Source organism: Brachypodium distachyon, chromosome 1 (assembly GCF_000005505.3).
Source record: "Brachypodium distachyon strain Bd21 chromosome 1, Brachypodium_distachyon_v3.0, whole genome shotgun sequence".
Taxonomy (NCBI): domain Eukaryota; kingdom Viridiplantae; phylum Streptophyta; class Magnoliopsida; order Poales; family Poaceae; genus Brachypodium; species Brachypodium distachyon.
In genome coordinates, this window is record NC_016131.3 from 50,413,679 (window position 1) to 50,524,353 (window position 110,675).

The following is a 110,675-nucleotide window of genomic DNA, read 5'->3' on the forward strand; positions in this document are numbered from 1 at the left end:
TGGCCAATTTTGACCAAAATAATGAATTAAAATTGGCAGTGAAGTTTTGACTTGTCAAATAATTGGCTCTCATCTAAACAAGAACCAACTAGTGAAGTGTCCGTGCGTTATACTGACAAACTCATTTTCTTGACAGCATATCTCGCCACAATCAAATATAATAATAAACATAAAAAAATTAATATGTAAGGCATGCATGGCTGCTAACACGTGGCAAACATTGACATCTTTCTCTTGCTACACCAGTGTTGACCATCCCGGACAATTCCGGTATCTTTGCATCTCCTTTCGCTCTAGCATTGCACTTCCGGTGCCGTCTCTAACACCATCATCTACAATAGTAGCCTAAGAGGATTCTCTTCTCGAGTACACAGAACAAAGACTTTTCTAAGTGAACTAAATCTTCAGAATAGATCGGTATTCATTTCCCTAGGCTTAAGGATTCTCTTAGACTTGCTATGCTATCTAAGTCTTACTGATAATGTAACTTAACTCATCCGTGTGTTTTGTGTCCTGTGGGCTCCCCCTCTACTTGTACCTGTACATTTTATTTTATTGTAGATATCTGTACATTTCTTTTTCCTGTAGTACATTTGCTGTCTGAGTCTCCTACAGTTTCTTCTCAAAAAATCCTCTCAGTGTCCACATAAAGTAAGCACAAGGAAAACCGGCTAAGATCGAAACCCCGGCTGTTAGGGATTTTTTGTGTCGTGAAACTATTCTAGAAGATGGAACTATTATAGTATGCTGACCGTTGACGACGGTTTAATGGGGACAGGAGTGCCTGCATCTCTGTCCCCATTAAACCAACCTCGGATTTGTCCTAGTTTGCCACAACATCTTTGTTCGTACGTTCGAGAGTATTAGAAGAGCATCTAGCAGCTGCTGGTACATAAGTTGATGCCATCGTCTAATCAGTTAACATGCCGATGAACACACAAGATGATGTTTTAGATTAATTTGTCCCTGTGATAGGTAGTAGGAAATATATTGTGTCATGCGTGCGTCGATTATCCTGCGGGAATCAAATCAGTGCTACGTACTCCCTCGTACTGAAATAAGTGTCGCGGATTTGTGGAAGAAGTTATGTAAAGACGGAGGCGGTACTATATTGTATTGGTCTGAGAAAAAGCAGTTAAAACTTACAAGCGTGTTTTCAATTGAAACATATAGTACGTGCATATACTGAAAGACAGGTGCATGTACGTGTTCGTGTGGGTGGTGTGCATCCTTGTAATCTAAAAATATATGTCCGAAAAGAAAGGCAAATTATATTATGGGGTCGGCATCGATCCATGTATTATCAAACTTGGCTGGAGATTTTGCTGTTTGATCGTGTCTCGCGTTGATCACGACTACTCGCCCATGATCCATCCTATCAATTAACGCATGCATGGACCCTGAGCTAGCTATAGCTTCTACCCCTTTCTTAGTCAGGGCCCATGTCTAGCTATCTCTTTTTTTTCGGGTGACCTAGCTATCTATAGCTAGCTACATCTTTCTTCTTTCTTTGCTTGACAAGGACAGTAGATCATGCATGCCCAATCGATCTATATGGCGATTTAAGTGCTTAATTAAGGCCTCAAAACAGCAATACTACAATGGTATTAACTATCAGGCGCCCTAGCAGCATGCATGCAGGTGTGTATATAGTGAAATTTCTGGCTATATAAGTTTCACTACTACAAAACAGGACATCAGCAACGGGCTTAAAACGCTATCAGTAACGGGCAGGACGACCGTCACTAATTAGATGTCATCAGTGAGGGGCTCAACGCCCGTTAGTGATGTTGGTACTCATCAGTGGCGGGCCTACCTCCTGGACCGACACTAATGTGTATTTCGTGATTTAAAAAAAAAAGGCAGGCCCCAGGCCAGCATGTTCATCAATTCACCGAATCACAAATAAAAAAAAGCAATTAATCACAACAAATCTGTATATAGCTACAAGCAGTATTTTCGACACCACAAGAAATTTGCATATGCGTACAGATCGAATATACAAGTTTGTATACAAAAACAAAACACTAGCTCGCCAAATCAATTTACTTCCAAACATGCTCGCCGGGCCAGCCACGATGAGATATCTGTGTGTGTGAGAGAGTGAACTTTAGAAAGAACCGAGAGAGGAAGAGAGGGAGAGAAGCAAGAAGGTGAAAGAATACCGATGGAGGCAGATCCGGCGGTAGGCGGGCTCGGGGGCGGCGGATCCAACGGCGCGCCGGGTCTTGGACGGCGGATCCGGCGGCCGGCGGCCCGTTGGAGGCCAGATCCGAGCGAGTCTGCAAGAGAGAGAGAGAGAGAGAAAGAGAGAGGGGTGAGATTGAGAGAGGGAGATAGGTTGAGATGCATTGAGAGAGGCTGGATCCACCGTACCTGTAGCGTGGTCGGTGGCGGGGACGAGCATGGCCGGGGGGGGCGTGGCGGGGAGCGGGGCCAGCGGCAAGGGGGTGCGGGGCCGGGAGCGTGGCCGGCGGCGGGGGGGGGGGGTGCGCGACCGGGGGCAGGAGTCTGACGGGAGAGCGTGGCCGGGTGCGGGGCCGGCGACGAGGGGGGGGGGGGTGCGCGGCTGCCGCTGCCGTTGCTGGAGGAAGGGAGAAGGGGCGGGGCAGAAGAGAGGAGAGAGCAAGGTCACCCGTGTGTGGACTGTGGAGAGAAGAGAGCAGAGGAAGAGTTCGGGGCTACGGGCCAGGGAGAGAAGAGGCAGATCGATGGATGGGGGCGGGGATGAGGGAGAGAAAAGGGGTGGGGTTTGGGAAGGGGTTATTTATACATCCTCTCAAACCCTAACAAATAATGGGCCGGCCCAATTAAAGAGCGGGGCACAAAGAAACATCAGTGGCGGGCATAGATGAAAGAACCGCCACTCATATGTGTCTCTCTGCATTTTGCTATTTTCCACATTAGACCATCAGTGACGGGCCTCCCGCGCCCTTTACTGATGAGTGGTCATCAGTGACGGGCCCCGCACGCCCGTCACTGTTGAGGGTCATCAGTGACGGACGAGCACGTGACCGTCCCTGATGATGCTCATCAGTGACGGATGAGCACGTGACCGTCCCTGATGATGCTCATCAGTGACGGGCGTGGTAGACCCGTGACTGATGATGGTCATCAGTGACAGGCTTTTCACGTCACTGATGACTCGTCACATATGCACTGTTTTGTAGTAGTGTTTAACTTCTGGCCCAAAGTGATCCACCCATGCATGTATATAAGGGGCGGAGGCAGAAAAAAACATAGTGAGGACCAGAATAGAAGAGATGGTTTATTGGAGGCGGGGGCCGGGACGAAGCATAAAAACTGAAACTTATAAGATAAAATTGGAAAGGTTGTGAACGGCTTAAATAAAAATTTCAAATCTTCCGGGGGTGGGGGTGGGGGGGGCTAAGCCTCGTGCTGGCCTGGGTTCTGCCTCCGTCCCTGTGTACATAGTTGCCGAGCTTTTCTTTTAGGGAATGGCTGTCAAGCTTTCGACCGATATAACGTATATATGCATGGACCTTTTCGTTATGCCAAATTTTCATTTGCCAATGTGCATCGCTCCAATGTTTGTACACCACACATATATACTTGAGCTGCTGCAAAGGTTGGCACCACACATGGTAAATGTGCTACATGCATATATATGCACATGAATGATGGATATACACACACATCGATGGTGCAACGTCGAGATCACAAGGCTAAGAAATGATCACGTCGCCTAGCGCGCTAGCTAGTCATGATTATAAATTCTTGACTTAAATTTATCCAAATATAGATGTATCTATTCTTAAAAAGTGTGTAGATACATGTAATATTTCGACAACAATTTAGGATCGGAGGAAGTAATTGCCTGTCCGCAGGCCTATATATAGACGCTTGTGTGTGTGTATATATATAATAAACTAGATGGCTAGGTGCAATATATTTGTTTGCTTTATTGTTATGATCACATCTCATACCTTTTGTTGCTAGCTAGCTAAGGCATGCATGCAGGTCGATCGGTGTATAACTTAGCTTCATTAGCTCAGCCACATACACATGCACATGAGATGCATACATATGCATGAACACCTGCCTAGCTAGCTGCTTGCCTGCCACATGCATGTGACAAAATGTTACATGCGCATGTGCATGTTTCTAGCAACAAGCCGGCCTGCCGGCCGGCCAACTACAAATTAAAACCTAATTGACGGTCGATCAAGTCATCAAAGCGCACGTGTGTACCACAACCAGTGCAATGCATGTATGATTAGTGTTGATTGAGAGAGAAATCATGCATCTAGAACCGGTGCTAGTTAATTATAGCAAGTTTCAGGAGTTGTTGTTGCTCCCCGATCGAGTCGATCGAGCGGCTCTTTTTTTCTTTCTTCAATAAAGAGCGCCTCTTGTTACCTGGCCCTGCGGAATTAATTGATGGCAAAGATGTCATCAATCTGGCGGTCAGGACGTGGAGAACCTATTATTCGGGGTAGTGCAACCCTGAGCATGATTTTGTGAAATTAACTACTCATTCTGTTCAGAAATAAGTCACCTACATTTGTAGTCACTTATTTTGGGATCGAGAAAAAAATATTAACGCCTTTTGTAAATATAGTGATGAGACTGAAGCGCACGATCATCAACGACAGCCGTACATACGTACGCTTCCGACACTGGCCTGATCGATATCTTTCCAGCCTTCCAGGCATCGTAATCCAAGTCAAAAACAAGCCTCGATCTTTTCGTGGGCTGCAAATTTCTTTTTCTCTGCTCCACATACCACATACATATAGGGAAGGCAAAGTGACACCTGACAGTGACAATGAAAAAGGAGAACAGATTCCATGCATATGCAGGCGATTTTCCCTTTGACAGTTACTCAAAGCATGCATAGGGGCCGGCATTTGCTGACCTTTGGCTTTGAAAAAGGCTAATTCATATTAGTCGTCGAAATATTATATTTATACGTTTTTTATATAAATACATATATATTTAACAATTAATATAAATTAATATATATAGAAATCAGCAGCAGCAGAGAGCCCAGCATCACAGCATAATCTTTTTCCATCATCTCCTGTTGGCTCATCAGTGCAGAGAGGGCAGGCACTGCTTCTAGCTTGAGCCTTTTCACGACGCATGCCTTTTCAGTTATGCACTCTGACTCATTGACTGACTGACTGACTGGACTGATTGATTCGATGTGTCAGAGTGAGAGTGAGTGGTGGTGTTCAATCTCTGTCACTCACTCGCTGCCACTGCCACTGGCGGTACTCCGCCCCATGCCGCAGCTAAGAATCGTTGACTGCTCTCCAGAACACGACACCCAGGCCAGTTTCAGCAAAACAACAAAAAAGGATGAAAGCAGCAACGGACGTTTCCTTGCTTTGCTTTGCTTGAGAGATCAAAAAAAGATCACGACGACGACGACGACGATAACACTGGCAGTAAGTAAGAAGAGAACTTAATTAGTGTCAATGGATCCTTGAAGGAACTGTAAAACAAGCCGGCAAGAAACTAAACGGCACTATTTCTGTGCGTCAATTGGATTAGATTGCATACCTCAACACGGTTAGTCAGTGGTATAAGCTTGGGAGTTAGGAGTAAGTTATCTGGAGTAGGACAGTCGTCCAAGGAATATTAATGCACCCAAACAAACAAACAAACAAACAAACAAACAAACAAACCATCAGGCCGTGCGTTGGTTCTAGTAGCATATACGCATCCAAGCTGCAGGCTCCAAAGAACAGAACAGAACAGAGATAGCAGAGCAATTCCAACTGAATTTTTTTTTTCTTGTTTGTGTGCTATATTGATTTTATTTTATTGTAATTGGGGATGATTTCTCAGGAAGCGTCCAGAATAATGTATGGAATCAATTTCAGGCAAGTAATTACTCCTCGCGGATAAGCATGGATTAATTAGCAAGCGAGCGTATACGGCACGTGCTGCTGCTGCAAGAGTTACTACAAAGATGGACAGTAATTACACATAGCCAAGGATAGATAAAGAGGATATGGATCATGCAAAAAAAACACGTGTGTGCCGTGCGTGGGCAGATATATACGTGAGATCAGCAGAGCAAAACGAGGAAAGTATTTGATGTGGTGAATTAATAGTGAAAAATCAAAAAAGGAACCAACAGGGCCAAGAATATACGGTATTCGGTAGATTCAGATAACCTGTAGCATAAGCAAAGAAAAGCTACAGGATACGACATACTCTGGCTGCTGTGTTGTGCTGTGCTCTGCTGCCGCTATAAATATGCGCCTTTGTCTTGCAGCTCCAGCCGCCCCACACTCACAAACAAACACAAACACCTCCAGCAGAATTCAGAAGCAGAATTCAGAAGCAGTAGCTATATACTGAATTCTTCCTCATCGATAGCTGCTAGCTTCTCTTGTTCTTGTTGTTCTTGGAGGAGGAAGAAGGGGAGGATGGGGGAACTGCGGGAGGGGGTTTGGGTGTGGTTCTGGTGGGCGGCGGCGGCCATGGCGGGGTTGGCGGCGGTGGATTGGGCGGTGAGGAGGGGGCACGGGTGGTGGTGGACCAAGGGGATGGACGCAGGGAGGAAGGGGCGGCTGCCGGCGGGGGACATGGGGTGGCCGCTCGTCGGCGGCATGTGGGCCTTCCTCCGCGCCTTCAAGTCCGGCGACCCCGACGCCTTCATCAACTCCTTCCACCACAGGTATCTTCTTCCTTTGCTTTTCGCATCCTGCGGGCACGAATCTCGAGGCGGCCGTTTCTTGTCTTCTTCCGCACACGTGTTTCGTCCCGCGTGCGCCTCGCCGTCGGGCCCCGCGTGGCAGCGACTCATAACGCTGCCATGCTTCCTGGCTCTACAGGTAACACGTGTGTTGGCACAAAAAAAAAGTGAAAGGGAAAAAATAAATAAATCTGGGTTTTGGTTTCTTTTTTTCCATGTTAAGAAAAAAAGGTTTTCTTCTTTTTCGGGGCTAGTAAACAAATGGCATCCCTTCTTGGGAAAAAAAGTTGGTTTTTTTTTAATGTGTTTGGTGTTTGAATTGATGGATCAAAATCAAAGGGGGGATTCTTCTGCCTTTAGACTGGATACGACGCACACATCAAATTAAAAGATGGATAGATCCGTCGTCGTCGTCCTTTATGGATCATGGATTGGATGATTGCTCCTTTCTGCCCATAACACACTTGCTGGCTACTGAATGCTGAACCCCATCTAATTCTTCTTCCCTTTTGGAAATGTATTTATAATATTTTGTTAGTGTCCTGTTCTGGATATTTTTTTTATGCTTCCATGTGTTTTTTCTCTGTATTTATCCATCTGCTGGTTCTCCTGTGTCTGTCTGTGGGTCACCACCATCCAGATTTGATTACCCTGACTCATCTACCAGGATGTCTTCAGTTCAGACATAACATGCATGGCCACCTTGACACTGACAACAAAACTTGACTAGCCTGGCATGCATCCAAAATCCCCTCTTAATCTGCTTATTGTGTTGTCTTGGAACGATCTCTTGTGCCAATGTTCAGAACTTGAGACAGAGATTTTTGTCTCTACTTTTGTCTTTTGATAGATTGTTCATTGGTTGATACAGAAGATGGATGCAAAGTTTGCAATTAAGCTTTGTTTTTGGCGCCCAGTGTCTAGAGAATATCAACTCTTTTGCCAGCAGCAGATTCCATGTCTTTTTTGGCAGAACAAAAGAGTCAGTCTCTCTGCACGAATCAAATTTCTGTTCATGATGATGTAGACACACACAGACACACACATGTCCTGCTGCCGGTTGTTTCTCATCTTTTTCTTGCAGGCTTAATTATTTCCTTAATCCGGCCTAACCCCAAAAAAGCATATGTTCTGCTACAAGCATTAGCCCAATTCAATTCAATTCGATTCTTGGGTGCATTGCAGGCAGGCCATGGAAAAGAAAAGGTGCACTCTAGGGGTTTTAGTTTTGCAGCATCTAGGGTCTAGTGCTGTTATTTTTAAAAAAACTGTCATATTCTTCAGAGACTGACTGATTGCTCCTTGCTTTTACTATTCATTCTCATTGTAACAATGCTAAAAATATGATGATTTTTCTTTTCTCGAACCATGATGAAAATAAGATGATTAACTTTATTTTTGTTCGAATCATGATCAAAAGAAGAAGATGAATTTGATCTGGCGATAACAAGTTAACAACAAACAATGGCTGCTGCAGGTTTGGGAGGGCGGGGCTGTACAGAGCCTTCATGTTCAGCAGCCCGACGATCCTGGTGACCTCGCCGGACGCCTGCAAGCAGGTGCTCATGGACGATGCCACCTTCTGCACCGGCTGGCCGAAAGCCACGGTGACGCTGATCGGCGCCAGGTCCTTCATCAGCATGCCGGAGGAGGAGCACCGGCGGCTGCGCAAGCTGACGGCGGCGCCCATCAACGGCTTCGATGCGCTCTCCGCCTACCTCGCCTTCATCGACGCCACCGTCGTCTCCACCCTCCGCCGCTGGTCATCGGAGACGAAGACGAAGCCGATCGAGTTCCTGACGGAGCTGCGGCGGATGACGTTCCGGATCATCGTGCAGATCTTCATGAGCGGCGCCGGGGAGGCGACCATGGAGGAGCTCGAGCGGAGCTACACGGATCTCAACTACGGGATGCGCGCCATGGCGATCGACCTCCCCGGGTTCGCGTACCACCGGGCGCTCAGGGCCAGGGGGCGGCTCGTGGCGGCGCTGCAGGGGGTGCTCGACGAGCGGCGGGCGGCGGCGGGGAAGAAGATGAACAGGGGAGTGGACATGATGGACAGGCTGATCGAGGTTGAAGACGAACAGGGGAGGCGGCTGGAGGATGAGGAGATCATCGACGTGCTCGTCATGTACCTCAACGCCGGCCATGAGTCCTCCGCTCACATCACCATGTGGGCCACCGTGTTCCTCCAGGAGAACCCCGACATCCTCGCCAAGGCCAAGGTCCGCCATTGATCGCCATGGATCAAAGCTTCAGAAGTGAATTTGTCTCTCTGTTGATCAATTAATTGATTGTTTTTTTGGTTTGTTGTTGTTCAGGCGGAGCAGGAGGAGATCATGAGGAGCATACCGCCGACGCAGAAGGGGCTCACGCTCAGGGATTTCAGGAAGATGGAATACCTCTCACAGGTAACAATAACAGCAATGATATCATTGAACGAGATGAGCTAGTCTTCCTCAAACTCAATTCATGCCTGAGATCTGAGGACAGAGGAATTGCTTGATTTGAGAGATGCCTGAATGAAGCAAGCAAACATGTTTCTGTACTACTGACTGAACTAGCATGTCCTCATTCATGTCATTCTCACTCTCTGTTTTTTTTTATAATGATGATGCTTGACTGAATGAATTGTATCTGAAACAAATTAAAAACAGGTGGTTGACGAGACGCTGCGGTTTGTCAACATCTCCTTCGTGTCGTTCCGTCAGGCAACTCGGGACGTCTTCGTCAACGGTGCGGCCCGTTTCTTTCTCTTTGCAACAAAATCATCATCATCACATCCTGTTCCCAGTTAGCCGTAGGTTATGCATTGGGTGACTGAATCTTAAGAATTTTCTAAACTATGACAGGTTATCTGGTGCCCAAGGGCTGGAAGGTTCAGCTGTGGTACAGGAGTGTGCACATGGACCCTCAGGTGTACCCTGACCCCAAGAAGTTCAACCCTTCAAGATGGGAGGTTAGAAGAATGGGACTCTTCTTCATAAAATGGATTTTCATTTCTGTATTTATGTGACTTGGGATCTCTGAATTCAAACCAAGAATATATGACCTGCATTGTCGATCAGGGCCCGCCGCCGAGAGCAGGGACATTCCTTCCATTCGGGCTCGGCTCCAGGCTCTGCCCCGGGAACGATCTCGCCAAGCTGGAGATCTCTGTCTTCCTCCACCATTTCCTCGTTGGCTACAGGTAAGCAGCAGCTTTCCACCATTGTTGCTTGCTTGCTCCATGCAACTGCAAGCCAACTGTGTTACCTGCTTTTTCATCTGTTTATGGTTTTCTTTTTCTAAAATTTGTGTGTCAACAATGCAGGCTGGAAAGGGAAAACCCAAACTGCCGGGTGCGGTACCTGCCTCACCCTCGGCCGGTGGACAACTGCTTGGCCAAGATCATCAGAGTCTCCTCCGATGATGGATACTGAAGTTCAGAAACCCTAGATGGTGGCGGCGGCGGTGCCTGGAAGCACCGATTTTCATGCATTTTCAGAATTTATTGTGTGCACAGCACAGCAAATGGAGAAATAAAAATAAATAAAAAGGCGTCGCCGATGTTGAGATGTTCAAGCTGTCTTCATTCTTTTTCTTGTTTTTTGTTCTGTCTGTCGTAGCTAGGACCCAAAATCTGGCTGGTTTTACAGTGTGATGAAAATGATGGTTTAGCCAGAAAGACAAGAAACAAGCTTGTCAGAACAGCTTTGTCGATGAGGGAGGTTAATTTTAAAACAAAACTTTTGTTGATTCGCCTCATAGATTTAAATTTCTAAAACGAAGAGTGCAGTTATTATTCAATTGAAACATATATTTTACCAGAGAAAGTTAGAAACAAATCCCTGTTAGCAATACTGGCGCAGCTCCTTGTTATGATGATAATTATTCAACTACAAAATGTAACAAAAGAAGAAGATAAAAGCAAAAATTGCAAAAGAAAAAATATCTAACAAAACATAACGGCAAGAGAAGAGAAAAAAGTTTTAAAAATGTGTCTGTGATAAGCATTGATGCCTCGCTATCCTCTCTGCACTGCAACATCATTAAGAAGGCAAAGTGATGAGTATTTTTAGGCACTAAAAAAAGAAGCAAAATCGTCTATGTACGGACAAAATTGCAATGACACGAGACTACAATTATCATATACGCATAAAAGTGACTGAGAGTGAGATCAGCACTGCCACGTGTCCTCTCGTCTGATGCTATCTTCTTTTTGAGCAAACCATTTTTGTCCAATACTGTTTTCTGTGTGCATAAAAGCTTACTAAAACAATTGGCGACAAAACCGTCTATTTTTCTGTATCCTCGGTTTTGCAGGAGTAGAACACTGATTTGGGCTGCCGTGTGCCCTTCTTGTTCTGATACGTTATTTGTATTGCCGTGTATAAATGCTTGCTTGAAACGGTTGAAGATAAAGAGTGCCTTTCTTTTCTCCCTTTTTTTGGGTATCCTGCCTCACTCAACTGGCTCCGTTTTATTTGAAAAGGATACACATCAAACTTTTTGATAGCGTGGTACAAGCTTTGGTGAACCAAAAGTATGTAACGCTTGGGATTTGAATCCAACTACTACATGAAGACGGATCTTCTCACTTACGTTAGGTGACGTGGGGTCGTTGGCACATGGGTCCCATAGATAAGAGAGCCGCATGTCAGCGACCCAATGCCACCTAGCGTACGTAAAATGTCCTCTCTGTACCGTATGACCTAGGATGAGAAGTCACCTAGCATACGTCAAATTACTCCTCTCCCCATCCTATGACCTAGGGTGAGATCATTCTTTCAGTGATGTTCAACCTTTCGCCGCTTCGCCCCCCGATCTCTTCTTTTCTTTCGCATCCCGCATACTGCCGAATCGCCTTTGCTTCTCCTCATTCTCTACCTATACACAAGTCATCCACTCCTCACACCAGACCTTTCGTTGTGCCAGACAGGAGCTAATAATTAACTATCTAGCCTTAGCCTATGGACTTACATGATGGTAGTCGTCATCCTCTCGCTGGTCGCCAACATCGAGGTTATCTTCCTTGCCTTCCCTTTCTTCTATTCTCCTCCTCCTGTTTCCCTGCTTTCTCATCCATCGCTCGTCTTCTCATAGCTCATCTCTCGAACACGAATGGCAGTCAATGATTTTATCACTAAGATTAGGGACTTGCATCTCCCAACATCCTACAAGATCTCTACTTGACCCCTCCAACCCACAAGACACTGCTCAAAGAAAATCATTTTTGTCGCCGTAGCTACTTGCATCTCCCAACATCCTTTCAAACTTTTACCAATTTCATAGCCGAAGCCCTCCATTCTCCCCTTTGGTTATATGTCTTGCACTCCTTCCTCCCCGGATGGCGCACCCCTCCACTCAGTTGTCCTGATCACATGTTCACATTCATTACCGAATACCTTTTTTTTAAGACACACATTGATTCTTTGACGAACACCCTCGACGAAACCCTAAACTCTAACCACTTCGGCGAGCTCTCCTTCCTACATCTCTTGTCGCCTCGCACCTTAACCATTTCCGACCAGCTTTCGCTACATTCTCCGGACCACATAACCGCTCTCACTCCTTGCACCCGACGTTGACTCCGGCGACCCGACCCAACACGAGCGATCGAGCTCGTGCGCCGCCACAGGAAAGTGGCGGGGGCGGGGCCGGGGGCGAGAAGAGAAGAGAATAACGGGCTCGGATCTCGAGGATCTCGTGGTGATGAATGAATCGGTGGCTAACCACCCTGGGTTGGAAGGTTGCCGTGGCGGGCTGGATGGAGCCACGTCGCTCCTCTTTCTGTTGAGCAATTTTGTCTCCTAGGACCAGCGCCTCACAACATAAGCACACAGAAGAGCCCTCCTCCATTTCCAGCCCCAGCTCCGGCAGCCGCCGCCGGCTTCAGCATCTCCTCCTCCGTCCCTCCCTCTCAGCGTCGGCAGAGGACCTCCCTCCTTCTCGCTGCCGAGTGCCCCAGTCGTCTTCCTCCTCGCGCGACCGCCGCCACCGCTGGTTGATTCTCTCCCCTTCGATTCTCTCGCTCCCGACCGTTCCTCCTACCATCACCCCACCAACGGATTCCGCCCTCCTTTAGCTCTCCGTCCCCTCTCCCCCAATTCGTAACTGAGGCAAAAAAACAAGGTACGGCCTACTGGGTCCTCCGCCCGTGGTACTTGTACTGAATCCCCTCCCCATGTTATCTCGTTCACCATGAGGAGTAGAGTAGTGTTTGCTCTGTCTTAGATGTATGGTAAATTCGACCCCTTTTGGTCTAATGAATGCAGCAAAGTGAGGCAAGGGGGACAGGGGTTCTAGCTATGTGTTGAGGCATATGTGGTAATATGCAGTTATGTTGTATTGGTCCTTGCTGATCTACAGGATTGGACGTCGCCTTCCCAATTTGTGTTATAACGATAGCGTGTTCTGGTAACATGAAAATTGGGATCTTGTAACCGTTGGCGCCTTGCGGTAGCCGCTCCGAGTTGTCGTTACTTGATTTTAGCTCATCTATGCAATTGTGGTTCAAGCGTGACGTGATCCTGCGTTTCGACATGAGTTGGAATGTACTTGGGTAGCATGGCGACTTGACATTACTTGATTTTTTGGCCCTCCATGCAACTGTGGATTCTAGCGTGACATGATCATGTATTCCGACAGGTTTGGGATGGACGAGGTTGTTTCCGCTTTGGCTGATAGCCAAACTTTGACCAAGGATGCCGCGACAGATCAGCCTGTGATCGTGTACGTATGGGACATGGATGAAACGCTGATTCTGCTCAAGTCACTGCTGGATAGGTCGTTTGCTGGGCATTTCGAAGGCCTCAAGGACCTTGATAAAGGTGTTGAAATAGGGAAGCGGTGGGAGAACATCATACTTGAAGTCTGCGACGGGCACTTCTTCTATGAGGAGGTCAGTCAGCACCTCAAGTATTGCCCACTAGCAGCTTATTATTATATCACTAGATTTGTAAACAATTTTTTATGTGCATGTCATCGTGCCTTTTATCTTTTTAGGAATGCTACTGCTGCTATAATGCGAAAAATGCACTACAGATTTCTCTTGATATTATGGTTGAACCATTTAGCTGCACATCTGTACAATGTGGGGTCATATGTCGTTTCTATCAACTGATTGCCTTGTTCTCTGTCCTGTACAGATTGAGAACTACAATGAACCCTGTCTCAATTCTTTACTTCAGTATGATGACGGGAAAGACCTGACAAAATATGATTTCGAGGCCGACTGCTTTAGTTCTCCTTATGATGATGCTAATAAAAGGAAGCTTGCCTATAGGCATCGTGCTATTGCAGACAAGTATGCAAAGGTATCTCATGATTACTTCATCTCACAGTATTTCCTTAAATTTTTGCTACGTAAGATGAAACAGCTGTTTTGCAGTTAGAGTGAATCTTCTAAATAAGTAATATGGTAACATGCAGTGCCCAGATTACTCTTGTAGAAGCTGATACTTCATTCTGCAAGAATGAGTTGACTGCATATGTAACTAGATGAGAATTACTAGTGTAGTAGCAGTATCTGTTTGCGGAAACAATCTCTCTTTTCGTGGTGTTTGGTCAATTATACCAGTCTTTATGATGTTTGTGGCTTTCATGCTCTGGTCTCGTGAATATACTAAAAAAATAAAAAATAAGTTTCTATCACTTTATATTTTGAAGATCTGGGAAGCAACTTTAGTCTGTAGAACTTCTTCAACAAGTACTTATTGATCTTGGAACTCATGAAAGACAGTTTTGGTTAGAATATGGAGATCATTTTCGTATGGGCATTTTGACATGCATGCACTTAACTCAGCAAAGTGGGCTTCTAAGTTCTAACATCACTTATCACCAGCATTGGTCAGGGCAATCCAAACTGTGGTAATTTATGCATGGACAATTTTCGCTACTTTCATTGCAAGCTTTACATACTATCAAGGTGATGGGGGCAGAAATGTACAAAAAGTATGTCCATTTGAGGATTATTTACAATTACTACCAATACAATGGGCAATTGACAATCCTTCCCCAGTGATTCACAGGCAGTTGTTTTCATTTTAGCAAAAACTTGGTTTAGAAATGGTAAGTAATAATTGGGTCTGTAAAGTTCTGTACTGTTTCTCAGAGCATAAACAAATCCGAACTTAGAAGGGCACCTTTTAGCCATCATTCTTGTATACCCAGCTTTGGTTGTTTTGATATTATCTGACCTATTATTTCTACCACATTAATCTCTATATTCTAATATTTCCGTTAGTGTTATCTGTTATGTTTGGGTCATTAACCTGAGCTACTTTGGTGTTTTTCAGGGTTTGGAGAAAATTCTGGACAACCGCACGGTCAAAGTCTGGAGTGATTTGTATAGTTTGACAGACAAATATACTGATGGTTGGCTTTCTTCAGGTATGATGATCCATAGTTCCATACTAGTTTTCCCATCTACATTTAGGGAAAAACTCTTTATTGTCATTTGGACTTATGGGACAATACCAATATTGAAACAAGATGGTTCTAAGATGGACTTAGTTTTTTTTTGTTGCTCCACTGATCAAATTGGTGGTCTTTCCTAAATATTGAACTTTAGTATTGATATGGTTTCAGAAGCTTGCTGAAATCTGTTGACTAGTATGTGCACATCAAGCTATGTGGAAAACCAAATAGAAGGATAGGAAGTATTAAGTTTACTGTCTAACTTAGTCTGCTTCTGCCAATGGTATTGTTTGCTTGAATACTCAATACTGTTCCCATGTTATGCAGCTCATAAGTTGCTAGAAGAAGCACTGGGTAAATCGACAGCTGAGCCTGCTGCGAAACCTTCAAACATCAATTGCATTGTTACTTCAGGGTCCCTGGTTCCAAGTGTTGGCAAATGTTTGCTGTATCGCCTGGACGACGTGGTTTCAGCTGACAACAGTAAGCCTCGAATGTTTCAGTGATCTGGACATTCATTTCTATTGCATTTCGCAAGCACTGAAGCTGTTATAGAAATTTAAAAACGAGACAGTTGCTGTGTAGTACGCCTTACTCTCTAACTATTATTGGTCTATAAAATGGTGTACGTGACAACTATTGCCGCAGCTAATCTGCTATTGGAAGTATTTACGTGTCAATGTCAGGTGTAGACAGCAACGGATCATGTGGTTACTGACCGATTGCTGTCCATTGTGCAGTTTACAGTTCATGGGAAAAGGGGAAGCTGCAGTGCTTCAAATGGATCAAGGAGCTCTATGACGGCCCGAATGTGCGCTTCTGCGCGATTGGAGACGGGCACGAGGAGCGCAGCGCAGCTGCCATCATGAAATGGCCGTTTGTCAAGATGGAGATCAACCCTGAGGCCCCTCACAGGTTCCCCGGGCTGAACCTGTCGATGATCCATGCCATCATGGACGCCGCGGACAAGTCATCAAGCAAAGATGGCTGACCACCAGTACCGCCTTGGTCCGACAACCAGCCTCCGGTCCCTGCTCGCGGCGAGGTCATGAGGCGTAGATCGCCATGGGGTGATCAGTCAGGTCATATAGTAAAAAGAAACTGTAGAGTGGGAGATACCATATACCCTCTCCCTGCCTAGAGATCCGGGACGCCGCATGTGCGATAAATAAGAGCGCGCCCTGTCCTGCCGTCCGATCAGTCCGATTCGAATTCCGTCGTGTTTGAACCAAATCATAAATTATGTCTTTGTTTGTTGCCCCCATTGTACTGTCAACAATCACCTTTGTGTGATCTGGAGGAATCGACCATCTGTTGTTGTAAGTTGTGTGGTGACCGTTTGGTTGTCGTGGTGCATTGGCATTCAGATTTGTTATCTGTGCATATTTTGTATGGTTGGATATTCTAGGAAGGTCCATTCATTTTACTCTGGTAGCGTAGCGTAACCATGACTGCTACGAAGAAACCGAACCAGCATGAATGCTTTCTTTTTTAGCTCTAATTTTTTTAAAATAATCATTATTGAAAATAATACCTCGCCCAGGCTTGACTGGAGGCTGGTCGGCCTGTGGGAGGTCCCAGTCGGCTTTGGCCAAGCCGACTGGCTGCTCGTCTTTCTCGTATGTATTGCTCGCCGGTTGATCTTCCTTCGATTCCTCGGGTCTCCACTCATTCTCATTGATTAACAAATGAGAATTAATCTCCACTATTTTACGAACCAGTTCAGGTGCTAGGTCTCCCGTTTTCCTTCTTTAATGGCCACTTTCATTGACAAGCACCGAATGCCGCCCGTCGGCATCCGTCTCCCGATCTCCCTCCTCTGCCTATAAAAGGCAATTCCTAGCGCGTCACCGTGTGCCTGTGTCCTTCCTCTCTCATTATCCTATTGAGAGGTTGTCCCCTCAAGCTCTCTACATCTCGTGCCACGACCACTGTCCTCCGTCGTGCGTCACCTCCATTGTTGAAGGGGAGCTCGCTCCGAAGCTCTGTTCCTCGATTTCTTTCACCGGGAGACTCGTCTGACCCCCTTCACCTTTTTTGACAAGGTTTTGCAAACAACCGTCGCTGTTGGCCGTGCCGTCCCCGACGTCATGTCGAAGCCATGTCCGGAGCCCCGGCCGCGACGAGAGACCTGTTGCGGCTGAACCGGTTCGTGGAATAGTGGGGATTAATTCGTATGTGTTAATACGAAGAGAATGAGTGAAGACCAGGGGAATCGAAGGGAGATCAACGGCAGGAGTGGAGTTCGAGCTTCTGTTCCCTGTACGTGCGAGGAAGACGAACACCCAGTCGGCCGGGCCGAAGCCGACTGGGGCCTAATCGATCTGGGCAATGCTGACAAGGGCCAGTCGGCTCTGGGCTGCCAGGCCGGCCTCCAGTCGGCCTGGGCGAGGCCGAGTGGGCCTAATCGTCTTGGGCCAAGCCGATTAGCTCCAGTCAGTCTGAGCCAGGGCGAGGGTGTATTATTTTTGATATTTTTCTAAAACATGTATTATTTTCAATAATGATTAAATAATTCGTATTATTTAAAACATTAGCTTTTTTTAGAACCCAGGCCGGATGAGGGTATTTACCGATCTCCTTCCACATCTCTACAATTAGCAGTAGCTCACCTAGCAGCATCTGTATATATACTGTTTACTACTCCATCCGTTCCGATGCATAAAAAGTGTTGTCGTTCACTTAGTACAAAATTTGCACTTAGTACAAGACGGAAGACGACTACTTTTTATATTTTCTGCGTTTCAAATTAAGTAATTTGTATAAAAAATCTGCATCATTTATTTTGAGACTTTGGACGGGGCACTCCATGTTCAGACGTAGTGGCATGGCACCGACCGATTCTCTTTCCACGTGGGTGCCTCCGTGTACCAAAATTCGTCCTCTCGAAGCATCCATCGAATCTCCACCGGCTGCCACGTGGCCTTCACGGATGCAAGCTCCGCCCCCACGTGTCACCCCGTAACTCGCTTCTCCGCCATTATAAGAAGCTCAATCCTGTACCAAGAAACAAACAAACCATCCATCCAGAACCAGAACCAGCGAAGAAGAAGAAGAAGAAGGAGGAGGATTATACTAGAGAGCCATCGAGGAAATGCAGGCTGCGAAGGAGAAGGTGAAGGACGGCGTGAGCGCGGCGAAAGCGAAAACCAAAGTGGCGCAGGCGAAAGCGGAGGAGAAGGCGGAGGCGGCGACGGCGAGGTCCAAGGCGGAGAAGGAGCTGGCGCACGAGAGGGGGAAAGCCAAGGTCGCCGCCGCCAAGATGGAGCTCCATCAGGACAAGGCCGTCCACAGGGAAGAAGCCATCGAACACCGCCTCCACAAGCACGGCGCTGGACTAGGCCATCATAAGAACAAGCATGGCGTTGCGGCGGCGCCGGCGGGGTACTACCCTCCGGCCGGTGGCGCTGGACACCACTACTAGCTAGGCAGCGTAGCCTCTGTACTAGTAGTTACTATCATCATGTATGTGGAGTAATCGAGAATTCGAGATGTATCTTGCTTAATTGTCTTGTGAGTTAATTTCTGTGTTTGGACTTGGATTTAGTCTCGCTCAGGAGACGATCGAGAGCTCGGCTAGCTCGATCACACGTACTACGGAAGCAGTGATTTTTTTTTTTGAGAATATCCCAGCTGGGTCCTCTCGAATTGGGCCGAGGCCCACTTCATCCGTTCTCGCTATTGGGCTTATGAAAGCCCAATAGAACTGTATATTAAGTTAAAATTTCCGCGTGGAATTTTGTCGAATTTCTCCAATTTCAACTCTCTGACCGTTAGCTCCTCCTCCGCCCTCCCTCCTCGCCGCCCGCCGGCGACCGCTTTCGTTCGTCTCCCCCCCACCGAGCAAACCACCACCGCTCCTCCTTGCTAGTAGTAGCAAAAAGCATCCATTGACCACGCCCCGGCCCCCGCGCGGCATCGACGACCAGGCCTGCTCCCCGCACTCGGCCTCGGATCCAGATCCACGCCCCCTGCCGCTGGTTTGGTTGGGGAGTTGCTTCAGCATATACGGCTCCAAATCCTGCACCCAACGGCGCTGACCTTACGACGTGGTGCTGCAGGTTCTCCCGGGATGGAGAATGGGGAGATCACCGAGGGGCTGCCGGTGCCGGCGCCGCCCAACGGGCGGCGTTACAGGCCGGTCGGTCTCGACGACCGTGCCGTGATCCAGATGGCTTCTATGGATACCGGGCCTTCCTCCGACGACGGCGGCACAGCAACACCTCAGCCGCCGAGGTGATGGATGTGCTGCACTTGACTTCATCTCATTTGTTTTCCTTCCCTATTGCTTTTGCTTGCTTGATACACACAACAACCAGTAGTAATAAGTGCTTCGGATTTAGCGGAGATTGCAGTTGAACGTGACGAAATGTTAGCATAGTTGCCCTGAATTTGTATGTACATTGCGACGACAGCGCGCCAAACGCGAGTGTTTAGCTGACCGATCGGATTTGGAGGGTTGTCTTGCTGTTAGGAGCTAATGAGAAAGCAGTATGAACTAATGGGGGGTTAATTTGATCTTTTTTAACCGATACTATTGGTTGTGGACTGTTTGAGAGCTAGCACTACTATTTTAGGCTTATACATTTTTGGAATGGGTTGTTTTTATTTTTACTCTTATAAAGAGCAGTCTGTTCATTCCACTGAGGCTACTCCCTACATTTCTAGGGAATCACCTGATCGCCAACCTGATCGCCATTCATTCTGAGCTCACATTTTCTTTTATGTATATATTCTAGGACCCTTAAGCCTGGTGCTAATCTGAACATTGACCCAAGCACGCAAGAAGGTTCTAGTGATCATGCTACATCCAGTGGATCTCAAGGGGATTCGAAGCTGGAGCTTTTTGGTTTTGACTCACTTGTAAATATTTTGGGCCTCAAGAGGTAATAATTTATGTAGGTCAATTAAGAACTCAAGATCTGTCTCCTTCTGTTAATCACACATAGTTTTTGACTAGTATTCAGCATTTGCTCTCTAAAGAAATAGTTTGAACTATTGATTTTACTTTATGACATCAGTGTCTGATGAATCAGAACAGCATGACAGGAGAACAGGTTCAGGCTCCTTCGAGTCCTAGGGATGGAGAGGATGTTGCAATTACCATTGGACGTCCGAAGGTTGTCTCCAGTTCTAACAATTAGGATGGGTGTCATCTGTTTTGTACTTCATCACCCTTTTCCTTGTTAACGGTGAATAATTAGGAATTAATATATTTGGACTTGATGTAGTAGTACTGCAGTGTACATTTTACATCTATTCGACATTTAGAACTTGAACTAGATGTATTTGCTGATGCTTTCACCTATCGTATTTGACGATTTGTTACATCTCTAGCTATATTCACTCAAGTACTCAACTATAGTTCAGTTGCTGATTCTAATTGTGTATTTGAGTTTCCTTGGAATATCAACAGGTTCACGCCTGGTCTCCAAAGTTTGCCCATTGTTTCACTGAAAATCATTGACAAATTATTTTTCTGTTTATTTGGTAAAAACTATGTTATTAATCCCATTACTTTTATTTGGTTCGCAGGAAACTGGACCTAAGTTTGGTACCATGATGGGTGTCTTTGTGCCATGCTTGCAGAATATCTTGGGAATCATTTATTATATCCGGTTTACCTGGTAAGTATTTGGTATTATGTGCACTTGTTTTTGCTACTGCAGATCAAAGTTTCATGGTATTTGGCAGAGGGCCACCTGTAATATTTTGAACCCATGGTAGAACCAAGTAAAAGTTGCTGTAGAGACTGTAAAGGATATTGTTATCCAAGTGTTTACATATTTGACTACTATCGCAGCATTAATCCCATTGGCACGTTGAATGCTTTTGTACCCTTGACAGAAGTGGTATTTCAGAAATTGTGACGCACGTCCCTCTTCGAGGTCTTAATTCGTTTGGGTTATTCAACACAGACTAATATATTTTTCCCTTCCTGCAGGATTGTTGGTATGGCAGGCATATGGCAGTCACTTGTTTTAGTCTCATTCTGTGGTGCTTGCACATTTTTAACCGGATTATCATTAAGTGCCATTGCAACGAATGGAGCAATGAAGGTATGCTGAACACTTGAACTACTGGTGATGAATTTGGGTTGATACCTGATATACCTTATTTTTACTGGTTGATTGTCTTCATTGAATTTGTGAAACCTGGTGCAGATATGGACAAATTTCATTTGTATAGTCAAATTATATGTAGATCCATTGCTAGAAATACTTTTAGAGCTTGTTTGATGTTTGGTGCTGCTACCAGAATAAACATAAATACCGATGAGCTGACATACATACCTATGGTGCATAGGGTGGTGGGCCATATTATCTCATTGGTCGTGCGCTTGGCCCTGAAGTTGGAATCAGTATTGGATTGTGTTTCTTCCTGGGAAATGCAGTTGCTGGATCCATGTGAGTATACACTGTGATAGCCAAGTACTTGAAGGTCTCCTTTCAAATTTCGTCCATCTTTTGTTTGCTTGTGGACAAAGTTTGATATTAATCTTTCTACACTGCTGCTTGGAAGCTGACATCACATGAGTTCTTTAAGTTTGTACGAGATGAGCGGAATGGTTTATAGAAAATATAAAAGTGGTAAAATTGAAGGTTTTTCTGCTATAGTTGGAATAGCTGAATATTTATGAAATCTCCATATAAAAGTACAATTAAATGATTATTTCAGAAAGAAAAATGTCTTGATTGGAAACAATGGTACGGAGTAGAACATTATTGGATTGGTAGTATAAACTCTTGCCTCTTCTGCCCACTGGAGTTTCAAATGATTCATTTTTTCTTTAGTTGTCACTTGTTACTTGTTAGTTTGGCATGCATGGTGTTGCTCTCCTTCACTCCCTTCTCAACTTACCTTTCATTTCAGGTATGTGCTGGGTGCTGTAGAAACCTTTTTGGACGCTGTTCCTTCTGCCGGATTGTTTCAAGGTAACATACAAGTGATACTAGTGGATAAGTTTAGTTTATAATTTGCGAGTGCCGAGTAGAAATTCTTAGTTATTTCCAAATTGTTGACCCTTGTAATTCAAACTTTTTGTTAGTGCATAGAAAATGCCTATCTTTACCTAGCTTGGGTGCATGTTATGTGAGAAATTGAGAAAATCAAGCAGAAGGACAATGCTTAATATTTTTGTTAAGTTGTAATGCTAGTTTTTTTATTTTGTTTTGACTAACTAGCTTTTGAAAACGCAGAGAGTGTAACAGTGGTCAACAATACATTGTTAAACGGCACAGCAACAGCTGGCACTGCAACTATAGCAACACCAAGCTTGCATGACCTTCAAGTATACGGTGTTATTGTGACCATACTGCTCTGTTTTATTGTGTTTGGTGGTGTCAAAATCATCAACAAGGTTGCACCTGCCTTCTTAATACCCGTACTCTTTTCACTGTTGTGCATTTATCTTGGTGTCTTCATTGCACCAAGACACAATGCTCCAAGTAAGTACCACATAGCTTATGTGTTCGGTAATCATAATTATGCATTTGTGGGCTCAATTATGATGTTGGTTTTCCTTCCTAAGAGGGAATCACCGGGTTGAGTATAGCCTCACTCAGAGACAACTGGGGTTCAGAATACCAACGTACAAACAATGCTGGAGTCCCTGATCCAAATGGTTCTATATATTGGGATTTCAAGTAAGCTTATTATTATCTTCATTATCATTCCATGTAAGTTTATGATGAATCTCAAGCATACTCTGGAAATTTAGGCATCCCTATAAACTTTGATCAATCATGATAATGACCCTTCTTTCCTGTTAATAGGATGAAGGCTATGGGGTGGGAGTTTCCTCAGAAACATGTTGAGTTTTAGAGAAATTATAATGTGTCCCTGAATTTTATCAATGTTTCAGTCAAATTATCAAACTTCTAGGATAACTTGATAGGTGTCAAGTAGGTCGCTTATATAATAAGTTAACATGGACAGCAGATTCTGTTAAGGGGTGTGACATGGTAAACACTTTCTGACATTGTTTGTCCTGCCTCCTGGTAAACAAACCTGGTGGGTGCATTCTGCATTCCATTCATAGGGACCGTAATACCAACATTAACCCTATTTGTTAAGGCCCAAGCAGTAAAAGCTCACCACGACTCCCATTCTCCATTATTGAAAAAAATAAGTTTAGGACCTGCAGGATAATTTATTCAATTCTTTATGTGTGCAGATGCAACATGCTAATAGATTCTTATATACTTTTCAGTGCTTTGGTAGGTCTCTTTTTTCCGGCAGTCACTGGAATTATGGCTGGCTCAAACCGATCTGCTTCACTGAAAGATACACAACGTTCAATACCAATTGGAACATTATCTGCAACTCTTACAACAACTGCTATGTACTTGTTTTCTGTGCTTCTGTTTGGAGCCTTGTCCACAAGAGAAGAGCTTCTAACTGATAGGTTTGTGTTTTTTAATGCTGCAACAAGTTGTCCGTACTCCCAATTGCAATTGTAGATAATGTGCTCTGTAGAGTTTTGAATATTATGTACTCCCTCCGTTCCTAAATTCTTGTCGTTGTTTTAGTTCAAATTTGTACTAAAACAGCTACAAGAATTTAGGAACGGAGGAAGTATATTTGAGTTTTGCGTTTATGATGTTGTCAGGGCACAATTACATGTCCTGGTGGTTTTATCCATGTGTTCCACCCTGCTGAATTCATCCACAATGAAAAATGTTGGCTTTATCGTCCAATTTCTCTACCAGTAAAGAAATATTCGTTGAGCCTACTTTTCTCTATATTCTGTTTTTGTACAACTACGTTCTGACAGCATAACTGTAGAGTACTGTTTAATTCTTTCTTAGTCCCATAATCTGCTAATGCTAAGCTTACTGATTTACTGTAGGGTAAGCTTATAAATATCCTCAATATATTGCAGGCTGCTTACTGCTACAGTGGCATGGCCTTCTCCAGCAGTGATCTATATTGGTATTATCCTGTCCACTTTAGGTGCAGCGCTGCAGAGTTTGACAGGAGCTCCAAGGTTACTTGCAGCAATAGCAAATGATGACATCCTTCCAGTTCTTAATTACTTTAAGGTTTCTGAAGGAGCCGAGCCTCATGCAGCCACTTTATTCACAGCATTAATATGTATTGGATGTGTGATTATTGGGAACTTAGATTTAATTACACCCACTATCACTATGTTCTTTCTTCTGTGCTATGCTGGTGTGAACCTGTCTTGCTTTCTGCTTGACCTACTTGATGCTCCTAGTTGGCGCCCTCGATGGAAATTTCACCACTGGAGCCTTTCACTTGTTGGTGCATTGCTTTGCGTTGGTATGCCTCTTGACTTGTACCATTTTATTTTGTTATGGGGTGCCTGTAGTACTTCTACTGAATATTGATTTATGTACATGTATGATTTTTAATCCAACCAGCTTCTCCTGGCATCATTGAAATGTATCCTCACATTGTGTTTATAATAGGGCTTTCCACTTACATGGTTTTTTTTCTCAAATTTCAGTTATCATGTTTTTGATCTCTTGGTCTTTCACTGTTATCTCCCTTGCTCTTGCAAGCCTCATTTATTACTATGTGAGTCTAAAAGGGAAGGCTGGAGACTGGGGAGATGGGTTCAAGAGTGCATATTTTCAGTTGGCATTGAGAAGTCTCAGATCGCTAGGAGGTATGACTTTCTGCATGGCAAATAAACACTCATAAATAAACTTTAGAAACTCCCATTATACTAACACAGTAACACTTACTATTCTTCTCACAGCAAATCAAGTTCATCCTAAGAATTGGTACCCCATTCCTCTGATATTATGCCGCCCTTGGGGTAAACTTCCAGAAAATGTCCCTTGCCATCCAAAACTTGCAGATTTTGCCAATTGTATGAAGAAGAAGGGCCGTGGTATGTCAATATTTGTCTCAACCATTGACGGTGATTATCATGAACTGGCTGAGGACGCGAAGACTGCCTGTCATCAGCTGGAAGCTTACATTGAATACAAACGCTGTGAGGGTGTTGCGGAGATCATTGTAGCACCTTCAATGTCCGAGGGCTTTCGCAGTATTGTTCAAACAATGGGCCTGGGTAACTTGAAGCCAAATATTGTTGTGGTGCGATACCCTGAGATCTGGCGTCGTGAGAATCTGACAGAGATACCATCAACATTTGTGAGTATAATAAATGATTGCATTATTGCCAACAAGGCGGTTGTTATTGTGAAGGGCCTTGACGAGTGGCCTAATGAGTTCCAGAGACAGTATGGGACTATTGACCTCTACTGGATCGTGAGAGACGGAGGGTTGATGCTTCTTCTGTCTCAGCTCCTTCTCACGAAAGAGACCTTTGAAAGCTGCAAGATCCAAGTCTTCTGCATAGCTGAAGAAGACACTGATGCTGAGGAGCTAAAGACCGATGTCAAGAAGTTCCTCTATGATCTTAGAATGCATGCTGAGGTCATCGTTGTGACTATGAAGTCATGGGAATCTCATGTGGAGAGCAGTAGCAGTGGTGCTCAGCCAGACGACTCCCAAGAGGCTTACACAAGTGCACAGCGAAGGATCAGCTCATACCTTTCTGAGATGAAGGAAACCACACAAAGAGAAGGACGGCCGCAAATGGAGGACGGGAAGCAAGTTGTTGTGAACGAACAAAAGGTTGATAAATTCCTCTATACAATGTTGAAGTTAAACTCCACGATACTCAGGTACTCCAGAATGGCAGCTGTGGTGCTAGTGAGCCTCCCTCCGCCACCGCTGAATCACCCTGCATATTTCTACATGGAGTACATGGATCTGCTTGTGGAGAATGTCCCACGCATGTTGATAGTTAGGGGATACAGACGAGACGTTGTCACATTTTTCACATGACTGGATATACTATACCTTTGGGTGCGTGGTTCGTTGTTGTACTACCATCATAGCAGAATGGATACACAGATTGGTATACCCTGTGAGGCTGTGACGTGATATATACCACAAGCCATCATATACCTGAGACGCGATGCTGCTGGGCTGTTACTGCCACATTAATTAGGTACGCGAACTAAAGTATCTTGATTCTTTTTTCTGGACACAACAGATGTATACTTGGTCATTACAAATTTTGTAGCCATTTTCTCTGTGCTTAACTGTTATGCTTACCTGTTCACCAAAACAGTAGCATTAGTATTCCTCTTTTGTGTTGTTTTCCATTGTTTGTGTACATTCTGAGAAACTGCACCCAGAACCCAGCTGATGAAATGAGAAAAAAAAATAGTACATAATCATGGGATATAATTAAAGAATATTTGCTGCTCTGCTGTTGTTGATGCCTGAGGCTGATGTTAGTGTCTGTCACATTTCTGTACATGATAGTATGGTTGGTGATGCTTACATGGCTTGGCATGGCTTTTATTTTGGTACTGTCACATGGGCTGAAGTTGTCCTTTGCACAAGTGCCTGCCCCCAAGTCCTGTTGAATGTGGAGTTTTCATAATTTTCACCAGCATGAATTTTCGGTGGGGTACCTGGGATTTTCTCTCTTGTTATTACATGTACTTTTTTTTTGATAGCATGCTGTTACAAGTACTTATTGTAGTAGGGTGCCATATTGTGTATATATACGTTTGTACAGTTGTACTGGTCAGAGTTTTATATAGATTGTAAACATCCAGTCAGTAATTGTGATGACTCATTGCACGATGTGATGGCCAAGGGGAAACAAGATGGATTCCTACGTAATTAGCATGTGCTAATTATAATTCTGACACTTTGCTGAAGAGAAATTGCTGCACACAGCTGATCCTATCCCATGTTGGCATGATTAGCAACCATGACATAAATTTGCATGTTCCGCAAAACATAAATTTGCCACCTTCTGTTAAAACAATCTGCGAAAAATAATATTGTATAGAGAAAGCAAAGAGTAAATTAAGCAAGCAACGTCTTGGCTCCGCGGAATATGTTTTCGCCTTTTGGGGCACGAAACCAGGGTAAAATCCGGAGTCCAAAATGGTGATTGGTTCATCGTTTTCGTTTTCTTTTTCCCCCGGTTTCGACCCAACACGACGAGATTACTTCCGGAAAAAATTTCTTCAATAGTTTGGGATGAGAAAAAAAGGAGGGTGAGAGGGGAGACCACTAGTGGGAATAACCCTAGAAACCCACCGCCGGCATGAGGCGAGGCGGGATTTGTCGACTGGAGCAAATACCACGAGGAGGCGGCGGCGAGGCCGCACTATTGTGAGTTGTGACCTTATTGTATGTGGTTTAATGATCCAATTATATGATGCATACAATTTCCAGGTTTAAAGATAATTTGTAGGTCCGTACTTTACCATCGACAACCAGTGTTTTGAACTGTACTAGCAGAAATGTCCGTGCGTTGCAATGGAGCAACAAAATAAAATGATAATACATTCGAAGACATGCATCAAAGCTTCTTCTTTTTGGTCTTTTTTGATGAGCACGGGACATCTTTTTAAGAAAGGTTTCTTTCAAATATTTTCTCTCCATATTCTACTCTCTCAAACGACAACAATGTATTCCTTCTAAAAATTATATAGCATCACGCGGTCAAAAGAATATTGAGACTGAAATTCCGGTACATAGGACTGCCACACTTGTTAAACTTTAACCACAAATTTCTTACTCTTTTAAAATTTGTTATATCTTCTTTGTTTTTTATTCATGTAGGTAAAATTACAATATATAACATCTTAAAAGATTTAAATATTTTTTAACTTACGATATCATATTTTTTAATCACACAATTCACATTTTTTGCATCAATCTTGTCGACAATCATGTCTACTTTCTAATGAACTAATTAAAAATATAATCTTTTCCACAAAGAAATAACCCTATTTAGAATTTTGACTTCATTTTATTGAGAGTAAATTTCACAAAACCACATTTTTTGTGGCAGTTGTCTCACAAAACCACATTTGTTTGTAATAGTCTCACAAAATCACAACTTTTGGGGCAGCTGGTCTCAGAAAACCCTAATCTACCCTAATCTTGATAATTAAGCTGGTTGATGGTGTTTCCGACAACCCGAGGCCACCAGTCAGATGCCACATCATCTTCCCCGGCCTGTTTTTGATGCATGTTTTCAATGCGAAAGCAGCTACCTTTGCTCGAGTGACAGCTGGTAATGTCTTGGGTCGGGTAGAAACTGACGTGGTGTCCAAAACGAGTCGGGAAGATGACGTGGCATCTTACTGGTGGCCCCGGGTTGTCGAAAACGCCATCAACTAACTTAATTATCGAGATTATGATTTTTTGAGACCAGTTGCCCCAAAAGTTGTAGTTTTGTTAGACTATTGCAAACAACCGTGGTTTTGTAAAACAGATGGCACAAAAGGTGTGGTTCCGTGAAATTTACTACTCTTTTATCTATTACTATCTATAGTACAGTGCTCGTGCGTTGCCACGGCCTCTTAAACATATGCACACAAAAATTCATGTTTATTGAAATGACAATAAGATAATTTGACATTCAATCGAATTTAACGGAACAATTGCTTTTGTCATGGAATCCATAATTTTCATATTCCTGAACGTGAGAATTCTGAGTCACTGAGTGTATTACCGACTTATCGTTGATTTCTTCAAAGGATGCAAAGGCCGGTCCTTGCCCCCCCCCACCGGAGCTAGGCACGGGCGCTGCAGGATGGCCACCTTGTCCAAAGGGTGTAGAGGCCGGTCCTTGCCCCCACCGGAGCTAGGCATTGGGCGCTCCAGGATGGCCCCCTTGCCCAGCGGCAGCCCGTGCATGAGCAACCATACAGAGAACCCGCTAGCGGAGGAGGTGGACGAGCACGCCGCGGCAGCGGACGGCACCTGGCCCCGGGTGATGAGAGGAGGGTATTGGCGTGGCAGGCGGCGAAGTGGATGCGGGAGCTTGAGCGCGGGCACGAGCGGCTGCGAGGGAGGCGACGCAGGGAACAGGGAAGGAGGAGGCAGCGGCAGGTGAGACGGGGGTTGAGGAGGCCACGGGTGGCGCTCTAGATTCGGGTGGCCGGTGGGTGAATGGCGGCGGTGAAGCGCAGGAGGTCGGTGTGGATGAGGGGATGGGTGGCTCGCAGCGTCGGGGCGGAGGCGAGCGCCCGGCCGTAGAAGGTGGAGTAGCATCGTGGCAACCAGAGCGCCGCCGCAGCTATTGGGCCGGCAGATGGAGAGAGAGCGCGAGGAGGGCGGCAAACTTGCAGAAAAACCCAGATCCGTGGCACGGCGGGACAGCACCTTGGGTCCCAACCCAATAGGAGGCAGGGTGAGATGCGGGTCGGGGACTCGGGGATGAGTCGGGGAGAGATCCGTGGAAGGAGACGCAAAATTGCAGTTTAGCCGAAACCTTGAAAAACAAACCTAGGTCCGTCCTTTATTTGGACGGCGGGTTAAATTAACAAAAACTTGAAAGGGCAAATTGCAAAATTCACGGACGGACGACGACGAAGGAAGCGTTCCTTCCTTTATTATTTGGGTAGATTCCCGCTGAGATGAATATTGAGCGAATATTTTCAACAACATGAGCATGATCAAAACAATTTTGTGTGCAACAAGTTATCCGATGGGTGGCCCAATGACTCAATGGGCCTACCATCCGTTGCCGTCGTATTAAGAAAAAAAAATACATTTCATCTTCTGTCAAATCCGTACTTTTGTACTCCGGCGTGCTAGGCGTTGGCCGTCTGATCCGCGCCGGCCGGCTCGACAGCCGTGCGTTTCCTGCTGACGGACGGATGCGATTAGAGATTGGTTAGTTTAGTTTACTTAACTTCCGCACAGCTGCGTACGGACGCGAGTGCAGCCACCGAGTCTCCGCAGCATCCTGCGTGCGCGTATATGCGGCCTCGCCGTTGCCTCGAACACCGCCGAGCGACACATCCCCCGCTCATCTTCTCGATGCGGTGCACCGCCGCAACCCAACCATTCGTCCTTCCTCATTTGGAGCCGCCATCCGGTCTCGTCACTGTCGCGGGAGCCGCCGGCGCAAGCGGGTGCCCACGGTGCTACGAACCGGAGCCGGCGGTGCTGCGAGGGAGGACCAACAGTTTTGCAAGCGGGTGGCCATGGTTCTGCGAACCGAAGTCGGCGGTGCAACAATTGAAGGCCATCGGTGGTGCGAGCGGGTGGCGGGAGGGCTACGAGGGAAGGCCGTCGGTGCTGCGACCGAGTGATGGCGGTGCGACATGGTTTAACTTGTAGAAACACCGTTTGCCAGGTAAAATAATACTCCCTCCGTCACATATTAAGTGCCGAAAATATTACATGTATCTAGATGATTTTTAGGTATAGTTATATTCATATTTGGGCAAAGAGGGTGCGAGCGTGTGCTTCAAGGGAACCGATGGACGCGTTGGTCATGGGAACACATGGGGAACGAGGGAGACGGACGACGTTGGCTCCGGATGAGGCGGTCTAACAAGATCATTTTCCATTTTAATTTCTAGATACTACGTTCAGGTTAGAGAAACTTGAGTCACTTAGTTTGGGACGGAGAGAGTAATCTATACCAATATATTAAATTGGAGTTGGTGGTGATGGTACGGTCGTTGCCGTAGGTCACTTCATCCAAATTACCAGCGTGCCACTGCCTAGGTCCTGTTTCTCTCGTCGAAACGTTTTCTTTCCGGTTCTGTCCGCGAGAAAAAAATGCTGCCTGCGCCCGGACGCCAAAGACCTCGCCTACTCCCTAGCCCAACGCTTTCTCTTTCCCTCTTCCGTTCTCTCCTCAGGCGGCGTCTGCCCGTCATGACTCTTTCTCCCCTTGCCCACGCCAAGGCATCACTATTGTGCTTCGGCGCCCTCCGTTCCTTGTCACCCTACGCGCCACCGCCCAGGCCCGTTGGCTGCGCGCCCACGCAATCGCCAGCCCCCCCCCCCCCGTCAGACATCATCGATCGCCAGCCCTGCTGACCTACTCCACCATTGATCATCCTCGTGATCCCGATCTACCTCTGTCCCATCGGGATCGAGCCGCGCCCATCTGCATCTCATTTTCTTCCCGAGCATTAAAGCCATGAGCTGCCTGTTTTTCTCCCACACCCTGAACTACCTTCGCCGCCGGCGAACAGAAACGTTACTCCGCCGTCGGCCAGTTTCTTTCTGCCCGAGCCAAACCGTCCATGTCAGGCCATCTCTCGTCCTAGCTCAGTATCCCCTCATAGCCAAGCCCAACACCCCACCGGCCCAGCTCTCCCTCCCTTTTTCTTTTTCCTCGGTCACTAAAAAAAACTGCAGATACGTTTTTATCTTTTTCCTTTTCCCATATTTTGAACAGTGGGACCCACCTGTCAGTGAAATAAAATCCACAAAAAAAAACATATTCTGTCCAGAGCTTGTAAAATCCATATCAAATCACAGAAAAAAATTCATAAAACTACCAAACCATTTGCATTCAATCAAATGTTTAGATATCGTTGAAAATCACTAACTGCATATACAACGGCTAACACGGTACTGCAAAATCTACTATGAGAACCACTTTGATGATGGGCATGGAGGAGAGATGTGGCGAGGGAATAGAAATCAATCATGTGTGTGTGTGGTAGTTTTTCGAACTAGAAAGGGATCGTCCGGAGTGAGAAAAAAACCCGTTATTGTTTGTTCCGAAGTGGAACAAAAGAGAATGTTTTTGTAATGTTATTGTTTGTTCCTAAGTGGAGCAAAAAAAATATTGTTATTCACATTTTAGTTTGGCATTTTTAGTGTTAATGTCGGTTTGTTTGTTTATCCGTTGCAACGCACGGATATTTGATTAGTATATATATATTTTTGAGTTGTTTGTACAACCTCTGAAATTTGAATCTAGTTTTACTGATGGTTCTTGTTGCCACGTAGGCGCTGCCACGTGGGTCCCTAGTCTTCTTCTCCGTCTACGGCCCAAATAGATCTCGGGTTTACGGCACCGCAGCACAGCCTCTCTACACACACTGCCGCCGTCGCCGCCGTCGCCCTCAAAATCGGCGATCCCTCCGCTCCTCCACCCTGCGCCGCGCCTCGTCCTCGAGCGAGCGCCGCCACCGCCTCGCTCCCCATCCCGCTGCCGAGCGCCCCAGCCCCCTCGCGCGAGCGCCTCCACCGCACCGCAGGTATCTATCTCCCCTTCGATTCTCTCGCTCCCGACCGTTTCTCCTCCCATCACCCCACCAACAGGTCCCGCCCTTTAGCTCCCCGTTTCATCTTCCCCAATTCGTAACTGAGGCAAAAATCGAGCTAGGGCGGCCGCCCTACCTTGCCCTACCGGATCTTCCGCCCTTGGTTCTTGGCGGATTGAGGAGCGGCGAGCGCTCGCGAGGGTATACAAGTGTATACTTGCCAAAACTAGTGGCTGCAGCTCTCTGCCCCTGATGTCTGGTAAACTATGCCCTATTTAAGTGGAAATCCCAAGCTAACCTCCAGTAAATATGGGTTTGCACTAAAATCTCACTAAAATCTCACTAAATATGGGTTTACACAAGCCTATAAATGGAAATCTTACTAAAATCTTGCTTCATTCGTCTATGGGAGGGAGAAAAAATAACTTGCTAAGGTGCCAGAGCTAGAATTGTCGACACATGAAAACTCGGGATCTTTTACCTTGTCGTTGCTTTGTTGCTGCGCTGTGCATTCTGGAACAACGATTCTCAACCACTTCTGTTGTTGTATTATTCAGCCAAGAACATTCGATTCTCAACCACTTCTGTTGTTGTATTATTCAGCGAAGAGCATTTTACTGTGTGATAAATAATGTTGTCTATCTGATGCCATGCTTCCCAGTGTAACTTGTTCCAGTTAGTCTGATCTGGAGTTGACAGTTAGAATGATAGGTTCCCACTAACATGACCCCATCTTTCTTGCCAGTGTAACTACTCGCATGACCCCATCTTTCTTGCACTTCATTTGTTCTACATATAGACTTACTTCGGTATTTTCTTGTATTACAGGCAGCAGGCCATGTTGCAGGTTTCATCTTATACTTTACAGGCAGGAACACTGGTGATTTTATAAAGCAGCATCCTTCTCTTCTGCATTGAATATGTGGACTAACATTTTCAAAATTGTAAGTCAGACCTATCCCCCATTTTGTTCTGTTCAATTCCTGTTGTTGCTTCTATGTGTGACCAAAGCACTTACTATCTACTTTCGTTGTATTTCATTGTATCGAGGAATGCAAACTTGCTATTGTTTCTGTTATTGCAAGTAGTTGATGTGTTATATCATTATTGCACTGGCAAATGAGTTTTGTTCTACACCAGCCATGGCGAGTTGCTAACTAGAAACCTGCAACACTGAAGTTTAATCCTGCATATGGTGTCTGAGGGTCTTCCCATGTTCTGTAGATGCCGTTACCAACGTCCAACTGACAAGCATAGTTGTTCATGGACTGTCTATCTTGGATCTTTCACAGATCGTTTCTTCCATGACTTTCAGTTGTCTTGTTTTTCGCTGCTATGTTCGTGATGTACAAACCTCTCTCCTGTTCTGTTGCTCTATAATTCCTGCAATGGATTGTTAAAATTGCTGTGAATAGAAATAAAACGTAAAATTGATTGCCTAGGTCATATATTTTTTAAACTAGTGAACTACCTCGCCACACATCACAAACTACAACAAGGGAGGCATTACCTGCCACACTTCCAAGCTGTGAAAGGATGTTGTCATTTCATTTCTCTAGGTTCTTGCTACGGTTTTAGGGTGGGGACAGGTGATAAACATGTTTTACATGCCTAGTCTGATGCCTGCTAGGGGCTTATTTTACTACCCATACTTTTATCATGACTGGTATAAAGATTTGGTTTAATCCTATTTTTATGTTTTTCCCATACAGGGGGAGCTTCAGACTGTATCATGGTTTCAGTTTCTTCCTGTTGAACAAGATTCAAGTGCTATTTCTGAGAGAAGGTATTATTTATACCCTCCGTATGCCTTTTTATGATGTCTTTTAGTTGCCTTTTGTCACTCATTATTTTTCTTCTGATGCATTTGTTCCTTTTCTGATCACTGTACCTCTTTCAGTTCAAAAGCCGAGCAGAAAGATGCTCTAAATCGCGTTGTGCTGTCAGCATATCTTCACTTACAGAGTGAAGGTTTCCTAAGTACTTGGACGAATTCCTTTGTTGGTCCGTGGGATCCATCTCAAGGAGAACATAACCCTGGTAATAATTATGTGCACTAACTGCATCCATCTTTCTTTCAACTAAGTCTAGCCTATGCTTACATCACAAAATACTTTAATGATGACAGATGAGAAGATCAAGCTCTGGTTGTTTCTTCCTGGCCGTCAGTTGTCAGCACCTGAAATGAGCCACCCTGCTGTAGTCAAATTAAGAGGTTGATTCTTGTTGATTTTTGTATTGCATGGAGAAACTGTCCAGTGCTCATTTACTTGCTTGTTTCTACGTCTTATTCTGTTTTGCAGTTGTTTCAAATGGTTTATGGGTGGCCCCAGGTAACTCAGAAGAGGTTGCATCCGCACTATGTCAGGCCTTAAGAAATTCTTTGGAGAGGTATAGTTGTTTTTCCTGTTGTAGTATGGATCTGCAGTTTCTATTTTGCTAGTCGTGTTGAAGTATGAATTTCCATTTTGATCCTTTCTCCAGAGCACTAAGGGGGCTTTCCTATGCAAGATTTGGTGATGTATTTACAAAATACAACCCCCCTACGAGAAATCAAAACAGCTTTAGGTTTGTCAATTTGGTTGCAGTGCATGTATTTTGTTTATGCATTTTTTATTCCTTCCGATTTGTTTTGTAGATGTTTGCTCATCAACTGGTGAATGGTACTCCCTCTGTTTCGAAATGTCTGTACATTTAGGTTTGTCGGTTTGTCTCAAGTCAAACTTTGACCGAGCTTGTAGTAAAAATCACAAAGTTTGACTTTGGACAATCCGAAATGTATAGACATTAAAAAACGTAGGGAGTATCTATGTAAGTTTCATTATAGCTTGTTGAGATATGCTGGTTGTTGCCAAAGCTGTTCACTGCAATAGATATATGCTGTCATTGTTTCTGTGCTTGAAGAGGCTCCTGCTTACCATGTGATAAAAGCTAATGTAAACCCTACTTTAGGATCTTGGCTCTTCCTTTTCAGGAAGGATCTCCATCTTCTTTCTTTTAGAATGAAGGAGGAGTTTGCTGCTTCTCTCAAGCTTTGGCTTCTCCACCTTACTTAGCTCCTGCCTCCTGTGTACAATCTTCCCCCCTCCTAACTTGCGTATATTCCCCCACCTTGTAAATATCTCAAAAAACCTAGTGATACAAACCTCTGTTTAAACAATTATAATAAATTCATCAGATGGGGTTTCAACTTAACTTTTTCCTTTCGCTAGCTATTGTGACTTCTACAATAATTGTATGCCTTTTTGCTAACCTTTATATAGTGAAGAGAATGTAATGGTAAAATTAGGACAATTGTTGGCTGTTTATCGTGTATATGAGCATTGAAATGCGGTCTACAGGATTCGTATCCTCTGACTTGGCAAGGATAATTATCGTGATGAATTCGTAGGCTGATATTGCTTCACTTCTAGACATTGGATAATGAATCAAAAGTCACGATCAAGTTCCTATAATGCCTCAATCAATCAGAAGCTCACAAACTATTCCTCTTTGATCTGATTGTTGAAATAGGTAATGTCATGTGTGGCATCTAGGATACAGATCTGGTTGACAATGTAGTTTCATATGTCCCTTTTTTTTTTCCCAAGGATAACTTTGCTATGTAGTTTTCTTGGTTTCCATTTATTCTTGTTATTATTATGTTATAGGCGAGCACGACCTACAGTAGAATTTGTCTTTGCTGCCACCGAGGAAGCAATCTTTGTGCATGTTATAATATCTGCAAGGTCAGTGGTTATTATGTTCCATCAATTTTATGGCCTACTTCAGTATATTCATTTATCACTCTTACTTGAAATGAACTATTCTATAGATATATGCGGAACCTTTGTAGTGATGATATAGAGAAAGTTCTCACGCATTCCCCCCGTTCTGTCGGTGAAGGTCTTCCAGGTACCATTTCATTCCTTAATTCGTTTTTTCCCCATGTCTTACTGTATTGGCAGCCTTATAGTGCTTACAGAAAATCTACTGTCCTTTTCTTTTGGTAAGGAGAATAAAAAATTAGTGACATTCACCACTCAGATTCTACATGGTTCTCTTGTGATATGTAAACTTGAAATTTTTCTTAGGGTTTCTGATTTACAAAATAGAGCTGCCCATTTGTTAACTTGGTCTTCATCGTTAACAAGGTGGACAGAGGATAGCAAGCGAGTATCATTTACATTAGGGGACAATCTGAAAATACCACCAAGCAAATTTATGATGGTAAATGCGCCATTCACTAATATGACATTTTTGGGATTTCACCTTTACGAATAAAAGTTCACTAGAGGCATAAAGTCTAAGTTTGCATCGGACATCCTGATTTAATTTTCTATTGTTCAACTTTTATCAATGCTCCTTCTGTGCTGATGTATAACTTTGCTTTTGTCAGTTTGTTTCACTATTTTTATAAATTATGCTATTAAGCTTATTTTTGGAAAGAAGTTATACTTCTCATGTCATGACTTGTTCAATTGAATATTGCATGCAGTTATTGTTGCTCCTAGCGGGATGCTGGGTAGGCTTGTTGGCTGTTGCCCAAGTGATCTTGCGAGACAAGTATATTCAAGGTATTTCAAACTCAAAACTCGAATGAAGTTGCATGCTAGGTTTTTTCGTTAGCATTCTACACCTGTGAATATTCCTGAGAAAAATTCTATTTGAACTCCCACTGATGAGTTAGACTTGCCTGCACCTCTTGGATGCAAGTTTACCTGTCAACAGGGACTGCCTGTCAGTGAGCACCTGTGTGTTCTTATAAAGATATTCATACACAGACCAGTTCATTTTGGTACCCAGTTCTCATGTTAACCTTCTCTCAAAATTTCAGCAAATTGTCAGCACCTAATTTACCAGGTTTTACTCAGCCCACCATTTGCCAGCTGAGAGGTCAAAGTTACTATGTTGAAGTTGCCCTTGGGGTTCCAGCTGCCTCAACTGCCAAACTATCTGAACGAGAAAACAATCAGGTAAAAAAAGAGTTAGGTTCAGTGGAAGAACCTCATCTGGGTGCTGATGGACAGCAAAAGATAGAATCTGCTGATAGCCTTCCTGTTATTGAAAGGACATTTATTTACCCACCCGAGGCTATTATGGTACCTATGGTCCATCAGGCATTCGTTCGCTCTTCTAGTAAAAGGTAATTGTCTTGCTCTAATGATCTTGTTATATTTGGAAAACACACGGTTTAAATTATGTTATCCGCAGAATGTGGTCTCAGGGCTGGATGGGAAGTTCATCATGGGAGGCATGGCCATTTTGGAACTTTTCTCCATCTTCTTACTTTCGGAACAGGTAAGTATTACGTACATTGTTTTGTCTATCAGTGCTGATGCCGATACTGCTGAGTTATGAACTTATAGTAAGTCAAGGAGCTATATGGAAAATGAGACAATCAGAGTGAAACTTGATTTGGGGTTGATAGATCTTGATCCTGATAATTGGTTGTACACATTTCAGTTTGAACTTTGTGTTTGGCTGGCGTAAATCAAAACAACCTTCTATCTGCCAATCACAACTTGTTTAGGAGGGTAAATATAAAATGTGTTAGAATTTATTTCACAATGTAATAGGACACTAAAATACAATCTATTCCTCCAGAGAAGTACAATCATAGATTTATCAAACATGAAAGTTGTGAAATCATGTATTTGGAAAAATGGCTTGAAAAAAGGGTGTGTGCAAATACGGATTAGCATGTAATCGATTGGACCAGAGCATATCAACCAAGGGTATTTACGCCACTCAGTTGTGACATGGTAACTAGTTGTCTTGTGAGAAATAATGAAATTATCATTGTCTTTTTACAAGGTTAGACATGGAAAATCCGTCCCAATCTCTCGGCTAAGTGTGAAATAGAATTAATTAGCTCTTAGTCCTTGGCTAGTTCAAAAAATGGCCAACTCAGTGATTGACTGGCCGATTAATGCTACTCGGGAGGGTACCGCTTGGATTAACGCTGTCGCTGAGCCCGATTATTCGGTCTGACAGCTGATAAACGATTAATAGGAAAGAATCACGATTAAATTCGCGTGTCCCGCCCAGCCCAAGACGTCAAATAGGCCACGCTTTCTCCCTGCCTCCTGCACTTTCTCCCTGCGTACCCCACCTCGGTTAGGTCTGCCTTGATTAGGTCTGCGCTGCGCCGCCTCCCCGATTCACCCCGCCGCTGCCCCAGACGCTCACCTCCAGCGGCTGGATCTAGCCTGACGGAGCGCTGCCTATCCCTGGAGACCGGAGCTCCTCCTCCTCTGCCACTGCCTACTAGGTTCTCCTCTCCTCCCCAGCTCTGCTCTGCGCCTCTGCCATTGGCCTTCTCCTCCTCCCCCGCGGCTTCGCCTCTGGTTTTCCTCCTCTGGCTCTCCGCCGACCGCCGCCTCTGGTTCTCCTCCTCTGGCTCTCCGCTGACCGCTGCCTCTGGCTCTCTCCCTGCTCGTCTGCTCCAGGGATCTCCTCTCTTGCATGTTTATTTGTTGAATTATTCAATACTCTGTATATCAGATTTTAGTGCTGTGAAACCTGGATTTTTTTTTTAAAAACTGGCCGATTAATGATCGACTGATTAAATCAGTTAATCGGCTGAAATCCTGATTAATCCCTAATCATAAGCCGACTGAGCTGTTACCAATTAGTGATATCCCAACCATTTGAGCATTTGGATTAAACTTAGTGAACATCACGTTTACTAAGATGGAAATATGCAATGGATTATTTTGAGTTCAATCTTTAAAGGGACCTTGCAATCAGTAATCACTCCCGTTTGCACAGAGTGTGAATTTAAGTATCTGTACTAGTCTTCGGTGCAAGGATCATCATCCATCAAGCACATATGGATTCTCTGTACATCAGAGCATATATTTGGTTCCCATGGTTCATTATACCCAAGAAATACTAACAATAAGTAACATACATTTAATCATGCTCATGGATCATAAACTCTGGGTGCAGCTAAAGGGTTAACCTGTATTATATGATGTTTTCCCTGTACTTCTAATATACCATGATTGCATACTGTGTTTCATCCATGACTTTGTTGTGATCTGCAGCTCTTACCTTGGATCTTCACGTGGACTTGGTGTGAACTCTAATTTTCTAAGACTAAGAAGACAAAAGAATAGCAACTGCAACGGAATGGCTAATAGTATCAGTAGTGTCAGTAGCACTTCCAATGGAAGTATGCATGCAGTTGCCGCTAAAGGCGGTGATCTTTTAGCTGATGCTGACTCTACAGCATGCCATCAGTCTGATATGCCAAACGATGTGTCTGGTAGCAAGATGGTATGCAGTTTAAATTCCTTCTTAATTTACATACTTGTGCCATAATGAATTATTATTTTTACCCTAAAAATGCTGTTAAATTCCTTCTTAATTTGCATAATTGTGCCATAACAAATTATTATTTTTACCCTAAAACGAATTACCTTTTTTTGTTCTAGATTTTGCTACTAAAGCGCTGTTTTTCTCTTCTCACTAGCGAACGTATAGTAGCAGTACTATAGCATGCCTAGCCATGTGAAATTATGTCATTATTGTGAAGCAAAAATATTTATTGACTCATTTCTAACTACATTTACACGTGAAATATGGGATATGACCTAAGTTTGTAGATGCATTTTGCTGTAAGTAAAAAATGGCCAACTACAAGCAGCTACATCCATTTTTTCTACAGGAAACTATTTAGTGTATTACTGCTGCACAAAAACATTTTGCCATCTTCAATGAGTCTCAAATGGGTAATAGAGGAATATGGAATATTTCATAATATCTGCACAGTTTCTTTACAAACTGTTAACGCTTTATGTAGCAAATAACCTAAATATTGATGTGGATATAGTGGAACCTAAATCTGGATAAGATAAAATTGAATGGTTGCAGAAATTTCAGTACATGTCAGAACACATGATATGCAGTTCATACTTCTCCTTCTCGTGCATAGAAGTACTTCTTATGTTTGATTTCTGAGCAAATATAACAATTCATTGATGCTAAAATCATCACAGCACTAAAAATTTCTGGCCACATGTGTTTGTGCATGAACTTCTGTTCTAGTGAATAAATTTCCATTATATATGTTACATGTTTGTGTTCTTTATTTTCTTTCTGCAATATTAATTCTTGAAAGTGATGCTGTGCGACCATACTATTATTATGCCATGCTACATGACCATCCTGGTGCAGAAATCTTGATGCTTTGTGTTCGTTCAATCAGGTATCCAAGCGGTCTCATTCTGAAATCACAGAAGTTTCTTCTCATGCCGGCAAAGAAGTCAGGGAAAACATGCAAGGCACAAACGGTCAGGGTGGATGTTCTTGGGGCTGGGGTGAAAAGGGGGTTGTGATGGACATCAATTTACTTCTCTCGGAGTTTGGAGATTTTAGCGACTTTTTTCAAGAGGATGAGTTAGATTTTGGTGAGGTAGGCACCTTATTGTCCTCTTGTAGTAGCCATTTACAGAACAAACAAGGATTACAATGTTTAGATAGTGACTATGCTTGGTCTTGACTAATAAGTAATGTGTGAGAATCTTCGATATACTGATGAGCTCATTATGCAGAGGACAAGGTTATCAAGTATTTAATCCCATTAAATATATCATTAGTTGCATTCTATCACTCTACTCTATTTTATTGGTTCCTTCAGTGCATTTCGACCTGCCACCATGCCTGTTTAAGATTCTAGATTGTAACCAATGACTTCACTGCTCCTTTCTCTGATTGTCTAGATTGTAACGAAGGGCGATCCATCGAATTCTTCACATGTTACATCCCTTGAAACATCCCTTGAAACATGTCGCTTATGATATCACCAAAAGTTTGTGATAGATTTTATTCTACCGTCTAATCTTGTCCTGTTTGCCTTCTAGTCTGTCTAGTAGTCATGAAATGACTCTTGGAATTCTTTGGTTGTTGGGTCTAAACAATGAGCATAGTATAGGGTCCTTCTTTAGAGGGAAATAACATGTTACCTTCCTGACAGGCAGATAGAAAAATGTATGACAATATTATTGTGTTGTTATTTTGACTTACCTGCAATGTAATTCATAATCATAATGTTCCGTTTCATACAGCCTCCAGGTACCGCTGAATCACATACTTTAGTACCGTCTGCTTCGGACTATGGAGATGTGACATTCATAGATAGTCCATCCACAGCTATGGATATACCTGAACAAAGACTGTCTCCAGTTGGTTTCACATCTTTGGAGGCATTCAACCACCAAACAATGTCACCTATTCAGGATGTTGCTTCAAAAGTTCAGGAGCCTCAGAAAGATATTGCATCACCTGCAGGGTCCCAAGCCCTAGTGTTATCATCTGGTAGATTTGATTATCTCACCAGAGCTGAAGCTACACTCACTTTTGCACCAGAGTATGCAGCTGTTGAAATTCCTGTTGGTGATATGCCAGCAACACTGTTTACAAATCCCTACTTGCCTGGATCCAAAAAACGAGGGAGTTGTGGTTTTAGCTCAAGAGTTTATTCATATGATGGTACGCAAAGTTCTCAAACTGAGCTTGCAGGAGACAAACTTGAGAAGCCTGTTAAACTATCGCCAGCTAATCTTTCTCGTGATGTTGGTCTATCAAACTTATATACACTTGTCCAAGGCGGGAAGAAAGAGAGTGATAACAGATTAAACAATACAGACGAACAGTCATGCAAGGGACAAACATCAAGACCTGTTTCTGGTGAGACTTCATTTAGTTCTTCTCTGCCTTTGCAAAAGAAGAGTGACAGCATGCTTAATGTTGGCCATTTCCTGCTGTCTATGAAGACGGCCCTTGCAACTGAAATTGAATGCATCACCTTTCAGTCTGCCATGTGCAGAATAAGGCATACGCTACTGTCTTTGAGAACCAAAGCATCTGCTGAGTTCAAAAGTTCCTCATCCAGTTTTTTGCAGACAGACGTCAGCGGCAAGTTAGATCTCGTTCCAAAATATGACGTGAAAAGGAAAGAAAATATACCAGCTAGGCTATCTAGTGATGTTGACCATGAAATGTATGATAGATCCACGCTAGAAAATGTGGGAGTTTGGAGGCCTGTTGGGGCACCTAAAGGGGCAAAACCCCTTGAGTCTCTGCCTGCTAAAACGTTTACTGGCGCAAATTCAAGTCTGTCTGTACAAAGACAGCCCATTGTGGATCTTCTCAGTGCCATGGCTCTGCTAGTACAACAATCCACTTCATTTGTTGATATTGCACTTGATATGGATGATGGAGATGGTTCTTTTTTCTTGCTTTCCTTGGATGAGCAGAAGAGACGCGGATTCTCTTGTGATCCTTCTATGGTTCATGCTGGCTGTGGTGGACTTCTCGGAACATGTCATTCGAAGGATTGTGCTGGTGTTGATTTACTTGATCCGCTGTCTGCAGAGGTAAAATCTGGCACCCTGTTTTTCTTATGCTTCTATCTATCCATCGGCCCATTTCTTCTTATTCGAATGTTCCTGCTCAACATCTTCTATTGGATACAGGTTTCAGAGTCATCCATGATTGGCCTGTTGCAGTCGGATATAAAAACAGCTCTTAAAGCTGCCTTTGCAAACATGGATGGCCCGTTATCAGTGATTGATTGGTGCAGGGGTCGAAGTAATGCAGCTGATTCTGCTGCTATGGGAGATGCATACTCTTTCCAGTACTCCACTGGTGATATTCGAGAGACTTCAAGTTCTATACCCATTGGTGGAGATGCAATGAGCCCACCCAGTGACCGAGGTATTCCTGCTGCCATATATCATGACTTGTTCCCAACTTCTTTATTCTGTTACAAAGAAATATTGCCAGGAGGCACAATATATGATGATTCATGTTAAGAGGGGATTGGATGACAATGCAGGCACTTCAGAGCTGGAGCATCATAAGGGGTATCACCGAGTTAGACCAACCATCGCTGTCCTCCCTTCACCATCTCTTCTTGTTGGGTAGCATACTTGTTTTCCATGAAATATAGACATCATGAACTACCATATTATTGTTTGCTCAAGTTACTGATATAAGTATTTTGGTATTGCAGTTACCAGGATGATTGGTTAAAGACCTCTGCTAATTGCCTTAAATTGTGGGAGAAGGCTCCATTGGAACCTTTCGCTTCACCCAAGCCTGTAAGACAGTTTGGCAGTGTGGTAGCTTATAGCCTACAATTTATTATTTATTTTACTGTTTTTAGGGAAGGTGGTGCTTTATTAATTTAAACTGTAAGAGTCATTATAATCAGTCGACACTAAGGGAGTCAGGAGCAATACTTGGAGGCACATTAAACAGCCATGTACCACATAGATCCCAAAGTTCAAGCTTTGCCCAATCAGTAGCCATGATGAGAAGAGCCTTTGCTCCTTGGATCGTGGAACTCCATCTCTATCTTTCTGCTGATATATCAACTACCTTGAAAGTATCTTTTTAGCATAATTTTGGAGCAATAACAGTGACATATTAACTAGAACGAGTGAGTATTTTAGTAATGCGAAGATTCCACATAACAGCATAATATCGCAACCGCAAAAAGCCACTCTAGAATCTAGATTAGTATACATTTCTTTCTTTTAGTTGCTTTGGAAATGGTTCTGTAGCACGGGGACTCATAATTTCTCATTTGTTTGCTCTTTCAGGTTACTTACTATGCACTGTGCCCTGATATTGATATGCTTACTTCTGCTGCCACTGATTTTTTCCAGCAGCTTGGAACAAGTACACATCTCTAATGCTGCTTCTTTCTACAGACTTTCATTGCGCTATAAGTGGCTTACCTTTTCTAATTTTTATTCTTATAGTTTATGAAGTTTGCAAACTGGGTACTCATTCACCACAACACGGTGGAGGACAAATGGAACATTCCCCTGGAAAATATCTTCCTTCAGGACTTGTTCTCGTTGAATGTCCTGATCAAGTGAAGACTCGTAGCAGCCACTCAATTTCTGTCAGTTCAGTAGCTGAATATTTTCAGGCTCTATCAAAAAATTGGAGTGTGAACAGCTTTGTAACATCTCTGGCAAGAATAATTAAGGATATAAAGCTTACTTCAAGCATCTCAACAAATCAGAAAGAGAGCAGTAACATACCTTGCACTGTAAGGCATTTTCTTTTTCTTCCTTTTCCATTGGTTTGATCCAAGGAACTCGGCAGAACAATAGTTGCATGTCTCTTGCATGGTTTGTAGGGAAAGTCTAATACTCCCTCCATCCAACAAAGGATGTCTCAAATTTGACCAAATTTGAATGCATCTATACACTAAGTCATGTCTAGATACATCCAAATTTTGACAAACTTGAGACATCTTTTGTTGGACGGAGGAAGTAGGAACCTAGGTCCATGTGCACCTCTTGAAAAAATTCTGAAAAAAATATGCTACATCTAAGTTTTAATTTAGGTTCATGTACAAAAAAATCATGAAAAAAATATAATCATGTGTCCTGTACAAAAAAAGAAGACACAGATTATGTTAGTAGGATACCATCATTACAGTACATTTAACATACATAGTCTCCAATATTTTTAGATATTCCCTAAAATTCTTCTCTGCATGTATATTCAATTCTATCATTAAGGTTTTTGGATACAGAAATGACTCAACTATTTATTTCAATAGTACTTCTAGTTACATATCTTTTTCCATGCTCGGGAGTTCTAAGCATCCATTTATATGTTTGTGGCCTTTGAATCCTGCCCTTGGGATATTCCTTACATGTTTTGCTGGAAAAGTCCTTTGCGGTAAAAAGACGCTATAAAGTGGCATTTTGTTAATTATGGCAATGCACTAATCTATTTTAACACCCATGGTCTGTTATGTTTGCAGGTAGTTTATGTGGTCTGCCCATTTCCTGAACCATCTGCAGTCCTACATACACTGGTAGAAAGTTCTGTTGCTCTTGGATCTGTTGTCTTATTGCCAGAGAGAGAGAGAAAATCATTCCTATATGCCCAGGTTGCCAAAGCCCTAAACTGCAGTGCTTCTGTTGATGAAGCATCAGCTTCCAATGTTGTAATGCTCTCTGGGTTCAGTATACCGAAGCTTGTATTGCAGATTGTTACTGTTGAAACTTTACTGAGACTCCATAAACCAAATGAGCTTGCTATTTTCAAGGACATCGCGTTTACTGTGTATAATAAGGCCCGACGAATTCCACGGGTTGTTTCCACAAGTGACATGTTTCAGTCACCTACGTATATGAGTAGGCCTCAGTCCACAATTATGCACACTGCATCTCCCGGTCCTACCCTTTGGAAAGAATGTTTAGTTCCTCGGATGTCTGGACAATCTCTCTCTAGAGAAACGGAGTTTGATGCTTCTATGAGGTCAGTTTCATGGGATAATTCATGGCAACCCGGTCGTGCTGTATTGCCGGACCCAAGCAAAATCCCAGATTTATGTGCTCAGGATGACAGGAAGTATGCCTTTGAGCCACTTTTCATTCTAGCAGAACCTGGGTCTGTTGATTATAATGATATGACGGAATCTTCAAGACCTGGAGTTGATGCAAGTAGCAGCAGGGTTTACAGCTCAATTTCAGGTGGTACTGATAGTGGAGCAAGCCCTCTACTTGAAGGGTCTGAGAATGACAGTGCTATAAGTCTTCATTGCTGTTATGGTTGGACCGAGGACTGGCGATGGTTAGTATGCATCTGGACAGATTCTAGAGGAGAGTTATTAGACAGCTTAATATTTCCTTTTGGTGGGATCAGTAGTCGCCAAGACACGAAAGTTCTCCAAAGTCTTTTCATTCAAATTCTGCAGCAGGGTTGTCAAATAATGTCATCTTCACCTGAGGCTAGCAATACAAGATCAAGAGATGTAATAATAACCCGTATTGGAGGTTTTCTTGAACTTGAAATTCAGGGTACTAATAACTTTTGTTGCTAACCCTGTACTCTTTATTTGGTTAACCGTAATGTTTTAATGTATCTTACATTATTGGAACTTATATATTGTGTGTGCAGAATGGCAGAAGGCAATATATGCTTTCGGTGGTAATGAAGTCAAGAAGTGGCCTGTGCAGCTACGGCGATCTATACCTGATGGCATTCCATCAAATTCTAATGGTCCTACAATCCAGCAACAAGATATGGGCTTAATCCAGGACAGAAACATGCCTTCCTCACCGAGTCCTTTGTACAGCCCTCATTCAAAATCTAGCTTCACAAAAGGGCAGTCCGGCAACAAAAAGCAGATCCTGGTGGAACAAACTGGAATGGACAGTTCAAGAGGTTCATTGCACTTGGTTCGTAGCATCAGTTTAGTTGCAGTTTCTCAAGATCATTCATTGCATCTTGCATGCCAAGCGGATATATTAGCCAGACCTACTCCCGGTAAGTATACTGTGTATATGTTGCTCTATGTTTACGTAAAACTTATTTAATGTGTCATGTTTCAGAAAGTAAATGGTCACTTCATGACTTAAGCATAAGCGAATACACATATGATTATTTGCTAAAAATGTAGATTGTGCCAAGTGTGCCAATCAAGAAAATGATCTTGCTTGCATAGAGATCAATAGTCATCGACAGAACCACATTTATTTATGTCCTTGTCCCCCATCTCTGTTGCAGGTGAAGGGAATCAAAGCAGCAGTGGGGTTTCTAGTTACTTGGAAGGATTCGCTCCAGTCAAGTCCATCGGGTCAATGTCTGCATCGTATCTCCTGGTTCCTTCACCAAGCATGCGATACCTTTCTCCTGCGACATTACAGCTTCCAACATGTCTTACATCAGAATCCCCGCCACTTGCCCACCTATTGCACAGCAAAGGGACAGCAACTCCCTTGGCAATGGGCTACGTCGTCTCCAAAGCTGTCCCACCGGTAAGAAAGAATTCTGCACAGCTTGCGAAGGAGGACCGGCATTCTGTTCTCTCTGTTAGCATCGTTGATTACTACGGTGGCAGCACCAGCACCGCTATTCAAGAGAAGATGAACAGAGGCGGTGGTGGTGGTAACACAAGCAAACAGGCGAGGAACATAACTCATGAAACATCAGCGCGCGATTACGAGGTGGACATGCATAACGTGCTGGAAGCCGTGGCCGCTGAGCTCCACTCCCTTTCATGGATGACAGCAAGCCCGGTCTACGCGGAAAGGCGCAGTGCCCTGCCCTTCCACTGTGACATGGTCCTGAGGCTGAGGAGACTTCTCCACTATGCCGACCGACATCTCTCTCAACCAGCAGAGAAGGGAGAGGTAGCTTAGATAGAGATGAGAGGCAAGAACTAACTCAACTTGGATCATATGTATGCTGCTCAACCCACCGTTCTTCATCGAACGTGTGTATGTATCTAGGCAGGTAGATAGGTAGGTGATGAGCAACGTTGATGAAGAGCTCTCTAGCCCTTTTTTCCCTTGATAAGCAAGGTTGCTAATTTCTTGGGTTGAGGATGTAATTAAGCGCGAACAGCGATACCTCTCCCTTGAATAGTTGTATCATTGTAGAAACAGTGATACCTCTCCCTCGAATAGTTGTATCATTTTAGAAACTGATTAGCAACACAATTGTATACCCCATTTTGGTTAGATCGGCTGGTATTTGGTCCTTTGTTCTGTTTAGATTGGTTCGCACAGCACAACATTGAAATCCTTTGGTTCACAGCTGGGGTTTCTCTTTATCATGTCCAAATACTGCTGTGTCTACCTAGATAAAGATTTGAATTTCACGCAAAAATTGTTTTCGTGGAAAACAGTAGTCTTCAGAATTATAAACAACTTGCATTGAGTTTTGGTTTTTACAGGAATTAGTTCAAGCAATTTGTGTGATGATTTGTTTACAAGGGATAGAGTTGTGATGGAAGAACAAATCAAAACATGAAGTTCTTTTGGCTAATGATTTAACTGTTTTCTCAGAGTAAAAATGTCTCTTGCTGTAAAAGAACAATCAAATGTTCGATGCTTCCATGGCTCAAGGTTTCATCTAAAAAAAAAGTCAAGGTTTACCTGCAGCTGGGCAGGACTAACTGAAAACCCAAATTAACCTGAAACCTTTAGTACAAACTGAAGCTGGGCAGGACTAGTAAACATATCAGCATAAACTCACACAGCTTAACCGAGCTCACAGCAAACTGAACCAGCACAACACACACAAAATCACACACCAGGTAAAACATATCAGTATATCAGAACACCAGTTAAGCGTCTCCTTTTTCTCCACTGTTCTTCTGTCCCCGGACTGAAGGGTTCCACATTCAACATTTCTCAGTTCCTTCTCTCTTGCGCGTCGAAGCAACCTGACGATCACAACCGTGCAGTCATTTGAATCAAAAGATAAACACTGGTTGAAAGCGTTTATCGGATCTAGAGTACAAATTTCAAATAATTGGATTGGAAGTGTTAAGTAATAGAGTGCTGGCCGATCAACAGACTGAACTGAATGATAAAAAGCCGTGATCGGGCGGTTGCTTACCGCAACACAGATCAAGGAACCAACGCTTGAATGGATTAGTCTGTGCCCTGCTTACATGGCTAGCTTGGTTTGTCTATCGAAAAAGGCAGAGTAAAACACGAATAAACGCCACTTGTAATGTAGTAACTAATTAAGCAACCAAAATATGAACAATGGATACCACCTGAATGTTTAGTTGCGCGAAAACAGCCTTCACGTCTTCAAAGACTATATCTGGCTGCCTGTCACCATCAACCTGAGAGGACCAGGGCATAACAAACAACTCTTTCATTAAAGAAACATATTATTTCACCAAAGATGAGCATTTCTCACTATTACACCATCTCGACGTTTTCTTCTAATACAAAATGACACACACTGAGGTGTGTGTTCAAGGAAAAAAAATCATTTCTCACTATTATATCTATATATACTATCATATTGTCAACAGTATAGGAGCTATGCATAATGACTACACTACTGAAAAAGCTCAAATGTATCCAGGGTGATCAAATAAAGTACATAATCTTGATTAACAGTCAACTAATAATTCATTCTCTGAAAAATAAATGGGGAGGACAACTCATGTGCAGACACCATCAACTCCTGATGCTATCAAATAAAATTAGGAAATTTTTCTATAGACAATTTTTGGTCCCCAAGTAGAAGGCGAAGTGGATATATACATTGACTCGGAAATTAAGAAGCCAACATATATTATTGTTTTTCAGATTCTTATGAGATTTTGTTAGCTATAGTTTATTGATTATGTTTCATGGAATTATAATTTCGGCATATTGAATATTGTACATCAGATTCCATATTACCCTTCGAAGCTTCCCCAATTTTTCATAGTGCTGAATAACAGGCAGAGTTGATTCCTGAAAAACTCCAAACCGCCTCCTAACAGTGGTGACGTTGTCATCGTCTCTTCCCTTCAGACAACCAATTATTGAGTGACACTTTAGTGAACTGCGAAAGGCTGGGCCAAAGGAATCACAAGCAGAAAAAGAAAACCTGATTTCGATTTAGAATGCGCCTCTCCATCTCTTCCAGCGAGCAGTCAATGAACAGTACGAACTCAGGCTCAATGTTAACCTGACACACGAATGTTTAACATGTGAAGCACGCACATAGGAAAAGACTACTCTTTCTAGCACTACTCATACGTACAAAGAAGCAGGCCGGCTTACGATATTCTCATACGCTTGACGGTTCTCTTCATTTCGCGGGAATCCATCAATAAGAAACTTATCGTTTCCACTTTCAAGCATGGCCTTCAGCAGTAGCCTAACGATTATGTCGGACGGCACAAGTTTTCCTTCTTGCATAAGATTCTTGATCATTGTACTGGTCAAAATGGGCAGCCGTTAATTAGGAAGAAACAGAGACGATGCCTATAACATAGGATATTTTTTTTTATCGGACCTAGTATAACATAGGAGTTTGTTTTATCAGGAACCAGGAGTAGGTTGTTGTTACCCTTGTTCGGTATCAGATTTAACTTCTTCGCGAAGAAGTTCTCCAGCACTCAGATGGGTAAACCCAAACTGGTTCACAATCTTAGCACACTGAGTCCCTTTGCCACTGCCAGGTCCTCCTGCACCAGCAGTTAATGGACTGATCAGCTCAAAGAGTTAAGCTGGGAAGAAGCAAACTAATATTGCGAAAAGAAGTAGTGTGCTCACTTAGTTCATTGTTATTACTACTATAGTTCAGAAGAAGTGATACCTATGACAAACACAACTGTTATCTTTTTCCCCGGAGGAAAAGACCCGACGTAATCCTGCTTCAAACCAAACCAGCAAACAGTCAGGCACGGTAAATATACAGTATAAAAAGAGGAAGGTTGGCAAGTTACAGAAACTGGAAAAGAAAGGAAAACTGGCCATAAATTTGCTATGATACAAAGACATTTTCTTCTTGAGACAAATTAGCTATAGTTACCTTGCTTGCATCTGCCATGTGGTCAGCAGCAGCTAAGCTAGCAGCACCTCTGAACTCTGAATGCAGTAGAGGCAGGCAGTTCAGTTCACGGGGTCGAGAGACAAATTAAGAACACAGATGAGCCCAAAAGAAAAAAGAACAACTGAACAGGGTTCTGATTTTGTTTTGAAGGGAACAGGGAACAGGGATCCGATTCACTTCACATATCACTGCCTGCCGAAGCTACTTGCACGCAAAGCGAAAGATGCACATTCTTCTTTCTAGTACAACACCAACGAGCCTAGCTAGCTAGCTTTGCTCTGTTCGCCGCCACTATGTGAGTGAGAGTGACAGGCCAAGCAATTGTATTCCTACAAGAAAAAAATTTGGCGCTTTCTTCTCAGAGCTAGCTCTAGAGACTTCAGGAAAGAGACGCCTGGAAATTTCGTGGCAAACACCACAAGGAGGTACGGCTGCCGGAAAAATCTTGATGATGAACTTGCCAGAATTAGAACTGCTAAATGCTAATGTGGGACTAAGAATTAGAACTGCTAATGGAAAATAAACACAGGCGTTTCTAGCTAAGTGATCAAGTGAGTGAGCGCTTGCATTTTGCTGTCTATGGTTGGTTTCAGGTAGCTAGGAAATTAATGAGGAATTCAGAAGTAGTAGAACCGAGAGATTTTAGAGATTCAGAAGGCGGCCGGAAAATCGGTAGGTAGGAGATGAGATGCAATGAATATGGTATGGGAGCGTACCGGACTGGAGATCTTGACGGAGATCTATGGATGGACGGTGGCCGCCGGCCGGCGCGATCGACGGCGAGGAGAGCAGGAACTGGATTCTGCTGCTGGTGGATGAGAGCAGGCAGTTTATATACGGAGAGGACAAGGAGAAGAGATCAAGCGGAGGCGGTTGGGTTGAGTGAGTGACACGTACTCGTAATATTCCTTCTTCTTGTTTATTTTTTCTGGAAACAATCGGTACGGACTACGGAGTAGTATCTCGAGTTCTCGACGTACGGAGTATATCTTTTTTTTTCTCAAAAACATTATTGATTTAAACTTCATTTCAAACTACACAAACATCGAGTATCAATCTTATGCTGTCAAAAAAAAAACATCGAGCATCAGACATCCTGCCTCTGTTTTATGAAAAGGTGTAGAGTGATTACATAAAGAACGATATGAATATCTCTACACCATTTCAAATTTTCAATCCACCGACTAAATCGCCATCCATGGCATATAAAAAAGTCTATGACCACTCGCTCTAACTTGTTTTATGATATCATCAAATTCATCTCTAAAGCCCTAAAGTTGGTAAGTGTAGACAAGTATAGAGCCAAAGTGTACAAGAATTTATAACCAAATGTAGTAAAATAAAACTCTTATGTGGGTCGGGCCGTAAATGTTACGTGGCAACGATTACGTTAACATTTCTCAGCACAAGTCAAGGCGCCAACGTGGCATGGTCAATCTTACATGGCAAGGAAAGACAAGTCAATAAGTCAAATCTTTCGTGCCATAATCAAAAGAAAAAATTGAGATTGAGTAGGGGCAAGAAAGGTGTGAGGAAAGGGTCCTTAGTCCATGGTGGACTATGGACCAAGCCCCACTTTTCCCACTTGGTGCACACAAAGTTATGGACCAAGAATCTACTTTTACCATTTTGCCCACACTTTTCTCTCTTCCCTAAGGATAGCCATGGTCTTTTGTCATGAACCCTATGCTATAAATACCCCCCCCCCCCTGGGCAGCATGTATCATTCACTCTCTCACTTGAATAAACTCAAGGGGAGAGGGCTAGAGAGCCTCTTTGAAAGGAGTCCTAGTTTCGGGATCTCGGGAAGCCTCGTTTGGCCCGAGCCCGAAGGAGAGAGAATCGGGTTAGAGTCCTAAGGGTATCTCGACCTCGCTACTTGGGAAGTCTCGCTCGGCCTAAGTACGAGGCGGCCCCTTTCGACCTCTCGCTAAGTGATTCTGGGAGCCTCGATCGACTCGAAACACTTTGGCTAACGATTTCCTCAAAGCCTCTCCTAACATAGGACTAGGTCGCACCCGCAGGGTCGACCGAACCTATTAAAAAAATATCGACATGTCAACTTGTCCAAGTGTACGGCGACCTTTACTATAAGGCCGGCGTACACGCCCTACTTTTAAGCACTCATGCCATCGAGCTTTGACATCCCTTACTATAATTGTTGTCGAGAACAACAACAGTGGCGCCGACCGTGGGGAATCCTCGATGCAATTGAAGATTTAATGGCCCTGACGAAGCCTACTTCATCGGGTGTCCAACTTGCCACGAAGTCTACACGGTTGCAAACAAAAAAAGCAAGTGCTTCGGAGGCTCCCGAGGAAGAAGGAATTCTCACCAATCCGGACGTCGCCGCCAGCATGGCCGCTACGACGGAAGTCGTGGTCGCCTCTTCGCTCCCGGCCGTCCCAAAAGGAACCGCGGTGCTTGAAACCGTCGTAGGCGGTCCCTCGACACTCACCGACGTAGTGGCAAGGATCGGCGAGCTACCTACGATTGCCGCCCCCGCAGGGGATACGGAACTCGGCATGCCTCGCTCGTTGGGCTTCGTGCCACCTTCCCTACAACCAGTAGTGACCTTGCCCTCGAAACCTACAAGAGGAAACAATGTGGCGTCAGGAGGATCCGCGCCAGAAAACCAAGGAGTCCCAGCCTACGACCCCTCCAACCCGGGACTGCCTCCGCTGGCGCTCGCCGCGATCGCCCATGGAGCTCCTTCGTATCATCCTTATTGGGGGTTTCCGCCGCAAGGCGCTCTCCAAGTCGCGCACACTCAGCACCAACCTCGCTTTGTGAGCGCCCCTTGCTCCCCTTGTCGGGGTCGAACAAGGTGGCAACCAGGTACCGCCTCAAGCTGCGCCTCGCGGGGAACGAGACCCCAGGGTGCATGGGAACGAGCAAGTGGCGGAGCCCGGAGCTCATGCCGACGGCGAAAGGAATTCCCGTCGACGCATTGACCCCCCAAGGAAATGCCGAGATCATTCTCCCAGCGACCCTTCTAGCGGCGAAAGCGACTTTGACGAAGGAGGACCTCGCCGCCGAAGGAACCGGAAAGACCGGCCGACTTGTAACCCGCTCACGCGGGAAATCCAAGACGCGCCTTTTCTGCCAAGGTTCAAGCTGCCTACAATACGGCCGTATGACGAGGAGTCAAATCCCCTTCAATTTATAACCTGCGGAAGAACTCCGTGCACTCGTGGGAGCGCCTCCAAGAGGTGTTCATCGCCAACTTTCAAGGAAACTTCAAAGAATCCGTGCAGGCTCACGAGCTATACGCCGTGAAACAAAAGCCGGGGGAATCTCTCCGAAGCTTCTTCCATCGCTTTGCGAAGGTACGAAGACAAATCGTCAACCCACCATGATCGACGCAAGCATGCAAGGCCTTCTCCAAGGAGAATTGAACCGGGCCCTGAGTCGCAATCCTCCAAGGACGACCGAGGAGCTCTATCGAATCTTGCAAGAATACGCCCGGAGCGAAGACGGGGACATTGTCAAAATGGACGCGCCGCGCACCGCTCCCGAAGGAACTCCCTCGTCCGACAAACCCCCTGCGCCTGCTTCATCTTCCAAGAAGAAGAGGAGGTGGGGAAAAAGGCCCCCGGCGACCAAGCCCGGAAAATTTTCACCATCGAAGGACAAGCATCGTCCCAAAAGACTTGGCCAGCCAGGAAGCCACCTCGTCACACCGAGGGAGAAACTGGAAGATGCCTCATCCACAACTCGACAAGCCACAGCACCGAAGAGTGCAATACTCTCATCGCGGCTCGCGAAGAGTTCTAGGCACGAATGCAAGCCCGACGCAAGGATGAGAAACCAGCCGAGGCTCCACGCCCCGCCAACGTCCTTGTTGCTGACCTGACACCTAAGGAGGATAATCTCCCGTTTCAGGAACCCGCGCATCACGTCGGAGTGATCCTCAGGGGCTACGCCACAGGCCGGGGATCGAAGCGGCAACGTAAGGAGTATGCTCGCGAAGTCAATGTCATAGGAACCTTCACTCCGACACCGCCACCAAAGTGGCCAAGCGTGCCAATTGCCTTCACTGAGGAAGACGCCAAGGGGATACGCTTCTCACACGACGACGCCCTCTTTGTGACGGCGATCGTCGCCAATTGTGAGCTCAAAAAAATTCTTGTGGATGGTGGTAGCGCTACATCCCTAAGCCCCTACCCGAAGGAGAACTCAAGGAGGTACGCGTCTTCCAAGAAGACGCCACGCGCACGGTAAAGATTGGAGCCGACCTCCCGAGTAAACTCGAGAAAGAACTCGTCGACCTACTTCGAAAGAATTCCAATCTCTTCGCTTGGTCACCTTCCGACATGGGAGGAGTCCCGCGCGACGTCATGGAGCATCGCCTAGCCATGAGGCCCGACAAAGCTCCCGTAAAGCAAAAGCTTTGGAAACTCTCCATCGAGCGAAGCGAGGTCATCAAGCAAGAAATCGCCAAACTCACTGACGCCGGGCTAATCCGAGAGGTTTGGCACCCCATATGGTTAGCCAATCCAGTTTTGGTGAAGAAAGCCAACGGCAAGTGGCGAATGTGTGTCGACTTTACCAACCTAAACAAGGCGTGCCCCAAGGACGACTACTCGCTCCCTCGGATCGACCAACTAGTCAACTCCACGGCGGGATGCGAAAGGTTGAGTTTCTTAGACGCCTATTTAGGATATCACCAAGTCCACATGGCCAAGGAAGACGAAGAAAAAACCAGCTTCATCACTCCCATCGGCACCTTCTGCTATCGCAGAATACCCTTTGGTTTGAGGAACGCCGGCGCGACTTTCCAACGCCTCGTCAGCCTCATCCTCAAGGTACAATGTAACATCCCCGGTTTAGATACTAGTTAATAGGAGTTGTAGTGTGCACCATGAGCATTTCATCGCATCATGTTGAAACCTGAAAATGAGGGGAATTTAAAACCTCACAGAGACTACTTAAAAAGCTCCAGAAAATCAAGGCACAAGCAAATGTTCTCCATTGTTCGTGAAACTTTTACCAAACATTATCATAGGTGAGATAAGGGTCCCTGTAAAGTTTCATCCAATTTTGGTGGACATAACTCAAACCGGAATCCCTTTAACCCTTCAACGGGATTAATCGATAGATCAAAGATCTGTTAACTTGAGGGCCTTAACCTTGGTTAAATCTCTTGAAAACTTTTTTATATCCTTCAAATAGTATAAGGAATCTACATAAATATTCCCATGCTTTTGGGGATTGGAAATCAACTACTTGTAGTTCAAACCTCAATTTAAATGGGATTGAGTTTGTATTTTTCAGAGGGGAAAATATAAACTAAATACTTTGTGAAAATATTTTATTTGGACCTGGAATAATTCAGTGAAGCCATATAAAAATTTACATAAATTTTGGACTAAGGTTGAGCTTCAAACATTTCCAAAAGTGTTTGAACTCAGATTAAAACAAAAAGGAAAAGATAAAAGGAAAGAACCTTACCTTGTTGGGCCGACCCAGCCAGCCCAGGCCCAGCTCGGCCAGCAGGAGCCACAGCCTTCTCTTCTCCTCTCCCACTGACGAGCAGACCCCACTCGTTAGGTTCTTCTTCAACCCAAAGCAGCTGCGTGTCGAGCACCTTGTGTGCGTCTGCCACGTCGCGCGCCACGTCCTCTAGGCCGACCGCTTCGCCCGATCTCTTGCTGAGGAAACCGCCTCGCCTCTGCGTTCCTATCCGAGCCAGCTGCACGGCAATTCGAGCTTTGCTCGCGTCACGCACAGCCCCGAAGTCTTCCTAGCCGTTCCTTCCCTTGTTGTTGGCGACGCCGTCGAGCTCATAATCGGCCAGTGAACCTCGCCATCGTAACCACCTAGTCGTGCCAAACCTAGAGACGCAATCCACACGTCCTAGCGTGCCCTATTCACCTCGGAACGCGAGCGGCGTTCGCGCTGTCCAGTGCGCGTCCGCGCGCCGCCACCTCGCGCCACCGTGGTCGTAGACCTCCCCAGGCCGCGCAACCTTGCCCTAAAGCTCCGCTTCGTCGCAGTAATCCTCCCTTCCGAAGGAATCGTCCCCAAGCATCGTGAATCGCCGCCATCGTCGTCGTCTTCTTCGACTCCGGCTGTGAGCCGCTGCCGCGTCGATCTCCTCCGCTGGTGATCCCCGGACTTCACTGAGACCCTCCCTAGATCCGCGCATACGTGTAGAACCTGTTGGTTCTCTTCATCGAGCCCCGGTCGCCCCGAGCCGTCCCCGCGCCGTCCCTCTGCATCGGCCGCCGCCTGCCGCCGCCGAGCTCGACCGTGCGGTGCTCCTCCAGTCCGTCCAACCCCTGCAGAAGCTTCGTGGTGAGCTCCTCTTTCTTTGCCCCTAGTCCCAGCCCTTCTCGTCCCCCGTAGCTCCCTGCCCGTGCATCGCCTGTGCCTGCCGCCGGCGCGCCGACATGCAGCACCCCGCGCCGCTCCCTTTGGTAGCAGCAGCAGCCCGCTCGACTCTACGTAGTCCCAGCCGCACTGCAATGCCTCTCCGCCGACTCGCCGGCGAAGTTCCGGCGAGACCAGTGGCCAGAGCCGCCGGAGCTGTCCACTGTATAGTGGACCCCTCCGTAAGTCTTAGCCCCACCAGTCAGCAACCCTGTGACTTCTGGAAAATAAGAAAACCCTGACATGCGGGTCCCACTTAAGTTAAAAGAGAACTAAGTTAAATAATAACCTGCTTTGGGTCCCATTAGTCAGTGGAACAAGTCTAACTTTCCCTGGACCCCACCCGTCATAGACCGAAACAAGTTAAAGGGAAGTTTAACTTAGACAATTCACAAGAAATTCATCCGAACTCAGAAAAAATATGAGCTCGCTATAGAAATGCTCACAAGAAACATTTAAACCATAGGTTTAAATACAAGTGCGATTTCCTTTTTAATATCAAACGAAGTTTAGTAGAAATGCTCTATATCGGGCATTCGGACTCCGATTAACCTGAAACCAATTGCATTAGTCTTCATTTTGAATGTATAATGCCATGTCATGCATTTCATGTCATGAACATGCTGGAGTTTCTGCAGTAGTAGTAATTGCATGTCTTTGCTTCTTTTCCGATGTTTTCGCTTCTTCGCGATAGGCTCCGGAGATGATGTGAGTGTCGAGCAAGAGCTGAACAGTGCCAAGGCCGTGCCGAAGCACTGGACATCAGGCAAGCAGCCCCTCCTTTGACCATGTTGAATCCCATTACTTTCAAATTGCATTTATTTTTAACTGTTATAGATGCATCCGATTCAACTGTTATTTTCCGTCAGATAGAGAGTTAAGCCTATCCTTTGCATAAGCTTGTTATCTGTAACCTAATACCATGTTACCTTCCACATCCCAGCATGACTAGAATTGCTTGTTGTAGTTTAGCAAGCCTTTATTTTATGTGCTATACATGCTTAGCCATGCTTAGACTTGTCTGAGTCTGATACATCAATTGGATTGATGAATCTAGTTATGTGGTGGATAACCTTTACTAGGATGGGTAACAGGGCAGTGAGAAGGCAGAGGCCCTTAAAACATGATCAGTTAAAGGCTTAGATGAGGGACCACGTTGGAGAGCGTGGTGGGTTGTCTCATCTTTGCCGTATAAGGACCGGTTTCTGGTTACACTGATCCAAGACGAGCGTACTACCACACATTGGGTTTTGGGGCCCGCATCGACCTAGCGTGACTAGACTTTTGGTCCATGAGCTGCATTTAGTTCGAGCTTTCTTGATGAGAATAAAAGAGAAAGGGAGTGAGTAAGGGTGGCCGTGCAAGGCTTCTCCGAGAGAATGGTTTCTTGCCCCGCACACAACTTTTGGGACCATGTCTGAGGGACTGTCAGACTCGTGATCATGGATCGACCCATTAGGGTGGCTCATGGATTAGGTCGAAGCATTGCAACAGTCGTGGAAAACCTCCTTCTGCCGGCACACCCTTTCCGTGTGCTGCACTCGAGAGCATTTGGCAGACGGTTGGCGTGTGTGGGTAAAGTTGTACACCCCTGCAGGGTTCAATCTATTCGAATAGCCGCGTCCTCGGTTATGGATGACTTGGAGATCTATACTTGAATTAGATAACTTGAACAAAGTCTAAAGCTGGATAACAACATGGTGTCGCTACGAATGGCTTCCTCGGGGTTGGAACGAGGGGGTGTTCGTGGCATTGTTTGGGTGGTGTCAGTTAAGATAGAGAATACTCAAAGTTCGCTCTCTTGTCCTCTTTCAAAACTACTCAGTAGTCGCTTTCAACTTAGTAGTCCATTGAAAGGGTCAAAACTAGCTTTGTGCTTCAAATAGTCCTCATAAAGCCCTTGTTGATACCTGCTTCATCTATTACTATGTTGATGTAAGTCTTGCGGAGTACTTTTGTACTCATCTTGCTTTATTATATTGATCTGGGTTCAGCGAAGAGCATCCTACGACGCCTATAGCTTGGAAGTCCCAGCAGTGGTCTGGGAAAGGGTGTGGTCGCCATCCGCTTAACCTCAAGCCTTCTTAAGGCCTTTGTTAAGTTTGTACTTGTCAAAGGTACCTATATCGTTTCCGCTGTGTGAGTTGCAACTTGGTCGTAAGACCCTCGATGTAATAAGTTGTTAACTTTGCTCTATTAAGAGTTGTTTGGTATATTACAGTTTCTGTCGTAGAGTTACTGTTGTGATACCTGTTGTTTGCGACATACGTCGTGCATGATGCGTGTATGATTATAACGCATGCGGTGTATGTAGGGTTCGGAGTCTGGTTCATGCTTACTTAAATTGTGACATGATGATGTGCAAGCGAGTCCACCTGTCAAGGGGTTGGGAGCTATATCACTCCGCACGGTCGTCCTTCGACTGTGATCGCTATGAGTTGATGCTCTGCTTGACTTGTGGAAGAGGGAGCTATATCACCCCGCACAGTTCACAACTGTGATAGCTTTGGGTTGACGCTCCAGGCTCTTCAGGACCATTATCACCCCGCACAGTTTTCGCACTGTGATCGCTTTGGGTTGAAGTCCTGGCTAGTCATCAATCACTTCTTAATCTTTGTATGTGTCAAATTCCGGGTCCGACAAACAATTGGGGAGGAACGCATAAGTATACGTTGATGAAACCGTCATCAAAAGTCAAATTGCAAAAACCCATCGCAAGGATCTGCAAGAAACCTTCGACAATCTCCGCAAGTACGGCGTGAAGCTCAATCCGGAGAAGTGCGCATTTGGAGTTCGAGGAGGCAAATTCTTAGGCTTCCTTGTCTCCCAACGAGGAATCGAGGCGAACCCGGAAAAAATCCGGGCCATCCTAGAGATGGAACCTCCTCGCCCCGTCAAAGATGTGCAACGCCTAGCGGGAAGAATTGCTGCCCTAGGACGATTCTTCGCCCGGTCAGCCGAAAAAGGTCTTCCTTTCTGCAAAGCCTTGAGGAGCCTCGACAAATTTGAGTGGACCGATGAAGCTCAAAGGGCCTTCGAAGAGCTCAAGACCTATTTGTCATCCCCTCCACTTCTCACGAGCCCAAAATAGGGGGAGCCTTTGCTCCTGTACCTCGCCGCGACCCCGGTCGCCGTAAGTGCGGCACTCGTGAAGGAAGAAGATGGGTCACAACGCCCGGTATACTACGTGAGCAAAGCTTTGGGAGGAGCAAAGGGTCGATACACCCAGATCGAGAAATTCGCATACGCCCTCCTCATGGCCTCTCGAAAGCTCCGTCATTACTTCATGGGCCACACCATCATGGTGCCAACTACCTTTCCACTCAAGGAGGTCTTCGGCAACAAGGAGGCCACCGGAAGAATCGCCAAATGGGCAGCGGAATTGGCTCCTTTCTCATTGGAACTCACGGCGAGAACGGCCATAAAATCCCAAGTCCTGGCTAACTTCGTGGCTGAGTGGCACGCTCTACTAGCCCCGCTCGAAGAAATCATATCCAAGACCGAGCCCCCGAACCACATTGGATAATGAGTTTCGATGGCTCTAAGCACCTCGACGGTGCGGGGGGTTTTGATAAACCAAATGGACAAGTCGTATCAATGCCTTGATGAAAGGATGAAGAAATACATCGAAGAAGTTCGCAAGATGGAACGGTATTTCCTGAGCATGTAGGCGCGACGCATTCCACGAGGAGAAAATCACCTGGCCGACAGGTTAGCCCGAACAGCCGGTTCTAAAGAACCGCTTCCACCCGGTGCATTCTTCGAAGTAATTCACGCCCCATCCATAAAGGAAGAAGCCGACGCCCTTGACGAGGCTCAAAGACCAGCATGGTCATCGACACTCCACCCTCTTGGATGACACCGATTATCCGGGCCTTGGAAGGCGAGGTAGACGAAGAAGCGGAAGGCCCAAGCACCAAAATTCTGCTAGCAAAAGCCAAGATGTACATTCTCCTCGAAAGCATCCTATACAAGAAAGGAGCGGCCGCATTGCTTAAGTGCATAAATCCTAACCAAGGAGCCGAGCTCCTCCTGGAAATCCATTCAGGAATATGCGGCCACCATCTTGCGCTAAGAGCTACCGCGGCAAAAGCCTTACGCCAGGGATTCTATTGGCCCACCATGGTGCAAGACGCAATCACCATATTGTGGATATGCGAAGCTTGCTAGAAAATGCCTAAGTCAATCCATGCGCCCGTGACTTCCCTGAAGAATATCCCGATAACATGCCCATTTGCACGCTGGGGAATGGACCTTCTCGGGCCTTTCCCCGCATGCAATGGGGCTGCAAGTACCTCGTGGTGACGATTGATTACTTCTCCAAATGGATAGAAGCAGCGCCGCTTGGCAAGATCACGTCACATGCCGTCCAGAATTTTTTCTGGGAAAACATCATATGCCGATACGGCTTCGCACGAGAGCTAACCGTGGACAACGGCAAACAGTTCGACTGTGCGGAATTCATCAAATTCTGTGAATGCCTTGAGATCAAGCTGCACTTCGCATCCATAGCTCCCAAGAGCAATGGCGCATGCAAAAGGGCAAATGGACTAATCCTCCAAGGACTCCGCCGAAGGATAGAGCACATGGTTAGCAAAGGAAGAGGAGCATGGGGAGATGAACTCGCTAGCGTGGTTTGGGGCATATGCACCTGCGTAAGCCGTTCCACGGGCCGAACACCATTCTCTTTGGTGTATGGCGCCGAAGCAGTTCTTCCCGCCAAGGTCGAGTTCCGCTCACCTCAGGTCAAAAGGCTCCAGGAAGCCACTCCACTTGCCTTCATAAAAAATGAAGAGCATCACAAGACGGCCATCGATCTTGTGGAAAAAGCTCGTGACAAAGCCTTCATGAGGCACGCCGTGTAAGAGCAAAGTGCCGCACGCTTCTACAACATAAGGGTGCGGGAACGAGCCTTCTCCCAAGGAGATCTCGTGCTGAAAAAGAACGTCGACCCAAAATTCCAGCGCAAACTCGACCTTAAATGGGAATGACCATACCGCATCGCCGCGGTATTGGGAAATGGTGCATACCACCTCGAGAATATGAAGGGGCAAAACCTTGTCCATGCCTTGAACGGCGACAAACTCCGGCGCTTCTACGCCTAAGGAGGAACTTCAAGAGCGATCCTTGCCGCTCCCAAAAAAGAGACTATCAGGGCCAGAAGCTCCTTAAAACGCATTTAAGGGGAACCACAAATAAGCAAGTTATGCATGAGCTTACTTACCTCGGAGAACCATGCTACTCGTATGCGAGACGTCGCGCACGGGCCTGCCTCAAAATTCTGCATGAAATTTCCCGAACGGCAGGTCAAAATGGCCGGATCACTACCGGCGTATCGATAGCGACCCTCACAAGGGTATTAGGTTCCATGGCTCGTAACCATGACCTAAGGCACCGAAGCCAAGTCGTATCCCAACGGCGACAGCAATTGATGACACAAAAGTATAATCATAGCGAACGATCGCGAGCTGTATAAACTGAGAAAAAATATAGTACTTCATAAGAAGGAAATATAGTACTCTGAGAAACACATGTTGAGCCAAGTTAACATTTCCGATAATGTCGACTACATGGTGAAACATGAGAAATACATGCTGAGCTAAGTTAACATTTTTGATAATGTTGACTACAAAGTAAAGCATGAAACATAACAAAAAAGCTGCCTTACAACCTCTACGACCAAAAGCCTAAACATGCTAGCCATGAGGGTAAGTCAAGGGGAGATATGCAACATCACATAACTAAGCAGCTGAGGTACATCACCACCTCCGAGGGTGACGAGGCTCACGTCTCACCGTCACCCTCCTGAAGAGCGGGCTCAAGGCAACGCACGAAGCGTCGAGCCCGAGCGCGAAGAGGAGCACCCTGGTCAGCCAGAAACTTCTTCGCCCCGTGAGACATCTCACCCTCAAGCCCGCTCATCCCGGGACCGCCGTCCAGGACTGCCGCACCCGCCAACGAAACAAGTCGAGCACCCGTACTCAGGAGGCACTTCTTCACGATAGGCTGGATGAGCTCCACCTGGAAAGTAAGCACACTGCTCGCCTCATCCACCGTGCGACGCGGAGGAAGGTCCGGCTGGGAAATGCTCCTCAAGCAAATCATCGTCTCCTGAATCTCGGTGGCCTGCGCAAGTAAAAGCGAAACCCACCTAGGGACGACGATCCGGAGGAGGGCGAGCACGAGGAGCGAGCATCGAACCGTCACTTGCTGCAGCTAAATCCACCTTGAGGGAAGCATCCTCCGCTCGAGCGTGCTCCCTATCAAGGTTGGCCACCACCAAGTCCTCCTCAACTCGACGAGTCTTCGCGACCTCGTCCGCCTGACGCTCCTCAGCGAGCCGAGCCTTGGTCTCCATGGCCGCGAGCTCCGCCGAAACGCGGGAAAGCTTAGCCTCCACGGCCTCGCGCTGCACCCTCTCCGAAGCCAACTCGCTCAAGGCAAGGGTAGACTTGGACATCTACACGTCCAAAGCGGCAGAAAGCGCCCCCACCTGAGTCTTGAGGGCAGGAAGGGCACCCACGGCCTCGACCAAACCCCTCACCTGCAAAGAAGACGGAGTTAGCTCAAAAGGAAAACCGAAGGACCAAGGGAGACATGTCGCGGATGCTCACCAGCTCCAGTGTCACGAGAGGATCTCTCACACCACCCTCAGTCGTCGGAAGCTCTCTGTCCCTCGTCTGAGTCGGGGGTTCGCCCTCGGGAACCTCGGGAGCCGCGGCCCTCGCACCTGAAAACAAACCACAAAAACCATGTCAGAATCTTCAAAGAAGAACGACACAGCCAAAGAGAAAAGAACTCACCCGAGGTAGGAGCATCCTCCTCGAGACGCTCGCGACAGATGGAGAACACCGGGACGCCCGCACCGCTGGCTCCGGTCGACAACTCCACCACCGAGTCGCTCCGCAGCCGAAGCCTCGTCTCGCGAGTGAAAGCCTCAACCTCATGGGTCGAAGGAGGAAGCACGTGCTCAAGTCCAATCTTCCCCTTCATGTGCACGTCCAAGGTCACCCTCAGAAGGGACCTCGACTCACCCACGACGGGGTCCGCCGAATCAGCCGGGGCGTAGTCGTAAGAAGGAGAAGGAGTCGGGGGAGCCTTCCTCTTGCATCCACTCGACGGACGAGGTATCTTAGGGACCGGCGCAACAGGCACCGCCAGGCCCAACACCGTCGTTCCCATCTTCACCTTCCCGCAAGTGTCCCGCGACTTGGACCCTACCACCAGCATCGACGGTGTCGCCAAGCGGGAGTAGCGATCACTCACTCGAAGAAGGTGCCCAAACTTTGGATCCTGTCGCATTGGCACCATCTTCCCGAAGCACTTCGCGATGATGTTGTGACATCCCCCGCCACTGATCTTGGTCTCGTAGCCACGGTGCTCCGGCCCGCCGTACGGACCTATCAACTGCGCGGCCCACAACACCGCCCTCTCCTCGGAAAACGTAGCTAAAAAGAGACAAGCCGAAGTTGTTAAGTACCATCGCAAGGGAAAAACAATCAAAGCCCGAAGGGAAAAAGGAAGCGGTACTCACGTGTGGTGACGGTCTGCGAAGGACGGAAAGCCCGAGGAATCCCAAGCTCGGACCTCGGGCTCCTCATCATGAAGCGCCCCGCCGTCACCATCTCCTCCATGAGGTCGTGAAAGCTCCTCTCGGCGGACACCTCCTTGATCTTGGTCACCTTCCAAAGGTCGGTCAATCAAGGCTCGCTAGGGTGAGGCACCTCCTTGAGGCCTCCAGCCCCCGAGTGTCGAGGAAGATCGCCCGTGTGTCGAAGACGTGTCTTTGAAGCCCGAAGAAGAAACCACTGGGACTCCCACTTGTCAAACAGTTTCACCGTGCTCCTCCCCGGCATGAGCAGGAAGTCATCTCCAAAGCCGGAACGAAGCCTCAAGTTCACCGAACCAAAGGCGCTCAGAGTAGAGCCGTCAAGAGTGAGCGACTCCCTCACCTCCACAGTGAAGTAGAACAGCAGCAACCTCATCGAAGGCTCCTCGTGAAGCGCCGTCTCGCACAACCAACGAAACACGTTCAACTTCACGATCGCCGAAGGGTGAAGCTGAGCCAACTCGATGCCGTACGTCTCCAAGAACTCCAGAAGGAAGGGGTGAACGGGCACACACAAGCCGGCGTGGAACCAAGCCGAAAACACCACAATGCACCCTGTGCGCCTCTTGTGGTCGAGCCTGAGCTCCTCGCTGCCGGGCAAGATACCAGTCCCCTTGGGGAAGTATCCTGCTTCCTCGAGCTGAACCAGGTCCTCGGGACTCGTCGAAGACGGGAGAAGGTAGTCGTGAGCCCAACCACCCTCCATCGGAGCCAGCGGGACCACAGGAGGATCTCCACGCGGACGAAAGGCGACCTTCTTCTTCCTCGACTGTCGGTTCGCCGTGCGCTCCGCCGCGGACCCCTTGGAAGGCCCCCTCTCGGTTGTGTGCTCGGCATCGGGTCCCGCCATCTCACCTGCACGCACAAAGATTCGACAATGGTTAGTAGGAATGCAGGAAAATCGCAGAGAGATTAGCAAGCAAAAAAGAAGAAGGACCGAGCAGGCTGCGGCCAATGCTCGCAGGGTGCTCGACGCAATGCCGCAGTGCCGCGCCACCCACGCCGCACGCACGCTGCCGCAGTGCCCCGCCCCCCCCCCCCCCCCCCGCGCCGTGTTGCCAAGCCGGCACGCGCCCCCGCCGTGTGCACCAAGCCGCATTGCCGCGTGTACACCGTACGCGCACCCGCGCCGTTCCACGCCAGGCAAGCCTCACGCCGCGCTCAAGACCTCACCGCCGTGTCGCCTGTACGCCCCGGAGGTGTTCGACGGAATGCCCAAAGGACCTACAAAGCTCAAACTCGTCGTACCTGACATGGTGCTGTCCTTCTCACCTTCACATGAGCAGGAAAGGCTTAGCCGATGACGAGGGTCTCTCGGGAAGACTTGAAGGCAACGCCTACACCTCGCTCCAAGTGGCCTCACACCTCGTCCCCATGAAGCCTCAACGACGACGAGCCTCCGCAGCGGCTCCTTGGCGGCCAAGACGATCGCCGTGACAACAAAGAGGTGGCTAAAGCCCCTACGAAGCTCCCTAGAACACCAAGCCCCGGAGAAGTCTCGGACGCTGCCGAACGAGGCTTCGGCGCCGGAGAAATCAGACAAGGCCGGTGTGGAGCTCCCCCATGAATCCCTGGTTCCATTTTACAGGCCTCAAGGAGGTCCTTGGCGTCCGCGCCGGCCAACCTGAGGTCGACACCTCGCCGTCCTTGGTCATAGTGCAACAAGACAAGGGAGGGGGACGAATGGGCAAGGGGAGCATCCCCTTTCCCCAAAAGGGGGTTGGCCTAGCCAAAGGAGGGCGCCTCCCCCACGGGCCTGAGGTCCCGGCCTCGCCGGCGTCACCTCCAGCGACGACCGGGTGCCTGCTAAAGGCGAAAGGGAGGCAACGGTCCCTCCCTCCCGTACCGAGGAGGAAGACGACCTCCCGGCCGTCCGATCTAGGGATGAGGAGCCCTCCCGGCCGTCAGATCTTCATAACTCAGGGTGAACAGGTACCAGGCCCGGCTGGGCCACGGCCCAAAAAAGGCCCAAAATCAGCCCAGGTAAAAAAAAAGGAAAAAAGGAGAGGAAGCCTGCTCACCCAAGGACGCCGGCCCAGTCCGCGCCCGCGCGTGCGCAGCCAGCCCAGCGGGCCCACGCGGCCGGCTGGGTTCGGAAAAATTGCATAAAGGCCCATGATTTTGGAAAAATTGCCAGTAAGTCCTCAGAAATTTCGGGGAGACCCTCGGGGTCCCTGATTTTCGCGAAATAGTCCTTCGGGGCATCGGTTTTCTCGCAGAGAGGCCCCTAGAGTCTCTGTTTTTTTGCTAAAATACCCCCTGAAATCTGATTTCTCTCAAAGAAGATCGCCGAAGGCATGGAATTTCCCCGAAACACCTCCAAGGCTCTTTTTTGCAGGAAAGCTACCAAAGTACCTCAGCCTCTCATGAAGGGAAGAGCTCAGGAGTCGCTCACGATGGTTGACCCGAAGGCATTCACAATGCCTCCCGCTCAAGGGGGCTACTGTTGTAGTAAAATAAAACCCTTATATGGGTCGGACCGTAAATCCTACGTGACAACGACTAAGTCAACATTTCTCAGCACAAGTCAAGGCGCCAACATGGCATGGTCAATCGTACATGGCAAGGGAAGACAAGTCATCAAGTCAAGCCTCTCATGCCATGGTCAAAGGGAAAATTGACCTTGAGTAGAAGCAAGAAAGGTGTGAAGAGTGAGCCCTTTGTCCATGGTGGACCATGGACCAAGCCCCACTTTTTTCACTTGGTGCACACAAAAGCGATGGACCAAGAACTATTTTTACCATTTTGCCCCACTTTTCTCTCTCCCGCAAGGATAGCCATGGTCTTTTGTCATGAATCCCTAGGCTATAAATACCCCTCCCCCCGTGGGGGCATGTATCATTCACTCTCTCACTTGAATAAACTCAGGGGGAGAGGGCTAGAGAGCCTATTTGAGAGGAGCTCTAGTTTCGGAATCTCGGGAAGCCTCGTTCGGCCCGAGCCTGAAGGAGAGGGACTCGGGTTAGAGTCCTAAGGGTATCTCGACCTCGCTACTTGGGAAGCCTCGCTTGACCCAAGTACGAGACGGCCCCTTTCGACCTCTCGTTAAGTGATTCGGGGAGCCTCGATCGACCCGAAACACTTTGGCTAACGATTTCCTCGAAGCCTCTCCTAACATAGGACTAGGTCGCACCCGCAGGGTCGACCGAACATATTCAAAAAGTATCGACGTGTCAACTTGTCTAAGTAAACGACGACCTTTGCTATAAGGCCGGCGTACACACCCTACTTTTATGCACTCGTGCCATTGAGTTTTGGCACCCTTTATTCTAATTGTTGTCGAGAACAACATATGCTATACCTAGAAGGGACATGCTAAATTACTTAGTTAAAAATCACATCATTCTTTGCATAGCTAATTGCCAATAAAATGGTGGTGTCCTAAGCTCAATCTTGTAAAGAACCTATTATCAATCTTGTGCAGATAAGCTAGTGATCATGAAGACGGACAGTTCACGGGTATATGAGATGATCCAAGCAACGCGATATGGTAGGTTGCGCTGCCATAGTTTGGCTGAAGAGGTGAAGTGTCTTCTTGCTTCACCGAGAGAGATTGTGATCACCGAGATTCAACGTTCTCAAAATGGGGTCAGTGATCAATCGTTAATTAGCGGATTTCATGAGGCCAAGTCGGCGTACGACATGCTGGCTGGGTTGTAATCCGCTTTCGGATAACACCGATGAAACACTTGTGTGATCTTTTATAATCTTTTTGCACAAGAAATAATTAAAAGAAAGTAATCACTTTTCTTTTCTCCCTCCTCCAAGTCATCCATGATCCATCGCTGATGAAGACCATTTGTGTATGCCCTAACTCTACGGTTTGTGACGATACAGGAACACACATATGTAAACTTGGCTATCGGGCCGGGCTTTTGGAAAAAGCCAGGAAGCCCGGTGGGCTAAGCCCGACAGTGCCAGGCCCGGCACATATTTAATCGGGCCCCGGCCCGGCCTATGCCGCGCCTGACCCTTAGGCCGGCCTGTTTAGTTTTTTTTTAATATAAATGCTCTATACACCTGGAATAAAAAGAGGCCGCCCTCAACAATCGAACTCAGAACCTCTCCTTCAACCTCCACTCACGGACCACCAGGCCACGCTGCAATTTCTGTAAAGTCCACAGCGCAAGGCCGATTTAACCATTTTATAGGGCTGCCACGAGGAAAAAAAGGCCATTGGGCTAGCTGGGCCGCTAGTTTTCACGGGGGCTTTTCTCTTGGCAAGTCGGGCTTTTCGGGCCCGGGCCGGCCCGGCTATGCTTGGTGCCGCGCCTGGGCCTTTGGGTGTCCTTTTCAGGCCTGCCCGGCCCATCACCTTTATTGTCGGGCTTCGGGGGGCCGGGGCCGGGTTAGGCCCGTTTAATCGGTACCGGGCCTGAGCCGGGCCGGGCCGATAGCCACCTATACACATATGTGATATGTCTCAACCTTCTATTCTAGATAAATTTAGTACAAAATTGTTTTAGGATTGAAAGGAGCATGAAATTTGTCTGTGCCATGTGTACACAATATGTTGTTGACGTTGTCGATTAGAAAAAGAAACATGACGTTATCTATTACTATTTATTAAATTGGAGTTGGTGGTGATGGTATGGTCGCGGTCGCGGTCGCCGTAGGTTAACTTCGTTAAAATTACAACCAATATGCCACTACTCGTTATTTTCTTTTCCTTCAGTTAAAATTACAACCAATATGCCACTGCCCGTTATTTTCGTTTCCTCCAGTTTTTTTCACGATTTTTTCTACTCCATCTTACAACCGACGCCACCACACTCGCATGCCGACCTCGACAGCACCATGAGTTGCCTACACAGAAAATAAAAAATAAACAGTTTGTGATTTTATTGACCCATAGCAACGCGTGGGCACAGTAATTACTATCCCTTGAGATCTCGCCAGCGCCCGCCGCCGCTCTTGGTCGCCTCCACCAGTTCGTGCGCATCGGCGTTGTCCATGTGAGGAAGGCGGCTGCGGACCCGCGGATCCGTCGCGGGCCCCGACTGCCGCCTCCACCGGCTCGTGCGCGCCGGTGGCTCCACACGGGACTTGGATGGCGATGGGATGAGCCTGAGGCAATTAATTTGACGTTCTGATACAATTTTCTGTTGTTCCGTAGCAACGCACGGATCTTTTGCTAGTCATTTTAACATGAGACAATTGAAGTCCAGAAAGCATTACTGATTTTTCGTACTCAAATCAGACAACAACAGACTGTAATTTTAGAAGCCGGAAAAATAACGGCAACAACTTTTCTGAAAAAATCGACTGAAGCTGCTGGAGAAATAGAGAAGCTGCTGCTGCTGCCGAAAAGCAAGAGCCAGCGTAAAAGTATTCTTCTACGACTCCGCTTCCACGGGAGCTTCTTCTTCCTCAGCGCCGGCGGCGGCGATCTTCTCCAGCGCCGCCCAGAGCTTGGCATCATGATAATCCCTGACGACGAGCGAGGCGCCGGCAGCTACGGCCCTGGCCTCCCTCCCTTCCCCGGCGACGGCCACCACGGGGATCCCCGCCGCCACGCCGGCGGTCACCCCGACCACCGAGTCCTCAAACACCACCGCCCTCTCCGCCCCCACTCCGATCAGATCCAGCGCCCGGAGGTACAGATCCGGCGCCGGCTTGCACCGCCCTTCGCCGCAGTCCTCCCCGGCCACAACCACCTCGAAGAACTCCGTCAGGCCCAGGATCGAGATCATCAGCTCCGCGTTCCCCCGTGGCGCGTTGCTGACGGCCGCGAGCTTGAGCTTCCGCGTTCCTCCGCCGGCGGCGGCCCAGCGGAGGAGGGCGGTGAGCCCGGGGACCTCGCGGAGCCCCTCGGCGGCGTAGCGGGCGAAGAGCGCTTCCTTCTCGGCGAAGAAGGCGTCCAGCTGGGCTTGCGGCCATGAGGGGAAGAGGAACTGCCCGATCTGCTCGTTGCTCCGCCCCGCCATGTGCGTCATCCCGAACTCCGGCGTGATGGGGATGCCGCCGTTGTAGCCGAGGTTCTGGAGGAGCTCGGAGAAGGCGCGGTGGTGGAACGGGTCCGAGACGCACATCGTGCCGTCGATGTCGAACAGCATCGCCTCCAGCGGTGGCGACCGGCACAAGATCGTCGGCTTCGTCGCCGTCGTCTCCCCGCCGCTGTAAGTAAAATCAAATCAACACACAGAGAGACATTTGGTTCAGAGATGAGAATAAGAAGAGATGAAGAAATGCAGAGATTGATTGTTGACAACAAGAACAAGATTGAAATGATCAATCTTTTTGTCTAGTGAGTGGCTGGAAGATGAACAAGATCAGGAGGAGTACCTTTCTTCCATGGGACTTGTGTTCTTGAGATCGATCTGCTGAATTGCTCTTCTTCAGAAAAGATGATGGCTTGTTTATATTGGCAAAGGCAAAGAGGTGGTTGGTGTGACAAGTGGTGGGGTTGGTGAGGTTTGGTAGAAATCCGTTTCATCTTAAACTGGCAGGTTTTTAATGGCCTAGAAGCAGGACATAAAGAGATACCACGTATGTCCTATTATTTCTAGGCCAATCTCCAAATCTCAAGTTGAATTTTGAGATTGTATTAGATTCAGATAACCTGTATGTATCCAAGACTCGGGTATATGGAAAGAAAAGCTATACGACATAGTAGCCCTTATGCTGCTCCGCTCTGCTCTGCTGCCCCTATAAATAGGCGTCTTTGTCTTCCAGTTCCAGCAGACCAGGCGCCGCTCCCACACTCACAAACAAACAATAGCTATACTGCTATACTCATCGATCACGAGCTGCTTCTTCTTCAGATTAAGAAAGAGAAATTCAGTCAAACAGAGATGATCTGACGGTTAAGTGACTGCTTACCTGACTTGCTTTCTGAATCCAGACATTTCTTTCACATTGCAAAATCCATCACTAAAGTTTTCTTTCAGATTAGGAAAGGGAAATTCAGTCAAGTGAAAAGGTGATCTGATTTCAGAGGTGGTAGGCAACACAGCCCATCAGATTGGGCATTTTGATTGTGTCTCATCCATAGAATAATGTCAAGTCATGGAGGCTAAAGTTATTCTTATTTATTTCTGTAGTACTAGCAATCATGGTTTGAGTTTGTTGAGCTCATGGTTTGAATTTTGATTCGAATGGAAATGGGTTTGCATGCATGGTCTCCAAAGCAAAATCAACACAAGAAGAGGATATGCAGGTTTAGATCGAGGTAATACTCGTGGAGTAAGCAATCTTGTCCTGAAAAAGTCAATTAACCTTGAGGTGGAGTCATGGACATCCACAAGTCACGTGATTACATGAAGCATGAACTTAATAAAATACTATGTTAGTACTCCCTCCGTCCAACAAAAGATGTCTCAATTTTGTCAAATTTTATGTATCTAAACATGAATTAGTGTATACATACATTCAAAATTAGTCAAAGTTGAGACATCCTTTGTTATGCGGAGAAATACTGATTAAAACCGTGCTTGACACGAAAGAATCAATCCCGTTGCGATCAAGTTGGTGGCAAATGCATGCACACGTGGAAGCAGGAACGGCCTTGTGAGGGCAACGCAGAGCAAATTAACTCGGTCGTATATCAAATTTTAAAACTGGGTTAGCTCCAAAGATGTCAATTTGTTGCCGGGTCTTTATATAAAGGCCGTGCCCGCAACCCCAAACCATCAAATTAGTTGCACGCAATGAACGATGATGAGTAATTAAATTGGTACCACTATGAATAACTTGTAGGGGTCTGCATGTGACAAGAATAAATCAAAGCAACAATCATCTCAACTTGTAATTGTAACGAACTGAGGATAGTTTCGAGCAACAAGTAAAAGAATAAACATAATCTAACACGCACAAGTGACACAATTCATTAGATTGGCCGGCAGAAAGACATGTGTGTACGGGACACATGGGACTCAAAGCCCAGGTTGATGACGTCGTGTCCGCTCACCGTCAATATATGATCAAGAAAATGTCTCTTGCTAAGTAGAGTCCTAATGCGTAGCAATTTACATATGCTTGGTATTCATGACTTTATTTATCTTTGCGGTCGCCAAGTCTGTAATCTCATTGACTGCAAGTGGGTGCTGAAGCTCAAACATCGGGCCGACTGTTCTATTGATCGTTGTCTCGTGGACAAGGATTAAACATTCAGTCCGGTTGTCAGTTATGCGCCTGAATTTATCAATTGCTATCTCCAAAGATTGGTGCCTGGGACACTTGGACCAGAATGGCGTTTCTCCGTGTCCGTGGCGTTCTTGAAGAAGACGCATCCACACCTCAGCTTCCCAGGTATATAAAGATCTTTTGCTCTTCTAGCAGCAGTTGGTGTGTAAACTGGACAAACAGTCAGTATCTTCGCGCCTGCCTGGGTTTCTTTGTTGGATCTGTCTATCCAATTTAGAAAAAGGAGCCCCGACGCTTTGATTTTGTATCGTATGCCCCGTGCAATTACCCTACTTTTTTCTTTTCAACACTATGATCTGAAAATGATGGATCATGCCAACAGCGGTAATAGCGATGTGCACTTAATATAATGCTAGTGTCAGCTAAGCTCGTGTCGTTTTGGTGCAACTGGTCAACAAACAAATCACGCAATGAGCGATGATTTAGTAATTACATTGGTACTAGTATATGAAGCACTGGCGTCATTAATTCGCTGGCAGAAAGCTCCACTGAAGTCCAAAGACCAATATAATATGGTAGCCCGATAGTAATTGCGTTGCCTGCCAGCCATGGAGAAACTTCTCCTGGGCTAAGCAATCTTGTCCCGAAAAAGTCAATTGACCTTGAGTTGGAGTCATGGACATCCAGATGAGGCCACCCAGCACGTTGGGTTGCATGTCGCACTCTCATCTGATCTGCGCCTGACCCATGCGCAACAAGCGCATCAGCGCAAATCCATGCCATGAACTCAATAAAATATTACTTTCTCCGTTTCATAATTCTCGTCGAAATATTACATGTATCCAGACACCTTTTAAGAATAGATACATTTATTTTTGAGCAAATTTGAGACAAGAATTATGAAACGGAGGGAGTGGTATACTGATTAAAACCGTGCTTTTTTGCGAAAGGAGTAAAACCGTGGTTGACAAGAAAGAATCAAGTTGGTAGCGCATGCATGCGTCGAAGCAGGAACAAACATCCGGCCGAACGCAACGCAGAGCAAACTCGGTCATATATCCAATTCAAAAACTGGGTCAGCTCCAAAGATGTCAACCTGTTGCCGGGTCTTTACACTCCCAATGAACGATGGTGAGTAATTAAACTAGTACTAGATGAATAACTTGTACGGGTGCAGTAGGTCGTGAACAAACAAATCACAATCTAATACGGTAGCCTAATGATATTCTTGTCCAGAAGGAGCGGTCAAATTAATTAGTAACCCTGAGGAGTTGGAGTCATGGACATCCAGAAGGAGGAGTCCACCCAGGCACCCCAGCACGTTGGGGTGCATATATATTCTGATGCCACGTGATTACATGTCGCACTCTCATCCTCCTGGGCCTTTTATCAAGACGGAATTCTTTGAATATGTTCGAGTTTAGAAGTGGTCTAATTAAACCCCATCATGGCTGACAAGAACCGTTACTTGGGAAGAGGTTTTGGTGCTAATTAATCAGGCTGCAGGAAGCGTGTTGTGTTTGCGCAGAATGAACCGGTCAGCGCGCGCGTCAGCTATATATATAAATTTCACCCGGGTCGCCTTCGTCTCGTGATCTCGTCCCACCAAAAAATTCTGCAAATCCCCTTCTCCTGGGTACTGAGAGTGCCGGTGTGACTGAGCTCCAAATCCAAACCACCGTCCACTGGAACCTTTGGGTCCGTCCGGCGATGCAGATGGCCGCAGTGGCGCGCAGCTGCGTTTCCACACCGCCCAACCTGAAGGCGTTTCCATCGGCTGCGAGGAGCTGCGTGCGGCCCCGGCGCCGGCTCTCCTTGGCTGCCCGCGCGGTGGCCGCCGATTCTGCGAGGGCAGCCAAGGAGCTCACCTTCCTCCAGCTGGTGGCGGCGCACGGCGCCGAGGCGTTCGAGGAAGGCTTCCTCGCCAACCTCGCAGCCTTCACCCCGGTTGGTACCGCGTTTCGGCGGCTGCCGGTCACCGCCGGGAGCATCCCGCAGTCCATCGACGCCGAGTTGGACCCGGACGGCATGGCGGACGCCTTGCGGATACGCAACGGCGTAGCCGAGACGTGCCCGTCGAGGTCAAGTGGGGCGGAGCGCCCTGCTCTTCTCTGCGTGTTTCTGGCTCAGTTCTTCGTGCGCTCAGCGGCCGGCCTCCTGGTCCACTCCGACGACGGCCACTGCCTCCAGACGACTTGTTTAACGCCCCGCATCAAGTACTCGTACTCGGCGGCCGACGGCGGGACAAGATCGGCCGAGGCCGAGATCCCGCCCCACGTGGCCTTCACCGGGAATTACATCCTCGTTCCTGACAACCTCGACAACAACAAGGAGAACCCGTCCGGATTCGTCGTGCTGCCGAGCCATCCGACCAGATGGCGTGGGCCAAGGAGGTTGTGGGTGGACGCGCCGGCCTTCCACCTCTGGAACGCGTGGGAGGAGCCGGAGACCAAGGAGCTGGTGGTGATCGGCTCCTCCATGACCGCTGCCTCCAATTCCACATCTCCCGCTGGGGCTGGGCATGACAGCGCGCTCACCGAGATCCGCATCAACACCGTCACCGGGGAGTCAACGCGGCGCGCCATACTGGTCCTGGCGACGTCGGCTTCGGCATCGGACCGGGTGCTCGGCACGGTCAACTCCAGCCTCCTGGGCCAAAAGACGCAGTACGCCTACCTGGCCGTGCCGTCTGGCTTCGCCAAGCTCGACCTTGCCACGGGTGACATCCTCACCAGGGTCGGGTACGGCGAGGGCTGGATCGGTGGCGAGCCCTGCTTCGTGCCAGTCTCGTCGCCCCGCGGCGAGGACGACGGCTACGTCCTTTGGTTGGTGCACGCCGGCACGTCGGAGCTGCTCCTCGTCAGCGCCGCCGACATGCGCCTGCAGGCAGCCATCCGTCTGCCGTCCTCGCATGGCTCCTCCTGCTCCTTCACAGCCAGTGGCGTCGTCCGGGGCATCAAAAGCGCGTGGCACCGGGCCTTCGTGGTGCATGAGGCCTTCACGGCCTTCTTCTCCCGGCTGGCCCGCGACATCACCGAGCATGGTCCGCTCCCGACGCTGCTCAAGCTCGCGTGGCGCGGCACCATGTCCAACCTGGGCTACCTGGTGGCCAGGCCGGCGTTGGTCTGCCTCGCCGCGTACGACGCTGAGGGACGCAAGCTGTCGCTGCTCCTCGCTGTCATGCTGTCCAACGACGGTGGCCAGGACGCCGTCTTCCGCCTCGCCGTGCCCAAGAAGCCCGTCTGCACACTGCTCCCGCTCTTCTTTGCCATGTCGGAGCTCCGCGTCGACATCACCAGGGTCACCGATGCACGCGCCGTGTTGCTGCTGATGCTCGCCACCGGACTGAAGGTGGCAGCGGTGGCATGCGTGGCGGTGGCGTTCCGGATGTTTGGGTAAGAATTGGGAGCGTAGAATGGACAACTCGATCGGGGAGGTGGTCTTCACAGAATAATCGGGCCGGTTTTCTTTGGCCACCTAGACTCTGACGGTGGTCAGATCTGCTGCCAACTAGTAGTTCCAATCCCACATTTTATTCAAGTTTTTTACATACTTAACTAGCACATGCTGTGGTCATGTAATTTTGTTTCTTGGAGTTCCTTCATATTTTGCTCAAGCAATTACAAAGACATTGTGGGATGCGGCGTTTTAAAGTTTGGGCTTTCACTGAGCCTCAAATTCAAAGCCTTTGAAAATGATGTTTTTCAATTTTGGAAATATTGTACATGCATATATAGATTTGATCTACATGTATGCAGGTTTTTAAGAAGAGATAATTGTACATGTCAACAACAAAAAACAGACAAATTTATGGAAGTTTATAGCGAGCAGTACATGTTGCTTAAGGCAGAACTTTGTGGCCTCTACTTTCTTGTTCAGAACTGTAATATGCACTACCTGGGACTCTGTTTAGAGCCTTTATGTACAATTTTGCGACTGCCTGGTTTCATAATATATGGAAACGGGGCTTAGGCCCCCTGTCAATCTAAAAAATAAACGCATTTCTCGATGAAGCTTTACAAATATGTGATACACATCCATATGTATACTAGTTTTCAGAATGTGTAGAAACATTGATTTTTTTTTCTCTCCATATTTATTGAAAAATATGGGCTTCCCGGAGCCTGGGATTGAAAAAGGACCTTCTAGATCAACATAGGGCAACATAACTTCCTTTTCCATTTCTATAAAATAAAACCAGGCAAAGAGATCAATTTTTGCAATTGTTCATCTCTTTGGTTGGTGCCAAGCATATTTTCTACATATTGTTTGGTGTTACGCAGATTTTCCCTCCATATTAGATGTGTTTGTTTCCAATCAATAATAACATAACTAAGGGATAGAAAGGAAAGCCTTCGGATCCTGACTGGATGGTAGATTTTATAAGCTAGAGCCTGTATACAGTAACAACATAACTGTAGAGGATCTGATTTCATGCATCAGCTCACCAAGTACCAGCTTTTATCACTTGCTTTCTGGAAGGAGCAGTTCCCACTACAAATGTCCCATCATTTGACATGTTTCTTTTCAGATTGAGAAGGAAATTCAGCCAAACAGAGTGATCTGATGGTTAAACGGATGCATACCTGACTTGCTTTCTGAATCCAGACGTTTCTTTCACATTGGAACATCCATCACTGACAAATTTCTTTCAGACTAAGAATGGGAAATTCAGTCAAATAGAGATGATCTGATGAGTAAGAGAGCTAGAGTATTCAGAGGTGTCGCAGCCAGTGATAAATAGGGCAGTCTGATATGTCACAGCCATAGAACAATGTCAATTCATTGAGACTAAATTTATTTTATTTATTTCTCTACTAGCAATCAAGAAAGAAAAAAGAAAGAAAAGTGTATCAAACTAAAAGCTCAAACTACAATTACTTTAGGCTGCAGAACTCCTTTGATCGGTAGATAAGGGGTAACTATGCAACGGATCTAACCAATTGGTCACCATTATATCATGCTCAAACATTCTTCAACTTTGCTTCCTCCCTGTCTATCTCTTCCAGCACGCTCCACAGCTTGGGGTCTGCATAGTCCTTGACAATCAATGCGGCTCCAGCCTCCTGCAGGGATTTCTCTGGGTTCCTTGTCAACACAGCGATGACCGGCACTCCTGCGGCAACGCCTGCACGTGTCCCTGAAGCGGAATCCTGCATCAAGAGTGTGTATTATTAGTACGACGTATCTGCAAATCCAATAAGATTTCAGATGGCAAATTCAACAGTGTAGCTTACCTCAAAGATACAGGTGTGTGCTGCGGACGCTCCAAGCTCCTTGAGGGCTTTCAGGTACGGGAAGGGGGCAGGTTTCGGCTTCTCGCATTCGCCTCCGACTATCACGGCCTGGAAGAAGTCTGACAGACCAAGAAGTTTGATCATGAGCTCTGCGTTAATCCTGGGGGCATTGGTTACTGCGGCGCACTTGTAGCCATGATCTTTGACCCACTGCACCACTTTGCCAAGGCCATTTACTGGTTCCAATCGCTCAATTGCCAAACTGAACCAAGATAACAGCTATAAATTTCCAGCGTGCAAAGTTATACTGACACCAACTAGTGATTCTCAAAAGCAATTAAACAAAGGGATCCAACTCGCATATGTATTTACCTTCTGTATTTGGTTTCCTTGTCCTCTAGGAATTTCAGTCCCTTCTCAAGGGGCCAGTCTGGGAACAAATTCTGAGCAGCTTCAACATCGCTCCTTCCAGCAATATTATTTATGAAGAACTCCTCGTCTATCGGCACACCGTTGTTGTACCCGATCTGTTCACATCCATTATTAGCTCCCTCAGCTAGATAGTGAAACTAATAAAGGGTAAAGGACGTAGAGCTTAAAACTCCATACCGCAAGAAGCATTTCTTGGAAAGCGACATGATGAAGAGGGTCTGAATCACACAGGGTGCCATCAATGTCAAATAGAACTGCCTCAACCGGAACCGTTGCTGCGAGAGAACTGCAAGGAATTGAAAGTAGATACAGTTCAGCATTTACAATATTTTCTTCATGGTGAATGGTAAAATCAGAACATACAAACGATTGACTTGAATGCTGTCCATGGCAACTCAACACTGACAATCCAGAAAATATATGTTTTCTTTGTCTTTTTTACATATATATCGAGCGATGCATGTGGCAGTCTTCCTGTACTTTTAGTTATTTGTTTCACAGATGGCAAGAAAAGTAGGACAACCAAGTTTCTAAAGGTATTGCCAAATTACAGAAAATTCCAAAAGTACTTGTACGAAGTGATCTGGAAACACATGCTCCCTCTGTCCCGAATTAACTGACGGATTCGCACACGTCAGTTAATTCGGGATGGAGGGAGTGATGCATGCAGACATTTAACAAGATGACTGGGTTAGAATAAAGATTTAGAATTAACGAGAAAGCACGGCTCCTATCCAAGAAAATCAAGATATGAACACTCGTGCTACCATTATTCTGGAGATTTGAGAGAAGACGGAAAAAGATGAGGAAGATCCTCAAGGACCAGCAGCTTAAGCCCGCCCCTGATAGGGAATGCAACACAGAATCCTCACAGCCCTAAACTAACCCCAGGCGAATTCTCACAGCCCCTGATGCGCGAACCGACAATGATCGATCTCCGCCACTGCCCCCCTATGCGTTGCCGGCCGGGTAAAAAAAAAAAGAAGAATCGATCTGCCCTCCCGTGCCCCATGGCGGATTTGATCGGGGAAACAAGAAGGAGAAGGAGATGGAAGAGCTTTGTATTGTAGTAACTGTAAGTACAGTACAGTTGTTACCTGAGGACGCCATTGGTGGTCACCATGGTGAGAATCGATCGATCCCAGCTGCTGCGTGCGTGCTCGCTCTTGTTGTGGAGGAGAGGGATTCTCGCCGCAGATGGATGGATGAATGGCTGGCTAGCTTCACTCCCGAGTAATGAATCTCTGGCCTTCTTATAGGATCGATCCGCGGGCTTCTGGAGACTGGAGTTGGATCCGATCCCCCCTGATTTCCTGGGTTGGCCTTGGCCCTTGTCTTCTGGCTTCTGCTGCGGTGCGGTCCAGCGCTACTAGGAGAGAGAGAGAAAGAGACAAAAATCGAGCCTTGACCTACACATAACAGATTAGCAGTTGTAGACAACGTACCAAAAAAGAACTCTTTTTTACTCCCCACATTTCGATCTACTGAATAATCACCACCGTCCACCGGGGCGCTCACATTTTTTCTGGCGTATAACAACTCGGCAAATGCTCCGTTAGGATTGGTGCCAGTGCCATTAAAATGCCCCAGGTTCTTCTGCTTCCAATCACTCTGCAGTTTTATTGGTAATAACAACGTTTACAGTTTCCTTCGCCTTCTGATCATAATGCCTTTCCCACATCTGCATCCCAGACAGGCGCCATTCTTGAAGACAAATTAATAACGATGTATCACAAGGATTAAACGCTATGGCAAATAATAGTAGCAGCCGATCCTATCAGTCAGCACACCATCTTTGATCGTCCATTACCCAGAGCTGGACCTGGGGACACCTTCATTGACTTTGGAATTTGATTTCTTTTGGGTTCGATGGGTTCGATTGCTTGCTCTGTCACGTTTTCTCGGCTTTGTTTCTGCAATATTGGTCCTGGCATGAGATAAATACCGATAGGAACTTGATGCTCTCCAGTATCAGCATAAACATGGCGTAATCTTCGTGTGTGACATCGCTATACTCGGAGTGAAACAGTACCCGATCTCCTTAATTTGATGGTCGGTCGCACAGAACTGCTCAGAGGCTTCCTTCCCTGCATTTGGGCAGCTTCATGTGCACGCTCATCTCACCCAGCATTGACAGCATCACGTCATCCCGTGGAACTGTGATGCCGTCTTCAGTAGCAGGACGGGGCTCTGATTCGCTCGATCCTATGAGGCTCAAACCCACGTATTTTTCAGCCCCATTCTCCTTCATCACCTCCCTTACTTTCTCGACGTCGCCCCATCTCCCTTCTGAGGCATAAATGTTTGAGAGGAGCAAGTATGGGCCGAACTCTGCTGGCTTCATTTCAATCAGTTTCTTCCCGACAAACTCTCCAAGCTTGTAATTGTTCTGCGTTTGAGAGGCTGACATCATGATGCCCCACAATGCTGGGGACGCCTTCCCTTGCAAATTCTGGATGAGGTTCTCTGAGTCTTTGAGAAGTCCAGCACGGCCAAGGAGGTCCATCATACATCCAAAATGCTCAGCCTTAGGCTCAAAACCGTAGAACCTGACCATCCTATCGAAGCACCACCAGCCTTCAAGCACCAAGCCACCGTGAGCACAGGAGCTCAACACACAGATGAAAGTCGTCTCATTTGGCCTAGGCCCACTCTTCTCCATCTCCAGGAACAACTCAAGAGCCTTCTCACTCTGCCCATGCAGCCCATAACCAATGATCATCGAGTTCCACGACGGTACACTCCTTTCACTCATCGAATCGAAGATCTCCCTCGCGGTCTCCATCGCCCCACACTTGGCATACATCGTCAGCAGCGCAGTAAGCAGAAGAACATCCGGCACAAGCCTATCCCACCTCTCTCGGACCAAACCATGCACCCACTTCCCCCTCTCAAGATCGCCCAGGCTCCCGCAAGCCGTCAGGACGCTCACGAACGTCTTCTCGTTCGGCACGCTAACCCCCACGGCCATCATCGCGTCAAACAGCCTCAGACACTCGCGCCAGTCCTTCCGCCGCGCGTACAGCGCCAGGACGACGTTCCAGGACGCGGCGCTCCTCCTCGGCATGCCATCGAACATGGCCCACGCCATCACGACGTCCCCGGCCTGCGCGTACCCGTCGAGCATCGAGTTCCACGACACGACGTCCCTCTCCGGCATCGCGTCGAACACCGCCCTGGCGCTCGCCATGTCCGCCCCGCCGCGGGCGTACCCCGCAAGCATCGTGTTCCAGGTGACCACGTCCCTCTCGGGCATCTCGTCGAACAGCCGCCCAGCGCCGGCCATGTCCCCCACGGCGGCATAGCTGGACAGCATGGAGTTGTAGGAGACGAGGTCCCGGTGTGGCATTTGGTCGAACAGGCGGCGGGCGGAAGGGAGCAGGCCGGAGCGGAGGCAGGCGCGCAGGAGGGTGTTCCAGGTGACGGTGTCCGGGCGGGGGATGTCGGCGATGAGGCGGCGCGCGGAGGAAGCGGCGCCGAGGGAGAGGTAGATAGAGAGGAGGGAGTTGGCGAGGCGGAGGTCGGCCGGGAGGTGGCCGGCGCGGACGGCGAGCGCGTGGAGCGCGGTGGCGGCCGGGAGGGAGAGAGCCGCACCCGCGCGGCTGTGGCGGCCGGAGGAGAGGAGGAGGAGCAGCGTGAGGTGGTCGAAGGGGAGGACGCGGAGGAGGTGGCTGTGGGGGAGGTGTGGGAGGAGGGAGTTGAGGAGGCGGGAGGCGAGGGCCCGGTGGGAGGAGGAGAGGCCGGAGGTGAGGACGAGGGACAGGGCCTGCAGGAGGAGTCGCCGCGGGGAGGCCTGCCCGGCCGCGAGACGGAGCCGCGAGAGCAGGGCAGGGTCCGTGTAGGTCGCCGGCGGCGGCGAGCGGCGGCGTGGTGCCGAGGAAGGCATCGGAGACGGTGGCCGAAATGGGCTTTCCTCTCCTCTCGCGGGGGAAGTTTGGTTCGTTTGGTTTACGGCTTTGGCGGGCAGTTTGACACTTTGACTCCGAGGAGGCGTACTCTGCGGAAATACGCGAACTGCGAGTGAAGGCGGGATCTGGAGAACCAAATGTACTATGTGGGAAAGCTATGGAGAAAACGTACAGCAGCAGAGCATGACATTTTCGAAGGAAGAACAGAGTCTAAAACTAACCACACGAAATTACTCAAACTTATGCGGCTAGCTGCGAGTACAATATTCTGCTCAGATTTTACAGTACATAACTGAATGATCTAGGTCTGATTCTGAGCCAAATCAAGTATATATAGGGCGAACCCATGAACACGTGTAACTTGATTACAACTTGCTGTGCCCATAGATGTTACTGAAGATGATCAGCAGGCAGAAAACTTCAGGAATCAAGACCATACATTGCACACTGTTTAGCTGAAACCCATCCTGGCCACTGCACTAGTAATGATTTTTTTTTTGAACTGGAAACACTGGCATTGATCTGGTTAGTAGCAACATGTGCTGATGAATAACAGGTGCATGCTACAGTATACTAGAGGAAAAGAGCTTTCCTGGTACAACTACAGGCACCAAATGGCCTCAGGCCTATGCTTCGAAAAGCAGGAAAATTTTAAATGAATCCTGAAAATTATGGTGCCGTTGAGTTATTACATTTTACAACTGCTAGCTCCCCGGTCTCTCCATGGCGTCGACCTCAGCTAACAGTCCCAGTTCCTCAGATTCTACTTTCTCAAGGACTTAAGTTCGGAGTTGACAACAATTCTGCACCCAAAATTGCTCCGTACATATAAATTAGCTAGAAACTGTGGTAAGCAAAAAGGTGGCTGTGGAAGGCTACATGGTCGCGGTTCACCATCCCTAGAGCTCATCATTCGTGCTGCTCATATATTTGCATGTAGGCTTCTGAGAGAGCTACCATCTGCGGAAGGGTCTCGGTGACATGGAGATCCTGCATCTCGTACCTGAGGTAGAAGGATTCTCAAAATGATTGACCAGGTTCCAACATGAGGGTCAGAAATATACATGCTGTGGATGAGATAAAGAACACATACCACGCCTCTTCTGATTTCCGCTGCACAAATACTCTGTAACATCCTTCACCCGGTTTGCCATCGTGTACAATGTTGGCTATGAGATCATACTTTGAACGTAGCTTCTCCTTTTCCTTTGGCTTAGGTAATGGAATGTAATCCTTCAATTCCAAGTTCTTCACAGGAAAATTTACTGTTACATGAAACATCGAAAGCTCTTAAAGTTGGCAGGTATCAAGGCACTCTGAATAGGCATATTCAAGTCCATATTCAATCAAGAAAACAGGAAACTTACCTAGAGTAGGGTTTTTCTCTACAAAGAAGTTGTTTTTGGTAAACCGCCGCATGTGAAGGATCATATACTTTGGAAGTCGAATGACTCGATACCTCATCCGAGCAATGGATGGTCGCACAACCTCTGTAACTGCCTCACCATCGAACTTCTTCAGTATATTAAACAGTGGCACCTGAAGACCATGCAAGCTTCTAAGTTCGAGTATACCAATTACCAAGATACACTGATAAAGAGAACTAAAACATAATACTTCCATGTAAAAAGCAATGTCAAGATTCTATGCGGTTCCTTCAGTAAGTAGTGTAAATATATTTCTCCAGTGAATGTGGACCTAGATTCACACTATATGCAAACAGTCATGTGAAGTTGTGAAGAATAGGTGCTGAAGTTGCCTCAGTTGTTTAATCTGCCATCTGCTTGGACATACACCCATGCAAATGACAGGATGGTAATAGCGAGATGAAGTTGCAAGACTAGTCTGTACTACTTAACAACAAGTGTAATACCTTAAGCCGAATAAGAAAATAAGTAGAAAATAGGCTTACTGTCAGGCAAAATTTGAAGCTCTAAGCAGCAAGACATGACAAAAGAAAAGTAGTCTTAATATAAGTTAAGGGCCCAAAAACAAAACAAGATCTCAGTCTAGCAGTTTAGCCAATGGAATCGGAGTCTTGCTGATATATGAATATATCATTTAGAACGCGTTATCTTACTAGTTTATTGCACGTATTACATGTAAAACTTGAGGTGTGCCATGCAATTCTAGCAAATGACATAGATGACTGGGAAAACAAACCTGTGGAATAATATTTTTCTCCATGGCATCTTTGAAAAGAGGTGGCGGTGGTAGGTCAAGACCGAGCATCAAGAATGGAACCCTGGACGTTTCAGTGACCATACCGTCACTTGTTGTTTCAACCTGTGAACTTGACTCGCCATTCTGCTCATCACCCACTATATGCTTCCTGTGAATTTCTTTAACAACTTCAAGTTCACCCTGCCAAAAACAATATTTTAATGTAACCAGATAGTTAACACAAGTTCTATCAATTAAGCTGTTGATACTTAAAAAACTAACCTGAAAGCAATCATATATGATGCTTCTGTTTTTCCTCTTTGAACTTCTTAGTTTTGCATGCAGTGTGTTTAAGAGCCATGACATAAATTCCACTGGATCAGATTGTACACCAATCTGAAACTTCTTCTCACTGGCCTTCATAACTGCTTGAAGGAACTCATGTGGACTAACTTGGCCCTTGAAGTTCCTAGCATGCCAAATCTTGCGAGTTAGTTCTCCAAATCGATGAACCAGTGGGGATTTGCTGTGCTGGTAATTTTCTGGTATGAGAAAGAAATTTCTCAAAGGAGTAATTCTCATTAATGACTGTATTGTGACATTCACAAAGTCAGTCTCCTTAATGTTGTTCAGACCAACCTGCAAATGTAATCATAAAGGTGATTAATAAAATACGTTAAAGAACATCAATAATAACTCTCAAGTCCCAATCGCCCAAATGCTTGCAGGTTTCCATCTACATTCAAGTGAAAAAAAGATAATCTAAGGCATGGCCTCGCGTCACATTGTGGCATTCATATAACACAACTGGTGGGAAATCAGAACTAAAAAATGCCCATGACCAAGTGGTGACCTATTCTATTCAATTCCAAAATATTTATGGCTTCCATTAGCATCGTTATCACTTCTTTTAGAAAGTGATTTCCTTGTGCAATTGGGAAAGCCTCACTAAACAGAAAAATTATTAGAATGAGCAAAATATTCCTCTAACTGAGATCATTACAGCACATAACAACACAGCAACGGAAAACAAGCCTTTCAGAGTTTCACAGACACATACCATTCCAGGTAGATAATTGGAGCCATCCAGAGCTCTTGACCACTGCTTGTTCTTGTCAAGATTTAGAACCTGCTCTCTCGCGAACCTACCAAAACCATACCAATCAGTAAGATGCAAAACTGATTAATGAAGTCAACAAAGGCAACAATTGATACAGTCGGAAGTGATGGAAAATCACCTTGGATTAAGAACATGTCGAATATCTTCAAGCGATGGATCATTTATCTCATATCCATCAGGAAGACAGTAAACTCTCTCAGTTTGAAGGTTAATGAACACATGGTGACCTGCCTCAAGGCTGTGGGTATACGCATGTGATTTCAAGCCTCTTCCTTGGTAATACTTTCCACAGACTAGGCATGCATACACATTCAAATTTGATAAGGAGATTGAGCAGAACTTCTCAAAGTCAAAATCAAGGACCTACAAAGCAGGACAAAATATAATAAGGCATCAACAACCATGAGAGTATGCAGAGTGGCAACCAAAATTTTTGCGCCCTCCCACCTCCAAAAAAAAAAAGAGTAGACGGCATATATGCGTAAAGAGTAGAGCACGTACCTGCACAGAGGATCATCTCATTCTAGGGATTCAATTATAATAAACGGTATATGTTGGACATCATTAGTGATCTACCAGGGGTTTGTAGGTTGTATATATAACAATACTCACCAGAGGGCTATGCCCAGACAGCATTTCACAGTTTTAAACTCCTAGGACATCAAGGAAATAGGCAGGCTTAGAAAAACAATAAGTACTTGTGAAGTCAGTCCTACAAGATTTTAAATGCAGAAAACACCAGGGGTTTTCAGAGGTTTGCTGTACTGAATTAGGAAACAGCGACCATAGTGGGGTGAAATCATGAACCACCAACAACAAAACTGTGCCCACAGAATTCTCTGTGATATGTCCATCTTCATTCTTGTAGCACATACAGATTGTTACTAGTATACCAATACCGGCTACATTTCTGCTTGCAATGAACAAGCTCGCCCATACGGCAAATCTATTAGAACCCACTGTGAAAGCACTAACAAGTTAAATGCATAGATGCTAACTTCCAGCTAAACATTTCTACATGTTCTTCAGCTGGATAAAGTCGCACAATACAGCGTCTAATACTTGAACTACTGTAAGCACATTCGATACTAGATCTCAGGTAATTCCTCGAGCTATTATGAAACAAAGCCACCAGGTTTAGACCAATCCTACACCCATCAAACCGCAAGGTGACTGAACCAACATCCAAAATGGCAGCATTAGAACATATACCTGTCGATTCACGGTGTCCAGGTAAGGGCAGTCCCGGCGCAGCTCGACCTGCCTCGGCCTTCTCTCGGGAGCCCTCCTCTCGTCCTCTTCCTCCTCCTCCTCGTCGTCGTCATCCTCCGCCTCCTTCTCACGGGGCCGCCCATTCGCGTGGCCCCCCTCTTCCTCCTCCTCCTCCTCGTAGCTGGCGAGCCCCAGCAGCGACTCCTCGGCACGCGGGCGCTTCTCGGCCGCGGCACCGTCCACGTCGGCCGCATCCCCCTCCTCCTCCTCGCGCTCGCGCTTCCGCGTCGGGGATGGCTGCTCGTCCGCGCCCATCGCCGCCGGCGATCACCGAAACCCTAGCTTCCGCCGGTTTAGGAGTGGAGCGCGAGCGAGAGGTTTTTGTGGGGACTTCTGGAGACGGTGTTCGATCTTCGATGTGGCTCTTGCAATTGTTGCAAATGCAGACTTTGCAGGTTAACCCCTGATGTGGTCTATAATTTCAATAGTGCTCCAAGGATGAGTTCAAGAGAATAACTATTTCAAAGTTCCCTACAACTAGCATGGAAAAATTCGTTGCAAAAAATAATTTGAAAGTGAGGAAAAAGATATGACTGTATATTGATATAGAAAGAGCAAAATAAAAAAAATACAAACTTGAGACTAGCAAGGGGTTTTTCATCTTTGATTCGTTGGAGAAGCACAAGAATAAGGTGGAGAATAACTAGCACCCAAAACCTCTTGGGCATCTACCACAAAGATAAAACCAAAAAACATACTTGTGACATTGGTGTTAAAATATATTTACAAGATTTTATTTTCTCTTCCAAAGTTCTTCAAGACATTTTGTCTGTTGAGTAGTTATAAACCCACCTTAATAGAGGGAAAGAGAGCCTAGTTTCATAATCTCGAATGTAGCAGCGGCTCATATCCATTCTCTTTCTGGTAACCAAGTGTTCGTCTTATGCAAATTTTACTCATGCAAAAGAGAACTCGACAGAGAGTACATAAACAAAATGAAAACCAATATAAAATGCGTGTGCATTCTCAGACAATACCATCATTAATGATCTTATTACTGTCGTTTGACGTAAGCAATAAATTCAACACATTCTTACCGGCCGGTAATCACATCATAGTACAGTTTTATGGGACGAGGAGTTTCTGTGCATGGTTTTCTCTTTATTTTTACTTTGCAGGGGTAAGAAAGAACTGTAACGTGTAAATAGACAGATTTCAAGGGTCTTCACGCTCCAAAATTCCGTGCCTGCATTTTGGGCCCCACCAGTCATACAGAGACCATTTCGTGACTAGTGTCTAAGAAGCCGCTTCGCTCCGTCAGAAACAAATCCAGCCAAGCCTTCGTCCGGTGGCGCGCGGCGATCACCGACCCCCCCTTAGATCTGACGCCAGATCCAACCTCGGCGCGGCGGGGAGCGAGCGAGCGAGCTTCCCGGCCATGGAGTGGGCCACGGTGCAGCACCTGGATCTGCGCCACGCCGGCGGCCGCCGCGGGGGGAACTCCCCCGCCCGCCCGCTGCAGCCGCACGCCGCCGCCTTCCGCGCCTCCCAGGCCATCGTCGCCGTCGCCATCGGCACCCACGTCATCGGTAACCACGCGCCCGCCCCTCTTACGCCTATCCCCACAGTTTGCTTCGGAGTTGCTAGCTATAGGATCAGTTGTGTATGCTGCTTCTGCTGATCTTTTGAGCTGGATGGCACTCCAATTGGACTAATTCAGGCCATGGAAATGGGTTCCTAGTTCGGAATTCTAGGCTCCTGAGAAGCTTAGCTAGCGCGTGTGAGCTTCAGCAGTTACCTGTCCGACACCGCTTCGAAATTTCGGCCCAGCACACGCAGAGTTCACCTCTCGCAAGGAGTTTCATGAACCTGCAGTAACGGATTGTGTAGTTCACAGATCACTTGCCTGTGCCAAAACCAATGTTTCAAGCAGTCCAACATTTTGTGTTGTGGGCCTGAAATGATGCAGTGGGTGTCTGAGTTGAGCAGCAGTACTAGGTAGCCACAGTTATCTTTGGAGTAATAGCTACCCTGTGTCTTTGGATGTTCCCAAAAGATACCATCATTAGAATTAGGTTAGTTATTGTCGTATCCTGCTCGCACCTCTGCAGAGTTGCATTATTCTTGGGATGTTACAGTTCTTCTATACACTTCTTTTGTTGAGGACATCCTTTTTTGTGTTATTTGGCCTGTAAGTGTTACATCAGGCTCTTATTAAACGTCCAATCTTCTATTTTCTTTGCAGAATTCGATGCTTTGACGGGAAGCAAGATAGCTTTGGTTGACCTTGGAGCTCGTGTTGTTCGTATGGCGTATAGCCCTACTGCTAGCCATGTCATCATTGCTATTCTCGAGGTTTGTTTCAATGCCTAATTGTGCTGGAAGAAGTTACCTGATCCTCCTAGAACTGCCGATAAATTTATGTTATAGCAAAATAGTTGCCGAATATTTTCAGTACCATGGGTAAAGTCGCAATGGTTCAATCATTTCACTAGATGTGTTGTCTAGCTTTTTATCTTCCATTAGTGTTACAAATATTACTTTCTAGCAAGTTCTGAATCCACATAATTCTATGATTTAGTTAGCAGTGTACTTTTTCTAGGATGCTGTGATTATGCTAATATCTCACACAAGCTCTGTTCGTCTATGTATATCTTGTTCTGTAGGATGCTACAATCAGATCTTGCGATTTCGCGACCGAGCAGACGCTCGTGCTGCATTCGCCTGAGAAAAAAACAGACCATGTTTCAATAGACACAGAAGTTCATCTTGCATTGACTCCTCTCGAACCTATAGTCTTTTTCGGTTTTCACAAAAGAATGAGTGTGACAGGTCATTCTCTTCACTTAGAGGTCTCTGAGTTTCATTTTATTATTATTTTTTCAGTGTTAACTGTAATGATTTTTGGTCTCTTCTAGTTGTTGGGACTGTTGAAGGTGGGAGGCCACCAACAAAAATAAAGACTGATCTTAAGAAGCCTGTTGTGAACCTGGCTTGCCATCCCCGCCTTCCTGTGTTTGTAAGTAAATTATCCCTACTTTCTTCTAGTTTGCTGATTGCACAAAGAGATAATTGTTGTGTCTTCTTCCGTTTTTGCATCTTCACATACAAACTTATTGTTTCAGTATGTAGCTTATGCTGAAGGCTTGGTACGCGCCTACAACGTCCATACATATGCTGTTCACTACACGTTACAACGTAAGATGCTTTTCTTTTGTTTTCATGTATTTTAGCACATTTAGTCACCAGTAGGTTTCTTAAATTTGTTCATTGTTTCAGTTCCGGTTGACAGTACAATTAAGCTCATGGGAGCTGGTGCTTTTGGATTCCATCCGACCTTAGAGTGGGTATTTATTGGTGATAGAGGGGGCACTCTCCTGGCATGGGATGTATCGACCGAAAGACCAAATATGATCGGGATGTAAGTATGATTTACATTTACCTTATATACAGTTGAGATTGGAGGAGTATCATCCTTTGTCCCATGCTTCTTTCTTCCAGTATGCAGTACTAATTTTACCTTTGCTACACACCCACTTCCAGTATGCGGTACCCCTCTTCTTTTATGACGTCAGGGTTTCTTTTGATTTATGTGCTGCTAGCCTTATATGTATGGTTCAAAGTTTTAGTGCGTCCTCTGACCCATTGGATAACACTTGCGTTCGTATCTAATTAATGTTATCTTTCCAGATAGGTTCAATTTAAACTTCCATATTTCCAATTCCTTGACATAGATTTCATTAGGAAAAGTAGACTGACATGTTCTTAGCCCAGTTGGTCCTCCCAGATTCTCCATGCACTTTGCTGTTATTGGATGGCATGTTGTTCTGTCTGCTTAAGATGCTTTCAGATCTGCAGTTTATTGCTTATTATTTCGTTTTGCATATTCATCTCTCTGTCATCTTTTAATCTGATTGTTGCCTTTGTTTTCATTAGTACGCAGGCTGGCTCCCAGCCTATCACATCTGTTTCTTGGCTTCCTACACTAAAGCTCCTTGTTACCATTTCAAAGGATGGGACACTTCAAGTATGGAAGACACGAGTTATAATTAACGCTAACAGACAACCTATGGAAACTCATTTCTTTGAGCGCGCAGGTTAGTTTTGTCCTCCTTAGTCCTTACTGCTTATACTTTTCCTCTCGAGCTGCCTTTTTTATCCTTTATTATACTTCGGGTTTCGGTTGTTCTGGTGCATGATTATTGTTCAATATGGGTGATCATAAACATTTGTTTTAGGGTAGTAGGATACTAGCTCTTAAGATATTTTATTATTCTTGTATGTTGATCAAAGAATCTTGATAATTTTATTCATGAACTGTGCCCATATTTAGTCTTGGAACCTCTTTATTCTTTTTCGCCTTTTGACAATGAGCTATACGGTCTTTTTTTCTTGTTGACTCTGCAGCTATTGAAACAATGGATATCACGAAGATACTCACTCTTCAAGGAGGAGAAGCTGTGTACCCGTTACCCCGAATTAAGAACTTGGCAGTCCATCCTAAGTTCAATTTGGCTGCAGTGATTTTTGCAGTTAGGCCACACTAAATGAACCCCATAGCTGCAATACTTTAGACCATGAGTTTCAGAAACATTTTTTTTATGGATCTGCAGGATATGTCAGCGACAGAAGCTGCAAAGAACAAGGCCGCATACACAAGGGAAGGAAGGAGGCAACTTTTTGCTGTACTTCAAGGAGCTAGGGGATCAACTGGTAAGCATATTGACGTGTTTTCTTCTCCTTTTTTGCTAGTAATTCAACGTTGCTACTTAGTTAAATGCGTCCCCTTGGTTGGAAATGTAGGAAAATATTTATTTTAGTTTACCTGGTTTCAACTGGTTAAAATACCACCACCACCCTTCTCCCCCCTTGCTTTTGACTTGTTAGTTGTTACTGCATCATCAACACATGTCATGATAAACTGTTAGAATTTGGAGCAGCTATGCACTAAAATCTATTCTGGTATGACAGCTAGTGTTCTAAAGGAGAAACTCTCAGCCCTTGGTTCATCCGGAATTTTAGCAGAGCACCAACTCCAGGCTCAGCTTCAAGAGCAGCACTTAAAGGGGTACAGTTTTGCATTTCTTATATAAATTGTTGAAGCAGCATTTTAAAATTCTGGTTTTTAGGTCTCGAAATCAATTAACTATGCTACCATACTTTCTTGATTGCATGCAGCATTTATTGATGATTTGATTTCACTTGTTTTTCTCTTGTCAGCCAGAGCAAGCTTACTATTTCAGATATTGCAAGGAAGGCGTTCCTTCATAGTGTACGTGCCTCTTTTTGTTAGCTTTGCAAGTTGCACTATGTATTTGTTGTAGCAATTTAGGTTGCATCAGACCTAAAAAGAAATGTACAGTGTTTCCACAATAACAAACCAACATCCCCTGTGAAAGTTTTGATCCCAAAAGAAAGTGGGTTTTAGCCTATGTTGATTCTGTCATGCCGCATCCGGCAGTGCTCTCACATTCTGGAATGGGCTCCTAGCATTGGAGTTTGCTTGCTTGCATAGTTGTATCAGCAAGGCTTTCTATTTCAGCCTTTTCTTTATATACTATCTTTATCTTATCAAGTTTAACCCGTATCATTGGTTAATTCTACCAACTCGGTTGATATGTGTGCCTGTATGTTGTTACAAACTTCTTAACTCGCGTGCGAACAATTTGTGCAGCATTTCATGGAAGGACATGCTAAAAGTGGCCCAATCACTCGTTTACCCCTTGTTACAATTTCAGATTCTAGCAACCTCTTGAGAGATGTTCCTGTCTGTCAGGTAACGCTATAACAATTGATATTTTCGCGTACTTAGTCTTCTTTAACCTCTAACCGATTTCCTACTTTTGCAACTCCAGCCATTCCATCTGGAGTTGAATTTCTTCAACCAGGAGAACCGTGTGGTTCAGTATCCAGTTAGAGCTTTCTATTTGGATGGATTTAACCTAATGGCCCATAACCTATCATCTGGATCTGATAATCTCTATAAGAAGCTTTACTCTACGGTATTTATTGCCCAGCGGTGCAACTATTTCTTTTTTATTTTGTTCATTCCCTTTTTTGTAATTTTTCATGCACCCTGTTCTCAGGTTCCCTCAAATATGGAGTGCCACCCCAAGTATATTTCGTACAGTCCAAAGCAGCATATGTTTCTAGTTGTGTTTGAATTAAGTGGTACGACTGGAGTGGTGCATGAAGTTGTTCTTTACTGGGAGCAGACTGATCTACAGACAGTTAACACCAAAGGAAATTCAATAAGAGGTTTCCCTCTAGGCCTCTATGAGATGCATCCTACTACTCTATCTATTGCCTACTTAGGACATTTCTACCTGATTAGCTGACCACTGTTAAATGATTCTCTTTCTTAGGTCGAGATGCAACATTTTTGGGTCCAGATGATAATCAATATGCTATTCTGGAGGAAGACAGAACTAGCCTGAATCTGTATAATCTCAAAGCAGTAGCCACGAAGGAAGCTCTTGAAAATAATGCTGCTGTGCTTGAAGAAAACACATTTGCCGAAAATCCTACTGCCAATCCAACGCAAAAGCAAGGTCCTGTGCAGTTTACCTTTGAATCCGAGGTTGATCGCATATTTTCCTCTCCTCTAGGTAAGCTTGGTTGAACGTTATCCTGTCAACTTGCTACTCCTGCTTCTTTTCAACAAAAAGAATGGGATGATATATAGGGTTTACCTACTTGGAAAATTATTTTAGTAGAACTTTGGTGAACTGTTACTGACTAAGGCGTTGCTCCTTGTAGAATCGTCCTTGTTGTATGTGATCTCGGGAAAGCATATTGGACTGGCGAAGCTCCTGACTGGATATAGGTTATCTACAGATAATGGGCTATCTGTTACCACAAAAACTGATGGGAAGAAGTTTATCAAGTTGAAGCCAAATGAGACTGTTCTTCAGGTGATTGATTGTACTCCCAGGTTCAATAACCAATCTTCCAAACAAAATTAATGGTCATGTGGTTCATAAAACTATGTCTACATTTTCCTAACTCTTGGATGGGTTGCATAAAAATTCTTTAGAACTTATTTGGTGCAACTGATTTTCGAACAAAATATTATAGTTCAGCTGCACTTGCATTTGCATGCTATTGATGCTTGCTTTGACACCAATTACACAGTCGATTTGTAAATATATGCAAGGAAACATGTTCTTGTGTTTGAACATTACTTCCACACGAGACACTAGTAGCTAGCATTACTATTGCTGACAGATATGGTTCATGTAGATGCATATAGCGTATATTATGTAATGTCTTGATAATTTTATGCCAAGAAAACCTTGGGATGCAAGATTGCTATAGGGAAATATCTGGGGTTTAAAACTCGCTTGAATCTATCATCCAGTTTCACCACCAGAATCATAGCACAGAATTACTTCACTGCATTTGACCTCCATACTCTTAACCAATTTAATCTACAATGCAGGTTCACTGGCAAACCACTTTAAGAGGCCCTGTTGCCGGAATATTGACAAACCAGAGGGTACTAATTGCTTCTGCTGATCTTGATATACTGTCAAGCAGCTCAACAAAATTTGATCGTGGTCTTCCATCAATATCCTTTCATCATTCTCGTTTTCTGATACTCTTCCTTCCTATGTTGTTACCAAAACTTGGATAGCTTTTCTCCTTGGCTGTACCAAATTGTTATCATATTTTGTTGAGCACTTAACCACTTCATACTATCGTTCGATGTTATGGGTTGGACCAGCACTTATCTTTTCAAGTGCAACTGCAATAAGTATGCTTGGATGGGACAGCAAAGTTCGATCAATCCTTTCCACAAGCTTCCCTCGTTCTGGTAACAGTTGCTCCCAGATCATTTTTTGGTTATGATGATAAGTTACTTTTTTTCCATTTCAAATAACCAACCCAGCTTTAATGTTATGTTCCCTGTTTTGTCACCATGCTCCATGCTATTGATTCTATTGTTCCTTGTTATTTCGATGAGTTTGTACTGGACTAAACCATATGGCACCTTTATGCCTGCAGTGTTGCTCGGTGCCTTGAACGACCGACTGCTGCTTGTGAATCCAACAGATATAAATCCAAGACAGAAGAAGGGTGTGGAAATAAGGAGCTGCCTAGTTGGTCTTCTTGAACCCCTTCTTATTGGATTTGCTACCATGCAGCAACACTTTGCGCAAAAAATTGATCTTTCAGAAGTGCTATACCAAATAACATCGAGGTATTGTTTTTGCTTGATTGCTCTAGTCACTTTTCAATAAACAAGTGGGTTAGCATTTAGCACTCATGCACTTTCATGTGGTTGTTTGTTTATGTTATATGTTGTCTGTTTGATCAATGCAACCTTCTCGTATTTTAGTATTTTGGCTATACGGCCATGCTTTAACCATTCATGTTTTTATTCCCTGCAGGTTTGATAGTCTGCGTGTCACACCAAAGTCCCTGGACATATTATCCAAAGGACCCCCTGTTTGTGGAGACCTTGCTGTGTCATTATCTCAAGCAGGCCCTCAGTTTACACAAGTGAGCTTAATCTCCACCTTCATTTGTATCATTTCATTTCTTCTCTTTTGTTGAGCTAATACTTCCTCGCATTTTTTGCTAGATCATGCGCTGCAGTTACGCAATCAAAGCTCTCCGGTTCTCTGCTGCTTTATCAATTTTGAAAGATGAGTTCCTGCGGTCCAGAGATTATCCTCAATGCCCTCCTACTTCTCATCTGTTCCAGCGTTTCCGAGAGTTAGGCTACGCATGCATTAAGTACGGTCAGCTATCATCTCTACTTGATCCACACAAAAATAGCATCTCCAATCATATTATCCGGTTTCAAAGATGCCATCACTTCTACAGCAATTTTCCGTTGTATTTTTGGACTCTAGACATGCTCTAAAGGTTTCGAACTTTCAGAATAGATGTGCACCACCCTCAAAACCTTTGCTGAATTGATTCTTGATTTTGTGTTCTGTTACCCAGGGTAACATTTTATCCCAATCAAGTACTGGTAGACACTAGAGGTTATCCTGAACTTGAACTTCAAAGCGTTGCCCTTAAATACCTCTGGGAAAAAAAAATACTGTTTTGTACAAAGTGCTAATCTTGTTTTGTTTCTTTATTTCTAATTTCCTAGTCATGGGAATCTCTCTACTGCTGTACTATTGCTAAACGGGATGCACTGTTACAAGGTTCAGTGTATAAATGTTTTGTACATTAATTTTCCAGGTACGGTCAGTTTGACAGTGCAAAAGAAACATTTGAGGTTATTGCAGATCACGAGAGCATGCTGGATCTGTTTATATGTCACTTGAACCCTAGCGCCCTGCGACGCCTTGCGCAGAAGTTGGAGGAATCTGGAACAGATCCTGAGCTGAGACGTTATCTTGAAAGAATACTGAGAGTTCGTTCAACTGGATGGACGCAAGGTGTCTTTGCCAATTTTGCTGCTGAAAGTATGGTGCCTAAAGGACCGGAATGGGCAGGAGGGAACTGGGAGATCAAAACACCTACCAGCATGAAGAGTATACCTCAGTGGGAGCTTGCAGGAGAGGTCATGCCCTACATGAAAACAACTGATGCTGCTATCCCATCAGTTATTGCAGATCATATTGGTGTTTACTTGGGTGTGATGAAGGGCCGGGGTAATGTAGTGGAAGTAAGTGAAAAGAGCTTGGTTAAAGCTATAGCAGCAGCTAGTAGTGGCAATGCGCAACCGGCACCTTCAGAATTGGCAGGTAAAAACAAAGTAAATGCTGCTGGTGATTCAGTTGGTGATAGTCTGGCCAGGCAGCTCGGTGTGCAAATAGCTTCTGCGGATGAACAGGCAAAAGCAGCAGAGGAGTTTAAAAAGACTCTGTATGGTGTTGTTGACGATGGAAGCAGTGACGAGGATGAGGCTACGTCGAAGAGTAAAAAGATACACATCAGAATACGTGATAAGCCAGCTGCACCAGCTATTGATGTTAACAAACTGAAAGAGGCCACTAAACAGCTAGGTTTGGTGGCTCCTCCAATCAGTAGGACACGATCATTGTCAGGAACACCACAAGAATTTAATCAGCCTGCTGGTCCAGCAACACCTGGTGCTCCAACAATGCCAAGTGGTGCAGTTGATTTCTTTGGAACTAATACTATGGTGGCAACACAAGCACCTGCTGGTGCCATGGGTCCGGTAATTTCAGGCATGGGGGTGACAGCTGGACCTATTCCCGAGAACTTCTTCCAGAACACCATTCCATCTCAGCAACTTGCAGCTGCACTGCCTCCTCCAGGATTAATCCTGTCAAGAATGGCTCAACCTGGTCCTGGAATAAATGTAGCCAGACCAGTGGTACCTAACCAAAACATGATGGGCAATGTTGGTCTTCCAGATGGCGGGGTGCCGCCACAGGCACCACGGCACAACCAGTTTCCTCAGCAACAAGGCATTCCTATGAACCCAGTTGGCCTACCTGATGGTGGTGTACCCCCACAGAGCCAGGCTCTTCCTATACAGCAACAAGGCTTTCAACCTGTCGTTCCTACTGTGTCGCAACCAATTGATCTCAGCGCTCTCGAGGGTCCAGGATCGGCAAGGCAAGCTCCTCAACCCCCAGCACCCACTGCTGTCCGTCCTGGCCAGGTACTACATTTTCATTGCAGAAAAAATGCGATGGAGTTTGCATATTTTACTAGCTTCCATTGACACCCTTATCTATGATTTTAGGTTCCGCGTGGTGCTCCTGCTGCAGAATGCTACAGGATGGGTCTTGCTCATCTTGAGCAGAATCAGCTTACCGATGCACTTTCTTGCTTGGATGAAGCATTCTTGGCCCTTGCGAAGGACCAGTCACGGGAAGCTGACATCAAAGCACAGGCCACCATTTGCGCACAGTACAAGATCGCGGTAGCATTGCTACAGGTATTACCAATTTCCCATTTGGCCAGCCTGCGTTGAACTTGAACTGGTGCTGTTGCTTAGTTTCCGTGAATTCGCTGCAGGAAATTGCCCGGCTGCAAAGAGTCCAGGGAGCTGGTACTCTGAGCGCGAAGGAGGAGATGGGCAGGCTGTCTCGCCACCTCGCCTCCCTGCCCATCCAAGCCAAGCACCGGATCAACTGCATCAGAACCGCCATCAAGCGCAACATGGAGGTCCAGAACTTCGCCTACGCCAAGCAGATGCTGGACCTCCTCTACTCCAAGGCGCCCCCGACGAAGCAGGACGAGCTCAAGAGCCTGATCGACATGTGCGTCCAGAGGGGCCTGACGAACAAGTCCATCGACCCCTTCGAGGACCCCTCGCAGTTCTGTGCCGTCACACTGAGCCGCCTCTCCACCATCGGCCATGACGTCTGCGACCTCTGCGGCGCCAAGTTCTCCGCCCTCTCTGCCCCAGGCTGCGTGGTCTGCGGCATGGGGAGTATCAAGAGATCCGACGCCCTCGCCGGCGCCGGCCCTGTAGCTTCACCGTTCGGCTAAACTTGTTTACGGTTTCCTCGCCCCTCTGATTTTGTATCTATTAGTGTGCAGTTCAACATTCTTTGCATTCGCTTGTTGTAGCCATTGTTGTAGTCAAGCCTTGGAGGTGTAGTTCGTTTGGAGTGCCTGAGCCACTGCTACCATTTTGGTCAGATTATTCCATGTAATTTTACAAAGAGACAAGAGTAGAGGGTTTGCACTAGCTAGACTAGCAGCGATGTACGTAATATGCCTTCCTAGCGTGCATTTCCAAAGTTCCAATTCTAATACGATGATCTCCTGTGTTTCAACGTTAATTTTGAGTTAAAGCTGAAAGGCAAATCTCTGAGGAGTGAAGACCACCGCTCGGTGTGCCTCAGGTAGTGCTTTAACTGTTGGATTTTTTTTTCCTTGTGAAATGCCGCTGGCACGGTCCAAATCAGTCCTCGAAGTTCCAATTTACCTGTTTGGGTCTACGAACTTGCAATATAAGTCCACATACGGTCCTTGTACGATATGACCCTGTATTCTGATACTGATAGATTGGACCCACTCTGCAGAACTAGGGGATGACTCGCACAGTCAGTGTTCATGTTTTGATGCAAACGAATGTGCGGTTTTGATCGTCAGGTTGCTCGTAGTGTGTTGCAACCTTTAGTCCTGGTACAGAAGAAGAGTAGATAGAGAGAGAAAAAAGATGCTTGATCGGTGTTGTGATGATATGTTTAACCTGCTCTGTGAATTTGATCTTTGTAGTAAAGGGGGAAATCGTTGGGCAAAGCAGGTATTATTATTACACGATGGAGCTCTTTCATGTGTACAAGAAGTGTCATTGCACATCGATCTCAGGAACGCAGCTACCATTGCTAGAGAATAATATTGCAACAGATATATATAAGTTGATGTAAACCACAGCCGAATCAAATCCATTCCAAGAGTGTGCAAGAAGACAAAAATGGCTGTTGATTACGTAATTAACACCCTTTGGGGATTATAAAAAGAGATTTAAAAAAGAGTTGCACTGCGTACATACATGTAAAACCCATCCATCATTTCTCTATTTACTAAGTGTTGTTGTTCTCGACAACAATTAGAGTAAGGGGTGCCAAAATTCGGTGACACAAGTACGAGTATAAGAGTAGTGCGTGTACGTCGGTCTTATAGCGAAAGTCGCCGTACACTTGGACAAGTTGACACGTCGATATTTTTTGAATAGGTTCAGTTGACATTGCAGGTGGGACTTAGTCCTATGTTAGGAGAGGCTTCGAGGGGGTCGTTAGCCAAAACGTTCGGGTCGATCGAGGCTCACCGAATCACTTAGCGAGAGGTCGAAAGAGGTCGCCTCGTACTTGGGCCGACCGAGGCTTCCCAAGTAGCGAGGTCGAGATACCCTTAAGACTCTAACCCGATTCCCTCTCCTTCGGGCTTGGGCCAAACGAGGCTTTCCGAGATCCCGAAACTAGAGCTCCTCTCAAAGAGACTCTCTAGCTCTCTCCCCTTGAGTTTATTCAAGTAAGAGTGAATGGTACATGCTCCCATGGGGAGGTATTTATAGCCTAGGGGTCCATGACAAAAGACCATGGCTACCCTTGGGGAGAGAGAAAAGTGAGGTCAAAATGATAAAAGTAGCTTCTTAGTCCATAGCTTTTGTGTGCACCATGTGGGAAAAGTGGGGCTTGGTCCATGATCTATCATGGACTAAGGGCTCACTCCTCACACCTTTCTTGCCCCCTACTCTAGCTCATTTGGCCCATTTGACCATGGCATGAGAGGCTTGACTTGTTGACCTGTCTTCCTTTGCCACGTAGGATTGACCGTGCCACGTGGGCGTCTTGACTCGTGCTTGGAAAATGTTGACCCAGTCGTCGCCACGTAGGATTTACGGGCCAGCCCATATAGGGGTTTTATTTTAATACAACAGTAGACCCCTTGAGCTGGAGGCATTGAGAATGCCTTCGGGTCAATCTTTGATGCGAGACTTCTGAGATTTTCCTTTCGCGAGAGGAAGAGATATTTTGGTGGATTTCCTGCAAAAAGAAAAGGAGCCGTGGTGGCGTTTTTGGGGTAATTCCATGCCTTCGGCGGTCTTCTTCGCGAGAAATCAGACTTCGGGGGGTATTTTAGCAAAAAAACCGGTACCCTAGGGGTCTTTCTGCGAGAAAACCGGTGTCCCGAAGGACTATTTTGCAAAAATCAGGGACCCTGAGGGTCTCCCCGAAATTTCCGGGGTCTTATTGACAATTTGCCCAAAATCTTGGGCTTTCCCGCAAAAGAAAAGAATCCCGCCGGCCGCGTGGGCCAACTGGGTCGCCGGCGCGCGAGGTGGGCCGGCAGGGGGGCCGGCGCCCAGGCTGCCTCACGACCCTTTTGTTTTATGTAGGCTGATTTCTTGGGCCATAGTTCGGCCGTGGCCCAACAGGACCCGATACCGGTTCAGGATCAAGTGACCGGATCCGACGGCCACGGGCGAGAGGACGCCCGAGATCGTACGCCCCCTAGCCGTCTTCTTCCTTCGTACGATGGGGACCGAACGGGCGGCCTCCCCTACCTTTTGCAGGCGTTGGGTGTCACCGGAGATGACGCCGGCGAGGCGAGGACGCGGGGGCCTGGGCATGGGGCGCCTTCTTTTGGCCAGGCCGCTCCCCTTTAGGGAAAAGAGAGAGCCTTCCCTCTCTTCTTTTCCCTTCCCTTGTCTTGTTTCATGGTGGCCAAGGACGGCGAGGTGTCGACCTCCGGTTGGCCGGCGCAGACGCCAAGATGCCCTTGGGGCCTATAAAATGGAACCAAGGGTTCATGGGGAGCTCCACACCGGTCTTGTTTAATCTTTCCGGCGCCGAAGCCTCGTTCGGCGGCGCTCGAAATTTCTTCGGGACTTGGTGTTCTAGGGTGCCCTGCAGGGGTGGTAGCTTCTTTGGAAGGCGTCAGGGAGCTGAGCATTGTCTCCGTCTGGCCGAAGCCTTTTCTCCGCGTGATCGAGCCAAGGTGGGGGCTTGGCGTCGTTGCGAGGTTACGGGGACCAAGGTGCCGCCGGTGCTTGCAGGTTATCCTGGGGAATCTTCGCCGGCGATCGCGTCCTTTGTGCTCTTGTGAAGGTATGGCCAGCTCTCCTTGGGTCGAGCATTGAGCTCTCGGGTGTGGCTGGCCTCACCGCATATTTCGTCGAGCACCTTTGGTGCGAGCCGCAGCTGCCTTCGAGCGACGGAGCTTCAGGGCGTCTGGCGCGAAGGGCATTGTTAGGACGCGGGCGACGTGCACGGGGGCGAGCTTGGAGTTGGTCGGCACAGAGCGGGCGTGCAGGCGGCGTGCACGGTGGCAAGCTTGGAGTTGGCCGGCACAGAGCGGGCGCGCACGCGGCGCGGGCGGCGTGCACGGGGGCGAGCTTGGAGTTGGCTGGCACAGAGCGGGCGCGCGGGCACGAGCTTCACGTTCGCCGGGGCGCGCGCGGGGGGCGTGCACTCGACGCGGGCGGGCCCGACGTGACGCGGGCGCGGGCACGGCGCACGGGAGCACGCGCGGAGCGGCTTAGGTGCACGCAGTGCGGCACGCGGGTGCGCGTGGAGGGGCGCGGGCACAGGCAGGCGAGTCTCGCGCGGCAGGACGTGGACGTGCGCGGCGCGACGCGCGGGTGCGCGAGCGGCGTGCGGCATTACGCCGAACACTTGGAGGACGTGGCGATAATTTTCTCCCTTTTTTTTCTCTTTGCGCACGGGCGGGCCGAGGAACTGGTGGGCTGGAGGCCCGTGGATTTCGGGCTCCCCTTTCCTTTTTTTCCTTGGGCGCTAGCAGGCCAAGGCCAAGGCCTGGGAGGCTTGGCCTCTCTTCCTTTTTTTTTGCTAGATAGTCTCTTTGTGATTTCTCCGTACTTCCTACTAACCGTTGTTGATTTCTTGTTTGCGTAGGTGAGAAGGCGGGTCCCAACCCCGAGCTTGCGACCGAGAGGGGGCCTTCCAAGGGCTCCGCGGCGGAGCGTGCGGCGAACCGACCGTCGAGGAAGAAGAAAGTCGCCTTTCGCACGCGTGGGGATCCTCCGGTGGTCCCGATGGCTCCGATGGAGGGTGGTTGGGCTCACGACTACCTTCTCCCGTCTTCGAGGAGCCCCGAGGACCTTGTCCAGCTGGAGGAGGCGGGATACTTCCCCAAGGGGGACGGTATTTTGCCCGACGGGGAGGAGTTCAAGCTCGACCACAAGCGGCGTCCAGGGTGCATCGTGGTGTTTTCGGCCTGGTTCCATACCGGCTTGTGTGTGCCCGTCCACCCCTTCCTGATGGAGTTCTTGGAGACGTACGGCATCGAGTTGGCCCAGCTGCACCCTTCGGCGATTGTGAAGTTGAACGTGTTTCGCTGGCTGTGCGAGACGGCACTTCACGAGGAGCCTTCGATGAAGCTGCTTTTGTTCTACTTCACCGTGGAGGTGAGGGAGTCGCTCACTCCTTATGGCTTTACCCTGAGCGCCTTCGGTTCGGTGAACCTGAGGCTTCGTTCCAGCTTTGGAGACGACTTCCTGCTCATGCCGGGGAGGAGCACGGTGAAGTTGTTTGACAAGTGGGAGTCCCAGTGGTTTTTCCTTCAGGCTTCGACGACGCGTCTTCAACACTCAGGCGATCTTCCTCGACACTTGGGGGCTGGGGGCCTCAAGGAGGTGCCTCACCCAGGCGAGCTTCAGTCGACCGACCTTTGGAAGGTGACCAAGATCAAGGAGGTGTCTGCCGAGAGGGGCTTCCGTGACCTCATGGAGGAGATGGTGATGGCGAGGCGCTTCATGATGAGGAGCCGTCCAAGGTCCGAGCTTGGGATTCCTCGGGCTTTCCGTCCTCCGCATGCCGTCACCACACGTGAGTGCCGCTTCCTTTTTCCTTTCGGGCCTTGGTTGTTTTTCCCTTCGGTGGTACTTAATGACTTTGGCTTGTCTTTTTTCAGCAACGTTTCCCGAGGAGAGGGCGGCGCTGTGGGCAGCGCAGCTGATAGGTTCGTACGGCGGGCCGGAGCACCGTGGCTATGAGACCAAGATCGGCGGTGGGGGATGTCATAACATCATCGCGAAGTGATTCGGGAAGATGGTGTCGATGCGACAGGATCCGAAGTTCGGGCGCCTCCTTCGAGTGGGCGATCGCTACTCCCGCTTGGCGACACCGTCGATGCTGGCGGTAGGGTCCAAGTTGCGGGACACCTGCGGGAAGGTAAAGACGGGGACGGCGGTGCTGGGCTTGGCGGTGCCTGTTGCGCCGGTCCTGAAGATATCTCGTCCGTCGAGTGGATGCAAGAGGAAGGCTCCCCCGACTCCTTCTCCTTCTTACGACTACGCCCCGGCGGATTCGGCGAATCCCGTCGTGGGTGAGTCGAGGTCCCCTTTGAGGGTGACCTTGGACCTGCATATGAAGGGGAAGATCGGACTTGAGCACGTGCTTCCTCCTTCGAGCCCAGAGGTTGAGGCTTTCACTCGCAAGACAGGGCTTCGGCTGCGGAGCGACTCGGTGGTGGAGTTGTCGACCGGAGCCAGCGGTGTGGGCGTCCCGGTGTTCTCCATCGGTCGTGAGCGTCCTGAGGAGGATGCTCCTACCTCAGGTGAGTGCCTTTCTCTTTGGCGGTGTCGATCTTCTTTGAAGATTCTAACATGGTTTCCTTGGTTTGCTTTCAGGTGCGAGGGTCGCGGCTCTCGAGGTTCCCGAGGGCGAGCCCCCAACTCAAGCGAGGGGCGGAGAGCTTCCGACGACCGAGGATGGGGTGAGAAACCCTCTCGTGACACTGGAGCTGGTGAGCATCCGTGACATGTCTCCCTCGGTCCTCCGATTTTGCTTTTGGGCTAACTCCATCTTCTTTGTAGGTGAGGGGTTTGGTCGAGGCCGTGGCCCCCTTCCTGCCCTCAAGACTCAGGTGGGGGTGCTTTCTACCGCTTTGGACGTGGAGATGTCCAAGTTTACCCTTGCCTTGAGCGAGTTGGCTTCGGAGAGGGTGCGGCACGAGGCCGTGGAGGCCGAGCTTTCCCGCGTTTCGACGGAGCTCGCAGCCATGGAGACCAAGGCTTGGCTTGCTGAGGAGCGCCAGGCGGACGAGCTTGCGAAGACTCGTCGAGTCGAGGAGGACTTGGTGGTGGCCAACCGTGATAGGGAGCACGCTCGAGCAGAGGCCACTTCCCTCAAGGTGGAGTTGGCTACAGCGAGTGGCGGCCCGATGCTCGCTTCTCGTGCTCACCCTCCTTCGGATCGTCGTCCCAAGGTGGTTTCGCTTTTGCTTGCTCAGGCCACTGAGATTCGGGAGACGCTGATTTGCTTGAGGAGCGTTTCCCAGCCGGACCTTCCTCCGTGTCGCACGGTGGATGAGGCGAGCAGTGTGCTTACTTCCCTGGTGGAGCTCATCGAGCCTACCGTGAAGAAGTGTCTCCTGAGTACGGGTGCTCGACTTGTTTCGTCGGCGGTTGCGGCAGTCCTGGACGGCGGTGCCGGGATGAGCGGGCTTGAGTGTGAGATGTCTCATGGGGCGAAGAAGTTTCTGGCGGACCAGGGTGCTCCTCTTCGTGCTCGGGCTTGACGCTTCGTGCGTTGCCTTGAGCCCGCTCTTCAGGAGGGTGATGGTGAGGTGTGAGCCTCGTCGCCCTCAGAGGTGGTGATGTACCTCAGTTGCTTACTTATGCGATGTTGCATATCTCCACTTGACTTAGCCTCATGGCTAGCATGTTTAGGCTTTTTGTCGTAGAGGTTGTAAGGCAGCTTTTTCGTTGTGTTTCATGCATCACTGTGAAGTCAACATTATCGGAAATGTTAACTTAGCTCGGCATGTATTTCTCATGTTTCCCCATGTAGTCGACATTATCGGAAATGTTAACTTGGCTCAACATGTGTTTCTCGGAGTACTACATTTCCTTCTTGTGAAGTACTATATTTCCTCAGTTTATACAGCTCGCGATCGTTCGCTATGATTACACTTTTGTGTCATCAATTGCTGTCGCCGTTGGGATACGACTTGGCTTCGGTGCCTTAGGCCATGGTTACGAGCCATGGGTCCTAATACCCTTGTGAGGGTCGCTATCGATATGCCGGTAGTGATCCGGACATTTCGACCTGCCATTCGGGAAATTATATGCGGAATTTTCCCTCTTCAGACTTCAGGAAGCTATGCTTTCCCGCGATTATTATGGAGCCTTAACCCGGTTACTATAATGCAGGCCCGCGCGCGACGTCTCGCATACGGGTAGCATGGTTCTCCGAGGTAAGTAAGCTCATACATTACTCGCTTATTTACGGTTCCCCTTAAATGCATTTTAAGGAGCTTCCGGTCCTCGGGGTACTTGGTTCTACTTGGTGGATGGCCTCGAGGGCACGCTAGGATCCACCAAGGAACAAGTCGCTAGTAGCGACCTATGTCCGTGGACAGTTTTAGAGGATGCTTGGGCCAACGGAGGCCTTTCCGCGTTCCTCAGTGAGTGGCACAGGGGCAGCGGCTCTTTTACGATGATGAGTCGTGTGAGTGTCTCGTGTCACTCTTAATTTTTCCTCAAGGACTTGCTTTATTTGTCCTTGCTTCCTTGTCTTAAGGTATGGTCCGATGGGCACTTACAAACCTTATGTAGACGTGGCCTCGTTGGCGCTTATGATCCCTCGAAGTTTCGTAGAGAAGAGGCCGGTTGGGCGCTGATGATCTCCTTTCGGGAGTGGCAAGGATTTCCCTTGAAGGTCCTCCTTAGGCGTAGAAACGCCGGAGCTTGTCGCCGTTCCAGGAATGGACAAGATTTTGCCCTTTCATATTCTCGAGGTGGTACGGACCATTTCCCAATATTGCGGCGATGCGGTATGGTCCTTTCCATTTAGGGTCGAGTTTGCGCTGGAGCTTTGGGTCGACATTCTTTTTCAGTACGAGATCTCCTTGGGAGAAGGCTCGTTCCCGCACCCTTGTGTTGTAGAAGCGTGCGGCGCTTTGCTCGTAGACGGCGTGCCTCATGAGGGCTTTGTCACGAGCTTCTTCCACAAGATCGACGTCCGTCTTGTGATGCTCTTCATTTTCGATGAAGGCAATTGGGGTGGCTTCTTGAAGCCTTTCGACCCGAGGTGAGCTGAACTCGACCTCGGCAGGAAGAACTGCTTCGGCTCCATACACCAAAGAGAATTGTGTTCGGCCCGAGGAACGGCTTATGGATGTACGTATGCCCCAAACCATGCTAGCAAGTTCATCTCCCCATGCTCCCCTTGCTTTGCTAACTGTGTGCTCTACCCTTCAGCGGAGTCCTTGGAGGATTAGTCCATTTGCCCTTTCGCATGCGTTGTTGCTCTTGAGGTAAGTTACGGATGCGAAGTGCATCTTGATCTCAAGGCATTCACAGAATTTGATGAATTCCGCACAGTCGAACTGTTTGCCGTTGTCCACGGTTAGCTCTCGCGGGACATCATATCGGCATATGATGTTTTCCTAGAAAAAAATTTGTACGGCCTGTGACGTGATCTTGCCAAGCAGCACTGCTTCTATCCATTTGGAGAAGTAATCAATCGTCACCATGAGGTACTTGCAGCCCCCGTTGCATGCGGGGAAAGGCCCGAGGAGGTCCATTCTCCATTCCCCAGCGTGCAAATGGCCATGTTATCGGGATATTCTTCAAGGAAGTCACGGGCACATGGATTGACTTAGCCATTTTTTGGCAAGCTTCGCATTTCCGCAATATGGTGATTGCGTCTTGCACCATGGTGGGCCAATAGAATCCCTGACGTAAGGCTTTTGCTGCGGTCGCCCTTGGTGCAAGATGGTGGCCACATATCCCTGAATGGATTTCCAGGAGGAGCTCGGCTCCTCGGTCGGGAGTTAAGCACTTAAGCGACGCGGCCGCTCATTTCTTCTATAGGATGCCGTCGAGGAGGACGTACATCTTGGCTTTTGCGAGGAGAGTTTTGTCGCTTGGGCCTTCCGCTTCTTCGTCCACCTCGCCTTTCAAGGCACGGATAATTAGTGTCATCCAAGAGGGTGGAGCGCCGATGACCATGCTGGTCTTTGAAGCTTTGTCAAGGGCGTCGGCTTCTTCCTTTATGGATGGGGCGCGAATTACTTCGAAGAATGCACCGGGTGGCAGCGGTTCTTTGGAATCGGCCGTTCGGGCTAACCTGCCAGCCAGGTGATTTTCTCCTCGTGGAATGCGTCGCGCCTCCATGCCCAGGAAATACCATTTCATCTTGCGAACTTCTTCGATGTATTTCTTCATTCTTTCATCAAGGCATTGATATGACTTGTGCATTTGGTTTATCACCAGTTAGGAGTCTCCCTGGATGAGAAAGCGTCGGACTCCCATGGCCTTGGCCAGTCGAAGTCCGAGAAGTAGCGCCTCGTATTCTGCCATATTGTTGGTGGCATTGAAGTCAAGATGGGCGGCGTACTCCAAGATCTTTCCTTCGGGGCTGATGAGTATAACTCCAGCCCCCGCACCGTTGAGGCGCTTAGAGCCGTCAAACCTCATTATCCAATGTGGTTCGGGAGGCTCGGTCTTGGATGTGATTTCATCGGGCGAGACTGGTGGAGCATGCCACTCGGCCACGAAGTCAGCCAGGACTTTGGATTTTATTGCCATTCTCGCCGTGAGTTCCAACGAGAAAGGCGCCAATTCCGTTGCCCATTTGGCGTTTCTTCCGATGGCCTCCTTACTGCCGAAGACTTACTTGAGTGGGAAGATAGTTGGCACCATGATGGTGCGGCCCATGAAGTAATGACGGAACTTTCAAGAGGCCATGAGGAGAGCGTATGCGATCTTCTCAAGTTGGGTGTATCGACCCTTTGCTCCTCCCAAAGCTTCGCTCACGTAGTACACCGGGCATTGTGACCCATCTTCTTCCTTCACGAGTGTTGCGCTTATGGCGACCGGGGTCACGGTGAGGTATAGGAGCAAAGGCTCCCACTGTTTTGGGCTCGTGAGAAGTGGAGGGGTCGACAAATAGGTCTTGAGCTCTTCGAAGGTTTTTTGGGCTTCGTCGGTCCACTCAAAGTTGTTGAGGCTCCTCAGGGCTTTGAAGAAAGGGAGACCCTTTTCGGCTGACCGGGCGACGAATCGTCCTAGGGCCACCATTCTTTCCGCTAGGCGTTGCACATCTTTGACGGAGCGAGGGGGTTCCATCTCCAGGATGGCCCGAATTTTTTCCGGGTTGGCCTCGATCCCCCATTGGGAGACAAGGAAGCCTAAGAGTTTCCCTCCTCGAACTCCAAATGCGCACTTTTTTGGATTGAGCTTCACGCCGTACTTGCGGAGATTGTCAAAGGTTTCACGCAGGTCCTTGGGATGAGTTTCTGCAATTTGACTTTTGATGACGGCGTCATCAACGTATACTTCGGCGTTCCTCCCCAATTGTTCCTTGAGGATGAGGCTTACGAGGCGTTGGAAAGTTGCGCCGGCGTTCCTCAAACCAAAAGGCATCCTGCGATAGCAGAAGGTGCCGATGGGAGTGATGAAGCTGGTTTTCTCCTCGTTTTCCTTGGCCATGTGGACTTGATGATATCCTGAATAGGCATCCAAGAAACTCAACCTCTCGCATCCCACCGTGGAGTCGACCAGTTGGTCGATCCGAGGGAGCGGGAAGTCGTCCTTGGGGCACGCCTTGTTCAGGTCGGTAAAGTCGACACACATTCGCCACTTCCCGTTGGCCTTCTTCACCAAGACAGGATTGGCTAACCATTCGGGGTGCCAAACCTCTCGGATTATCCCGGCGTCAGAAAGTTTGGATATTTCTCGCTTGATGACCTCGCATCGCTCGGTGGAGAGTTTCCGAAGTTTTTGCTTTACGGGAGCTTTGTCGGGCCTTACGGCGAGGCGATGCTCCATGACGTCGCGCGGGACTCCTCCCATGTCGGAAGGCGACCAAGCGAAGAGATCGGAATTCTTGCGAAGTAGGTCGACGAGTTCTTCCTCGAGTTTACTCGGGAGGTCAGCCCCGATCTTCACCGTGTGCGTGGCATCTTCTTGGGAGACGCGTACTTCCTTGAGTTCTCCTTCGAGGAGGGGCTTAGGGGTGTATCGCTCCGGGTGATCGGTTCCAGATGCTCCTACATTCGAAAGCATGTTGATACTCTTGGATGATTCTCCCTTTTCGGCGCACTTGGTCTCATGGCAGTAGAGCGTCTTCCTGTCGGAAGAATGCTCGCCGCGGACCGTTATCACGCCTTTTGGGCCCGGGATATTCATACACAGGAAGTTGTGGTGGACGGCGGTGCAGAGACGGTCTGGCGTAGTCCTCCCGAGGATGGCGTTAAAGGAGGCCTCCATGTCCACGACGTCGAAGCGCATGAGCTCGTTTCGATGATTTGTGGCATCCCCGAAGGTCGTGAGGAGCCCAATTTGTCCGAGCGGCTGAATGGACTTCCCCGGTACGAAGCCAGTGAGAGGACAAAGGAATGGATGCAACGAGCCGTTCTTGTATCCCCCTTGTGGTTCCATCAGCTTCTTCAAAGTGCTTAGATATAGGATGTCGGCGGAGCTTCCGCCATCCACCAGAATCTTTTTGAGTTCACAATTGGTGACGATCGCCGTCACGAAGAGGGCGTCATCATGCGGGAAGTGTATCCCCTTGGCGTCTTCCTCGGTGAAGCTGATTGGCACGCTTGCCCATTTCGGTGGTGGTGTCAGGATGAAGGTTTCCACGACATTGACTTCGCGAACATACTCCTTGCATTGTCGCTTCGATCTCCGGCTGTGGCGGAGCCCCCGAGTATCACTCCGATGTGATGCACGGGTTCTTGAAACGGGAGGTTGTCTTCCTTAGGTGCCGGGTCAGCCACGAGGACGTTGGCGGGGTGCGGAGCCTCGGCAGTTTTTTCATCCTTGCGTCGGGCCTGCATTCGTGCCTGGAATTCTTCGCGAGCCGTGATGAGAGTGTTTCACTCCTCGGTGCTATGGCTTGCTGAGTTGTGGATGAGGCATCTCCTAGTTCCTCCCTCGGTCGGACGAGGTGGCTTCTTGAGTTGCCAGGTCTTTTCGGATGATGCTTGTCCTTTGACGGCAAAGATTTTCCGAACTTGGTCACCGGCGCCCTTTTTCCCCCACCTCCTCTTCTTCTTGGAAGATGAAGCAGGCGCAGGGGGTTTGTCGGACGAGGGAGTTCCTTCGGGAGCGGCGCGTGGTGAGTCCTTCTTAGCAATGTCCCCGTCTTCGCCTCGGGCGTATTCCTGCAAGATCCGATAAAGCTCCTTGGTCGTCCTTGGAGGATTGCGACTTAGGGACCGATTTACTTCTCCTTGGAGAAGGCCATGCATGCATGCGTCGATCACGGTGGTCGACGGCGGGTTAGCGATTTGGCTTCGTACCTTCGCGAAGCGATGGAAGAAGCTTCGGAGGGATTCCCCCGGCTTTTGTTTCACGGCGTATAGCTCGTGAGCCTGTACGGGTTCTTTGAAGTTTCCTTGAAAGTTGGCGATGAAGACCTCTTGGAGGCATTCCCATGAGTGCACAGAGTTCTTCCGCAGGTTATAAAACCAAGTTTGTGACATTCCAGTGAGCGCGAGCAGAAAGAGGTTGCACATCTCGATGGGACCTCCCCCGACGACCCGTATGGCGGTGGAGTAGACATCCAAAAATTGAAAATGATTCGACTCCCCGTCGTACGGCCATATTGTGGGTGGCTTGAACCTTGGTGAAAAAGGCGCGTCTTGGATCTCCCGTGTGAGCGGGTTGCAGGTCGGCCGATTCTTTTGGTTCCTTCGGTGGCGAGGTCCTCCCTCGTCGCTTTCGTCGCTAGAGG

At 47.0% G+C, this 110,675-nt stretch overlaps 11 protein-coding genes and 1 long non-coding RNA gene across 19 annotated transcripts; 6 read left to right on the forward strand and 6 right to left on the reverse strand.

Moving 5' to 3' along the window:
- Positions 1–4,907: 4,907 nt before the first annotated feature.
- On the reverse strand, positions 4,908–6,311 carry LOC112270041. Its single transcript, XR_002962346.1, has 2 exons — positions 6,190–6,311; positions 4,908–5,408 (listed from the first exon to the last, which is right to left on the reverse strand). It is a non-coding gene; the product is annotated as an uncharacterized LOC112270041 (long non-coding RNA).
- LOC100834068 (ent-kaurenoic acid oxidase 1) lies at positions 6,250–10,411 on the forward strand. Of its 2 annotated transcripts, none has more exons than XM_003561172.4 (7): positions 6,250–6,655; positions 8,151–8,898; positions 8,995–9,084; positions 9,331–9,409; positions 9,526–9,632; positions 9,742–9,863; positions 9,987–10,411. In XM_003561172.4, exons 1-7 carry the CDS (start codon positions 6,405–6,407, stop codon positions 10,093–10,095), a joined length of 1,506 nt encoding a protein of 501 aa, XP_003561220.1. In that variant the 5' UTR covers positions 6,250–6,404; the 3' UTR covers positions 10,096–10,411. The 2 variants fall into 2 exon arrangements, with proteins under 2 accessions (XP_003561220.1, XP_024313456.1); XM_024457688.1 differs by lacking the exon at positions 6,250–6,655 and adding an exon at positions 6,822–7,879.
- A 2,041-nt stretch (positions 10,412–12,452) lies between these two features.
- On the forward strand, positions 12,453–16,473 carry LOC100840344 (eyes absent homolog 2). Its single transcript, XM_003557200.4, has 6 exons — positions 12,453–12,787; positions 13,304–13,556; positions 13,804–13,971; positions 14,953–15,046; positions 15,401–15,556; positions 15,814–16,473. Exons 2-6 carry the CDS (start codon positions 13,311–13,313, stop codon positions 16,062–16,064), a joined length of 915 nt encoding a protein of 304 aa, XP_003557248.1. The 5' UTR covers positions 12,453–12,787; positions 13,304–13,310; the 3' UTR covers positions 16,065–16,473.
- A 1,617-nt stretch (positions 16,474–18,090) lies between these two features.
- Positions 18,091–18,615, forward strand: LOC100834373 (late embryogenesis abundant protein 6). The gene has a single exon (XM_003561173.3). It carries the CDS (start codon positions 18,168–18,170, stop codon positions 18,495–18,497), a length of 330 nt encoding a protein of 109 aa, XP_003561221.1. The 5' UTR covers positions 18,091–18,167; the 3' UTR covers positions 18,498–18,615.
- Positions 18,616–18,828: 213 nt separating this feature from the next.
- LOC100840956 (cation-chloride cotransporter 1) lies at positions 18,829–26,328 on the forward strand. Of its 4 annotated transcripts, none has more exons than XM_010229814.2 (14): positions 18,829–19,058; positions 19,135–19,309; positions 19,813–19,959; positions 20,115–20,193; positions 20,609–20,700; positions 21,018–21,132; positions 21,380–21,480; positions 21,947–22,008; positions 22,273–22,521; positions 22,605–22,719; positions 23,286–23,480; positions 23,958–24,358; positions 24,546–24,707; positions 24,801–26,313. In XM_010229814.2, the coding sequence occupies exons 2-14, from the start codon at positions 19,146–19,148 to the stop codon at positions 25,898–25,900; spliced, it is 2,982 nt and encodes a 993-aa protein (XP_010228116.1). In that variant the 5' UTR covers positions 18,829–19,058; positions 19,135–19,145; the 3' UTR covers positions 25,901–26,313. The 4 variants fall into 4 exon arrangements, with proteins under 4 accessions (XP_010228116.1, XP_010228117.1, XP_003557250.1 ...); XM_010229815.3 differs by having other exon boundaries at positions 18,829–19,053; XM_003557202.3 differs by having other exon boundaries at positions 18,829–19,309.
- Positions 26,329–31,923: 5,595 nt separating this feature from the next.
- Positions 31,924–47,670, forward strand: LOC100834674 (mediator of RNA polymerase II transcription subunit 13). 3 transcript variants are annotated; one of them, XM_010229816.3, is made up of 23 exons: positions 31,924–32,106; positions 32,941–33,056; positions 33,825–33,898; positions 34,013–34,152; positions 34,241–34,327; positions 34,416–34,503; positions 34,597–34,680; positions 35,763–35,840; positions 35,927–36,006; positions 36,590–36,668; positions 36,929–37,237; positions 37,306–37,392; positions 39,144–39,375; positions 40,307–40,513; positions 41,166–42,476; positions 42,576–42,816; positions 42,938–43,022; positions 43,115–43,202; positions 43,707–43,785; positions 43,869–44,164; positions 44,891–45,932; positions 46,033–46,401; positions 46,642–47,670. In XM_010229816.3, exons 2-23 carry the CDS (start codon positions 33,033–33,035, stop codon positions 47,274–47,276), a joined length of 5,715 nt encoding a protein of 1,904 aa, XP_010228118.1. In that variant the 5' UTR covers positions 31,924–32,106; positions 32,941–33,032; the 3' UTR covers positions 47,277–47,670. The 3 variants fall into 3 exon arrangements, with proteins under 3 accessions (XP_010228118.1, XP_024318524.1, XP_010228120.1); XM_024462756.1 differs by lacking the exons at positions 31,924–32,106; positions 32,941–33,056; positions 33,825–33,898; ... (2 more) ...; positions 34,416–34,503; positions 34,597–34,680 and adding an exon at positions 35,463–35,625; XM_010229818.2 differs by lacking the exons at positions 31,924–32,106; positions 32,941–33,056; positions 33,825–33,898; ... (4 more) ...; positions 35,763–35,840; positions 35,927–36,006 and having other exon boundaries at positions 36,929–37,067; positions 37,163–37,237.
- Positions 47,671–47,923: 253 nt separating this feature from the next.
- LOC100841564 (UMP-CMP kinase 1) lies at positions 47,924–51,311 on the reverse strand. Of its 2 annotated transcripts, none has more exons than XM_010229819.2 (10): positions 51,144–51,311; positions 50,407–50,462; positions 50,191–50,248; positions 49,942–50,059; positions 49,653–49,809; positions 49,477–49,557; positions 49,287–49,394; positions 48,644–48,715; positions 48,481–48,553; positions 47,924–48,304 (listed from the first exon to the last, which is right to left on the reverse strand). In XM_010229819.2, the coding sequence occupies exons 2-10, from the start codon at positions 50,422–50,424 to the stop codon at positions 48,273–48,275; spliced, it is 717 nt and encodes a 238-aa protein (XP_010228121.1). In that variant the 5' UTR covers positions 50,425–50,462; positions 51,144–51,311; the 3' UTR covers positions 47,924–48,272. The 2 variants fall into 2 exon arrangements, with proteins under 2 accessions (XP_010228121.1, XP_003557252.1); XM_003557204.4 differs by having other exon boundaries at positions 50,191–50,245; positions 51,144–51,286.
- An 18,257-nt stretch (positions 51,312–69,568) lies between these two features.
- Positions 69,569–71,006, reverse strand: LOC100834981 (haloacid dehalogenase-like hydrolase domain-containing protein Sgpp). Its single transcript, XM_010229822.3, has 2 exons — positions 70,697–71,006; positions 69,569–70,528 (listed from the first exon to the last, which is right to left on the reverse strand). The coding sequence occupies exons 1-2, from the start codon at positions 70,705–70,707 to the stop codon at positions 69,748–69,750; spliced, it is 792 nt and encodes a 263-aa protein (XP_010228124.1). The 5' UTR covers positions 70,708–71,006; the 3' UTR covers positions 69,569–69,747.
- Positions 71,007–77,190: 6,184 nt separating this feature from the next.
- Positions 77,191–79,731, reverse strand: LOC100841874 (haloacid dehalogenase-like hydrolase domain-containing protein Sgpp). Its single transcript, XM_003557205.4, has 5 exons — positions 79,263–79,731; positions 78,343–78,451; positions 78,106–78,260; positions 77,734–77,995; positions 77,191–77,649 (listed from the first exon to the last, which is right to left on the reverse strand). The coding sequence occupies exons 1-5, from the start codon at positions 79,286–79,288 to the stop codon at positions 77,461–77,463; spliced, it is 741 nt and encodes a 246-aa protein (XP_003557253.1). The 5' UTR covers positions 79,289–79,731; the 3' UTR covers positions 77,191–77,460.
- Positions 79,732–79,867: 136 nt separating this feature from the next.
- On the reverse strand, positions 79,868–82,097 carry LOC100835598 (pentatricopeptide repeat-containing protein At4g02750). The gene has a single exon (XM_003561175.4). The coding sequence runs from the start codon at positions 82,049–82,051 to the stop codon at positions 80,237–80,239; it is 1,815 nt and encodes a 604-aa protein (XP_003561223.1). The 5' UTR covers positions 82,052–82,097; the 3' UTR covers positions 79,868–80,236.
- A 426-nt stretch (positions 82,098–82,523) lies between these two features.
- On the reverse strand, positions 82,524–86,980 carry LOC100842673 (U4/U6.U5 tri-snRNP-associated protein 2). Its single transcript, XM_003557208.4, has 8 exons — positions 86,569–86,980; positions 85,475–85,719; positions 85,297–85,381; positions 84,519–84,875; positions 84,237–84,437; positions 83,441–83,612; positions 83,167–83,338; positions 82,524–83,076 (listed from the first exon to the last, which is right to left on the reverse strand). Exons 1-8 carry the CDS (start codon positions 86,881–86,883, stop codon positions 82,983–82,985), a joined length of 1,641 nt encoding a protein of 546 aa, XP_003557256.1. The 5' UTR covers positions 86,884–86,980; the 3' UTR covers positions 82,524–82,982.
- Positions 86,981–87,899: 919 nt separating this feature from the next.
- On the forward strand, positions 87,900–98,316 carry LOC100842166. Its single transcript, XM_003557207.4, has 24 exons — positions 87,900–88,157; positions 88,814–88,923; positions 89,235–89,400; positions 89,487–89,587; positions 89,694–89,766; positions 89,848–89,989; positions 90,505–90,665; positions 90,976–91,100; positions 91,182–91,281; positions 91,540–91,636; positions 91,789–91,840; positions 92,243–92,344; positions 92,424–92,570; positions 92,655–92,826; positions 92,934–93,176; positions 93,328–93,482; positions 94,010–94,138; positions 94,267–94,384; positions 94,576–94,771; positions 94,962–95,073; positions 95,156–95,310; positions 95,770–97,165; positions 97,250–97,444; positions 97,525–98,316. Exons 1-24 carry the CDS (start codon positions 88,007–88,009, stop codon positions 97,999–98,001), a joined length of 4,875 nt encoding a protein of 1,624 aa, XP_003557255.1. The 5' UTR covers positions 87,900–88,006; the 3' UTR covers positions 98,002–98,316.
- The last annotated feature ends 12,359 nt before the right edge of the window (positions 98,317–110,675 follow it).

Bases quoted from the DNA above. Each gene is read 5' to 3' on its own strand.
- LOC100840344 (XM_003557200.4), top strand. From the start codon at position 13,311: ATGGACGAGGTTGTTTCCGCTTTGGCTGATAGCCAAACTTTGACCAAG. The intron at 13,557-13,803 runs GTCAGTCAGCAC...TGTCCTGTACAG, and splicing joins GGCACTTCTTCTATGAGGAG to ATTGAGAACTACAATGAACC. The intron at 13,972-14,952 runs GTATCTCATGAT...GGTGTTTTTCAG, and splicing joins TTGCAGACAAGTATGCAAAG to GGTTTGGAGAAAATTCTGGA.
- LOC100842673 (XM_003557208.4), bottom strand. From the start codon at position 86,883: ATGGGCGCGGACGAGCAGCCATCCCCGACGCGGAAGCGCGAGCGCGAG. The intron at 84,876-85,296 runs GTATGTGTCTGT...TTACATTTGCAG, and splicing joins CCAATTATCTACCTGGAATG to GTTGGTCTGAACAACATTAA. The intron at 83,077-83,166 runs GTATGTGTTCTT...CTTCTACCTCAG, and splicing joins CGGAAATCAGAAGAGGCGTG to GTACGAGATGCAGGATCTCC.
- LOC100841874 (XM_003557205.4), bottom strand. From the start codon at position 79,288: ATGGTGACCACCAATGGCGTCCTCAG. The intron at 78,452-79,262 runs GTAACAACTGTA...AATTCCTTGCAG, and splicing joins ACCACCAATGGCGTCCTCAG to TTCTCTCGCAGCAACGGTTC. The intron at 78,261-78,342 runs GTATGGAGTTTT...GGATGTGAACAG, and splicing joins TCCAAGAAATGCTTCTTGCG to ATCGGGTACAACAACGGTGT.
- LOC100834674 (XM_010229816.3), top strand. From the start codon at position 33,033: ATGTGGACTAACATTTTCAAAATT. The intron at 35,841-35,926 runs GTCAGTGGTTAT...ACTATTCTATAG, and splicing joins CATGTTATAATATCTGCAAG to ATATATGCGGAACCTTTGTA. The intron at 43,203-43,706 runs GTAAGACAGTTT...TTGCTCTTTCAG, and splicing joins CTTTCGCTTCACCCAAGCCT to GTTACTTACTATGCACTGTG.
- LOC100842166 (XM_003557207.4), top strand. From the start codon at position 88,007: ATGGAGTGGGCCACGGTGCAGCACCTGGATCTGCGCCACGCCGGCGGC. The intron at 95,311-95,769 runs GTACGGTCAGCT...TTAATTTTCCAG, and splicing joins TTAGGCTACGCATGCATTAA to GTACGGTCAGTTTGACAGTG. The intron at 97,445-97,524 runs GTATTACCAATT...AATTCGCTGCAG, and splicing joins TCGCGGTAGCATTGCTACAG to GAAATTGCCCGGCTGCAAAG.
- LOC100841564 (XM_010229819.2), bottom strand. The intron at 50,060-50,190 runs GTATCACTTCTT...CTGCTGGTGCAG, and splicing joins AACAGTTGTGTTTGTCATAG to GAGGACCTGGCAGTGGCAAA. The intron at 48,716-49,286 runs GTAATATGGAAT...TGGTCCTCTCAG, and splicing joins AATTGGGGAAGCTTCGAAGG to GTTGATGGTGACAGGCAGCC.
- LOC100835598 (XM_003561175.4), bottom strand. From the start codon at position 82,051: ATGCCTTCCTCGGCACCACGCCGCCGCTCGCCGCCGCCGGCGACCTAC.
- LOC100834373 (XM_003561173.3), top strand. From the start codon at position 18,168: ATGCAGGCTGCGAAGGAGAAGGTGAAGGACGGCGTGAGCGCGGCGAAA.
- LOC100834068 (XM_003561172.4), top strand. From the start codon at position 6,405: ATGGGGGAACTGCGGGAGGGGGTTTGGGTGTGGTTCTGGTGGGCGGCG. The intron at 9,085-9,330 runs GTAACAATAACA...AATTAAAAACAG, and splicing joins AGATGGAATACCTCTCACAG to GTGGTTGACGAGACGCTGCG. The intron at 9,410-9,525 runs GTGCGGCCCGTT...AAACTATGACAG, and splicing joins TCGGGACGTCTTCGTCAACG to GTTATCTGGTGCCCAAGGGC.
- LOC100840956 (XM_003557202.3), top strand. From the start codon at position 19,146: ATGGAGAATGGGGAGATCACCGAGGGGCTGCCGGTGCCGGCGCCGCCC. The intron at 21,133-21,379 runs GTATGCTGAACA...TATGGTGCATAG, and splicing joins CAACGAATGGAGCAATGAAG to GGTGGTGGGCCATATTATCT. The intron at 22,720-23,285 runs GTAAGCTTATTA...TATACTTTTCAG, and splicing joins TCTATATATTGGGATTTCAA to TGCTTTGGTAGGTCTCTTTT.